Source organism: Mus caroli, unplaced genomic scaffold, assembly GCF_978045245.1.
Source record: "Mus caroli unplaced genomic scaffold, Mus_caroli_1 scaffold_9, whole genome shotgun sequence".
NCBI lineage: Eukaryota > Metazoa > Chordata > Mammalia > Rodentia > Muridae > Mus > Mus caroli.
Genome location: NW_028227264.1, coordinates 83,733,787 through 83,867,500, shown reverse-complemented (window position 1 = coordinate 83,867,500; position 133,714 = coordinate 83,733,787). Strand labels below are relative to the sequence as shown.

At 46.5% G+C, this 133,714-nt stretch overlaps 1 protein-coding gene and 1 long non-coding RNA gene across 3 annotated transcripts in view; one reads left to right on the top strand and one right to left on the bottom strand.

Moving 5' to 3' along the window:
- Window positions 1-4,486, bottom strand: part of LOC147002704 (uncharacterized) — an 11,909-nt gene extending 7,423 nt beyond the window's left edge. For both annotated transcript variants that reach the window (XR_015048539.1, XR_015048538.1), the window contains exon 1: window positions 4,246-4,486. This is a non-coding gene — a long non-coding RNA (uncharacterized LOC147002704). The remainder of the gene's footprint in view (window positions 1-4,245) is intronic.
- Window positions 4,487-21,632: 17,146 nt separating this feature from the next.
- Nuak1 (NUAK family kinase 1) lies at window positions 21,633-88,960 on the top strand. The gene is made up of 7 exons (XM_021174448.3): window positions 21,633-22,243; window positions 52,152-52,272; window positions 69,219-69,370; window positions 70,978-71,043; window positions 82,410-82,529; window positions 85,204-85,336; window positions 87,790-88,960. Exons 1-7 carry the CDS (start codon window positions 22,001-22,003, stop codon window positions 88,941-88,943), a joined length of 1,989 nt encoding a protein of 662 aa, XP_021030107.1. The 5' UTR covers window positions 21,633-22,000; the 3' UTR covers window positions 88,944-88,960.
- The last annotated feature ends 44,754 nt before the right edge of the window (window positions 88,961-133,714 follow it).

The window sequence follows — 133,714 nt, the reverse complement described above, 5'->3', positions numbered from 1 at the left end:
AAAGAATAAATACACAGAAAAACCCTGTCTTGAAACAAAACAAAAAACCAAAAACCAAAAACAACACCCCCCAAAACAAACAAACAAACACCCCCAAATCAAAAACCAAACAAACAAAAGAATAAATGAAAAATGGGATCTAACTGAGACAAGGTCTGTCTCTGCCCCGCTGACTCCAGCGACGTGTTCCTTAGGACTACTGAGGGTGTGTGGACGGACACAGCTGTAAAGACAACAGTGAAGACGCTAACTGAGTGCACTGTGCCCCTTTCAGAAGTCGTCTCTCAGCTTACTAAGATGTCCAGGTAGGGAAACCGGAAGCTTTGGGCAGAGGAGTCAGACTTGATTCGAAAGGACTGCTCTAGAAATACAAAGACCTTATTACTTAGTTTCTTAGGGTCTATGAGTTGTAGCATGATTTTCCTGCACTTTATGGCTAATTTCCAGTTATAAGTGAGTACATATCATGTGTGTCTTTCTGGTCTGTGATGGTATTCTCAAGTTCCATCCACCTGCCTGCAAATTTCAGCATGTCCTTGTTTTTAATAGCCGAATAGCATTCCATCGTGTCGATGTACTACGTTTTCTTTATCCATTCTTCAGTTGAGGGACATCTAGGTTGTTTCCAGTTTCTGGTTATTATTATGAAAAAAAAAAAAAAACAAAGCTTCTATAAACATAGTTGAGGAAGTGTCCCTGTGGTGTAGTTGGGCAACTTTTGGGTACATGCCCAGGAATGGTATAGCTGGATCGTGGGGTAAATTATTCCCAGTTTTCTGAGAAACAGCCTAATTGATTTCCAAAATAGCTATACTAGTTTGCACACTCCCACAAGCAATGGATCCCCCTGATCCACATCCTTGCCAGCATGTATTGTCACATGAGGTTTTTTTTTTTTTTTTTTTTTTTAATCTTAGCCATTCCATAAAGATGGAATTTCAGAGTTGTTTTGAATTGCATTTCAGAAAGGGAAACACAACAGACATCTGAGGTTGATGAAGAGAGAGTGGGGGGGGGGTGAGGAGGGGATGGGGTTCAGGTGTGAGGAGAGTAGGGCAGGAGTAGGCTGGGAGTGAGAATGGAAATCGGTAGGGGCATCTCTGGGGCTAGCTGGAGACCTGGGACAGGGGAGGCTAAGGAGAGTGTAGCTGATACTCCCACCAGTGGGAGACTGAAGTAGCCACCTCCTGTATCCAGGCGAGACTTCCAGAGGAGGAAGGGGGACACCAACCCACCCACAAAACCTTCAACCTAAAATTTGTCCTGCCTACAAAATATGCACGGATAAAGATGGAGCAGAGGCTGGGGAAACAGCTAACCAATGACTGCCCCTACTTGAGACCCAGCCCATGTGAGCGAGCCAATCCACGACACTATTGATGATACTCTGCTGTGCTTGCAGACAGGAATCTACCATCACTGTCTTCTAAAAGGTTTCATCCAGCAGTGGATGGACACAGATCCAGAGACCCACAGCCAAACATCAGGTGGAGCTTAGGGAGTCTTGTAGGTAAGTTGGGGATAAAGTTGAACAAGCTGGAGGGGTCAGGGACACCACATGAAGACCTACAGAATCAACTAACCTGGGCCCATAGGGACTCACAGAGACTGAGCCACCAACCAAAGAGCATGCAGAGGCTAGACCCTTCCACATTTGTAGCAGATGTGCAGCTTGGTCTTCATGGGGGTCCCCTAACAGTTGGAGTGGGGGCCATCTTTGACTCTGTTGCCTGCCTGTGGCTCCCCTTCCCCTTGCTGACTGTCTGGTTGAGCCTCATTGGAAAAAGATGCTCTTAACCCTGCAGAGACTTGATGTGTGTGTGTGGATTTACCCAAGCGGGGCTTCCTTTCTTTAAGGAGAAGGGGAGTGGGTAATGGGGAAAGGATTTGTAAGGGTGGGACTGGGAAGAGAAGAGGAAGGGGCATTGTGATCTGTGAACGGGATGGAAAATGAATAATGAAATATATTAAGAATAATAAAAAATAAATGCAAAGTCCTCTCCCAGGTCCCCGTCACCCCGAGAGGCTGGCTTCATTCCTTTAGGATTACTCAGGTGACTTTCTGGTACTTTGCTTTCTTCACTGAACATTCCATTGCCCTGTTCTAATTCCAGGCTACTCAACAGTCACTTCCTGATAAAGCAAGGCCTATCTCAGGCCTCACTCACGTTGGGTGGGGGGTGGAGTGGGGGGAGCACAGAGATGGTCCTTTCCCATCTTGGCAATCAAGTGACCCCCCCTCCCACTAGAGTAAACAGCAGGGAAGAGGCTCTGTAGCTTCCTTCACAAGTGCAGTAGGTAGGCTGCCTCACTTCTCCATCCCTAGGAGAATCTGTCCACCATCCCCCACCCCCTCCACCATCCCCAACCCTGCCTGGACCCTGTCCCCACCATTGTGTACACATCCCGGCTGCCTGTGGTGTTAGTGAGCCTTGTGACCAAGGACTTTAAAATATGATAGCTAAAATCAACAGCCATCCATTTAGCTTACAAGATTGTGTTGTTTGTTTGTGCTATCTGGGTGAAGAGGGACTTCTGGTCTCATGTATCTGAGGTCAGCTACAAGCTGACCCAAAGGTTGGCTGCAGTGGGGGCTCGTTTGACTCATTTGATTGGCTACCAAGTCAAGGTTATGGAAGATACATTTCAATAGAGGAGCTAATATTTATAGGTGAAATAGGGACTCAAAAGCATGGGTAGCTACCCCCAAATTTACCCAAGGGATATCTTAGACTATATATCCACAGGATTGATCAGGATCACAGGGACAGTGGTTAAAATGAGTTTATTTTTCATGAATCATCATCTTTTTACTCCATACTGGCTGGGCAGGGAGGGGAAGGCTGAAGCCTGGTGCCAGCCCAAGGCAAGCTTTTCTCCCAGGACAGAATGTCACACAGTTCTGATGATCTGTCACACATCTTGTAGGTCAGAGTGGAGCAGAGAAAGTGATATAGGTCAGAACTGGGCAGGGTCACACTTTGAGCAAGACTGCTTAGGGCAATGTACCTCTGTCCTCTACTTAAACCTAAATCTCATGAGAGGACCAGGGAGACAGCCTTGGGCACTCCCCAACCCCCTGTATGTGTTCTTCCAGATGCAACTACACTGAATACCTTTTCATGCTTTTCACTATTTTTGGTCTCCTTACTTGCTGTGTTGACAGGAGCCGGGCCTGGCTTGGTAGGGTTAGCTCTAGTAACACAGGAGGTGGCAATGGGTTTGGGGTAGATCAAAGTCCTGTGGGACTTTAAAAAAAAAGGTCATTCATTTTGAAAATTATTATATTTATTCATTTTATTTTTGTGTATGTAACTTGTGTGTGTGCCTTTGCCTATATGTCTGGGTCAGAGAACAACTTGGTGGACTCGGTTCTCTCCATACACAGTGCAGGCTCTGGGGATCAAACTCAGCTTGGCAGACTAAGTAGCAAGTGCCTTTATTGGCTAAGCCATTGCTGAGCCCTGGTGCTGGCCTTGCAGCCACAGTTCTTAGGACACTCCAATGGCTTGAGGCACAGGAAAGCAGAACACGACTGTCAACCTCTGCCTTGGATCTGAGGCAGAGCCTTCTCTGAATTGTCCCTAGCTACTCCCTTGGATGGGAAAGCATCCTTTGAACTCTCAAAGGGCTTTACCCTGGAGTGAGCGCAACTGAACCTTTGGAGACTTCAGTTTCCTCAAGGATGGGGGTGGAGGGGGATGAGGCTCACCGTGAGGCTGCTCAGTGATGTTGAGATTAGTGATGGTAGTGTGTGCTGTGCCGGGGGATTCACTAGAAAACCTGGAGATAGTTGGTACCCAGCCTGCTCTTATTATCTTGATTCCCTACTAGGCCTCAAACTGAATTTTGGTTTCTAATAAAATCAGAACTCTGAGAAAAGCTGTTACTTCCCCGGCAGCTGTGTCCTAACCTTTTTTCTCCTTTCCCATCTTGTACTGTAAAGCCTGCCAGCGCAGGCCACATTGCCCGCTTACCTGGCCGTGCAGCTGTGTGGCCAGGCGCTAATCAGGGTGGTGGATTGGGAAGTACTTTAGGAGCCTTTGTTTTCCTGGCTGGCCTCCACCCTTCCCTTTAAACTGATAGTATGAGATAGGACTACCAGGAACCCCTGCAGCTGTCTGTGAGCTTGAGGCAATAACCCACTGGCTTGAAAACAAAGCAAAACAAAACAAAACAACAACAACAACAACAACAAGACTCAGAAGACTCCAACATCCTGGATGTAACTGCAAAACAATTTACCTTCAGGCTTCTCCTTCTTCGGTAACTGTCACCCGCCCTGGCTCAAGGCGTTTACCTGCTTCTTAAATTCCGCGAAATTGAAAGCATTCTCCCGTAATCTCTTCCCCTGTGGGAGGAAAGTACGTTTTCCCCAAGGCTGTTCAAACAACTTCAGAACACTAAATAGACTTGCCTCAAAAGCTTTCTCCTACATATCCCCTTTTCCGGCTGGCCAGTTTGAACTGCGCATGCTCATTTTGGATCTCCGTGTTCTGGTGTGTTTGTTCGAAAACAAACCAGCCTTTGGCTCTCTCCTCTTGTTTGTGGCTGGCAACTTAGCTTAGATCGTACCAACCTGGTCAATGGCTACCATAACACTGGAGGTGCAGAGAAAAAGACCCGGAAGTAGAGGCTTAAAGCGCTCAGCGTTTAGGAGAAGGATAGGCAGAGACGCAGATAATCCTACTGAAATCAGGAAAGGGCAGAGGTGTGTGGAAATATGGAGGAGACAGCCAAGCATGATGCAAATCAACGGAGGAAAAAGAATATTTACTGTCTTACTGGGCTGGGTAGATTGTGTGGACACATTACTTTTAACTTGAAGTCCTAGTTCATCAGCATAAGCTGGTTGTCTGGTGCCACACAGATTTTACTGAATCTTCTTAGCCTCTGCATCTTTAAGGTAGCCAGGTTTGACTCTACAAACCTGCTCTCTGAAGACAACCATAGGATGACAAGAAATGGATGGGGAGGCCAAGATAGCCTGGACCCTAGACAAGCTCTGTAGGAACAACATTGTAGGCTTGCTTATTTGCATATGGCCAATCAGAGCAAGGAGTGTGAACCTTAGGGAAGCCAATCACAAAAACAGAAAGTCCTCATTATAGAGCTCAAGCCCCCAAGATCACAGCTCTCGATTTTGCCTTGGTGTACCCCTTGGAGGCCAGAGGCTTTCCGCTTTTGCTCCGATAAGATCCTAGAGTGCGGGGTTCTTGTTCGCACCTTCCTAGATATTAATGGACTGATAGAGCCTTTGATCCCAAAGGAATATAATCAGCCCTCAATCCGCGGGCTGCACATCTGCAGAGTCAACTGACCATGGACTCCAAATGTTTAAAAATGATCTGGCCTGACCAGCCCCCTTGCTATCAGTCTCTAAACACTGTCTTATAATGACTGTTTACATAGTTTGATTAAGCCCCAGTAAGTTATCTAGAGATGACTTCAAGTATACGGAGGCTGGACATAGACTAAATCCAGACTATGCCTTTTTTCATAAGTCACTGGAGCATGGCTCGGGGGACTTTGTTCTCTCTAGGAGGTCTTGGAACCCTGAAGAATACAGAGGGACATGTGTGTGTGTGTGTGTGTGTGTGTGTGCATGTTAACGAGAAGGCTTTGTTTAGACAGCCTAGGTAATTTTTATATTGAATGATTTTTCTAAGGTTAGAAGATCATGTGGTGTGTGTGTGTGTGTGTGTGTGTGTGAGAGAGAGAGAGAGAGAGAGAGAGAAAGAGAAACAGAAAGAGACAGAGACAGAGATCTGGGGAGATTTCTTTCAATAGATACCAGCTTCAGAGCTGACCTACATCGTGCTTGTCACAACACCTCAACTCCCTGTGGCTTTGACTCTGCACTTTGTAAAGGGACCTTGCCAGGTGTTTCTGCTAGAATGAGATGGATCCTGTGGTGTTTATCATGGTCTCTGAAGCTCCATCATCTCATGAGACCAGAACCACCATCCAGGCTGGACTCTCCCAGCCCACCCTCTGAATGGTGGCCTTTCACCCGTGCTACCGTCTGGCACTGACATCCACGGGGTGCAGAGTCTTCTCTCACCCAAACTGACTTTGCAAACTTATCTGGCTAGGTCCCATTTTTGCATCTTCTCGGTTAAGCCAAACAGAGAATCTACCGGAGTCTTATTAAAATGCAGGGCCAGTGAGCTGGCTCTGAAGGTAAAGGCAATTTCTGAGTAATAATGGCAACATTAGTTTGATCCTTGGAATATGCATAAAGATGGATGGAGAGAACTGACTCCACAAAGCTGTCCTCAGACTTGCATATGTGTGACATGATAAGCATGCTCCCACACACGCATGTACAAATGATAAAGAAGACTTTAAAATAAATTTGCACCTGGAGTGTGTACCTTCACATTGAACCAGGAAAAGGATGCTTTCGGACTCCCATCCTGTCATGGATGCCCTGACAATGGCATATGATACATCTGATGATTTTACTTGATTATTGCTGGGCAAACAGAGGCCTCCAAAGAAACTAAAATGTATGCTCTTGGCTTGAATTCCAAATTTCTACAGATGATGTAAGTTCTCAGGCCTCCACTGTGCTCATCTGCAAGTTGGACACAATAATGTATAGTTCTCCTAATGGTGCACTAGAATAGGTCCTAATAGTTCTCCTCTTTGCTGCTAGTTCATCTTTCTATCCATCCATCCATCATCCATCCATCCATCCATCCATCCATCCATCCATCCATTTCTCCATTTATCAATCTCTCCATCCACCCATTCATCCATCCATCCATCCATCCATCCATCCATCCATCCATCTACGCATCCATCCAAGCACACACACACACTTCTTTATTCACATTTAGCTGGTGGTTCTTTGAAGCTTTGCTTTGAACTTACAAGGGACCACCAGGATGCCTAAAGAGAAATCACTGCCTCAAAATAACAAAAAACCATAATAAACCTCTTTACTTGAGCTTTGCCATCTCACCAGCCCATCATTCCCACTTTATAAATGCAGAAACTGAGGCCCAAAGAAGTTAAGCGATTTGTCCAAGGTCACACAAGCAGACATGGAGGGCTTGGAATTTGACTGAGCTTTCCTTCACAGTATTCTGCGGTCTCTTCCACATTGGCATTCCTTCTATCCTTCCAACTTTAGACAGCTGCAGCTGCGGGCTCCAGGGCTGCACAGTCATGCAATGGTCTGAGGTGGCAGCTAGACCAGTCATCCTGGCACTCAAAAGTTTTAAATATTAAAAAATCCACATAAGCACACATTGCATGCTGGACATATGTTATGCCTGCTCTATTCCTCCCTTTCCTCACATTTGTCCCTTTTGTTCTTCTAGACAATTTTGCTTTTACTCTGAATACACACACACATGACTTTATGTGATTATGTAAAGTCTAGGAACCACCAATGACAGAAAGAATGAATTTGTCTTTCTCAGACTGGCACTATATGATCATCTCCATTTGTACCATTTTCAGTCAAAGAACCCAGAGTGAACATAACATTTTCCTTAAACAAAATGTTACTTAGTTTTTATGTGTATGACCGTTTGCCTGAATAAATGTCTGGCCTAGCACACACGGAGGTCTAAAGAGGGCATCAGATCCCTTGAAACTGGAGTCATGGACAGTTGGGAACTGCCATGTTCGTGCTAGGATTGGAACCCAAATCCTTTGCAAGAATAACAAGAGCTATGCCCAATTTTCTGAGGAACTGCCAGACTGATTTCCAGAGTGGTTGTACCAGCTTGCAATTCCACCAACAACGGAGGAGTGTTCCTCTTTCTCCACATCCTCACCAGCATCTGCTGTCACCTGAATTTTTGATCTTAGCCATTCTGGCTGGTGTGAGGTGGAATCTCAGGGTTGTTTTGATTTGCATTTCCCTGATGATTAAGGATGCTGAACATTTTTTCAGGTGCTTCTCAGCCATTAGGTATTCCTCAGGTGAGAATTCTTTGTTTAGCTCTGAGCCCCATTTTTTAATGGGGTTATTTGATTTTCTGGAGTCCACCTTCTTGAGTTCTTTATATATATTAGATATTAGTCCCCTATCTGATTTAGGATAGGTAAAGATCCTTTCCCAATCTGTTGGTGGCCTTTTTGTCTTATTGACAGTGTCTTTTGCCTTACAGAAGCTTTGCAATTTTATGAGGCCCCATTTGTCGATTCTTGATCTTACAGCACAAGCCATTGCTGTTCTATTCAAGAATTTTTCCCCTGTGCCCATATCTTCGAGGCTTTCCCCCACTTTCTCTTCATAAGTTTCACTGTCTCCGGTTTTATGTGGAGTTCCTTGATCCACTTAGATTTGACCTTAGTACAAGGAGATAGGAATGGATCAATTCGCATTCTTCTACATGATAACTGCCAGTTGTGCCAGCACCATTTGTTGAAAATGCTGTCTTTTTTCCACTGGATGGTTTTAGCTCCCTTGTCAAAGATCAAGTGACCATAGTTGTGTGGGTTCATTTCTGGGTCCTCAATTCTATTCCATTGGTCTACTTGTCTGTCGCTATACCAGTACCATGCAGTTTTTATCACTATTGCTCTGTAGTACAGCTTTAGGTCAGGCATGGTGATTCCACCAGAGGTTCTTTTATCCTTGAGGAGAGTTTTTGCTATCCTAGGTTTTTTGTTATTCCAGATGAATTTGCAGATTGCCCTCTCTAATTCGTTGAAGAATTGAGTTGGAATTTTGATGGGGATTGCATTGAATCTGTAGATTGCTTTTGGCAAGATAGCCATTTTTACTATATTGATCCTGCCCATCCATGAGCATGGGAGATCTTTCCATCAGAAAATTGGACATAGTACTACTGGAGGATCCCGCAATACCTCTCCTGGGCATATATCCAGATGTTCCAACCGGTAAGAAGGACACATGCTCAACTATGTTCATAGCAGCCTTATTTGTAATAGCCAGAAGCTGGAAAGAACCCAGATGCCTCTCAACAGAGGAATGGATACAGAAAATGTGGTACATTTACACAAAGGGGTAATACTCAGCTATTAAAAAGAATGAATTTATGAAATTCCTAGGCAAATGGATGGACCTGGAGGGCATCATCCTGAGTGAGGTAACCCAATCACAAAAGAACTCACATGATATGTACTCACTGATAAGTGGATATTAGCCCAGAAACTTAGAATACCCAAGATACAAGATACAATTTGCAAAACACATGAAACTCAAGAAGAAGGAAGACGAAACTGTGGACACTGTGCCCCTTCTTAGAATTGGGAACAACACACCCATGGAAGGAGTTACAGAGACAAAGACTGGAGCTGAGATGAAAGGATGGACCATCTAGACTGCCATACCCAGGGATCCATCCCATAATCAGCCTCCAAACGCTGACACCATTGCACACACTAGCAAGATTTTGCTGAAAGGACCCTGATACAGCTGTCTTTTGTGAGGATATGCCAGGGCCTAGCAAACACAGAAGTGGATGCTCAAAGTCAGCTATTGTATGGATCACAGGGCTCCCAATGGAGGAGCTAGAGAAAGCACCCAAGGAGCTAAAGGGGTCTGCAACCCTATAGGTGGAACAACAATATGAACTAACCAGTACCCCGTGGAGCTCTTGACTCTAGCTGCATATGTATCAGAAGATGACCTAGTCGGCCATCAGTGGAAAGAGAGGCCCATTGGTCTTGCAAACTTTATATGCCCCAATACAGGGGAACGCCAGGGCCAAGAAGTGGGAGTGGGAGGGGGAGGAGAGTGGGGGGGAAGGTTTGGGGGACTTTTGAGGTAGCATTGGAAATGGAAATGTCAATGTCAATGAAGGAAATACCTAATTAAATAATAATAATAATAATAAAAAGAAATTATCAGCAAACACACACACACACACACACACACACACACACACACACACACACACACACACTAAATAACAAGAGCTCTTAACCATGAGGCCAAGGCTCCAGCTTTCTTTACCTATGTCTCTGTTGTCCTAGTTGGTCCATAACTTTTGTGAAGGGTGCAGCAAAAGCACAGATGGCAGGTTTCTATGATATACTGACTACGAGCCCTTTGGGTAAATATGCAGGTGTGGTATAGCTGTGGCCCAGACATTTTGGTGAGTTCTTCTGGGCCATTAAGGTACTGAGGGATCCAAACTCTGGATCGCTGCTGTGCTGGGCTAGTGTGGATGGAGAGGTTGCTCAGCCTCCTGCTTCAGTAAGAGGTTCTTTCCTCTTCTCCTGGACTACCCGAGGTTGTGCCCACAGATGAATAGCCTCTCCTGTTCATCCTGGAGACTTGCTCTTTGGGGTCAGAGTCTACTTGGCCCCCTGCTGTGTGTCTTCTAGGTATGGCTGGTCCTGGCTCAGAAGACTGAGCTGAAGTTAATTAAGGTGGTCAGAGTGAGAGCAGAGCAAGGAAGAAAGGACTTCTGGGTAGAAATACTCCATGGAAACTTTGATTTCCCAGAGTGCACTTCTAGGAAAGCAAAGGCCCCAAGAATCCAATCAACTTCTTTTTAAAAAGAACAGTAGGATAAGACAGCTGCTCTCTTTGCAAAGGCAGGAACCAGGTGGGGCCAGGCTGAGCCTTCTGTCCTGTCCCTTGTTTTTTTCTGGCTCATAGTATTCTAAACTAGAGGTTGAACACTCATTGTATTCTAATTTATTATAAAAAGGATATTGGAAACCCAAACTGGACTGCTCTCACCAGGGTTTACTAAGATCCCTGCTTCTAGAAGGGGCAACTGAAGCCTGAACAGCTTGTGTTAGCATCATGGTGGGAAGTGTTAGCAGACCCTGACTCTAACTTGGCTCTGATCTAACAGCGGACATTCCACATACACTCCTGCACTGTTGGTGGGTGTTTTGAGTATATCTAATTTTTTTTAAACTTACCACTCTACCAATTTGGTAGTTAGTGCTCTGACCTTGAAGATCAGTTAGTGATGGACGTGGCCCCCTTCACTTCATACCAGTCTCACCATTTCAACACATCTTCCTGGTTTCACAAGTTCTTTGAGCCTCTGTCACAGGATGTGAACATTTTCCCCCTCACTGTGATAGACACATACGTGGGCTCTGTGAGTCTATGCACACATGTGTCCCGAGCTTGGAAGCAGGCACAGACGCTCCTGGCTAGATTCCTGTACATCTTTGTTTCTGCCTCTGAAATCCGTATTGAAATCAGAAAAGATTGTTCCTATTTGATCTCTTATCCCCTCTCCTAGCAAAGAGAACACCGGTTTGTTTGTTTGTTTGTTTATTTATTTATTAGCATAGTTAGGTAGTGAGCCCTCTTAACAACTGTAAAACTGGGAGAGGGGGGAGCCGACCTTACCTTCCCCCGCCCTGAGGACATCACATCTCTGGGTTTCCGCTGAATTTCCACTCATCCTAGTTTGCCCTCTCATTCCTGATTATTGTCAGGAAAGTGAATCACCTCTCTTCTCGCTGCAATTGGGAATTCGCGTTGTAAAAAGACGCAGCCACTGGGTGGCGCTGTGGGAAGACATTTGTCCGGGTAAAGGCGGCTGAGTACTTCTCTGAGAGAATTCGGGCTTGAAGAGGTGGAGACTTTGTAATGGGGGCAGGTTGGATAGATTGTGGTGTGCCTGTGGTAGGGGCATGTGTCGCTTATCCGAGTGTGAGCTTTCAGGTTTGTGTGTGCGTGTGTGCGTGTGTGTGTTGTTTTTTGTTTTTGTTGTTATTCACTGCCTGCTAATTTGGGCACTCCGTGCTGTGAGGTCAGAGGTTCCATGAACCTTAAACACTTGTATTGAAGGAAACAGGGAACGCCAGATGAGTGGGACAAGGGTCTCCAGCACATTTCTGGAAGTTTCTCAGCTGTTCCCATCTGTCTGGCAGTTTCTTTGGGAGTCACTATTATACAATCTGACGGCCTGTGAGCTCTTCCTGAGCACTGAGAACGCTTTTCTGTGACTGTGAGAGAGATGTATGTCTAACTGTCATGTGACAGGGAAGTAACTGGGTCCTGGCTGCTCATTTGTAAGCTGTAAGACCTCAGCGTGGCCTCTCAGTCTCCTTGCTTCTCTATGACAAGCAGGGAAGATAAAAATACCCAATCCCCAGTCAGATACCATTACGAGTATTAAGAGATCACTGGTAGTAAGGTGTCCTGTAAACTGTAAAATACAACCTCAGTGGAGGTGTCAGAAACCCCCAGGGGGCAGAGATCCATCCTGTCTCTTCATCCAGGTTGCCACCTTGATAAACATCACCACCGACACTCCTACTATAGGTTAGATGCATGAATGGGCAGGGGTGTCCATGCCCCACACAGCACGGGGCAGATTGGATACGTGCCTGGCAAATGAAGGGCTTCAAAGGGTGAAGTCAGGAGCGGGATCCAGGGACGCAGGCCCTGAAGAGGAATCTGGGGCTTGTGCCTCATCTGCTAGGAAAGCATCTAGCACAGTTCCAGCCAGCTGGCCCCTGGATAGCCTGGCTCTGCTCGGGCTCAGCTGCCAGGCTCAGGCCACCTCAGGCCCCAGTGACTTCTCCCTGAGCAGGTGGGCCTAGAGTTTTGTCATCATCGCTGGCTCTCTGATGACCGGCCTGGAATGTCCTCCCTCTCGTGCCCATTTTGAAGGCCTTAGTCCCTGGTGACTGTAAACATATCGGATGCAGGGCCTGACACAGAGACGCCATGGATCTTGGCCGACTGGGGCTGGGAGGCCTGTCTCCCATAGCTAACAAATACAAACAAAAACAGCCCAGGTAAACAACTTCGGGCAAGTGTGGAGGAAAGCCACGTCTGAGCCTATTTTTCCTGACCTACTTTTTTTGTTTGTTTGGGATAGAATTACCTGGGAAGTTGTCACTGCTTCACATGGTGGTCATGGATCTGTAGAAAAAAAAAATCTAATAGTAACATTATTATAGTGGCAAGTACTATTTTGTCAATGCTTACCTAGTCATTACTATACACTATATACCTTAATTAGCCCCATGAAGTGATTATGAAGCGTATTGGATTATCTCTGCCACCTCTAGGGTATGCTACTGCTATAGCTATTTTCTGGACAAGAAATTTGAAGGTCAGCCACTTCCTGGATCATAGAATTAGGAATTGGAACTCAAACCATGCATTTGCTCCTTTATTCATTCCACAAATTATTAATTATCGAGCTTGGACTATGCACCAGACACCAGGGGCTCATGTAGAGCAGTAAAACTGTCAAGATCCCCTCTCTATGCAGACAGCATGGCAAAGGATGGCGGCGGGGGGGGGGGGGGTCGGGGTCGGGGGAGGGGGATGGTAAGGAGGGGGGGGATGGCAGGGATAGGGGGATGGTATGGAGTGGGGGAATGGTAGGGGAAGGGGGAGATGGTAAGAAGAAGGGGTGGTAGAGAGAGGGATGGTAGAGAGAGGGGGTGGTAGGCACAGGGGGATGGTAGGGAGAGGGGGATGGCAGGGAGAGGGGGAGAGTAGGGGGGAAGGGATGAAATCCTGGGCATGAAGGAACAAAGCCTGACATCTAGGGACGGCTGAGTCACTGAGCTGAGTGGATCAGAGGGCAGAACCTAGTCCCTAACAAACTGTCCAGGCCAAATGCTCAGATTACAACCCAGTGGAGATTTCTGTAGATCCATCTTTCCTGGAATTTGTCTTCACCTCTTTGCCTGGCTTATGCATTTCTGGGATAGGCAATACAGTAATAATTTATGGAGGAAATAAAAATAAATGTATCCACTCCTTTTATCCATTTATTGACTCCTCCCATCTATCAATCTATATATCACTCCCATCTATCCATCTTCCTGTCTATCCATCTGTTCATCTGTCTGTCCATCCATCCGTTCGCCAAACAATGTAAGGAAACCAATTAGTACTAGTCAGATCTATGCTCCTGCTGGAAATAAGAATAAGACATCATACGTCTGTATTTTGACATCTGATAACCACTAGCTACCTGTAGCTACTGAGTTCTTAAGATAAGTTCTTTATATAAGTATAAAATGTATAATTTATACACAATATATAATATAAATGTATATACTATAGAATCATATAAGATAAATATGTATTATTTATTATGTAGAATAAAATGTATTATTTATATATAAAATAATGAGCTAAAATTTTATATAAAAGCTAATATTTAAATGAAATAAACAAACCAGAAGCCACCTAACATTGTCTGGTAAATGTAAGTTCCTTGCTTTCATAGGGTCATATCCCAGTGCAACCACTGAACATTAGCCCTGAAATGACCTTGGTATACACAATCGATTTTAGAAGACAGCATAAAAAAGAATGTAAACTATTTCACCAATGAGCAACCTTAATACATTAAATATTGAAGTAGTATTTTGGGATATCTGCTAATATCAGACACAATATCAAAAGGCGTTCCTTTTCCTTTTAAGGCTGGGTTTCTATATGGAGCCACACTGAATTTCTATTTTACTTCACTAAACCTGCTCATTCCAGAGCGGCAGGCAGCTGGGGGCAGCCAGGCAGGCACACAATAGACCATTGGAATGTCATGAGCTAAGGTCTATAATAGACCCGGGAACTGAATGCTCTGGGGACAGAGAACTAAGCCTTAATTCTGCCTGGTGCAGGGTCAGAGAGGTGACGTCTTCTGCCAGTTTCTGAGATGGGCGGGAGCTTGTCATTGAGAGGACAGGCGGCATTTCCCAGAACTGAGCGGGGCCTGTGCAAAGGCCACAGCATGGGCCATGGAGGAATGCCCTAGAATGTGGGATGCTTTGGTGGGAGGAGGTGGTGGGGCCAAAATCAGGATTGTCAGTGGCTGTCTGCCTAAGAGAATAAAATCCAAAGTGCTAACGTCATTCCACAAAGCCACAGGGATGCTGTCCACTGTCCCCTCTCTGGTCTCAGCTCCCGTTTCATTCCTTTCCTAGATCATGCTGAGTGTATTTCTGCCCTAGGGCCTTTGCTCATACCAATCTGTTGGCCTTATCCTCTAGATACTTGAGATTATCCACTTGCCGATGCCCTTGAGGCTTGTGTTCCAATGTCACCTCATCGGAAAGCCTTCCTCTATCTGTTCCCTCGTACCCCTCCTTCCCAGGCCCCTGTGTCCTCAGTAAAACCCCAGGCCTCTTTCTTTGCAGCAAGCTGCACTTTTGCTCCCACGCGGCCCAGCATATCCTCCAATGCCTATTTCAAGTCTCCGCTTTAAGGCTGCTACTCTTCTAAGGTGTCACCGGTACTGTCTGCTCTGTGTCCATTTCCTTTTTCTTGAGAAGACAACTCTTATTTTTCAATATAAAGTCGAAGAAAAGGAAAGACAGAGGACACTGAGCCCCCCTTAGCCCCACCCCCTTCCCAACCCTTGCCCCAACCCCTTGCCCCACCTCTTCCCAGACCCCCTAGCCCCACCCCCTTCCCACAAGCACAAGGAACTGAGGAAAATGACCATGTAAGGAATGTCAAGTCTGCTGGAATGGAGGCTGTCAGCGTTGGACGGTCACATGGGTCATCTCCTGTGGCACGGATTGTTCCTAAACTAAGATGAATACCTGTTTGCTCATCGCAATGGGCTCCTCTGCCCCGCAACTGCCAAGTACGGAAAAGAGAAGGAAAATGCTAACCTGCGTGATTTTATGAGAACCCTCGCGTTACCCTAATTCTGTTTTACAGACTTTGTAGCCCTCATCAGACATGCTTGGGGCCAAGAACGTTGCAGATTTTTATTGTTTTAGATTTTGGGATATTTGCATATGCATGACCAGATATCTTGAGGATAGGACCCGAGGGTAGACAGGACATCCATTTGTTTCATTTATTGTTTTACACATACGACGTGACTATGTAAACATATAGATAATGTAGTGCACGTACACACGACTATGTAAATGTATAGATAATGTAAGTGCACAGCACAGAGCGGTTTGCTGCCGGCTGGGTCATCGTGCTAGTGTCTGTAAAGTTTCCGAGTTGGGGTTAGGGTAACTCCCACCCGCACCTATCGGTCCCTTGTACAGACCTTGCCGTTCATGTTTGCCTGTACAAAACATAATCCCAGTGGGAAGGCAGCAGAAAATATTGATGTCTGATGTGGATCGTGTGCTCCTGCCTGGGTCTCACGTTTCTCTCTGCTTTTAGTTTTTCTGCATCAAATCATCACTCTTGTTAATCTGCTTTCTGCTATTGTAACAAATCCATGGGATTATTAACATTTATTTATGCTCATGGTTTTAGAGGTTTCATTTCTATGGCTGACAGCAGTCTCTACTGTTTTAGGCCCTTGTCAAGGTGACACTGAGTCTGTAGGGGAACACAGTGGAGCAGGACAGTGATCATTGAGAGAGGCCAGGGAGAGGAAGAAGCCCACAGTTCCCTCTATGAGCACACCCTGACTGGTTGGGAAACCTCCCACTAGGCCCATGTCTTTTTTTTTTTTTTTAACAGAAAAAATATTTAATTTATTATTATTAGTTTTTACTTATTCACTTTACATTCCACTCACTGTCCCCCTCCTGGTCACCTCCCCTACACTCTTTTCCCCCTCCCCTTCTCCTCTGAGCCATTGGAGGTCCATCCTGGGTATGCCCCCACCCAGGCACTTCAAGTCTCTGTGAGGCTAGGCACTTCCTCTCCCACTGAGACCAGACGAGGCAGCCCAGGTAGAAGAACATATCCCCCATAGAGGCAACAGCTTTTGGGATAGCCCTGCCCCAGTTCTTTAGGACCCACATGAAGATAAGTAAAAGAATGTAGAATTTAAAATTACGTAGACAGAAGTGAAATTTTACGGTTGTGTCCATCTGCTACATATGTGCGGGGAGGCCTAGGTCCAGCCCGTTCTTTAGTTGCGGATTCAGTCTCTGAGGGCCCCAAGGGACCAGGTTACTTGGCTCTGTTCCTCGTCCTATCCCCTTAGAGGCAGCACTTCTCCCTCCTGTTCTTCCATGAGAGGCCCCAAACTTGATCCACTGTTTGGCTGTGGGTGTCTGCATCTGTCTGAGTCAGCTGCTGGGTGGAGCCTCTCAGAGGACAGCCATGCTAGGCTCCTGTCTATAAGCACATCTTAGAGGAGACTGGCCAGTAGTCCCACACTGGGGACTCAGCTTTTCTGTACCCATCTTTTGGGGACACTTGCCAAATTATATGACTCTTCAACCAAAACGTTGAAAACACCTCTACTTTAAAGGTGAGAACACAAAAATAAAGAGAAGGCGGCCCAGGACCACACAGCTAGAAGGACCTGAACTCGGATGCTTTTGATTCTGGAGCCTGTGCCCTCAGTTGCCATGGTTATGGGCTCCCCAGCCATTTAGCAGGGGGAAAGATTTAGGGCTTTTGGTATCAATTCATGAGTAACTATTTGCTTTTATCTATCCCTTATTCAAATAGCATGAGTTCTCCCAAGTTTGGTGACTGGAGGTCATGTGGATGCTGTAACTGCGTTTACTACTCTAGCCAGGTAGGTGGAAGAAGAGGAACCAGGCCTGAGTTGTTCTCATTGTTAGACCCAAAGCTGGGCATATAGCAGGGAAACGGTATTACTGAATGAATTTTTGTACCATTTCAACAAAACTGTGGAATGCTTCTCTGATTAGATGGCTCATATCTGCAATGCTAAATAAATAAATAAATAAATAAATAAATAAATAAATAAAATCTCACCACCTCTAGTGAGAAGCAACGTAAGGGGCAGTATGACTTCTTTGGGCTCGCAGTTTGAGGTTCCAGTCCCTGGTGGTGGGGAAAGGCACGGCAGAGTTCACAGCAGCAGGAGTTATGTGGCTGCGGATTACTCATCTCTCTGGGCAGCAGGAATCAGAGACCATCTGGGGCAGGAGGATAATAACTCATCAGGTCCTCCCTGCAGTGACCCACTTCCTCCAGCGGGGGCTCACCTCCGAAAGATCCCACAACCGCCCAGAACGGTACCACCAGCAGGGACTCTGGAGCCTAGAGGTAACAGTTCATTGTGAGGGATATGAACTTTCTGGTGGACAGTCCACAGTCTGGTGGACTTCTTTTTTTTTTTTTTCTTTGAGACAGGGTTTCTCTGTATAGCCCTGGCTGTCCTGGAACTCACTCTGTAACTTCTGCCACAGTGACGAATAAGTGTGTTCTCAAGTGATCATTTGCAAGTGGGGTGTCCACTTGCTCACAGAGCCAAGTTAGAAAGGCCATAATATTAGGTAACTTGAACTTCACCTATCCATACAGACCAATAACAACTCACGTGAGTTGAACTGCAGGCAGCTTGGAGCCTTTGCTAGATGGTTAGATTCAAATCCTGACTTAAATTGTCATTGATTGGTAACATGCAATGAAGCCAACCTTTGCTGATATTTTTCAACAGTGAAACAGGGACCCCAGTAACACATACACACACACACACACACACACACACACACACACACACACACACACACACACACGTTTTCGGAACAAAGCTCTTTCAAGAAAGGAAACATAGAACGCTTTCAAGTTGCTTTGAAAACAGCCATGTAGTAAAGGCCCAGTGAGGAACCTTGTGCCACTATAACTTGTGATATGGTGTGGCTGCTTCTGAGTACAGATGTTACAACATCTGTGCAGGATGCAGCACAGAGCCAGAAGCTATCAGGCAGTAGGATCAAGCTGCTAATAATTCCTCAGAACTCTGGTAGGAGCCTGGAGAGAAGCACGGTAAACCTGACAGTATTAGCCACTGTCTACAGAGTATGCATTCCATACAAGACCCACAGCAGCTTTGTGGGACACACATCTACCGCTGGCAGTGACATGCAGTTGTTCCCATCACTACTGACAGGCCAGAGAAGTGACACAAGGAGAAGAGGAAGTAACAGCTCCAGACAGTCATTGTTAATTTTGGGACAGAACTGGAACCTGGTTTGTGTGACTCTAGAACTTGAGCTCTGAAGCAAGGAGCCTGGGCTCTGCTGGGGCTGCTGACGCCACAGCCACCTTTTCAAAGCTAGAGGAGATAATCTCTCTGTATAAAAATAACCACATATGGGCTGGCAATGGCTCAGCAGATGAAGGCCCAACGGTCAAAGTTTGATTCCCTGGGTACCACATGGTGGAGGGAGAGAGGTGACCTCTCCAAGTTATCCTTTTATCTCCACATATCTGTATGTATGTACACACATACATTCCCAGAACAAATGCACGTAACTAAAAAACCCACACATGTAGTCACATAAATGTTTTGCGATCCTGTTATCAATGCTGCAGGAACTCAGGCTGAGCAGGAGTTCCCAAGGCTTGGACATGACCGTGTGCCTCACACGGTGTTTGGGTCTTGCCTCCTTCCTATTTAAGGAGGGGTAGCCTGGCATCAGCAGAGGGGGACAGGTAGGGATTAAGTCTCCATGCTGCTGTTACTCCGTACAAGCTAAGCAATGTTAGGCCAATGTCTAAGCCTTTCTGATATGCTAGCCCCAACGGAAAGCAGAGATCATAGCAGCTACCTTCCATAGCAGCACTTGCTGTTGTAAAATGGTTACTAGCATATGGTAGGTTCTCTCCATCCAACACACAGGGACGAAGCCCCTGCACTTGAGAGTGACCCTGCCCGAACAGGCCATGCCGCCGCACCCAAACATCTATCATCTTCCTGGCTGAACACATCAAAAGAATATTTGCCCAGGCTGCTTTTCCAGTCCAGTCTTCCTGGGGGACTTTCTTGTTCCCTTTACAGGGAGTCTCAGCCTGAGCCCACTCTGCACTGCTTGTCAAGATGAGGACACGGGACAAGGCACTTTACTCTGTAACTTAAGTTCCCAGGTGGAAGACACAGTGATTGTGGTACTTGCATGGAATCTTTCAACCTAGGCAAGTTATATAGCCAGATATGACCCTGAGGGGGGCAGTGGGGTAATTGTTTCCTACCACATCCTGGGGGAGGTAAAGGACCAGAACACTTGGCATTTTAATTACTAATGTAGACACAATCTGTTTACCAGAAATCCAAACCAAAAACTAAAACCAATTAGACCCACTAATGCATATTTGAAGAACAAATGAAAGTCTTAAAAGGTTAAGTCATCCTACCAATCCAGTGGGGCCCGGGGGGGGGGGGGGGGGCTCTCCCTGCAGGCCACCAACTTGTCTCTCAATCTACATGCAGGGATGTCTACAGACCATTTAAAAGCTGCCTACCGTTTCAGGAGGAATGGGTAGGGGGAGGGGAAGGAGAGGGTGTCCCTGAAAGGGCTGGTGGAACTAATAGATTGGAGCATGGTCTTTGCGTTTTTTTGTCTTATGTGAGTGCTTTTAAGGTAGGCAGGGACCGGCGGAGGGTTTCAGGCATCAGTAAGATAAGTAAATAAAGTTTGGAGATAAGACCATTATCAAGTCCAGAACTGAGCGGAGGAGTGAGGGCCCATAATGGGTGTGTTTCAGGCCATGACTCTGGCAACAGGGGTGGGGGCGAGGGGCGTCTCAAGAAGACAGGCTGTTGCTAGAGTCCATTGTAAGGTGAGAAGTAGACAGGAGTGGAGACAAGGAATTTGGAGGGTGGGAGGAACCTGAGGGCTGCAGAAGGAAGTGCCAGTACTTGCAGACCACACCAGATGCTCTTCCTGGTCCGTCTTCCCACCGTAGTGTGGAACAATGTAATTTATGTGAAATTACTTTAAAAATTTCTCAAGATACCTTTAATTTTTTCATGTCTTATTTTTCCTTCCTTCATCTCAGGAGAACCAGGGCAGCCTTGCTGGGAGGCCTTCCGGCCTGACCTTCACCTGGTGGGGTGAGATCTGGCCTTTTTAGTCAAAGGAAAATTCCCATCGCCTGAGGGGGTCAAGAGGCCTGCAAGTGGCCTCTGGCTTGGACAAGGAACTGCTCAGTAGGCCAAGGCCTTGGCTTATCTCAGAGCCATGGTTTGTCGGAAAGGGGTCTTCCCAATGGTGCTGGGCAGCTCAGGGGACCCAGCTCCATCCAGGCCCCCACTTCCCTCCTCTTAGGTGGTACGGTCCCTGTTGGACTCCCGAACTTTACCGGGAGATCGGAGCCCTGGAGAAAGGCCGGGTTCCTCCTTCGAGCCTCCCTTCGTTCCTGACTCCGCCTTTCTCCCTGAGAGAGCCGGGGTCCTGAAGCATCCCTCTCGGGGACTTTCCAGGCTCCGCGGTTGCTCCAGTAGGGCCCTGCCCTGACCGTGCCGGAGCTGGGGGCCTGCAGGGCCTCGGCGGCTGGAGGGGACTGTGACTCACCGCCGGTAACCCAACACCGCTGGGCCTCCTTTCAACCCAGCCTCCCCCAGCTCCAGCGAGCCTGGCGGCCTCCGCCACACCATAACAAACATGAAGAAGGGTGGCCCGGGAGGCTGCAGCCCCGGGCCACAGAGCGTGAGCCTGGCTTTGTGCGTTGTCGCCTCTGCGGCCTCGGGGCCCCGCGAGCTTTATCCGAGGCCGATCGGCCCAAGCTAGCTGTAGTTCCGGAGGGTGAGTGCGGGACGCTCAGGGAGGGGACAAGAGCACTGACGATCCCCAACCCCTCCACCTAGACCCACCCGGGACCTTGCGTCCCCTCCCGGCGAAGACAAAGCAGCCCGGCCGCCGCCCCGGCCTGCGCCGCGCCGCACAAAGAGTGAACGACGACACGCACCCCGCCCCCTCCCTGCTCGGTGGCCCGGCGCGGAGGTGGGGACACCCGGGCGCCCGCCCCGCGTTCCCCTCTCGCCCCGCCCCGTCTGCGCGTCCTCCCGGCGCGGGGGCGGGGGGCGCGGCGCCCCACATAACACTCCTCTCCAGCGCGCGGAGCCACCCTCTCCCCTCCTTCTCGCCAACACCACCGCCTCCCCTGACACCGCTGCCACCTCGCCGGACGCTCCGCAGATTGCCGCGGCCGGCCAGGGGGCGGTGCGCCGAGCGTGCGCGCCCGGGACGCCAGATGTGCAGTCGCCGCCGCCGCCGCCGCTAGTGCCCCGGCGGCTGCCAGAGCCAGGTCGGGTCGTCTCAGCAATGCTGCTGCGGGGGCGACCTTGAACGCACCCCGGTTTCCCTCGGTGGGGACCACCCAGAGCCCCTGTGCTGGGACCTGCCCTCTCCAGCTCGGCTCGCCCTGCGCTTGGTCATGGAAGGGGCGGCAGTGTCCGCGGCAGGGGATGGCCCTGCTGTAGAGACCGGCTTGCCCGGCTCTCCTCTGGAGGCGGTGGCCGGGGCGACTGCAGCCCCAGTGGAGCCCAGGAAGCCGCACGGGGTGAAGCGACATCACCACAAACACAACTTGAAGCATCGCTATGAGCTGCAAGAGACCTTGGGCAAAGGTACCTACGGCAAAGTCAAGAGAGCCACCGAGAGGTTTTCAGGCCGAGTGGTGAGTAAGGGAAATTCCTGGAGGGGTTCGGGCTGGTTCCGTGGTGGCCCAAGAGGGGGAGACGGTCTGGGGGGGGCACCACGCCACCGGGGCTCCCTTCACTGGAAGGGTTTCAGCAGAAGCCCCCAGTCAGACTCCTCACTTTCCTTTCAGCACCCTGTGACTCAGGTATATATCTCCGAAAACACTTGTTACATCTTGTCTGCACATATTTTGGGGGCTTCTCTCCCTCCACCTTTTTTTTTTTTTAAACCCCAGCTAGCAAAGTAGTGTTTAGGATTCACAAACATTTTGCAGCTTTGAGAACATGGGGTCTTCCCCAAAGACACACCTTCAAACCTTATCCGGGAGTTCCTTATTTGTACAAACTCCAAAAAGACCTACATTCTCAGCCATGAAGCTGGGCTCGCAAGTGTGGTGTCCTCTAGTTGCTCAGGACCCCCGCTTCTTTCCCATCTACCTACAGTCCCACTTCTCCTTTCCAACTGGGATGCTTGCTTATCCTGATGCTGCTCTTGCTGCAAAAGGCGACAGACTCCTCCTGTCTATCAAACCTAAAAGCCTCGACTGAATGTCTGAGGTTTCTTGACAGTTTGCATTCCGGGTCTCTGGCAAGCATGGCATGTCCCTGGCAGGGGTGGCCATTCAGTCCCAGAGCTGATTTGCAGCAGGCTCGCTTGCCTTACCAAGTCCTGGCTTCAGGACTACTAAATTGTTCAAGGGGTCTGGCCAGCCGCCCCCAGTACAGCTGAAGCTCTGCCAGGTGCCTCGGGGGCTCAGTATTGTCCCAGCTTTGGATTGTTGTCGGTTCCCCCCTCTGCAGAACAGGCCCTTGAAATCCACACTGGTTGTGGCTAGAGTTGGGTTCAAAGTGACTGACTCTTGCAGAAAGAGTTTGTGTGGTGTATGGCAGAAATGCACATGGTTCTTTGATTTAAAGCATATCAGATGTACTTTAATCGATTTAGGGCCAAAGTCAGAAACTATGACGCTTCTCGTGTGTGCAGTTTTTCGGGGTACTGGAGGGGTGGCTGGGGGAGGATGCTGTTGCTTATAAACCTAACCAGTAGCTACAGGGAGGGCAAAGCGAACTGTCAGTGTGTTGGTAGTATTTCTTTTATATTTGTGTAGAGACGGTTCCGTGGAAACTGATTGCGGTCAGCAAGGTTTGCTCTCGTAATCTCAACTATGTGGCCAGCTGCAGAGCCCCTCCGCTTCTCAGACTCACTGCCCATGCTGACTTGCGTTATCATCTTTAAAAACGTCTGTTATCAATGAGTTGGAGATAGGGATTTGGGTTCTTAAAATAAACTTCTCTGCCATACACGAATTTTATGACAATCGCGCAGGTGCCCTTTGCTTTCTAGACTGAGAATTCTGTGTGTGTGTGTGTGTTGGAGAGATTCACTGCCGATGAAGAGCCCGAGAAACACGCTCATTCATGCATTTCTTCTGAGGTGACACTCCCCAGGCTGGACGTTGAATAAGCAGAAACTTAGCGTAGCTCCTTTCCCTGGTTGTCTTAATAGCTGATGAAGAATCGTGCTGGTAAGTTGGGAAGCAGGATAATGAAAAACAGGCGCTGTCTGAGGTGCAGGTTGAAGATGTGAAGGGTTGAGGTGGGGAGGGCAGGCCTGGAATCTGTGGTGGGGACCCTCACATTCTCACACCTAAGTGCTCGTGAGTCAGCTCAGCCAGGCTTGGAGTCTTTGTGGCATATGCTTGCCCGCTGAGCTCCATTGTGGCTTCCAGTCAGGCAGGCGTTCTTCTAGCTGTCTGATCCACAGGCTGGGTTAGACTTGCTTGGTAGGCAAGCGCCTGCCTTCCTCTTTGGTGGGTGTCTGGAAACATTTTGCCAGGATTTAGCCTCATGGCCACTAGGGGGCGCCCAGAGAACGACAGAGGCTCATTTCTCCTCGGCAAGACCAGTCAGTCAGTCAGCTGTTATTGTCTGGTTCACCCTCCCTCCCATTGTGCTGTTAATTTCAGCGAAATCTCTCGTTTTATTCAAAAAATTATGTAAAGATTTTTGAAGCTGGCAGTAGAATCCAGGCCCAGGAACTGACAGTTACCAAACGGCTTCACTTCTCCATGGGTTTGTTTTCTACTTGAGAGCTAAGTTGAAAATGTTAGCAAGACCCTCTAGTGAACCCTCCCTTTTAACAGATTGGAACCTGAGGTCTGGGGGCGGGGCAAGAAGTCCTCCTGGGGCCTGGATCCTCCTCGATGAGTGAGCTGTTCACAGATGGCAGACAGGCTCAAGTGAAGAATGAGAATTGTCAGGTGGAAAATTCCCCATGTCTGTCTGAATAGAAGATAATAGAAGCAAACCCCAAAGCAAAACAGAAGAATATTGGTCAGCATTGCGCTTGCCCACTTGGTGCTTGGTGACTCCGTGTCAAGAGCAGCAAAACATTTTCTGCGATTACCTCGGCTTGCCTCCTAGCTTCCGCTGAGGAGGCTCAGGGAAACACCGACTTGATTCTGCCTGCTCTGGCTTTGGGTGGATCTCCTATGGATGCTTTCCTCCAGCCCCGTTTGAGAGCAGCTCTCATATAGGAGCAAGGATGCTCACCTGTCCTGATTGCATTGCTCAGAGGCTGGGTATCGATGTAAATGCTTGGAAACTCAGCATTCCTGCCTGAAGTAGGGGTCCTGCTCACAGAGGACAGTCACTGTAGCTCTCAAGAAGGCATTACCTTCAACGCCTTGAAGAGACCTTGGTCAGGAGCTAGGGGCCAGCTGGTTCAATCCTCTGCATGGTCCCGCTCTCTCCTTTTCCTCATTCCCAAATGTGGTCTTACAGCCACAGCTTGAGCATGGAAGGCAGGAACTCCCAGCTGCTCAAGACAATAAGCCTAACACTGGGACAGTCTTACAGACAGGCTCAGAGCCCTGGATGGCATGCAGAATCTTTACGTAGCCCCTACTGGCACTGGAGCCTCAGGGAAGCTATTTAACTGTGAAGTGCCAGTTTCCCCAGCTGGAAAGTTAGATGGCCACAGTACCAACTTCTTGGCTTTTGGGAGTTGCAGAAGTAACTAATGTCAGGTGTCAAAAGGGAAAATGAGACATTCTGGTGTCTCTTCCTGGTGGATCGATTGTCTTCCGTATTCTCATTGATGATTTCATCTAGATTTTAAGGCTGTTGGAGAGACAGGTTACTTTGGGCAATTAGCCTCGGGTCTTGCAGAGTCGGGGCAAAGGAGCTACTCGCTTTGCCAGGGTAATTACATTAATTAGGGAGGCACAGGCATGCATAGGAGGGCAAGACAAGGTCCAGATAGGATCTGAATGTGTTTCTACAGGGTTGAATTTGGGCCCCCTTTATTTCACAACCTTTGTTTGGGTGAAGTTTTGGACAGGCTGTGGGATGAACTTTGGGGTCATCATAGGGCATGTACTTTTTGGGATCCAGTTTCTTGGACCTTTAGGGCACACAGAGTATTGCTAAAACAAACATAACACAACAAAAAATTGAACCCAAATGGCAAACAGCTTTTGGAGGAGTGTTTTGACCAAAGTGAATATCATGAGTGAATATCTCTTGCCAAAAGCAATTGCCCCCCAACCCAGCAATGGCAAACGGCACGTCTGAGAGCTATACAAACAAGTTGGCCTGCCAACCGGGTTATGCATGGGCACAGTGGCTGAGGTACCCTGTTAGAGCCACGATTCAAGCTTAGTTTCCAGGGTATCAGAGATCTTGGCCAATGTGTCATCCCAACCTGTTCCAGAAATTTTAGTTGACTTTTTCACACCTGAAGTGAGTGAGCTTAGGTGAAGAAACCTGATTCAGGGATGTCTGTTCTTGTTTAAAGACGCGGTCCTCATTCCTTTGGGACGTATCGTAGCAGAAGTGAAGCCAACCTAGAAACAGTGAATGAATTCTGTTAGGCGGGGTGACTGGGGTTTCAGACTGTCTGCCACACACGGTCTCGTGTTCAGGGTGGAACCATGCGTGAGTAAGGAGCTTCCTGTCTTCTAGAAGAGGTGGGGGAAACTGTTCCACGGCCAGGCATCCCACTCCCTGGAGGCTGTCATCATTTCAGGGGAGGCAAGCAGGAGCTCAGGGCAGCTTAGTTCATCAAAGTGAGCTGATCCCAGAAAGAAGCGCTTGTTCCTGCAGTTACATCCAGGAGAGAGAGAGAGAGAGACAGACAGACAGACAGACAGACAGACAGACTGTATGTGATTGTATGTGTGCATGCCTGTGTGTGAGAATATGCAAGGATGTATGTGTGTGTATGTGAGTATGTGTGTGTGAGAGAGAATGTGTGTGTGTGTGTGTGTGTGTGTGTGTGAGGGTATGTGTGAGAGAATAAAAGTAAGTGTGTGTGTGTGAAAGAGAAAAAGAGAATATGTAAAAGTGTGTGTGAGAGTCTGTGTAAGAGAATATGAAAGTATGTGTGCACATGCATGTATAAGAGAAGATGTGTGTGTACCAAAGAGATGGGTGTATATGTCTCTTTGTGTGTGTTTCTGTGTGTCTTTGTGTGAGAGAGTGTGCATGTCTCTCTGTGTGTGTCTCTGTGTGTGAGAGTGTGTATGGGCGGGGGGGAGGGAGAAATTATTTAAAGTGTGGGTTTGTGTTCTTATGTCTGTGTGTATAGTATGCCTGTGGCTGCACACACATTTATCCCGGTGAACCTGTGGAGACCAGAGGAAACCCTTGGGTGTCATTTCCTTGGCACTATTCACATTGTTGTTTGAGGGCGCCTCTCTCTGGCCTGGAGTTGGCAGAGTAGCAGACTGGCTGGCCAGACCCAGGGGCTTACCTGCCTCTACCTCTCCAGTGCCACAATTACAAGAGTGTGTCCCACCTGGAGACTAAACTCAGGTCCTCCTACCTGCACAAGGAACAGACCAACTGAATCACCTCTCAGCTGCCACCAGGAGATGGTTCTGAAACCATGAGGTGTGCCATACTGAGCCTAGAACTTTCCATACATGTTCCCTAGTTTGACCCTCACCTCTAAGTTCGTTCTAGTGGATCGGTTTTGGTGAAGAGTTGAGGGTCACAGCTGGATAGCATCTCTTAAGTGTGTTTGGCAACCTATTGCTGCTGGAGAAATTAAGAGCCTTCTTTATGTCACGCAGCTGGTGACTCTGGACATTCCTCTTTGCCAGTGGTACCGTGGGCTGACTCTTTTATGAAGTTGGTTCTCACTGTAGTTCAGGAAGTGAATGCAGAGGCAGGGCTGAGACAACCAAGTCTTCTAGGATGCCACCAGAGGCAGATTCACGGAGTGAAGGACTATCACAGATGGGTAGAGATTATAGGTTAGTGCCCGTGACCTCAGAAGGCATTGGAAGTTGTTTGGCAACAGAAGGCATGGCTGGTAAGGAATGAATGGAAGCAGAAAGTCTGCAGACAGGCAGACCTGCCCTGCACGCTCTCCATCACCGAAGCACTTAGCTGGCATTCCTTACCAGCTCAGAGGAGGGGAAGCCAAGTTCTGCTGAAGCTGTCCCTGGATGTGGGTCTCAGGAGCCTGGGGACCTGGAGAGCTGGGGTGTTGGGGAGCAGGGCGAGTTTCCCAAGAGTTGCCTGGGAGGAGATAAGAGCTGGAAGCATCTTGGGAGAGAGATGGGCCGAGGATGGTGAGGTGTGGCTTCTTGGATGCTTTAATGACTCAGACCAAGGAGCTCCTCACCTGGACACACGCTGCATTCTTTGTGCCCCAAATAACGTGCTCCTGAAGGTGGGGACGGGGTGCACTCCATGGGTAAACAAGTTCATTTTCTTAGCCTGTAGTGAAAAAGGCATCCACGTTGTGCCAGGATTTCTTATCTCCTTCCTCTTAGGATGTAGCAAGCGTTAAGCAGCTTAGTCAAGGTTTTCTCATCTGTCACACCCTGTCTAACTGTCTTGAACCTATCTCACACTGCCGCCCACCAGAGAGGCCTTGCTGAGCGCCAAGCTCGGAGTAGGCCCCCCAACCAAGGCCTGTAGGATGGAACAAGGAGTATGGGAGAGGTGTGGAACTGAGGCTTATCTTCCCTGACCCTGGGAACGTTTGCATTACTTGGCAAGGAGACACAAGACTGGAGATGCACGGTGAGCAGGGGGAAGTCGGCAGAGACAGGCAGACCCCTCCCTGCACAAATTCCTTTGCTGTTACATTGGCTCACGCATTCGTCAGGGAGAGACGTATATCCAGGGCTTTGTCGGGTTCCTGGCTGCGGCTTCCTGTCCTCAGTGGCTCCAGAGTCAGACAGCTGAACTCTCATTCGTCTTCCCCACATGAAAGTCTCGGAGCATCTGTAAGTTATGATCTGTGAAGTATCTGCTTTAAAGCAGAATGCATTTATCACAGTGAGTGCAGGTCCAGACGACACTGGCAAGTGCAACACTGGGAAGACCCAAGGCCCCAGGAGAGGAGGGGCCGGGCCAGATGACCCACCCGTGAGTGGAGTCTGGCTGACTTGATAAAATTCCCTGGAAACAGCCCAGGAGCAACCAGATGTTGGCTTCATGGCAAGATTCCTCCGTACACTTTTGACTGTATGTAAAAAGTAGGGCTGGGTGATTTCACTCTTAGGTCTCCCCAGGAGAAACATAAACACATGTCCGCATAAAGTGTGTCCACAAAGGGCTGGAACAGCATCATCTCTACGCTCCCCTAAGTGGAAGGCACACAAAGGATCCCCTCCCTGTGAATGGATACATGCAACGTGGTGTGTTCAGTTTACGTACGACAGTCTTGTGATCTCCTGCATCATCTCAGCTATTGAGTATTTGTGGAATGCTATTCAGCAAGGAAAAGAAACAAAGGGCTTCATGCCACAGCGTGGAACAACTGTGAAGACACCGTGCTAAGTGAAAGAAGCCAGTTAAGAAAGTCCCCAAAGTGAGCCAGTCCACAGGGACAGAGAGATTAGTGATTGTCAGGGCCGATGGTGGACTTGGCAGGAGAAGGAGAATAGCTGCTAACTGGTATGTTTAATTGGTGTGTGTGTGTGGGGCAGTTGGAAATGTTTTACAATGGTAATGATAATTGCACAAACCTTGAGAAAGCCCCAAATTGTGTACTGAGAGGGAATGAGGGAATTGAAGGTCATATTTCAAGAAAACTGCTGTTTGAAAAACGTGGGACTTTGGGGCAAGGGGTGGGGATGACTGGGGAAGGCCATGTCTGTCAGGCCTCTGAGATGTCAAACCTGCAATACACTCATTGTATGTATGAAGTAGATGGTGGCATCCTGCTTGCCTCGGGACACACACACACACACACATACACACATATACACATACACACAATACTCACATACACACACATGCACACAAGCACACACATGCACACACATATACACACATGCACATACATACATATACACATGAACATGCATACACATATACACACATATATACACATATACACCATACACACATATACAGACACACACACAGACACAATACACACACACATACACATACATATACACAATACACATATACACACACACATGCACACACATACACAGGCACACATACAGATACAGATACCTATATACATGCATGTGCACACACATACAAATACACACATGCACACACATACACATATGCATTTGCACACACATGCACATACATATATACATGCATGTGCACTCATACAAGACACACATATATACATACACATATGCACATACACACATATGCACACATACACACATGTACTCACACACACACATCTTGGAGATAGACTGTCTGTATCCTTATCCCCTATGTCTTAGCCCAGTCCTTGATAGCAAGGTGACCTTGGGTGGGTTACCCTACTTCAGCTTCTGCTTCCCTCTTTCTCAGCAGGAACTCATGATGGAACTTGTCTGATGGCTTATTGAGAGGATCCTATGAGATGATGCAGCTAAGCCTACTGCCTGGTATGGTGACGGTGCCATCCACACTGCTAGGTAGTGCCAGTCTAAGACACCGTCTATTCCTTTGCCTGGCAGCCTGTGCCTGCAGGGCACGCACATCCCTGCTTGGCGAACCCAGGAAGTAGCTGTAGCTGACCCATTCTTCCCAGTCTGAGGATGACATCCCTGCCCTGGCTGATGTGGAATCATGGGCCTTTCTTCCCTCCCACCCAGCAGTCACCTGGAGTGTTTCAAGTGTACTGAAACTGAGCCTAACCAACACTGTGGGGACATTGTGGTTAATTCATGCCATTGAGATACCTGGAATTTAGAATCTAGCAAGCAGAAAGTAGACTTGTCAGGACTGCAGCCTGGCTCGCCAGTCTGCTTCTGTGTGGTTGGAGAGAGGAGGAGACTGAATTGTCCACAGCCTGCTTCCTTCTTACCTGCTGCTCACTTCTTGGGAGCTCTGCATATACCTTGGCTGGGTTGCCCTGAGCTGTCAGGCTTCCTCTGGAGGTCCCTGGGCTGCTCCTGAGCTGTCAGGCTTCCTCTAGAGGTCCCTGGGCTGTTCCTGAGCTGCCAGGCTTCCTCTGGAGGTCCCAGCCTTCTGTCCCCTGTCTGGGGGGGAGGGGAAGCTCCACTGATCAGCTCTGTGGAGTGGGCAGGCTCTAGGTGCAGAAGTTGTCTTTGAGGTTTCCAAGACACTCTCCCCACCTTGTAAATCAAGTGTTTGAGGAACTCTAAACTTGCTGGACCTTGGAGTTAGTGTACGTCTAGAAAAAAAAGATGCCATCATGACCGGCCTTTCAGCTGGAGAGAGGAATCCCGCTCCGTCTACTTTAGTTAGTGATACTGAGACTTCTATCAGGAAGGTACTGAGAAGAGGCTATGGAAGATTTTGTTAGCTCCTTTCCTGAAGGGGCGGAGTTGGGACTCGGTGGCTCAACTTCCATTCTTTTGGATGGCAATTTAGAAAAGGGCTTAGTTCTTACAATGGTCCTCTTTCCCAGGCTCTAACCAGCAGTGTGGCTCAAGGACTACAGGGGCCTTTAAAAACTATATAAGATTAAAAATTAAAAACATTATGTGAATATATGGGTGTTTTGCATGCATGCCTGTATACCACCTGTGTGCAGGACCAGTAGAAGCCAAAAGAGAGCGCTGAATCCCCCTAGAACTAGAGTTACTGATGGTTGCGAGCCTCCCTGTGGGTGATGGGAACTAAACGCAGATCTTCTGGAAGAGCAGCCCATGCGCTTAACTGCTGAGCCACTGCCCCATCTCCCACACAGTCCTCTGACTTCAGAAGCTAGAGTGTATTCTTGCTGGCTGTCATTGTGCTCTGCCCTGGGAACCAAAGGACACTCATACCGGAGTCTGCTCAGCTGGTGACAGGGAGGCCGATGATCTCATTGTGATGAGAAATAAGAAATACACTTGGTAACCTGAAGAGAGTCCAGATACAGTTTCTTTGCCTGTGAAGTGAGAATGGCCATGCAAGTCAAGGAGAAGAATGTAGAGTTCTGAGGGAAATCTGTACCCCTTATAGTGCGGCTGGTTTTTGCGAGGGGTGGGATGCTCCCAGGGGACTTAAGATAAGGACCCAGTTGTTGCCACACATTTGGCAGCCAGCATTCAATTTAGTGCACATAGTAGGTGCCCTGCTACTCAGGAACTTTGTTTCACCTGTAAAGGGCAGGGACAGAATGACCTCAAAGGTACAACCTCTTGCAGTGTTTCTCAACCTGTGGGTTGTGACCCCATAGGGGTCGCATATTGACATTACGATTTTTAACACTAACAAAATGACAGTTATGAAGTAGCAATGAGATAATTATATGGTTGGGTCACCACAACGTGAGGAGCTCTATTCAAGGGTCCTAGTGTTAGGAGGGTCGAGAACCACTGTGTTCTTGGGAGGCGCATCAGCTCTAGGATTTCCGGAATATGATTAGTGAAGGATGCTCCAGCTGTTTCTCACTGCCCCAGCTCTGCCTCACAGCAACCCCAGCTTTCTTGGTAGGTCTCCACTGAGATCTGGAGAACATGTCTTCCACGTCCCCTCAGGGTAATGAGATGGCAGTAGTGGGATGAATAGCCTCTGGTGACAAGAATTCAGAACATTCAGACAAGAATTCAGAACAAGAATTCTCATTTGCTGAGAATGGTACCCAGCTAGTAAGCAGGGATTGTGATTGTGATTAGTTGGGGTTGGGGACGGGGGTTGTGCCTGGAAAGAATGTTACTCTTGTTTATATTCTTCAAGGGGTCCAGAGGGTCTTTGGTCTGAGCGACTCCCCTGCCCTCGCCTTTGCATTTGAATACGCACAGGCTGTGCTCCCTTAGGCTTTACCAAGTGATTTGGAGTCAGGGTTCTGGGATGGGTTGACTCCTTGGCAAATAGGATGGGGGTGAGATCCCCAGGGCTGAGGGATGGGGAAGGGATGTCTTGAAGACTTCACTAATATGTTTGCTACTGTTTCACCCTGAGAGGTGGACGGATGGTTCTAGTCGCTCCTGCTCAGGGCCTGTGCTCAGTACCTGAGGGGCATCACCACACTCTCAGAGATGTGGCCACAGAGGGAGCCGGGACCCCGGGCCACACTAGTTATCACTCGGATGTGCGGGTGAGAGTGCGACCCACGTCCACCTGAGCTCTAAACGGTGAGGTGAGCTTTCGCTGCTTCCCAAGAAGGAGAAGGAATGAGTCATTTTCTTTCTTGTGACAAGTCTCTCCCAGGCAACGGGTTATTAATGTTTCTTCAAATGTTTGTTGAACCCTTTTTTTTGTGGGCTAAGCCCCTATACGGGGCGCTGGGAAGGAGTAGGTAGGCTTAAAGGAGCTCTCTGAACCTCTTGAATATGTGCCTAACCCTTGCCATTTCTAGATCCGTATCTTTACACTCCATCCCAATCCCTCCTTGCGAGTGCATTTAAGAGGGCTGATTCTCTGCCCCCACCCCTTAATTCAATTTCTCAGAATCTCATCACTGCCTGCGCGATACCCACTGTGCCTCTTTGGCTTCCTCGGAGCTCAATGTTAGTGGATAGAGGTGCTAGCAAACAGGAATGTTGCAGAGGACCTCTAAGCAGTGCAGCTCTCTCCTGTACTTCCCAACTGTCTTCGACTAGCAGAGCGGTGGGCAGAAGAGGCTAACAGACTTTGGTTTGACTGGGGCAGTCTGAGCCCAGCACTTGAATGCCTTTGTCCTAGGTGAAGCATTTGTTCTGGGTGGGCAGGGCCCCACTTTACATCTTAGTAACAGGGAGCACGTTTCAGGACAATCAAGTGGAACGCTCAGAGCTGGGCAGGCAAGCTGGTGGCCAGTATTCTGGAGAGGAGAGGGTCTAAGTGGAAATCTCACTGGGTGCTAGCCACTTTCTTGGGTTTGTAGGCTCGTCCAAGGGCAGAGGGAGGATCCTAGTGGCCAGAAACCTTATTGAGTGACAAGCCTGTTCCACACACACAAACTGCCTTACCCTCCTGTCCTTTCCTGGTTGTAATTTTTTTCATTTCCTCCCTCCCGCTCTCTTTTTTGAGTATGTGTGTGGTAGGGGGAGGTTGCTGGGTTTGGGACCAGAGCCATGTGCAGGCTAGGTTAGTTCTCTACTACTGAGCAGCATCCCCAGCCCGTGACTTATTTTGATCTCGATTTCTTGTCCTTGAACCTGTGCAATTATCATGGTCAAGATATCTTGCAGGGATGTAGAGGCTCGGAGAAAGTGACCAATGAATGACTGTCCCCAAATCAGAGCTGCAATTCCAAGGTGAGGCCATCATGAATTAGGGGGTTCCTGGCTGCATCTGCGAAAGACCTGTGGTGCCAGACACTGCCCCCAGCTACAGTGGTGCAGTGATGTTGAGACAGACAGGTTCCTGTTTCCACGAAGCTTACTGTCTGCATCAGTGCAGCAGGAGCAGAGTACCCCCTGCTCATCCTCCTCCAGGCTAAGACGCACTCCACTGCCCAGGGCCTCTCACCAGCCTTCTCTTCTAACGCATCCCACGTGGCTGAGAAATATGGGCAACCTGAGCTTGTGAGTTATTGCAGCATCTGATTTGCTAATGAAATCTCAAAGCCAGGCCTGATGGGGCTGGCCTGTAATCAAGCTATTTGGGAGATGGAGGCAGGAGGATCATAAATTCAAGGCCTACTTGGGCAATTCAATGCGGCAGTCTCAAAAATAAAAAGTACAAGAAAAGGCTGGGGCTGTGGATCGGTGGTAGATCACAAAACTCAGAGTTCAAACCCCGCCGGCACTGGAAAAGAAAATCCCAGGATATGAATGTGCTGGGACTATGTGAAGCCTCAGAAGAGAAACACTGAGCTGTGCAAGAAAAACAGTTTTCCAGAAAAACACTGTTTTTGAAAGGTTTTAAAAGTTGCTTTTATTTATTTTGAAAACCCCTGTTTTTATAACTGGAGGTGCAGCAGAGAAGCTGGGCTTTGTTGCTGCAGCTAGCAGAAGGAGAGGGTCAGGCTGGACTTTTTATGGCTTGATCTGGTGATGTCGTTTGCAACCCACAAACAAAGCAAACCAAAAACAAAACAAAACAAAACAAAACAAAAAACAAACAAACAAAAAAAAAACCCAAAAACCAAAAAAAAAACCAAAAAAACCAAACACACAGACACACACACACACACACACACACACAAAACCAAAATGAAACAAAACAAACCCTCCTTCCTGCCACCTTGCTTCAACTAGAAGAAGCAATTGCTTCTTAAAACAGCTCACGAAGGAAAAAAAATTATAATAAATATTTAGCATTTCTCTGGTGGCAGCAGCCTGACATTCCTCCCAGCCACACAGTGAGTTCTAATTTGATGAAATGTTTGCATCGGCCACCAATTTTCTGGAGGAATTTAAGAGGCTTGTATTTGTGCTTAGGCTTAACACGAAGAAAACTCATAAAATCTGCCCAGTATCCTGGCCCAGTGGGATGTGCTCCCCAAGGACACAATGGCCATCAGTGGCATGACAGGGGACAAAGATCTCAGTCAGTCAGCCTTGGCTGACAGTGGGGTGTTCTCAGCTTCAGTCCCTGGGGCTTAGCTGGGCTGAGTACCATTCCCAAGTGATCATGGGCTATAAAAACTCCAGCCTGAGCACAATGCCTCGCACCTGGCTCTGCCCGGGAACATCAGGGCATCCCGTAAGTGGGCGAGATAGCACATGGTGCATCATCTTCGTTCATGGTGAGGCCCGTGTTTTTTTTTTTTTTTTTCCCTCCTAGTTTTTCTTTCTCATCTGCCCCAGACCAGCACTGTCAAAGAGGGACACCTGTGGCTATTATGAAGATAATAATAGATTAATTAGTTAATCTATTATTAAGATTAATTGCCATGGTATCAAGGGATAGATTCAGTTTCTTGGTTGCACAAGCCACAGTTTGAGTGGCCAGTAGCCCCTGTATGGCTGGAGTCGTCTACCAGTCCAGGTAGTTCTGTTTGGCAGAGCCTAATGCTTGGTAATGAGGTAGGGACAGGCTGCGCCACCCCACACAGCTTCCAGTACTGCCTCTTAAGTATCTCTTCCACTGTTTTGATGTATCCACGCCCCAATCATGTCTAGATGGGGACCTGGGAAATAGCATATACTCAATGAGCTTTTAGATGGACAGGAAAATGCCTGTATCAGCATTGTTTGGTGTGTGCATCACACCTTCTGAAAAAAAAACTCAATAGATACATCTAGGGTTACCCTTGTCTGGAATTACCTGATATTTTTGACTTTGTCCTGTGTGTCAGGCACTGTGTAAGCCTTTGGGATGCAGTGATGAGGCTCCTCTAGTTAGGGTGCTTATTTCAGATAGAGATTTAAAATCTGGAGGGACGAGCCAGTCGACAGGATGCAGCTGTGAGTGTCCACAGATTCTCTGTGACACCCCTGCCCCACCCCTACCCCTGCCACAAGAGTCTGGTTAGCTGGATTGGGGTAACCTCTGGGACACTTAGTAGCATTTGCATGTTGACTAGTTTACTCAAGTGATTGAAGGGGAAGGGAGCAGAATACAGTTGGCTCTTCTTGACAGTGCAGTACTGTCCGGGGACCCAGCACAAAGTTTATTCTGTCTGTGTTTTCTAACAAGCAGGGTGAGCCGTGATGCTTGGTTCTTGTCTTGGGATAAGAGCTGCCCTCGCTTTCCACGTTATCCTAACACAATGTGACAATGAGAACAACTACATAAGCGCGATTGCATGCCCGTGATGTTCCAAATACGTTAAATAGCCAATCTGATTTCATCCTCTTAGGTGCCTTAAGTGCTGCACAGCATCGTGGCCTGTTTGACAAATGGGTGAGCTGAGGCAGGGAAAAGGGAGGCTGTTGTTCACACTTAGACTGCTTGTGAGTGGATCTGTATCCTGAAGCTCTGGGGTACTGCCACTCACGGCCTCTGTACTTACGCAGACTCTCTGGAATGCCAGATGTGTACTTTCTTCCAGTCGCTTAGAGGCAAGTTCAGGTATATTTAGGAAGGGCTTGTTTAGAGAAATAACACATGTGGACATTGTGATCTACAGTGGCCGCCTCTGGATAGCTGTCCATCCCCACAGGTCTGTCTGTCTCTGTACCTAAGGAACACAACTCATTCGGAGGATATTCCTATAGGCCTACTGTGTGCCAGCCCTGATTAGTTTACAAGGTATATAACTTTTATAAAGACTGAGCAGGTGTGACCTCCAGGTCATTGTGCACAGCCCCTCCATGTCTCCAGAGTGGAAAATACCAGTTGTAGTTTGGGCATCACTGAAGCTCAGGGGCCTGCACTCCTGAAGATGTGCCCATCTAGGTCTGGTCACACTGGTCTTGCTCCTAGAAGGATTAACCTCCCATATGCTACCAGCATGTTTCCCCCATAGGGATCTAGTTGTCCAAGCCATTCCACAGGGCCTAGGCGTTCAAACTTTGCCCTGTTGCATCATGGGCTGCCCGTAACTCGGCAGCTGGCTTGTTTTCTTTCTAAGGCCCCAGAAGTAGTGACCTTTGCCTGTCTGTTTATTTCAGGGAAATAATTCCATCCGGCGAGTATCGATTCCCTGGGGGCTGCAGAAGCATGTCTGGAGGGACTTCTTTGAGTGGGGTGGCCTGAAACGGCCTCTCAAAGGAGGTGGCAGCTGCTTCCTTTCTCTCAGCCCCTTCTCACTTTGCCCTCTGACATCTTCCTCTGAGGTTTAGTGTTTGAAGCCTGGGGGAATGTTCTTAGACATATGTCTGCATAGATCTGTTTGTTAGCAGCATTGATAAGAATAACCATAAGCATGCTTGGAACGTATACAGGGCTGCATGGATGTGGTAGTGTGTGTGTGGGGGGGTTTCTGATGCTCACTGTTTTGCTTGTTCTTAGCAGCAGTCGGGTAGACATAAGTCTAAAATCAGCCTTTTAGCCTTATGAGGGGGAAGTGATCATCCAACCATTTCCTGGCCTTAGAGGAGGCTGCGTTTCGTGGCATGGAGACTGCAGTGTCAGAGGCTGTTGACCTGGCTGGGATGCTAACCAAGCAGAAGTGAATGCAGAGAAGCCTAGAAGCCTTACAGCTCCTGAGCATTCATCCTTCCTCGAGCTGCAGGCAAGGAGATGTAGGAACTAGAAGACTGGATGTTTAATGTGGGGATAGTAAGGAGCTGTAATTTAGAGTTCTGGATGCACGCATGTTCATGCGTGTTTTCCCAGGAGGATGGAGAACTAAGTCTCTTCAAAACTGTAGGCATTCACTGAGGAAGCCTTGGTCAAGGAAACCAGCCAGAGCCCTTTCCTTGGTGCCTTCAGCTCACGTCTGAATGGTCCTTGGTAGCCTTCTGGGATCTTTCTGTCTGTTATTCACAGTTTATCGGGCTCCCCCAGCAACTTGTACTCCTTTTCTTGTATCAAAAGAAATTGTCTGCTCAAATCTTGAACGTTCATGGGACAGAGAAATTAAAGATTAAAAGGGAAGTTAGTTGACATGACTCAGGTTTTAGGCTACACTCAGGTGTAGGCTTTCCTCTGTATGTGCACTCATATGCAGTACATGCATTGCCCGTGTATTTTGTATATGTGTGCATGTGCGCGCACGTGTGTGTGTGTGTGTGTGTGTGTGTGTGTGTGTGTGCAGGCAAAAGTTGGTGTCAGATGCCTTCTTGTGTGCATATAAGCATGTGCAGGTACCCAAGAAGGCCAGAGACATTCAGCCCCTGGAGCTGGAGTTACAGGTGTGTGTGAGCTGCCTGCCATGGGTACCTGGATCAGAATTCCAGTCCTCTGCAAAAACAATATATGCTCTCAACCTCCGAGTTGTCCTTCCAGCTCCCCCCCCTTATTTTTGGAGACAGTGTCTCTTGATGAACCCAGAACTCACAGACTAGGCTAGGCTGCCTGATCAGCAAGCCCCAGGATCCCCCTGTCTCCACCTCTACAGTCCTGGGCTTATAAATTCAAAACCACTGTGCCCAGCTTTTTACGTGGGTTCTAGGGCTCTGAGCCCAGGTCTTCTTCACGCTTGTGTGGCAAATGCTTTACTCACCGGACATCTCCTTATTCCTGTAGTCGCCATGTCTTAATTCTGTCAGAAATGCTGTTTCTGATCCCATTTTTCCAGCTTCTCTACATTGTTGTCTGTGACTAAACTTTTTGGAATGACATTAATGAGAAATCTGTTGTCTGCAGGGTCCCAGTGCATGGACACTGGGGCATTTCTTTGGGGAGCTTTTCTGGGGGGGATATATTCTCTTCTTATTTAGTTGTTGGAGCTGTGTCAGTCCTGAGAGTGAATCTAGTGAAGTTTGGTGTTTTTGAACCACTGGATGAGCCAACTTATGGGGAGCAGGCTCCTGGGGTCATCGGCTTGTTAGCGTGTTGCTGACCAGGGCCCCATGACTCAAGATCACGTGTATTTCCTATTCTCTATCTGTCACTTGTGTCTTATACTGTGGGTTAAGGGGTAAGTAGTTTGGTAATTAAGGAGCCATGGTTGTTTGGAAAATTGAAACCAGAAAAAATAGTCCTTCCCTACTTCCATCATCCTGGTTGCTCAAGTGACAGAATTTTGAACTGCTGTTGTTTAGAGGGAGTAAGAAGCAGACGTTATCCCCTTTAGCTTGCCCAACCAGTCTCTGCTGGAACATAAGTCTTAGATTAATTCTGAAATCGACTCAGAAACACCCTTGAAAGCAACTTTCATGATTATCAGCACATAGCTTACATTTTATGACCTGCTTAGAGCCCAGCTCTTGGGATGAACTGTCTTATTTACTTCTTCATCTTCTCTGCAGATGGGGTGTTCACATCAGAGACAGGCTGGCTTCAGATGTCTGCTCCAGGATGTTTTAGCCCAACTGTATGAGTCCATTAAACAAATGTAAGCGTTTGAGGGGAGAGAAGAGCTATGTCTCAAACCAAATGTTTTACATGGAGAACATCTGGGGAACATTGGTATTTGTGTGTTTGGTACATCAGAGTGCAGCTTGCTGGGCCTTTGCTGGGATGTCTCTGGCCCTTGGTGGCTGGGTTTGACAGTTGTGCAGTGAAGGCCTGGTTCTTACAAAGCACTGTCACAAAGGCAGTGCTTGGGGTGGAGAGTCTCTGTAGCTCCACACTCTGAAGTGTTCTGGTTAGCTCCCTGATCAGATCACCACAACTCAGGAATGGTTTGATAGCTTGACCCCTCCCATTGGTCTCCAGAGAAAAGAGATGTTATATAATGCCAATATCTACTTTACCAGGTAGCTCCGAAGACTGGACAAAATGCTGAGGGACACATGTGACCCAGGGGAAGCAACACTGGCCCCAGAGTCCAAGGATCTGGGTTGCAACCATAGTGTTGACGGATGACCTGTGGAAGCATGAGGGAACCCTTTAGATTGTTTGTCCTCCTGCAGAATAGCCTATCTCATGAAGGGCCTGTAAGGTGCAGTGGGATGATGTATACTTAGTGGGTTGTTTATACAACATGGCCCCCTGTATAGGTTTATGGCCTTCATCACAAGTACAAAGGCAATGGATGCAGGGTGCCCTGGGATCTGGGAAGTCTGACTCCAGTAACTTCTAGTTAGTTATTGGACCAGGTTGGTGACAGAAGGGTTGAGTAAGAAAGGATTCATTCTTGCAGAAATGAAGGCCTAGGATAGCCATCCTGACGGATTCATCCCAACTCATCTATTGATAGAAAGTTCCAGACTCATAGCTTTTGAGGAGGCAGCGTCAAGACAATGATGGTCCAATCTTATAGTTTGCTCGCTATGCTAGAGGAATTGACTATGAACACTCACCCCTTCTCTCTTTGTTTGATTATATTTAAACTGGTGTGGGGTAGCATCAACATTGGCAAAAACTTGTAGGTGTGAAGAAAATTTATTTGTTGGAGAATTTAGAATCTCGCACCTTCATGCAAAACATGTCAAAACGACCCTTTCTGATCTTCCTCCCCCAAGGAAATCCCACAGTAGTGCAATGAAATTATTGTGTTCCTCAGAGGTATGGATGAGAGGAAGTTTGAAGAATCCGGATGAGTTCCAAACGTGGCATTTTGATCAGTACTGGGCAAGTGAAGCTGTCACAACTCATTTTAACTGAGACTGGTCTGGCATGCTACAGAGGGTGAGAGTATATAAGTCACCTGAAGGGAAGGTCTAGGCCACTGTGCAGAAGTAGGTCAATGCTTCATCTAGAGCAGTTTCCCACAGTGGCTCACTGAGGGAATGCACTCCCTGCCATTGCATTGTAGTGCCATGGCTCCCACGCCTCCCTTTCTGCTTGTGACTGTGCCCATCTGCCTTCACCGGCCATATGGACGGTGGAAAGGGATAACCACGGGTGCATATTTTAAGATGGAAGTGGCCTAACTATGAGCTGGGAAAAGGTTTCAGGTGGATCTATCTTTACATCCAAAAATTCTGACTGAGCTCACTCACCAACCACCTAACTTGTCTGCAGGAACTGTGCCAATCACAAGGTCACTGTGGTCAGGGTTTAAGAATATGGCCCCTGGGCTTAGCAAAATACATTTCTGCTCTTTACCAGTTGTCCCTAACTGTACCAGCAATTCCCGACCCTCCCTCAGGCTTCGTTTGTGTTCACGGAGGAAGCATAGTGTTGTTGGGAGACTTTAATGAGCAAGAGGTTGAGAGATTGAACTGAGTGGTACTCGGGGCCAGGAGCATACTAAGGTAATCATTGCGATCACTGTGAGTCACCCAAGCCTTCCCCAAGCGTGGTCTCTCCTCATCTCCATGGAAAGATGGGAAGTTCACAGTCAAGTGATTTGGGAGCAGCTGGGCATCCAGCGCCTCAGAGACTCATCACAGAAGACTCAGCGGCAGGTGGCTGTGGTCAGGTTGGTGGAATAGGGCAACCCACTGCAGCTTTGTGTGTTTTAACCTGACTTTCAAAATCCTTAGTGTACATTTTCATGGCAACTCTTTTATGGACAATACGCTGGGTATTTGCTCCATCCTGGATGTGCTATAATTTGGTTTGAATAGGCTGTAGAGGTGGTGTCTTAGGGTTTTACTGCTGGGAACAGACACCATGACCAAGGCAACTCTTATAAGGACAACATTTAATTGGTGCTGGTTTACAGGTTCACAGGTTCAGTCCATTATCATCAAGGCAGGAGCATGGCAGCATCCAGGCAGGCATGGTGCAGGAGGAGCTAAGAGTTCTACATCTTCATCTGAAGGCTGCTAGCATACACTCCCAGGCAGCTAGGGTGAGGGTCTTAAAGCCCACACCCACAGTGACACACCTACTCCAACAAGGCCACACCTACTCCAATGAGGCCACACCTACTCCAACAAGGCCACACCTCCTAATAGTGCCACTCCCCGGGCCAAGCATAAACAAACCATTGCAGGTGTCTTCAATGTGAATAGAGTTTTTTTTTTTTTTTTTTTTTCTTGTTTTTCGAGACAGGGTTTCTCTGTGTAGCTTATGAGTAGTGGTGAGGGAGGCTATGGGAGGGGACCCAGGTGTCCAACATAGGGCTTTGTCTCAGGACCTATGGGTACTTGAAAAGATGGAAAAGTCAGTTGCAGGTGGTAGGACGCAGAAGGATACATGGAGGTCACATTGTCATTGCTTGGGACTGTCCTTTTACTGCCACCAGCATTTCTGAGCAAGCTTGTAGAGTGCTAACTAGGGGGCTGAGAATATGGCTGGCTCAGGCCTCCAGAGAGACATGGCCACACTCTTCCACCCAAGCCATTCCTTGAGTCCCTAGAATAATCACAGGTCCCTTCCTCGATTTTCTCAGGGGTGGGAAAGCAAGGCTGTAGTACTGGCTAAGTCTCCATGGAGTGGGGCTTCAGGAAATGCCAATCCAAGAGAAGGCCACTCCATGGAGGTCACATTGTCATTGCTTGCGATTGTCTTTTTACTGCCACCAGCATTTCTGGGCAAGCTTGTAGAGTGCTAACTAGGGGTCTGAGGAACCTGAAGACCTTTCTGTAAGGTGCATGAGCTGGGATCAGCCCATTTGTTCTCAATAATAAGCAGCAAGGGCTTCCCTTTGCAAGAAGCAAAGGTGCTGAGGCCAGAGGGTGTGGCTGAGGTGACAGATGAAGCCTGTGACATCTTCAGCACCAGGATACTATGACTTTGCACACAGTAGCTATTATTCATAATGTTTCCTAATAGCAGGGATTTCTGTCAGCATTAAAAATAACTTCTGACAAATCTTTCCTTTACTTATCAGTAAGACCATCCACAATAAAGATAGAAAATAAAGCTTTCCTGGAAGGAGTGGCTTCCTGTCCCTGAAGCCTTCACTTCTCCATCATATTCTCCATCAGGGTCCCTCTACCTTGCAGCATCTGCAACTTAACTTGCTCAGCTGGCTAGCACCTCTGCATCCATACCAAGGCATGGTCCTTGTGTCCTGAAGCTCCATGTGTCGGCCCCCTGCCTCTGCCTGTTGGGTTTTACCATCTTCAGGACCCCACAGCCACGGTCAGCTCAGTAGACTATTTTCCTTTATCTTTGGAAACTGATCTTGGCGTCTTTGGTCTTTTGTGTCCTTTGCCCATTGTTTCCAAGGTCACTGATTCAGCAGCTGTCCCAAGTTCCTATTTAAAATAGCATTTGCAGTTAATTAGGCAAGAATGGTGCCCCTACCCTCATTCCTAGCCCCACTGCAGCCCCACCCAGCCTTGTCCCACCCTCACCCCAGCCCCACCCCCAGCCTCATCCCCGCCCCTGTCCAGCTCCAGCCCCACCCTCACCCTCACTTCACCTCTAGCCCTGCTCCCTAGCCCTACCCCCTAGCCCCACCCCACCTCTAGCCCCACCCCAACCCCACCCTCACCCCCAGTACACTTCAAGTCTAACAGCCAACCAGGCTTCAGAAATTAGAACAAGGTTTGGAGCACTCAACTAAAAATTAAAAACAAAACAAACAAAACAAACAAACAAACAAAAACCAAACAAACCAAACCGCCGCTCCCACAGCTGAGGGCATCTCCCTGGCATCAGAGGGAACAACTCATATTTTGCCAGTGTGCTCAGACAGAGCTGTCATTTCCTTTCCCAGTTTATAAATAATGCAAGAGTTCTGCCACAGGAGCCTGCCTCACCTGTAAATGTTAATAAGTCTTCGTGCGCCAGGTTCTACATCCGAACTCCCTGCTCGGACTGTTAGTCCCTCTCTTGTAGCCTTTTATTGTGAAGCTTGGGAACCTGGGCTTTTACTTTAACTACCCTGGGACTCAGTTTCCTCTCTGTCTACTAGGGAGGTAGGCATGGGGCACTCTACTGTCCATACACCTCCAGCATCTCCTGACACTGCCCTGGTTTCTCTTTGCTTTCTCCCTGCTCCTCCATCCTGTACACAGCCTGATGCCATCCCTGTACTGGCCTCCGAGGTTAGACCTGAGGGCAGCCTCGTCTTCAGACGAGGAAACAGCATGTGACTCGATTACCCTAGAACCTCCCCAGCAAGTTCCTGAAAGTACCAACAGGCCCAAGTACTGATACTGGCTTCGCAGAGGTTCCCTAGAACTTCCACAGGTCCATAAATACAAGTGGTCCAGCTTTGACTTACTACAGTCCTGTTCTAAATAGCAGTAGGGGAATCAGAAATTGGGTGGAGGTCTTCCAGGTTATTGGCTCAACCAGCCTCAGGCTCTTCCCTTCTACCTTCTTCTCAAGGCAGTTGTCGGCTGGGAGGAAACCAGCTACGTTTCGTGGGCTGGGGATGTGGATTAGTGGGCACACAAGTGTTTGCTGTACAAGCATGAGAAACTGAATTGGGATCCCCAGCACACATATAAAAGGCGGTGTGGACATGTTGGGCCACCTGTCATCCCAGCACAGGGCGGGCAGACAAACTAGATGAGCTTACACTGTCAGCTCTGGATTCAAGTGAGAGACCCTGCCCCAATATATATATACACACATATACATATACACATATATATATATATATATATATATACACATATACATATATATATACACACACACACACACACATATATATATATATATATATATATATATATATATATATATATATATTGGAGAGTGACCTAGAAAGACAACAGCAACCTCTGGTCTGCGCTGCGCATGCATGCACAGGTATACCGGCTCTCTCCCTTGTTCCCCCACCCCCATAAACGAACAGACACACCACACGCATTCACTAAAACAAGTCAATTGTGCTGCTTGGCTTTCAGAAATGTGCAGAGCTAAAAATAAACAGGAGTTTGGTGATTCTAGGCACAGCTCCCAGCCTCGCATTTCCAGTGCCTTTGTGTATCTGAGGATGTCTGAGTGAGCCTCTCTGATGTTACCAGCAGGTTATTTAACGCCCCAGGCTGTGTGCAGGCCGTGAAGTCACCCATCCGCTTTGGCTTCTGTGGCCCTTGCGTCACCCACAGGCTCACCTTGAGCCAGGGCAAGTGAAATGCTTCCTGGCAGCAAGGTTTCCATATGCCAGAGGTAAACGATCCAGCCACGGGCTTCCTGCAGGAAGCGGCTCACTTTTAACTGCCCTCTGTATACACAGGCAGCTCATTGCTTATGTCAGTTATTTGGTATGTAATGTGACTGTGCCATATTTAAGTTAAAGAATAATAAGAGCCAATGTGTTGGTGACTTAAGCTGACAATTCTTTTGTTGGTTCAGTTGTTTGTTTGTTTGTTTGTTTTTCCGAGACTGGGTTTCTCTGTGTGGCCTGGGCTGGCCTTGGACTCATAGAGATCTGCCTGCTTCTGCCTCCCCCAGAGTGCTGGGATTAAAATTGTGTGCCACCACTGTCTAGCAAGATTACAATTCTTAAGTCTCAGAGCATAGTAGACTCACCCGAGACATAAAGCCTGTGATACAGTGGGTTCCAGGTCAGCCAAGGAAACAGAGTTAGACCTACTCTTAACTCAAACAAGCCTCTCCTCCATCGCCCACCCTGCCAATCCCTTTACACAGAACAAACCAAACCCCTGTGATAGATACCAGGCCTCCCCTGCCCCGCCCCGCCCCACTCACTGCATTTTAACCCTGCTTTGCTCTCTTCCATTTGGAGCATCCACTGCCCATCTCCTGACAGACCGACCACTGGTTCAGAGAGCCTGCCCGCCCTTCCGAGGGCAACTCCTTACTCACAGTTGGCACGATCGCCCAACGCTACCTTCCCGCATGCTTCCTTTCAACCCTTCTTGGTTTCTGCCAGGTCAGCCATGGCCACTAGCTTGTGTTCATAAACCCTGATCCAACACCGGGGGATCTGCCCTGAGGTCTCTTAGTTCTCAGCTCTTCTTGCAGCATTGGTACTTCATGGACTTTCTTGTCACAGCCCTTGCAGGGTGGTGGTGGGGGGGGAAGGTGGTGGTGGTGGGATGACACAGAACAGGGAAGAGTGACTGAGTAGACAAAGATGTCCCCAGTATTTGCTCTGAGCTGGCCCAAAACTTTCACTGTTTAAAATCTGGAGCTAAACCACATTGTTTTTTCATAGCAGAAGAAAAATTGAAATCATCCAAGGAATTATTTTGTTTCTAATGGTAGTTTTAGGAAAGACGGGGTGGAGACCAGGTCTGTATTTCTCAGAACTTCTTGCAGGGGTGGGCTGCCTTAGGGCACACACATCCAGTTCTTGGCTTTCCTCTATCCCTTGTCTGCAAAAACATCCATGTAGGAACATGAATAAACAGGCTAGCAAGGAAGGCTGAGGAGCCACCTGCCCTGAGGCAGAGCTGGCATGGGCCCTATGTGGCCTGTTGGATCCTGGCAGCTTGTTGCTCCTCCACAGAGTGGAGGGTCACTGAATTGATTAGGGTTTGGGTTGCAACATAGGCTTCTGGGTGGCATTATCATGATCCAGGCAGGGTTTCTGAATCAAGGCCCTCTGGTGATCTGGGGAATCTGGCGGGTGTGTGGCCCGTATGGAGAAGTCTGTCGAGCTCCAGGGTGAAAGTCCCAGACACTGGCCCTACCACATGGCTGCCTGCTTCCCTGCTTTGGAGCCTGGGCTCCCTGGTAAGAAGGGAAGACCACGCTCACTGCCTCTGATTATGTATCCTGTGGCTCCTTTGGTGGTACATGGAATGGGAACATGGCAGGTGTGAGCTCACACCTTGTGAACGGCAGAGCAGATGGGTTGCCAGCTGGCATTGCTGGGATTAGATGCTCTCCTGTTCTAAGTGATGCTTTTGATCTGCCTGTCCCTGGGAGCCTCACTCCCCCAGACCCCCTCCCTTCAGAGCCCTAGCTCCTCATTCCCAAGGAGCCCCATCTTACTGGCCTTTGAAAACTCTGGATTCTTCAACACTTGCCAGTGTCAATGTTCTGACTTTGTTGTTGTTACTTTAGTTTTGTTTGTTTCGATGTTTTGAGAAAAGCGCGTCACTGTATAGCTCTGATTGGCCTGGGAACTCCCTAACTCACTATATAGATGAGGCTGGCCTTGAACTCACAGGGATCCTCCTGCCTCTGCTATGGAGTACTGGGATTAAAGACAGGCACCACCATCCTTGACCCTTGCCATAATCATCCTTCTTGTATCCACAGCCTCGAGGCTCAGCGTCTCACTATATAATGTTGTAGTTAGGACCAAATGAAATAAGTTCTGTGGGCTCTCTGTGAACACGTGCTAAATGTCTGTTATTGCTCTTACTAGGAACACCATCAGGAGTTTGGCCTGATGGCATGGACTGGTATCCAAGCCACCTAGGAGGCTGAGGCTAGCAGAGAACGAGTTTAAGAGCCGTTTGAGCATAGACCTATTTCCAGGCCAGTCTTGGCAAGCCAAAGAGACCCTGTATCTAAAAGAATACGTGAAATAGAGTGGGTCATGTGGCTCAAAGTGCTTACTTAGTATGCCCCAGGCCCCAGTTCAATCTCCAACACAGCAAAAAGGAAAAAAATGTTAGCTATTTATTATGAATGTTACTGTGTTAGGACCACAGACAAGCAGTCAGAGCAGGCTCCCAAAACCCATGGTCCCTTGGGTAGCATCACTGCGTGGCTGAGAAGCTCACTACTAATATAGAATCCCAGGTCTACCCCATACTTCTAGATCCAGAGATTATGTTTTAATGAGATGCCCAAGCGTGCCATATTTAAGAGGTCCTGCTTTAGAATATTATCTGCAGGCCAATATAGGGCAGTACATGACTCATTCCCCTCATTCCTGTGAGGGGACTGGGAAACCGGAGGACCATCACTACCTTAGTTAGAGTAGAGTCTCCTCCATGAGCTAGAGCAGGGCCTACTGTACACTGGCATTCTTTCCATGGTCTCTCTGGAAATGTATTACGTTTCCCACCAGTGTTTGCTGTTGTATAAGGATGGAGGAGGGTGGGGGAGGTGATGAGGGGGAACAGCCCATGCTATGACTTGCTGTGCTAATGACTCCTTGACCATGGGACAGAACCTGCATCACTGTATCCTTCAACCAGGCCTGCTTTGTAAACAATACCATTCAGTGAACAGATGTCCAGGCTCTTCAACCCCATTTACAGGTGAGGAAAGAGAGAGCTGTGGGGTCTGGGATTGCTCAAAGCTACATCCCTCCAGGAACAAGCCTGAGCAGACGGCCTCTGTCTTTCTTTTTCCTGCCCTTGCCCCACTTATCACCAGGATTTCAGCATCCACTGAACAGGATCTTGGAAAAGGATGCCCGCAGGCTGCAGAGCAGGTGGCATGGAGGGGGGGGGGTTAGTCAATGAAAGAAAGCCTGCCAACCTCATAGAGGAGACTGAGTCTGTTATGTTTAACAAGAGATGGGAATTGGCTGGGCCGAGTGTGCCTTTGACAGCAGTCAGCACAGGGCAGAATTCACAACTCCCTGGCCAAGCCTGCTGCTACTGCATAAGGTTTCTACATTAAACTATAGGGTGACCTTATTTAAAAGCAGACTGTTTTACACATCGCATAGTGCTGTCTAGACTCGGCAACCTTTATGAACGTGGCTGCAGTGTGACACACACACACACACACACACACACACACACACACACCTGAGCCTCTTGCCCCAAGCTCACCCTCAGCCTTGTGCTAGAAAGAAGTGGATCTGGGGTAGGGGAAGATGTATAATTTAAGATATGTGATCTTTCCATTCATTCTCTCCTTCTCTCTGTGAGTTCTGAGAGATGTGAAAGGTAAAAAACTGGAGAGAGGGGCTTTCCTCTGTCGTGCCACACGAGGTTGCATAAGTTCTTAGATGGCTTCGACACAGGAGGAGTGACATCATTTCTTGTTGTAATTGTTGCTCTTCACCTGTGTTTCCCTACCACCTCTTGCCTTGAGGGCATGGTGACTGTGTCCTCCTGCATGTGTGGCCTAGTCAGGGACAGGTGTTCAAAAAGAAAAAAAAAAAAAAAAGAAAGAATGAACAGTCGCAGTCATGAAGGCTGAGGTCACGGCCGGCGCATTGCATTTCTTTGTGTAGCTGATGGGGATTTGGAGGAAGAAAGTTGGGGTGGTCCTGGGGTTGCTTTTGGGGTTCAGGTTGTTTACCTTCCTGCCCTGTCTGACTCGAAGGACGCAGGGACCAACTATACTAGCAACAATGGCTTCGGCTATTTTGAGCTTACCAGGAGTTTTAGGTGACTACATTACAAAACCAGTCTCTCTCTAGTCCTGCCTGTACTTTGGGGCAAGCAAATGTGATCTCCATGTGTAAGCACATCTCTTGCTGTGTCTTGAGGAACCAGCAGGAATTTCAAGTTTGCTTTAAGGAAGAGAGGAAGGTTCTACTTACGGGATGCTAACTCTGAGTAAAAGCGGCTAATGTTTACCGAGCAGTTACCTGGCCCAAGCATGGTCTTAAGCATCTGCCATGCATTTGTTTGTGGGGCCCTCGAAGCAGATTCTGTTAGTTCCTTACTAATGGATGAAGAAACTGGGGCATGGAGAGGTTATGCAACCGGCCCAAGGCCACACAGCTAGAGGATGGTTTTAGCCAGGGCACCGAGCCATGTTTCTATCCTTTACCTCGTAGCATCTGTGCACTGGCCCAGCTTATCCTTCAGCTTCTAGAGGCAGATACCCACTTATGGATTGTGGTTATGGGTCTCTGTTCTTAACAACCTTTTAAAAATGTCCCTTTTGGTTGTCTGGGTCCTATATAAATAGTCCTGGTGTGCAGCAAACAAGAGAAGAAGAAAGAGGACTTTGGTTGTCATCTAATGTCCTGAAGTGAGTGGAGGGTCTAGAAGGAGTGAAGTGGCAGTGCCAGTCAGAGGGAAGGCACAGAGCAGAGGCTGGCACGAGCTGGATGCCGTATCACAGCACACAGAGCGCCTCCCAGTATCTGGCTTGCGAGTTAGACGGTTAATGAGTGCTGACTCTCAGGATTCTTGTGATTGTTTCTTGGTTTGCCACTAGTTGGCTGGCTGACCTTGGAAGGGTCATCTCCACAGTGGAGGCCAGCCTCTGCTTTGGCAGTTACAGTCCGTTTGTTCCGTGGTTCCTGGCTTTCGTTTCTCCTGTATTCCCACCCGGCCCATTTGCAATGGGAACAACATTTTCAATGGAAGACGCAGTGCATTCCCAGAGAGGCTTCGGTTAGAAGGACAGTCACCCTGGTTTTTAACGATTGTGGTGCCCTTTGAGTTTCTGCAGTGCTGAGAGGAGCTTGATGAGAATGCGAGCACTTCCCTCTCATGCCCGGCTAGAAGCATTGCCTTGCCAGGGGCACCACAAGGCTCTTGGCCTGCCGCTGGACTCTTGCAGGGCCTGGACAGTGGGCTCATTTTCTCATGTGTTAGAATGTCCTTACATCTCTGACCCTGGATGATGAAGGAATGTGTTACTATCGTGATTTGACAGTTGGGCTTCCTTGAGGTCAAGCTCAGCGTGCTGCGTACTCAGAGGAGGGTGGTGGTTTCTGACCTTGGCCCATCTTTAGTTTTTGAAGGCATGTGGAAGTTGGCCCAGCAGCCACCCACATCCTCCAGGGCCTATGTGTGTTCAGTGTTTGCTTCATCCAGGAATCAGCTCCCAGGATACAGGTCTCACTCAGCCAAGAGAAAGCTTCTTAGTGCTGCTTTTCCATCTGATGTAGCAGTGGAGGATCTTCTGGCTGCATACTGAATGGGGCTGTCACGAGGGCCTGGGTAGCTCTGAGCCTGGCACTGCCGTTACAAGGGGCCCCGGAGCCGTAAGGCTCCTTCTTCTCTGTGCAGTTTCCTTTAACCAGTCCCAGGGTCCACCCAGGAGCTAAAGAGGGGGGTGCCTCCATTGGGTTTCCAGTTGTGCTTGTCTGAGCCACTTTTGATCAGCAAATGGGAACAGGAAGCGAGAGGGATCAGAGATCATGGTCATGTGGTTTTTGGGCAGCATCATTTAGCTTCTGCTCCCCCATTTTAAAATACTTTTATTTATTCATTTATTTGTGTGTGTGTGTATGTGCATGTGTGGTATATGTGTGCATGAATATGTGGATGTGTGCATGGTGTGATGTGTGCATGTATGTGTGTGCATTTGTGTGTGTGTGTGTGTATGTGTGAGCATGTGTGTGTGAGATCTCAGGTAGACATACTTTCCTGAAGATGTGTTTCTATTTATAGTTGACGGGAGCTGGGCAGGGCAGGAGTTGAAGATGCTCAGGGATGTGGGTCCATTCCTGCTGTGGTGGGCTGGGAGCCACCTTGTGATATCACCTGTCAGGATGTAGTCGGTTGTAAACTGCTTCTCGCGTGGCCTTGTTCTTTTGCAGATAACACCGTGCATTGTTACCTAGAGGGATGGGCTAGCTGCCTCTCTCTCACCTAGGATAGGATGCACATGTGAGAGACATAGGCCAGGGGAGGGCACATTGAAGGAACTAAGCAGACTTACAGTGTGGCAGCCGATGGTTGGTAGGCTCCCTGCTTTTTGTCCCTTGCCACATTGTTTGCGAACAGAGAGAGATCCATTCCTCATTAGGCTCCTGTTGCAGGCTGATGTTTCTTTTCACATCTGAGGAGTCCGTGGACTGGCCCTGGTGTTCACAACTTGGGATTCATGGGCACTTGGAGCTTTTGGAATTGATGGGCTGGTCCCAGAGTGAGGCTGTCCCACTGTTTGCTTGGTCCTGGTTTGTCTCTGGAGGATTGTCTGTTACATGCTTTGTAATGGGATGTTCCTGTAATGGGACGTCTGGAGGAGGATGGAGGAAGGATTTACACAGTTTAAGCAAATGTGTAAGCAGAGCTGAGATTGGGTCTTCAGAATGAGGCTCTGAAGGCTGAACTGGCTCTGGGATTGGCCACACAGTGATTTTTTTCCTTCTCTTTAAGTCATTGTCTCAGCCTCACAAGGAACTAAATGCTTCCAATTTCACCTCCCACAGTCACAATCACCCTGCGAAGCCACCTCAACTTTGCCCCCTCTTTCCCTCTAAAGGATGGATCGGATTCCTAGACTAAATGAACTGCTGCCACTGCTTAATGAGGAAGAAGATGAAGACCCAAGCCCTGGGCTGTTTATAAATGGAACACATTGCAGGGGTTGTTCTGGAGCAGTTGTGGTGGTTGTCAGTTTGGCCAACAAGCAACATCTGCACGTATTTTCCACCCCCAGCAACAATGGCTGATTTGCTTCTGTTTAGTCCTCTGAGTAACGTTTCATTTCCTGACTTTATAGGTTGCTATAAAATCCATCCGTAAGGACAAAATTAAGGACGAGCTAGACATGGTTCACATCAGACGAGAGATTGAGATCATGTCATCCCTCAACCATCCTCATATCATCAGTATTTATGAAGGTCAGTGACTCTCTTTCTCCTACTTCTGTATTAGTTACCGCTTCACATACCGCAGGGGCCTTGCCAAGACTTTGAGGTAATTGTCCTTCTGGGCAGGAGCCAAATATTTTGCTTCATGATATAAAAATAGCCAAGTGTTATCTCCTATCTGGTTACGTTGAATGCAGCCAGATACACATAGGGCAGCTCATCTGAGTCATAAAACATCTCTGGCCACCACCATCTTCCCTCTTGGCTTTGGCTGTTGCTAAGTAACCTGTCTTACTGAAAGCCAGTCGTCGAGAAAGACAGGTTTCTTATATAAAAAACAAGGCTGCTTGCTGGGTGGCCAGTAACTGTGGACACATTGCCAGCCTCAGCTCTCAAACCTGACAGCCACGCAGGGGTCAACAGGTCCCCCAGGTGACTCTCTTTGAATTGGAAGTAAACACAGACGAGTGGAGAAGGAGCTGAGAACGAAGGCTACTGAGCCTTCCCAATTGGAGTCCAACTTGAAGCTGATGTGTATAAAGCACGGGGCAGGGCAAGGCTTGTAAAAGTGCTGACATTTCATTTTAGCTTTGGACCTTTACAGGAAGTAGTAGAATGTCTGAGCCTCCCACAGCAGTAATTCTTCATATTCTGTAAAGACATTACATAAGCTGTGACTGTCTATTATGGCAGAGATTGAAATCCAGAAATCGCTCACAGTTTGACAAGTAATTCTTAACATTTTCTTTTTTTTCCTTTCAAACTAATGTCTCTCTCTGTATATGTGGTTTTTATTCAGGGTTAAATTATACTGCTCAGGCTTTTGCTAGCTTTTCTCATTTTATACCATGTATGTCTGTGTCAATAAAGACTTCCTATAAAGACATTTTACAAGGCTTTATAATATTTCATTTACTGGGGCATACCATAATTTATGAAGTCTAACTTTCTTTAAAAAGATTTATTTACTTATTTTATGTATATGAGTACGCTGTAGCTGTTTTCAGACACATCAGAAGAGGGCATCAGATCCCATTACAGATGGTTGTGAGCCACCATGTGGTTGCTGGGAATTGAACTCAGGACCTCCAGAAGAGTAGCCAGTGTTCTTAACCACTCAGCCATCTCTCCAGCACTAAGAGTCTAAGTTTTTTATTTTTTTGCCAAACATTACTGTTACTCCAGATTTCTGATTGTTATAAATAAGACTTTATTGACCTCCACTTATATATCCATTTCTGATTATTTTCTTATGAAAAAGTATTACTTTTAAACTTATTATGTCCAAATATTTCCCTAATATATAAATATATGTGAATAAAGTTATATACATTCAAAAATATGTTGATATATTCATGTAAATATGTTATTATTAGTTTATTGGGGGATTAAGAAAGGGTCTTACTTGTCTGAAACTCACAGACATCCTACTGTCTCTGCCTCCTGAGGGCTGGGATTAAAGGTGTGTGTCATCACCCTGACCTCCCCAGAATATTTTTAAATATATGGCTAAGTCAGGAAAACGAACTTCTTTTAAAAATGAACTTTCTTTTCATTTCCAATCCATAAAAATGTATCAGGTAAAGGAAATAAAATGGTGGCCCTAGATTTTTTTTAGTTTATCTTTATTATTATTATTATTATTTTAAAGCTATTGCATTATTCTTTTCTCTTTGCTACTTTTCATCTGAAAGTCAACATTGTCAATACCTTTTCTGCCTTCTCAATCTTTTTCTTTTTTTGATATCCTTTGAGATGGGGTTTAAAATTTTTTTATCTTAATTACGTGACTCTTATTTGTGTGGTGTACGCCTAGGAATTCAGTGCCCATAGAGGCCACATGAGGGTGTCAGATCCCTTGGGGCTGGAGTTACAGGTGACTGTGAGCCACTGACGTGGGTGCTCGGGGTCAGACTTGGGTCCTCTGCAGGAACAGTATGTCTAACCACTGAGCCATCTCTACTGCCTGAGGATGGACTTTTGTTGTTGTTGTTGTTTTTGTTTTTTGTTTTTCGAGACGGGGTTTCTCTGTACAGCCCTGGCTGTCCTGGAACTCACTTTGTAGACCAGGCTAGCCTTGAACTCAGAAATCCGCCTGCCTCTGCCTCTGCATCTGAGTGCTGGGATTAAAGGCATGCGCCACCACACCCAGCTGGACTTTTTTTAAATGGAAATTTTCACTCCTCCTGCAGTGGCCTTTGAAGCGCTGTGACTGGGTCAGCAACCTCAGCATCACTTAGAGATGAGTAGAGATGAGTGTCAGGTCCTCATCTGGGACCACAGAATAGAATACACTAGAGGTAGGGCCTGGCAGTCTGCAGGCTCAGCAAGCTTGGGGACCATCGACTTCTGCTTGGACCTCCACTGCAAATCTGTGAACTGGGTAAGCCAGGCGTTCCCATTGTGTAGATGTGGACACTGAGACCCTGGAAGGGTAATAACAACTTGCTGGGTGCACTAGTCTGCTGTCATAATGTAACCCCTCAGGCTTGCGGCTTCGAAAAGGAAAAGCCCTGTTTCCTTTAGTTCTCAAGACTGGGAGTTGAAGCTCGAGCTGATGGCAGTGAGGTTCCTTCAGAGGGTTGTCTCAAGCATCTCCCTTGGGCATGTAGAAGGCCATCTTCTCACCTCGTCTTCAAAGAGTCTTCCCTGTATCCTGTGCAAGTGCCAACTTCCTGGCCGAGCTGGATTAGGGTCTATGCTAACGGCCTCTTTGAAACTTACTTATCTCTGGGAGGACATTTAGATGGAACCGTGTCTTGATGTACAGAGCACCTTAGGACTTCAACCTGAGTTTTGAGCAGGGGACACAATCTAGCCATTACGCAGCTGATTGGTGGTCCCAACACTGGCCCCCCGACTGTATTTTTTTTCTTTTGGCATTGTCTCTTTCTGCCCTCGTGCTTTGCCCTGCTGTCTCTGTGGCCACTTCAACTGGCCTTTTCTTTCTTGACCTTGCTACCCCTTCAGGCCTGAAGTTGGGCAGAGGAGAGTGGTGGCAGCTGGGGACAGAGGTGAGGGATTGCACATCTGGGAGATTGTGTGCCAGTCTTCTACCATGCCCAGACAGAGAGGTATCTTCTCTGGAAACTGAAAGATGACAGGCCAACCAGGAGCCTGTGCTGTGTGTGGATGTGTGTTCATTTGCTTAGTGGATCACCTAAGTGGTCATTTGGGCACTAGCCAAGCCAATTGGCACTAGGAAGACACTATTTACAGTTTCTTCTTCAATAAGGACCTTTAGAATTATCCTAAGCACACATTTGCATGTGCCTGTGTCTGTGTGTGTGTATCTATGTCAAGGTGTACATGCACACAGACAAACACACATAGAGACCCACCAATGCCACTGGCTTCAGCATGATAAAACAATATGGTGCCTAGCCCTGTTTAGTGAACTTTGGGTTCTCCTGAGGGAAGGAATATCTTGTTTGGCACTAATGGTTATATTAGAGTGGTATAGTCCCAGAGGAAAATGGCGTGCTAAAATACCCACTGTGCCTCAGGCCTCATCACCCTTAAAATACAAGAGCAAAGGATGCCAGCTCCACTCTTTCTAAGAGGTGGCATGCAAGAAGGGGAGATGGGAAATATGCAAGGTGAATGAGTGAATTTTGACCACCGATTTTTGAGATGAGTCCTGCATGGAGCAGGGTCTAAGCCCTTGGGACAGCTGGGCTTTGCAGGAGAAGGGAACGCAGGTGGGTATGTTCGACATTTCTGCCCATAACCTTGAGAAGAAGCTTGTGGGCCATCCCTGTGGGCTCACTGGCCAAGTGGTTTCTAAGCTGTTTACACGCAGGTCCATGAAAGGCTAACTTCAGTAAATGGTATCTTCAGTGAACCAGCTCGGCTACTAGCCAGATCTTAAACTTAATTCCTTTTAAGCATGTCTTTCTGGAGGCAGCCTCTGGGGTGAACTGTCCTGTTGGTCCTCTGGTGAGGGTGATTTACCCTCAAATTTGTCAACTGCGTGTGGATACAAACCGTCACCGGCTTCTATTGCTAAGTCAATAAGGGAAGAGGTGTGTGTTTTCTAGTGTGTGATGCTGGGGTAACCTAATCTCAGAGAAATCTCAGGCACTATCTCAGGGTGGACCCCTGGTTCCCACTCAGAGGAATTCCATCCCCTCAGCAGGGAGGCAATTGACAATGTGGAAAAACAGCAGAAAAGGGAAGTGCAGGAATTTTCAGCTTGGTCGCCCAGAATGGAAGAGATAAAAACGGATTTTGTCTGCGGTTCTGATTTCAGGGCTGAGTTCAGACATCAAAGGCGGCTTGTCTCACCCCCATTTCCCCTTTGAAAGCCTAGGAAACCCTGTCCGCAAACCCTCTGGAGACTAATATCTTTCCTGCACAGCACAAGGCTTGGGAATCCAGCCTCCCATCTGGTAGTAGTACCACATTTGAAAGCAAAAAGGTGGGGCGTGGGGGCCGTGCAGCTTGGGTCTACATGTTTGTGCCCTTGGCTTGGGGTTCTGTAAATCTCTTCCTGGCCTTGTCTGATGGCATCACTTTACTGACTCTTTGTATGTCAATGTGCTGGAGAGGATGGCCTTCATCCCTTTAATCTTAGGTAAGGGGAATCCTGGCTTCCTGCAACACACAGAGAGACTTATTTTTGTATCCATTACCTACCATAGATCTATCTATCTATCTATCTATCTATCTATCTATCTATCTATCTATCTATCTATCTATCTATTTTTGGTTTTATAAAAGAGGGTCTCTCTGTGTAGCCCTGGCTGTCTTAGATCTCTTTGTAGACCAGGCTGGCCTCGAACTCATAGAGATCTACCTGCCTCTGCCTCCCTAATGCTGGGATTAATGGCGTGTGCCACCACTGCCCACCTGATCATTCTCTTAATTAAGAGTGTTTAAAAATTGATCATTAAACTTAAAAAAAAGAAGGAACGAAGTAGTTACACTTCCCTTTTGATAAACATGCCAATCTTCTGCCTTGCCTGTGAGCCCTGCGCCTGCTGTTCTGGAGAAGACGTAGGAGCCTCCGTTCTCAAATAGTCTCTGTGTTCCTACTGTCAGGCACTTTGGATGAAGTTACTGTCAACGTAGGATTACATGTGCAAATGAACAGAACTGCTAGGCATGTGTTGGTGGGGGGTCTGCTTAGTAAATGTTAGAGAATTGCTTTTTGGTTTATTGTACATGTAGCATGTGTGTGTGTGTGTGTGTGTATGTTTGCATTTGTGTAGGAGTATGTGTGTGTGTGTGTTCACATGTGTGAGCATGTGTGTATATGTGTGTGTCCTAGGTTGATGTTGCCCTTGATTGCTTTCCACCTTATATATTGAAGTGGGGGGCGGTCTGTCATTCGAACTCAGAACCCCCTGATTTGAGCCTATTTCTATCTTTTGTATGCTGGGATTATAGGCAGGACCCATGTTCTTGGCTTTCATATGGGTTTTGGGGATTCAGATTTCAATCTTCATGCTTACATGGCTAGTAGTTTACCCATTGAGCTGTCTTTTCGTCTGGTTATTACGGTTATGCTATCTAGGGAAGGTTGGGTAGAAACTTACTGGGGTAGGCGGCGGGCTGAGGCCGTACTACCCAGGTTCATGATTCTTCATGTTAGGTGCACATGGATATTCCCGTGGCAATCTGTGACTCGAATATCTTCACCTCAACCCCAAGGCTTCTGATTGGTCAGGCTGAGAAACGTGGAGTGACCCCTGAAACCAAGAGGATGATAAGTGTTGCTCTTGAAACCAGTCTTGGTATGATCATCTGTCATCAAAGAGTCAGAGACCATAGTCTGGCCACAGTCACCAAAGAGCAATGAGTGACACCTTCAGTCTTGGGTTGACTTTGTAAGCCACGTGGGTGCCACCCTCCTCAGGGACCTCTGAGCACCATGAAACCGTTTGCTGCGCTTGGCAAAGCAGTGTGTTGTGCTTCTGTTTATTCTTTGGAACCTATGGCGAATTGCAGGGTATTGATTTATTGTGTTCCTCTGTTGCCAGCCCCACAAGTTCCAAGTGAAGTCCTTGCAGGCTGGGCCCAACTGCCAGGCCCATCTCTGTTCACAAACCCCTGGGGTTTGCTCGCCTCATTTTAACTGTAGGAGTGAATGAGCCTCTCAGTAGTATGTCAGTGCAACCACATTTTAAATGTTTCCTGTGAAATTAGCTCCTTGACCTTCAAGTGTATTATTTTCATTTGATTACATCCAAGTGACTTTCTTTCTAGAGGCCGGAGATTAGAAATAAAACAAACAAAAAACAAATGTTTCTCCCTGATTGTCTTGCCTCGCCCTCCTGAATTTCCTGCAATTCAGTATTTCCTAGTGCTTTAAATAATGCCACTTACACTTGAAGACGAGGTTTTTTCTTTTTTTAAAGAATAAATGAAACTATATTGTGTTTAATACAAAGCCTTTTGAGATGGACTGGGGTCATTTAATTGCTTGCTTATGCCATCAAGAACATGCATTTAGGAAGGAAGGCTCATGAACCCCCAAGAGTGGCCTTATATGTGACTGCCCAAAGGGAGATTGGGGACCTATAACTTTTACCGTTCAGAAGCCTGGGCATTTTTGATTAGAGGATTTATGCTTCTCTTCAGTACCTCCATGAATTCTGACAGAGAGCTCATGCTGTCACTGGTGTGTGTGTGTGTGTGTTTTGTGGTATCAATCTCACTGTACTCTAACACTGATGGCCAACCGTCAACCAGGGACTGAAACAGGGTCCCTGGTTAAGAGAGCTGGGCTTAGGGATGGAGAGAAGGCTCAGTGGTTAAGAACATTTCCTGCTCTTGCCAAGGACCTCAGTTTGGTTCCCAGCGTCTCCACCGAGTAGCTCATAACCTTCTATTACTCCAACTCCAGGGGCTCCAACATCCTCCTCTCATTAAGTCCCACACTCACGAGCTCATAGCCACACAGAGACACACGCATACATGTATCCTATGATAAAATCTGAAATAAGAGAGCTGGAGGGAGAGAACTGCACGTAACTTTGCAGGGGCCCCCAGAAGTCTGATGTCTGTACAAGTGAACTCACTCCCTGCGTCACTGCCCTCTTACCTCCTGTCTCTGTATGTCCATCTGTCTGTCTGTCTGTCTGTCTGTCTGTCTGTATCAGTCTGTCTGTGCCTGTCTCTGTATGTATCTGTCTCTGTCTCTCTGCTATCTCTGTCTCTCTCTGTCTGTCTCTGTCTCTCTCTCATATACACACACCCCACATTTGTGGGCAGGTTCTGACTATGCAGACTTGTTAACTCTGGCTCTCACCCACGTTCCTCCTTCTTCTTACACCATGAGGCTTGCTGCCCGTGATGGCAGCTGTGTGCTATCACAGTCAATCAATGAGGCTGCAACTGAGAGTGGCAAGCTCTGTAGAAAGGCTCAGCCCTGCACAGGGGGCCAGTTATTAGCTCTGCCGGAGGGAGGGAGGGAGGGAGAGAGGGAGAGAGGGAGGGAGGAAGGGAGGGAGGGAGAGAGGGAGGGAGGGAGAGAGGGAAGGAGGGAGGGTGGGTAGGTGGGTGGTAGGTAGGTACTGACTTAGCTTCTCTTCCTTGGCCAGGCGGTTGGGGTGAGCCAAGCCCCCCAGCCAAGCCTGCTGCTGAGCATTGTGGAAGAGGAACCAAGGCTGTCTGTGTATCCCTGTCACTGCTGGGTCAGCGTGCTTGTTTAAGGAAACAGATGTAGTCTGGGGCTTTTCCTTCTACTTGGGGTGGTGAACATTCTGATCAGTTAGCAGGGATAATGACTGACTAAAACTCATAGTCTCATAGTGACTGGTATGCACTCTCCACCCCAGCCTAGCCCACCCCACCTTACCCCTCTCTTTCTTTGGGGTGTGTGCGTGGAGTTTGTGGTGGTATCTATGGAGCCCATTTCACCTTAGAGCCCCTCTAAGTTGCTATGGAGATGCTCCCCCCTCCCTAGGTGCCATTTAGGGAGCTGAAGTCCAGTGACTAGTCCAGGCTGGTGCCCTTGAGTCCTCTCTTTTCTCTATCTTAGCCTTCTCATCTGCCCCCTAGAGTTTTGAATGGTCTCTATTCTCAGTTTTTATAACTCTGACATAAGGGAAAAATTTTTTAGTGAGCCTGCTGATCTCCTCAGAGCCCATACCTTGTTTTATTTCCTAGTTGTTTGATTTTTTTTCTGCCTAGGTCTCTGTAACCTCAGTCTCCTGAGGTCAGGATTACAGGCATACACCACGTGACGTCTACCTCTGGACTGGGTGGGTGGCCAGGCTGGGTAGGGTCCTTCTTAAGCATTCCAGCCAGCATCCCTCATGTTGGTGTATTGTAAGACATGTGTGAGCCAAAAAGACTTCCATTGTCCAAACTGGGAAGTGCCTACTCGTGATTCAGCTCTGACCACCCCACTGACAATGGGAACTATTAGTCTAGCTGTATTTTCTCACCCTTACTGTGGGGAGCCTGCAGACATCAGAGGACTATTTTGTAAAGCCATGGGCCCCTGAGGTATTTGCAATTTAGTTCTTGGGACTATACTTTTGAAGAATTAATCCTGGACTGACTCAGTGACTAATTAGGTGGCCACCGACTCTTTCAAGAAAAGATTCTTGTGTTTCTGAAATGAAAAGCAGGCTGGGGGTTCCTGTGAGAATCTTCCTTGTCTTTAATAAAAGTGAGTCCCCCCTGGGAGTAGAAAGGTACTTCTGGCAGTTTGAGGACATCAATAAAAGCACTTGTTGTTTGGTGTGAGTGGAAGGACCCTAGACAGATAGAATGCTGAGAACTCTGGCCAGTCCCCTCCTTAGCCCTTGCTCCTGTTGCTTAAAACCAACAAACTAGTCTTCCTCCCTTGAGAGTCCACGTGAACCAGAAAGCTATCCTCATTCCCATAGGAAGAAATGTTCCATTTTCCAGAACCATCTGCCTCCACCTGGAGCATTCTTTAAACTGATCCCCACTCTCCTGTCCTGCCTGGTGTATTTGTCTCAAAAATGGCCTGTGGATGGTTAAACATCCCAGGATGCCCTCCTCCTGAGTTTCCTCCCAGGCCAGAGTTTTTATGTTATGCACTTTCTCAAGCTATACAAGCTGTGTTATTAGCCTTGGGGGCAGCACAGGGGAATCGTTAGGAGCTTTTTAATGAGTTTCGTTGTGAAAGCCAGACAATCAGAAGTCAGAAGTGAACTGTCAGAATGAGCATCGGATAAAATTCAGGTTTAATGTGGAGATGCAGCTGTTGCTATAGCAACCAGTCCTCCACTCTCTCCCTTGAAATAGAAAATAAACAGAAAGCAAGAAAAGTAATCCAAGTTTTGGTTTCTGGGAAGGAGCAAGACGCTGATAGCAGAAAGGGGATGTGCCTGCATGTTCTGTGCTAAGCCAGAGCAATAGCAGTAGTCTCTAATTAAAGCCCTAGTCATTCGGCCTAGTAGGCCACGCCTGTTTCCCCCAGGAATCTTCTCAGACACATTCAGATTTACATCACTGGTCCTTTGCCCTTGTCCTGAATGCTAAGAGTCTGAGCCATGCAGCTTGACTTGTGGATTATTTGCTAAGCTCCATTCATTTCCAAGTAGGACATGATTTCTTGAAGGCAAAGGCTCTGATTTATATTGTTTATTTAGCTTTAACACACAGCAGAAAGCGCAGTGTTCAGAGACTGATAAAGGGTGCTCAGGAAAGGCTGAGAGTTAGACTCCATCAAGAAGAAACTGTGCTGGGCACAGTGCAGAAGAATGAATGGAGGTGGGGGAAGAATGAAAGAATGGGGCAGGAGGAAGAATGAGTGAATGGAGGTGGGGGAAGAATGAATGAATGGGGTAGGAAGAAGAATGAGTGAATGGAGGTGGGGGAAGAATGAATGAATGGAGATAGGAGACGAATGAATGGAGGTGGGGGAATGAATGGATGGAAGTTGGGGGATGAGTGAATGGAGGTGAGGAAGAATGAATGAATGGAGGCAGGGGGAAGAATGAATGAATGAGGTAGGGGGAAGAATGAATAATGGATGTCGGAGGGGGAAAGAGTCATAGTAAAACCATGCATAGATTTTTTTTTTAGTCACACAAATTTGAATTCAAAGTCTTATTGGGTATCTGTCCAACAATGATGCCTATAGTCATGCAGCAAAAGCAAAAGGCATGTGATATGCCAGGATGTCCCCAGTTAGGCTGAGAGACAGCCCAGTGGATAATTGTACTGAATGACCTGCATGTAGGCAAAATACTCATACACATAAAAATAAAATCAGCAAACATAACAACGACAACAACAATAGTAAATGCTCCCAGAAACTCTGCTCACAGGGATCCTCAGCTGGAGATGGCTCAATGTTGGTCTGAGGTAGGATGAATGAATAAGCCAACACAATGCCCCTGTATGATAGAGTTCATAGCATGAAAAAAAGCTCTTCAATGATACAGAACACTGTGAATTATTCTCATCTATATTATTTGTGGTTATTGAAGTCACACAAAAGAATATACCCTACATGGTCCATTGTTTAAGAACTTCAAGTCCACCTGATTGGCTTATAGTCAACCCAGTATGGCATTGCTTTTTTATGGGTGGGGAGGTGGTTAGTGGCAGAGAGCTCTGATTGGGGTGACTGGAGCTGGCAGTGCTGCTCGCCGATGGGAGTAGTGGCTATCCAATCATGAAATGGGATAATGTTGACACAGGTTGAGCATCCCTGATTCAGAAACCTGAAGTCTGAGATGCTCCAGGATGCTAAATGTCTTGAGCATCAGTTTGATAGACCACACATGGAAAATCTCATACCATGAGACATTGTTTCACGTCTACAGTTATTAAAAATACAGGATTATTGTCTTAACTTTGGATGATGAACAACATGACAAACAAGGCAAACAGATGGGAGAAAAGTGCTTTCTTCAGTTTACTTGTTACAGACTGTCATGGAAGAAGCCAGGATAGAAATTCAAGGCAGGAACCTGGAGATAGAACTGAAGGAGGCCATGAAGGAGGGAGCAGCACTGGCTGGCTTTCAGGCTCTCTCTCAACTACTTCCCTTATACACCCAGGACCACCTTCCCAGGGGTGACAACACCCACATTTCTCTATTAGTTAAGAATATGCTCCCACAGACGCACCACAGACACACCCACAGAGGCAACACACAGACACACCACAGGCACACCCACAATACATCCATACACCCACAGATAACACAGACACACCCACATACCCACAGACACACCACAAACACACCCACAGACACACCCACAGACACAACACACAGACACATCCACAGACACAATACACAGACACACCCACAGACATACCACACAGACACACCCACAGACACACCACAGACACATCCACAGACACAACACACAGACACAACACACAGACACATCCACAGACACAACACACAGACACATCCACAGACACAACACACAGACACATCCACAGACACACCACAGACACCTCCACAGACACACCCACAGACACAACACACAGACACACCACAGGCACACCCACAGACACATCCATACACCCACAGATAACACAGACACTCCCACATACCTACAGACACACCACAAACACACCCACAGACACACCACAGACACAACATACAGACACATCCACAGACACAACACACAGACACATCCACAGACACAACACACAGACACATCCACAGACACACCACAGACACACCCACAGACACAACACACAGACACATCCACAGACACAACACACAGACTCATCCACAGACACACAGACACACCATAAACACATGCACAGACAACACGGACACACCCACAGACCAATATGATAGAAGGTCCCTCTCTGGTGTCCCGAGCTCCTGTCAACTAAGCAGCACCAATGCCTTCAGCCTACTTGTACTAGATGTACATGAAAGATCAGTGAATATCCTACTCAACACACAGACTGACATACTGGGCCCTCCACGGATGTCATTATGGAGATGCAGATAGTCTAGAATTCATGGAAGCCATACCCTTGGTCCCTGTACTGATTTCACAGGATCACTGTGATCTGTCAGTGCTGAGTCTGTGACATGCAGTCACTGGTAAGGAGAGGGAAGGGGAGGTCACTGGGAGAGGGCTGTTTCAGGGGTTGAGCTGTTTCAGAGGTCCAGGATTCCAGATGCTACTCTGGCCTTCCTTCCCATCTTTTCTGTTGTCTCGGCAGTGTTCACTCACCGGCCTGGCTGCCCAGGGCTTTCTCTGGTTATTTATTTGCTACTTTACTTTGTATTTCATCACAGCCCTCTTGCTTCTCCTTCCGTGGCCCCTGGCAGAGGCTGGCGACTGTTGGCCTTTCTCATGGCGTTTCTTCTACCCAGTCTGTCTTCTTTTGAGTCGGTCACATCTTTTTTAATTATCCCCAGTGCCATCCACATAGTGGGTGCTTTCTTCGGTTCTGTTGCTTTACTGAAACCCAGGCTGGGCAGCACAGGGTCCTGGCATGGTGCTGTGGGCTGACTCAAGCTGAGCTAAGTTTCTATTCAGGGCCTGCAGTTTCCTGGTAGGCCTGGCAGGCTTGTCAAGGGCCACAGTTTTCCTTACCATCTTGGAGCCACGAGGCTTCTGGGTAAAAGTGTCTGGCCAAGAGACACAGGCTTTCATTTTTCAGAAAGGAAACCCTTCCCAAGTGATGGAAAAAAAGCTTTTGCTCAGTGACTAATAATATAAACACAGACAAGATTTCTGGGCTTATAAATAACCAGTTGTAAAAAGTGCTCAAGAGAAGCAGCCCATTTTTGTGAGAAGAATGGTCACAAAGATGTGTGCCACTTCTCCGTTAGCGACCTTAATCATGGGTGAGGAGCCTCAGGCCTAGGACCCAGAATCCAGTCATTCCTTAGTCTGATTCCCAAGTCCTTAACCTTAGCTATCATGAATACCAGGCTCTGCTGGAAAACGTAATAGATGATCTGTGGTTCCTTCCTGCTTGAAGACCCTGAGCGTCTAGGGTAACGGTGGCATGGTACAAAGTACCACGTTGGCAAGGAAAGTCTTAGGGCAGTCTTTCCTTGAGAGGTAGGGGAACAAGTTATTTAAGCACTGAGGCACAGTGCTGAGGTCAGCTCACTGATTCTGTCCCCCCAAACTCTGCTGGCTTCATTGCTTGATGAGAGTCAGGCCAGAGGGATTGGTGTACGGAGGGTAACAGGCTGAGCTTTGATCCTGAAGACTGATTGTGTTGTCTAGCCCAGCCCTACCTGGGTTCTCTGTAATCATAATGACTGTTCTGAGCCTTGCTATATACCAAGTGTTCCTCTCTACAAAATAAAAAGGCTTAAAGGACCACATCCACATGCTATCATTCACGCAAAATGCCTCTTAGCACAGGGCTGGCACATAGGCCTACGGTACTCAATGCTGTTGTTAAGTAACAACTGGAGGCTTCAGCAGCCTCCCTGACAGGCCATTATGTTCTTCAAATGCAGAATTCTCTTTGGCAGCTAGTTCATCTCATGTGATATTCAAACACTGGCTGTGAACCTGGCCTGCCTCCTATGGAGGGTGCAAATGTTGTCTTGCAGCCAGGCCTGGGCACAGGGAGAGTTCTGTGGCCCTGCTCATGGCCCATGACAACAAGGGGGTATCTCATGTAGATACCATTGCAGGCATCCAGTGTTTCCTGTACTGGGCTGAGAGCCCTTTCTCTGAGTGTGAGTAGGGATTTAGAGGTGTCCTGGTTCACCTGCAGAACCGGAGAGAAAAGCCTGCTGTCCAAAGGCAGCCAAGCCCAGGTGTGAGAATTTTCCGTATAGTCCATCTGTTTAGTCACCAGGTCCTTTTTTTCCCCCCAGAGTTCCTTGCAGGATCCATGCTCCAGGGAACAGAGTCTTTGCAGCTGTCTGCTTCTCAGGCACTTGGCAATGGAGTGACAGGGAAGGGCTGGAAGCCAGTGAGGCTGTAGTGGGGTGACGCAGGTGGAGGGACCCAGGCAGAGTGTCAGGCTGTGCCAGTAGAAGTTGCTTAGTGAAGTACCTGTCAGCTAAGCCGTGCTGAAGTGTACAATTGAAAAGGGAGGAGCCAGCCTCTGAAGGTCCTGTCTGCGGGAGGTGTGCACCCGATATTCAGATGAGTCTCAATCACCTTTAAGGATGCTCCGGTGTCAGGAATGTGAGGGGCTTATTTGTGCGTGTGCATGTGTGTGCATGCGCACGTGTGTCAACACACTTTTTTCTTCCTTCTTCCTACCTTAAAAAACCAAAACAACAACAACAACAACCTAGGATGTAAGCTGCTTCCCGAGGGCATGCATATCGTTCACGTTTGCAGCCTGTACCGCATGTCCCAAGGCCACCTTCCTACTTCCTAGAGTTTAGAGTTAATGAAAAGTCCAATCCAGGATGAAATCCTGGTAGGAGCCCAGGAGGCTGGGTACAGAGAGAGGCCAGCAGACTTCCAAGAAGTCAGCCAGTTTTATCTGGCTGCCCCCTTTCCCTCCCTCTACTTTCCTACTGCCGCCTTGCCTTCCTCTTCATTTTATCAGAGAGAGTTGGCTGGACTGGCAGGAGCCAAAGAGGAACTGGTGGGGAGGGTGACCCTTTAGAAGCCAGAGACAAGGTGTGGGAGGGGAGGGAGCCCAGGCCGCAGGCAGGCAGATTCCAGTTCACCTCAGTTGCTCATTGAATGTGCGTGTTTGTCTCAGTGCCAGACCTTGGGGGTCCAATAATATTAAGATAAACAATAACAACCAAGGTTCTGGAAGGCTGTGCGTTCAGGCTTCGTTCTGAGCATCTACCATCCTGTTATCCCTCCGGTCTCCCAACAGTCCTAAGAAATACTTTCTAAGTTCATTCCCATTTTGCATTTGATGTAACAGAAACCCAGAGAAGGTAAGCAACTTCCAGGAGTCACACAGCCAGCAAGGTCAGGATGTTAGGTTTTAACTCTCCCAGCTCAAGCTCCGCAACCAGGCGGAGGAAAATGGATATGTAACCAGGAAATAAGGTACGATGAGGCCAGGGTAGGCCAGGGATGTAAGGGGCTGGTGACGGCATGTGATGTGCAGATGAGTCTGAACGAAGGCTCTGTCGATGAACGCCTGGCCAGGATAGGTAGGGGTGAGGCAGTGGGAGAGCAGGGAAGCGGAGGCAGCACCGTGTGTGTAAATGTGAGAAACGTGAATGACTGGCAGCTCTTTCTGTGTTGTTGGACATTGAAGTGGGCAGGAATGGTCAGACCTGATAAGGTAGAGGTCGGCAGAAGGAGAGGTCTGGGGTTCCCTCTGCATCTTCTAGGAAGGATGTACTTCCAGACAGTTAAAGGCATCTTACATGACAGCCTGAATTAAGGCTCTGTGGTGGTGGACTGAGTGGCTGAAGTGGACCGAGTAACTAGAATCTTCTCTCTTCCTTGCCTTTTTTCCTCGGCTTCTGTGTTGCCCTTGGGTGTCTGTGTGGGACTGCAATTTAAACCTAACAGCTGGAGAACAGTTGGAGAGAGGGCCTTGACAAACATTATGGATAAAAGATACCCATGGTAGGTGGAGGTCGGCTGAGAAGGGACTGGGCTGCAGGCGGGGGCACTCAGCTCCAGAGGGCTGCAGGGGTCCTGACTCCATTCCAGGTTTGGCTCTGGGGCTCCCTGGTCATGTCTGAAACCAGACTAAGTTGGTTCTGGCCAGCTGTTTAGGAGACCTCCTCCTTGAGTGGACCTCACATGATCTCAGCAGGAGTAACTGGCCAGACTCCATAGCCTTACAACCACCATAGGCCATCCTCATCGGGTTCTTTCCTGAATGGTAAAGTCTCAGATATTCCATGGGGGTGTGTTGTAAGTTTGAAATGGGTGAAATGGCTCTAAGAAGGGCCATCAGATTGTGTCAGATGAGAGGAAGTACACTAAGGTGTGTATGGAAACTGGCGAGTTCAAATGAGCAAAGAGATAACGGGATGGGTGCCACAGAAGCTTTGTCAGTGATATGGTACCCTGTCTGCATCAGATGTTGATGGGTAGCAGCAGCAGCAGCAGCATGTGTGTGTGTGTGTGTGTGTGTGTGTGTGTGTGTGTGTGTGCATCTTTGAAGTGCATGTTGTACACGTGAGCTATGATGGATGCAGAGGTCAATGAACAACCTCTGCTGTCAGTACTCCAGCTCCTCCTTGTTCCTAACAGTCTCTTATTTGGTGCTTTTGGAGCTTCTGGGGACTCTCCTTGTCTCTGCCTCCCAGTCCCCACATAGGAACACTGGGATCATGCATGGGAGCACTGGGATCATGCATGGGAGCACTGGGATCATGCATGGGAGCACTGGGATCATGCATGGGAGCACTGGGATCATGCTTAGGACCACTGGGATCATGCTAGGACCACTGGGATCATGTTTAGGAGCACTGGGATCATGTTTAGGAGCACTGGGATCATGCATGGGAGCACTGAGATCATGCATGGGAGCACTGGGATCATGCATGAGAGCACTGGGATCATGCTTAGGACCACTGGGATCATGTTTAGGACCACTGGGATCATGTTTAGGAGCACTGGGATCATGTTTAGGAGCACTGGGATCATGTTTAGGAGCACTGGGATCATGTTTAGGAGCACTGGGATCATGCATGGGAGCACTGAGATCACAGACCCGTCATGCTGCTATGTTTGACTTTTGCTTGGTTTTTAGGTTTCTGAACTCAGGTCCTCACATCCAGGCAGCAAAGGGTTCATCTTCTGAGAGGTCTCCACAGCCCTATACTTGTGTTTGTTAATTCCCTTCTCTCCACAGAGAACTAAGCAGGGGTGGGAGGGCACTGGGGAGAGATGATCTTGTTAATGAGAGTGGGGTCTGCAGGAAAGACCCAGGTATGTTTCCCTCAACTGTACAAGATGGGTGTAGGGACAGAGTGAAGCCACCATTGTCCCAAGCCCCCCTGATGTTGAATGCTCAGACTCGCAACCTGTTCCCTGAGCCCCATCCGGCTCAGTGGCATCTCCATGGTCTTCCTGGCTCTTTCTCTGCAGTCTGCCGTCCTCATGCCTGCTGGATAACAGTGTTTGTTTATTTCTCTTCCCGCCCCTCCACAGTGTTTGAGAACAAAGATAAGATTGTGATCATCATGGAATATGCCAGCAAAGGAGAGCTGTATGATTACATCAGTGAGCGCAGGCGCCTCAGCGAGAGGGAGACCAGACACTTCTTCCGGCAGATTGTGTCTGCCGTGCATTACTGTCACAAGGTACGACCTGGCCTGCAACTTCGAGCGTAGACTCGTTATAGCTTTAATATTATAAAAGCCTTGGTTAGTTCATTGTGACATGTGTGGAGATGTTACAGACTAGGATGAGAAAAAAAATTCTCCCTATTCAAATCCCATGTGTGTGTGTGTGTGTACATGAGGCCTAAGGTCATTGTCAGGTATCCCCCGTCACTTCCCACCTTGTCTTAGAGACAGGATCTCTCACTGAATCTGGAGCTTGCCAGTTCCACGGGGCTGGCTTGCCAGTGAGCCCTCAGGTGCTGCCTGTCTCTGTAGATCAGCGTTAGGGTGATGGATGTGCACACCCACAACCTTTGGTTGGCCTCTTTGTGGACATGAGAGACACTCATGATCAGACCACGCAGCCTTCTGTGACTCCACCTTAAGTAATGCTGGAGAGCACCACAGACAACTTCCGTTGTTTGAAGTGTGTGAATTTGTGGGTTGTGTATGAATGGGATGTTCTTAGGCTTGTTCCATCTTCTTATGACAGTCAGGAATGTGACCACGTGAAACAAATGTCTCGCAGTATTTCATTTAAAGCCAAACAGAGTCGGCTTTCCTGTGCTCCACATCTCTCCTCTGGGAGATGTGTTTTGGGGGGCATTTCGGAACCTCCGGACACCTCCTGAGAGCTCGGACTAGCAAAGGCAGTAGTACGAATACTTGTCATCTCTCTCCAAGTTGGTGGTTGTGGAGACATTAGAAGCTGTCAAACGGAAAGGAAAACAAACTGAAAGAACCAGCTACAGGCATGTTCGATATAGCAGCTTTCTCCGCAGAAGCCATTTACACAGCGGGGAATGCTGGGAACCCACTCCCCCACCCCACATCCAACACGGTCCCCAAGCACTCTTTCTGTCCACCCACCCCAGAACCTTCTCCGCAGCCCATTGGTGTCCTTTCCCTTCAGCTGGCTGGCTGCTCTCAAGTCCAGTCCCAAATTGGCCAGAGTGTGCCTGAATGAAAAGGTCACACGACATAACAGTTCCCAGTGGCTCTGGTCTCATTGGCCTGCACCCTTTTCATCAGCCCTGAGTCCTGCGGAGTGGAGAGGGACTTTCAAGTCTTTCCAGCTGGCTGCTTAGGAAGTATCTAAGACAAAGCTTTAGGAGACTGGGTCAGGCCTCTTTCCAGCATGAGGGATGCAGGCAGACAGGCAGGCAGGCAGGCAGGCAGGCTGTCCCTGGGGCCCAGTGCTCCGAGGCACCAGCTGAGATGTCTGCTGTGTCCCTGGGACCCTGTCTCAGACACAGTGGAATTACATTCCCACAAAGAATCCCCCTGCTGGTTTACAGGCTCTGGGGGGAGAATGGATTCCAGTCATTTTTCCGTTAACCACACAGAAAGTGACTAATGCTCTCCTGTCGCTGGTTGCTGTCTGGGGAGCATCCTGACAGCGAGAGCAGGCCTGAAGGATGGAGGTGAAGACCACCGGGGCTGGCTGGTGCATTGCTTTCATCTGTCAGACTTGTTCCCAGTGCCCGGCCTCCCCTGCCCCCTCCCCAGAGCTCTCTTGTCTGTCATCTCACACGCTCCTGCTCTGGCTCCTGCTCCTGCTCAGTTCTTCCGTTTCCTCATTGCAGAATGGTGTGGTCCACCGGGACTTGAAGCTGGAGAACATACTGCTTGATGACAACTGCAACATTAAGGTAAAACTCAGCCGCGGTGTGGGTATGGCGGGTGGGCGTGGCGGGTGGGCGTGGCTCCTCATAGCCCGGATCTGACACAGCCGCTCCCTCTGCTGGTTGGTGGGCTCTGGGAAAGACTCTCATCAATAGGCGTATCCAAACAGTTTAATTTAGCAGGCATTACTGAGTCCCCTACAACCTGCCAGACTCTCTTCTCCCTGCTGGGACAATGACTGGCACACAGTCCCTGTCCTCAGGAAGCTCACAATCTGGAATTCTTACCACAAAAGTAACACACATATTTCATAGGTGTTTTAGTTCCCATGTGCTTAGTACTTTCATAAATGGCTCTTTCAGGCAGCATGTGAAATGGGCACTGTTCATCTTATAACTCACGTGTACATAGGGAAACTGAAGCACAGAAAAATCAGATAACATATCTGTAGCAACAGTAATTGGTATATAAGTTCATACCACTATGCAGAATGTGCTAGAAGGGCCCCAGATTATTTTAAACCTAGAAGTCGCCTCACTTTTTTTTTTTTTTTTTTTGAGGTAGCATCTCATGTAGCCCAGGCTGGTTTCGAACTTGCTATGTAGCTGAGGAGGACCTTGAGCAGATGGTCCGCCTCGCTTTACCTCCTTAGTGCTGAGACTACTGGCAAACAATTCAAAGCCGACTTAGAAGCCTTGCCCTAGCTGCCGTGCTGTGACTTCCCACCCCATATCTCTGCTTCTTCCTCCTCACCCTCTCACACTTCAACCAACTATGGAATTGAGAGCTGGGTAAAAATGGTGGTAGTTCAAAAAGGGCGGGTTGGGAGCTGGAGAGATGGCTCAGCAATTAAGACCGTTTGCTGTTCTTCTAAAGAATCTTGTGTTTAGTTCATAGCGGCCATGTTGGGGTGCCACCCATGACTCCAGGGGATCCTACACCCTCTCCTGGCCTCTGAGGACACCTGGCCTCACAAGTGCACAGGTCCACATACCAGACACACGTACCTACGCATAGTTAGAAATAAAAATCAATCTTAAAGAAAGGGCGAGTGAGTGATGGGGTTCACATTTATTTCTGACGGCTGCTGAAGCTGGAGAGCGCTCTAGAGGGCTCAAGGGCCTCCTTGGGAGCACTCTGAATGCCCCTTAGACCACGCCACAAAGTAAGCAAACACCATTTCAAAATAAATGGAGCTTGCTGTACGGGTTTCGTTATGAAATGGCCTCAGGACTGCCCACAAGAGCCCGCAACTGGACCCTCCCCAGACAAGGGATAGCAACAACTGCATGTCTTCCTCTTCAGTTGCTCCTGTTGTGTCAGTTAGTGGGTGTGTGGTGGACCACATCCTTACTTGGAAGGCTAGAGCTGTTGTAGGGTTTGTAGAACATGGCTGTCATGAGCATCCTTTGAGAGCAGTCCTTGAGAGACACATCCCCATGGCCTGCCACTCACGGAAGAGTTGACCTCAGTTACATATTTCTGTCCAGCCCACCGAGCCTGGTGAAAATGATGGGTTGAAACAGTTCTCCTTCAGAACAGGAAATGAAATCTCAAATCCCTTTTTGGCAAGTGGCTGGATTATTCTAGAAGGAGCACTAACTATCAAGTTCAAAATTTATGGATTGGGGATGTGTTTCAGATTTCAGATTTCACTTGCTAAAATTGGAAATTGTATTGACAGGGGGAAAAAAACCAAAAAGCCAACTTATGGGCTGTGGGGCTTCCCAGCTCCTTGACCTTGGAAAAAACCCACATAACCCAGTTCCTCCGGTTACAAAATACATAATAATAACAGCCACAGACTTGCTCTAGGTATTTTCTATGTTCAGAATTAAACTGTCAGAATCAACCATCTACAAATGAGTCCAGTCTAGGAGTAGAGGCTCTGGAGTTGGATGGCCCCAGGTTTGTGTGGTAGCCCTGTCTCTTGCTGATAGCAGGGTTCAGGGTAAATTCTCACCCACTGAACTTAGCTCTTCCTGTCAGGTAGGAAGAAGAGCTGTGTATTGTTTGTTTATTTTCCCCAGTCAATTTTTTCCTGAGAGTTTCTGTGAGCAATCCCCAGTTCTAGGTACCGACAATAAATGTGAAAGTAGCTAGAAATGCATTCAGAGGAGGTGGTGCTTAGCTGTGTCCATCCCAAGAGCTTGCCTAAGTCTAAGTGTCTGGCCCCTGCAGGAGGAAATGCATGGAAATCCAGAAGCTGGGAAAGTAGTTCTGGGATGGGGTGGTGGTTGGGCCTGCCTTCTAAGGGTTTCATATCATCTAATACTCTGTCCAGATTCTTCCTGCCATCTGTCGCCGGGAGCCCTCGGAACTAAATGTAGACTTTACAAGGTCTGGAATGTGAGCCTCTTGCCTGGGGATTGGGTTCTGTGGTACAGTGGGACCTCTTGGTCCCATGCTGTAGCCCCAGAAGTGATAAGGTGCATAGCTTCCTGTGGAGTCATAGAATTCCCTAATGGAGCAGAAGAATGGCCAGAATTCAGAGAGCAATTGTGTCGGGGACAATGGGGCAGCAGCCTGGAAGAACAGCTCATTTGTAAAACCCAAAGCAACAGAGAAGTGACTGTAGGGCATGGGGCTCCTGGGGACCAGGTTTTCCACCTGAGAGCCTCTGTTTTTGTAGCCAAGTAGCACACATAGTACTTAATTACAAAAGTCAACTTTGGTACTATATTTTTCTTTGTCTGTTTTCTTAGGAATCTCTGCTCCTGACATTGCCCAGTGTGGGAACGAGTGTGAGCATGTGTGTGTGCGCACACACACACATAATCAAATCTGTCCTTTTAACAAGTCTACAATCTCTTGTTGCAGAGATTTCAACTAAGACCTGATAGTCTAGTTGAAAGAACTTGTTGAGGGTCGATTTCCAGCCTAGACTGTCTAAGGGATGTGCCTGAGATCAGGAGTTTGTTGTCTTTCTTATCCCAGAGCATCTCCTGGTGCCTGGCACATGTAAGCATTATAACTGATTGATTTGTGGGCAAAGGAGCTCCTAGCCAGGATTAAAACTCACTCCCATGTTTGACTTCCAGGCAAACTCCATCCTCTCGCACCCACTTCCAAGGGTTTTAAAAATGTGTTTCAGCTGGTGCTGATTTGCCTTCCGGCTGCATGGGATCTGCTCTTCCTGACTCAGCACTTTGCAGATGCATATTTAGAAAGGACAGTTGCTGACAGAAGCAGTCATACACATGGCCACAAGCTGGCCTTCTGTGTGAATGAAAGGCCATCGCTGCCTGGCCTAGGGGGGCTGTGGGTACAAATGGACTACCAACCAACCGGATGTGAGTGGCAAGATCGATTAGGCTAAGGGCAGGAGGAGCGGTTGTCACATTGTGGGTCCACCTCTCCTGTGGCGGCGGGGGAGTCTCTAAAGATGCTTCTGGCTGGAATGTGTTAGATGTTGCTGCAGTTTTGGTGTGAGCCATGTGACTGGTTGCTCTTCCCTTCTCTGCCTTATGCTGATTTGCAGTGAGCACATCTGGTTTTGGAAATTATTTATCTGGCCACGGCAAGAGGGTGCGGCTTCTAAAAATATTCCCGCAGTCCAACGGCAGAAGGAATGAGCGCGATGCGCTTGCTGCCTTGGGTCGCATTCCACCCTCTGTGGAAGCGTGGACTAAAATAGCACCCAGCCTAGCATTAATTTGCAATTAATGAAAACGGGCCAGATTCACATCCCACTCTCTGGGAGAATGGAATGCTGACCATTCCCAGAGAAGGCTCCTGTAAAAGTGCCTCCCGGAAGAGGGCCAGGCGCCCTGGGTCAGCTGACCTCCTCTTGCAGGGCTGGGAATCTGCAGGGCTTTCAGAGCTCAGGAGAGAGGAACAGAGGGGAGATGATCTGCTGCCCCTGTGACAATGGAGGCATGGCTGCTGTGGATAAGAGAGCCGCTCTGAATGGCAGTGACAAGAAGAGATAGAAATCTTGGCAGCTTAGCAAGGCAAAGCTCGGCATCATGGACCTCTGGGCTTTGGAGTGTGAGAACTTTGTAGTCTTGCATTAACTACTTCATTTACCCATCAGGTGCGCCCGAGTGTGTATATGTGGGGCTATTTATATCACAGCATACCCGCGCTGCCTGAGGTCATTCTTCTATCCTTTCAGGAGCTGAATATCTAGTATAGAACATATCGCTTGATCATAAAATACTTAACCAAGTGTCAAATGCTATGTTGTTAGTCCTGTGCTGGGTGTTGGGGGACTCAGTGGGGGAGGGATGGCCAGGTCCCGCTTGTCTTGGCGCTCTGAGTCTGGTGGTCATTTAACTAGTAGTGACAACTAGTCACCAAATATTAAGAAGGCAAAGAAGATAAGGTGTGCCCCCCTCCCTGCAGTGGACTTGGGGTTTCAGTTGGGGCTGATACCAATAAACAAGAGTATGTGATGCACTTGTGCAATGAAGGAGGTGGATCAGGGTGGGGACGGCGCCTGGCAGTGCCGTTCAGTGAAGCTGGTCCAGAAAGACTCCTTTACATTGCCCTTGAACTCCTCAAATCTACAAAGCTTTCTCTGCCTTCCTGACCTTGGAACACACGGTTCCCTCTGTCTGGAATGCCCTTTCCATTCCCCCTTATCTGTCTATCCTCTAGGGGGTCTTCCTCCAGAGAGCTTTTCTTATCCCTTGGCAGACCAGATGCCCCTGTGCCATCTGGACGTGCTAAACAGGAAGGGGTGGGTCTGTCTAGCCAGATGGAGCTGAAAGCCTTTGAGGGGGAAGTGGTGACAGGCAGAGTTCTGAAGGCTGGGGAAGGGTCTGATGGGGAGGGATCTGATGATGAGCTTGCAGAGGGAAGGAAACCGAAGGACGAAAGCACACTTGCTGAACTCCTGCTGGAAGCCAGAGCCCTGGGCCAGACCTTCCATATGTTGTCTCCTTTCGTCTTTAGAATGTCCTCACCAGGGTGGGACCAAGTGCCTCATTTTTTTTTCCAGACAGGGAAATTCCTATAGCTCATCAGGAATGAGGCCGACTACAAACCTCTTCTTTGTTATTGCCAACCCCAAGATTTGCCCTGTCTCAGGGCCGGCCATCCGATAGGCCTTTCATATTCTCTTATCTTGAGTGCAAGTCTCTATCTGACTTGCAGACAGCTGCCCTAGGAGAGAACCTCAAGTGCTGATAGTGGCCAATGACCAGCTGAGAAAGTGCAACCACATAGGACACTGGAGATGTGTATGCAGCTAAGTGGTGCTGGGTGGGTGTTAGCATCCTTTGCTAGGTAGCTCTTGCCACACCCTCTATTAAGAGTTTCCCAGATTGCTCCCGGTTGGTGATTAATGGTCTCAAGAAGTAATTCTTCTGAAGATGAAAGCCAGTCGACTCCCTTTGTACGGCTCATTGTTCGGGTTGCTGCCCTCCTTCCGACTGCATAGGACGGTGGCTGTCAGAGTAAAGCCACAGTAATTAACTCCATGGCCGGAAAGGAGCGATGGAGTGTGTCTTCCTGCATGGAATTACTATCTTCCTGTAGTCACAGAAAGCCCATTTCCTGTGAACAATAACTCCCTTTGACATAGTGTTTAACAGCCAGGATGTCTCTGGGAAGGCTCCTTGGGCAAGACAGGTGCCTCAGTTTCTTCATCTGCCAAGAGGGAATAATAATAATAATAATAATAATAATAATAATAATATAAAGACCTTTCTCCAAGGGCTGTTGTGAGACCTGGCCACCGAGGTTTATGTAAGGCTCCTAGGCACTGACTGGCTCACAGCTGTGTTGCTGTGATCAATACAGCTCTTGCTCACTTGAGTTTGATTCTCACAGCACCCGGCAGTGCTGTCGTGGATCCGTTTCCTAGCAACTGAGACTCATAGATGTAGGAGTGTCACAGTTCTGTTATTGAAGGCCTGCTACACAGTAGACCTGGGGTTCACACTTGCCATGTGCTTGTTAACTTGGTTTCTCGACAGCCCTTCCTAGTGAACCACAGTGTCACAGTCAGCCATGTTTTTCAGGTAAAAGTCTCAGGCTCAAGAGGGCTGGAGTACAAGCGAAACCCCTGGGGTTCTTGTCATAATGCAGCTCTCCGCTCAGCAGGCCTGGGGCAGGGCCTGAGATTCTGCTTTCTAAGATGCTTTGAGATGCTCTGAGATGCTGATGATGCTGGCTCAAGGACCAGGCAGGAGTAAGGCTGGACTGACTGGCATGCCTCAGAACTGCAAAGAGATGGAGCCCCGATTGAGACTAGCGTACAATAGTTCTACCTGCCTTGGTTTTTCCTTCCCCCCCCCCCCGAATGCTGCCACTTACACTGGACATGCCCCTTTCATGCCTAGGTCAAGGTCACTTCTCTTGGCTCTGAGGTTGGACAAGAGTTCTGAGACCATTGTGTAGATAGACAGGTCATTATTATTATTATTATTATTACCGAGTAATGACAAAGTCTAAGTCCAGCCCTGATTCTTAGGGACTCCTAAGCCTCTGATCTTTGAGTGCAGGGCGCTTCCTCTAGACACCAGCATGGGCTGGCAGACATTCCTAATTATCCTTGTCATAAGCTTCCTTTGGTAGCAGTTAAAATCGACAAACTGGTACCTCCTTTTGCATCACCTGAGCTTCTTGTTCATAGTGACCTTGGGGTTAATTCTTTTTTGAGGATGCCAAAATGTGCATAATGTAACGTAAAACCTCCTGTACTTGGGTGTCTAGCACAGAGGCAGGAAGCATCCTCAGTGTTGTAGAACCATCCCAGCCCCCAGCTGCAGACCAGCAGCTCAACTCCGCACCTGGTTCTCCACGCCCATTAGGTTCTGGCTCCTTGCTTTTGCTTCTTTTCCCCCCAGGCCCTGACCATCACTACCATTCTCCTTTTTATGATTTGTCTGCTCTAGGGACCATATATAAATAGAAACGGACAATGAGTGTCTTTTGTGTGTGTGTGTGTGCCTGGCTTATCTCATATTGCACTTGGCTCCAGGGTTCAACTGGGTTGAAGTGGGGTTAATCCCACTGACACGTGAATGATCCCCTTGACCCCCAAATTTATCTTTTTCACTCTGATTTTCACTTAGCAGGGCACACTTCCAAAGGGGATGGAGAGTTACACAGACAGTCCAAATTAAACCCTTGAGATTTACCATCTTTGATGCCTTTCCGAGTGGAGGCTGAGCAGCAAGGTATATAGAATAAGGTCAGAGGGTGGTTCTGATCCAGTATGGGGCAGGGCAACAGTTTGGCAGCAGCAGCAGCAGCAACAACAACAACAACAACCAAACAAGCAAGAAAAATCAACCAATCAAACAAACAACCCCCACCCACCCCAAAACACAGTGAGGCCTCTTTCTCCAAAGCTTAACAGTGTAGCTAGCAAGAGCTACTCTAAAGGGCCTGGGGACGAACGGGCTTAAAGTCTGTCTTCTAAGATGCTATGAGGGGCTGATGATGCAGGCTGGAGGACCAGGTAGGAGAAGGTTTGCACTGACTGGCGTGTCTCCGTTAGAGTTCTGTATGAAATGGACTCAATGGATGGACCTGTCATCTTACAGAGTTGAGCATCTCGGGAGCCCTCATGTATCTTGTTGCTTTTCTTTGTGATCGTCAGCAAATCATCTTAGGACCCTGAGAGAGTCCTGAAGAGCAGTTTCCCTTCCCACCCTCCATTCAGGTCTCTTCCACATGGAGGCCAGTTCTAAGGTGCAATGATTTTGGCGTAGTTATGTTTAAATTTAGCCCTCACATGTTTTGTTGTTTTTTTTTTTTTTCCTCCCCTGCACTCTTGTACATTTTGCCTTTTCTTAGGTTGATGGTGCTTGTATTTAGTTTGGGTCTCTTTGTAGAGTAGAATTTATTTAGGAAGGAAGCCTTAAGTAATGGCATTTGGTGGAAAACAAGTACCATGAACCAAAGAGAAGCTCATGAGTGAAATAATACAAACCAAATAGACGCATTCTTTTTTGTTTGATGTTGGTTGCTGCCCCAGGCTGTGAGCCCAAGGCCAGTTGGTCCTTTCTGGTAAATGTGGAGATGTTTTAATTAGACCCTGTGGCTTACCGCCTTCCTGACTCATGTCAAAGAAGAGAATAACTTCTTCATTTTGTGATTCAAACTAATTCACTTGCAGAACTGGCTCCTTGACCTGCTGTTTTCTGTTGACAGTCCCTGGTGTTATAAGATGCACGTTCTCATGTGCTGTGAAATCAGTCACTTATCTGTGTCTAAAGACAAATGTGCCATTGCTGTTGTATGTATATTTTGTATGTGCTTTATGACATTTAGATGTCATGACACCACAGGGGGAGAGGAGATTTTCACCCCCATTTTACAGACGAGAGAACTGAGGCTTCTGAGTGGATTCATACCCGCCAGTGTCTCCCCACTTAGCAATGGTTGACATAAGCTCCCTGTGGCATTAAAAATCCTAGAATCGAGCAGCTCAGAGTCTGAGAACACTGAATGTGTGTTGATTAATATTGCGTTTCCGTTCAAGTGCCAAGAACATGGCCTAATCTGGATTTCTATTAATCTCGTGTCCACAGAAATGACAGTTTTACAGGGAGGCTGATAAACATCAGTCTGGGAGGATGGGAGTGGGGTGAAATATAAACACACAGCTCTAGACGCCTGCGAGGCAAGCAGAGATGCCCAGCCCGGGTGGAAGCTCCTGGGGTTGTCAACTGTGTGTACGTGCATTGGGTGTGCTCACACATGCGTTTGAAAGCTCCCACATACCCCAGAACGTATTGGCATTGCTGGGTGTATTCTCAGAGCTGCAGCCCTAGCCAGAAGGAGGCTGAAGCCTCAGGACTCCTTGGAATCTCCAGAGCTGAAGCTGGTCCATTCTTTTGATTGACAGGGCGTGCTTTGTAAAAGCTTCTCACCAACTTCCTGTGAGGCAGTCTGGGGCCTTGATAAGCAAGTGGAATTCAGAGCGGTTGAGTGCAATCTGAGCCGGGGGAATGCCTTCTCGGAGGGTGGCTGTGCACAGCTGCCTTGAATGACATTCCATTTATCCAAGGATGGCTCCTTTTTTAAAAACAAAAATAGGCTTATTCTAGGGGCTTCATTCAAAACAGCTTCTGTGGGTCTCAGCACCCGAGGCTCCCCAGCCCTGTGGATAACCCCAGCTCCTTGCTAATGCTCAAGTGGAAATCAGGCTGGAGATGGTAGAGCACACAGGGGGTTCACCTTACAAGGCTGGCTAAGACTGACAGAAATCCACAGACCCTCCCGGGGCTGTGTGTGTCTGGGGCTGGAAGTGTGATCGGTGCACACTTGTATGGCTGCCCACTGGTCACATTTCTTTAGATGAGTAAGTCCAACTCCCTAAATCTGTCTCCTTGTTTGGTAAGTGGAGTTCTTAAAGCACTGTGGTAAAAATTACCATAACATAAAATTGACCATTTTGAGCATTAAAAAAGATTTAAATCTAATTTTAGTTAGGTGTCCTTATGACATTGGGCATAAAGTATATTTATATTTTTTTATAAATGCAGTTTTTTTTAATAGAATTGGATTAGAGAATTCATCAGCACTGTACAATTGGGAGTTTGTGATACATGGCAGTTGGGGTTACTATTATTTTATATAACTATTAATTCCTTATACTTTTCAAAACATAATGCCTGTTTCAGTGACAAGTTTACTTCTTGGCCAGGGGCAGCTGCTAAGGAGAGGGTGGTATTAAACTGTGGAAGCAGACACAGGGACTGAGAGTCTGGTAGAGAAGGCAGACGTGTAGGCATGTGTAGTATGTACAGATGTGTCTATGTTTACATGTATGTGTGTGTATACTGTATATATGCAGGTATGAACACAATGCTCTGAAGGACCTGACACAACACCCTTTACAGAACTTAAGACAGTGAGTGCACTATGCAAGTGAGGTTAGATCAGACACTTACGGGGGATGTGCATGCTAGGGGTGGGTTTGCACACTCCACCTTATCACAATCAGTGGTTCTCCTCTTATTCTCATAATAAGTCTGGAAGACAGGATAGGGAGAGATCCTGGGTTTCTGTTTTCTGGGAGTCTGTTATGGCTGTCCCCATCCATGTCACGCAGATGGCGAGCGGGAGAGTTTAGGCTGAAATGTAATGATTTTTTTTTTTTAAACTTCTATCATTCTTTAGCCCCAGATACTCTTTTTTTTTTTTTTTAGTTTTTTTTTGTTTTTATTATACATAAGTACACTGTAGCTGTCTTCAAACACACCAGAAGAGGATGTCAGATCTCATAATGGGTGGTTGTGAGCCACCATGTGGTTGCTGGGATTTGAACTCAGGACCTTTGGAAGAGCAGTCAGTGCTCTTACCCACTGAGCCATCTCACCAGCCCGAAATGTAATGATTTAATATTTGGTGCTCTGTGCGTTTCATCTTGAGTCAAATGAAGAAAAGGTGGTGGCAGTGGTATGCTTAGTCCCATTGTGCTTAGTCCCTAGTGCTACAGGGAAGGGAAGGCGAGAGTTAGAGAGTGTGGCTCAGTGGCACAGTGCTTGACTGATATCCCTAACAGGCTCAGTTTTCAATACAGTAAACCAAAACAATTCAAAAATTCCACTTCCTCTTCCCTGAGATTTCACCTTCCATGGCCAATTAATCACCACGAACCAAAATATCTTACGAAACATTCCAGAAGCAGTGTATCAGCTTTAGATTGTGTGCCATTCTGAGTGGTGTGACATAGCCTCGCACCATCTGTCCGGATGGGAAGTGAGCCACCCATCTGTCCAGGGTATCCACATTGTATATGCTACCCACTCAACTGTTGCTTACCAGTTGTCCCATTTATCAAATTGACTGTTGTAATACCTGTGTACCTTAGGTGACCTTATTTTGCTAAATCCTGGTACAAAGTTCAGGAACAATGACACTGCTTGCTAATTTTATTGCAATAAAGTATATTGTTATAATTGTTCTGTTTTGTTGTTATTTATTATTGCTAATCTCTTACTGTTTGACTTGTTGTAAACATACATGTTTAGAAAATTAACCCATAGCAGATATAGAGGATAGTACTCTTGAAAGTTTTAGCATCCCTTGGCAACTTTGGGACATAATCCGTAGATAGGGTCTCCTCTGTACTTAGTGCTTGTTGGAAGCATCAAGTGGCAGTTTTCGTGTAAGCTGTTGTAATTGGGATGCTTTGGTTTACATGTGAAATGTCCCCCAAAGCCTCATGTGTTTGAACTCTTAGTCCCCAGTCAGTGGTTTTGTTTGGGGAGGAAATGGGTTATTAAGGACTTTGATGTTTTATACTTTAGCCATACTGGTATTGGATACTCTTGACTGCCATGGGAGATTTTTGTTTGATGCAGACTTTGGACTAGACACAGTGCTGGCCCACGTGTTCTCATCTGCCCTGGGCAGTTTGAATCAGTTTGCAGACACTAGCGACTTCCCTCTAACAGATCTCCGTGGGTCTCTCTTCTCTTTTCAGATTGCTGACTTTGGGCTCTCCAACCTGTACCAGAAGGACAAGTTCTTGCAAACGTTTTGTGGGAGCCCACTCTATGCATCGCCCGAGATTGTCAACGGCAGGCCTTACCGAGGGCCAGAGGTGAGCAGACTGCTGACGTAGGGGATCAGAGAGCTGGAGGGACAGGGAGGAGGAGGGAGGCAAGAACTAGATCTAGGGAAGTTCTTAAAACCCCCAAACGCCAAGCAAAAGAAACTTGCCCTCCTTTGATTTATAGGAACAATAAGAGAGAGAGAGAGAGAGAGAGAGAGACACCAGGGAGAAGATGCTTGAAACCTTAGTAAGCCTTAGAGAACAGGAGATAAAGATGCCTGTTCCTACGACAGGGCAGCTGCTTAGGATTTCCTTCCTTCCTTCCTTCCTTCCTTCCTTCCTTCCTTCCTTCCTTCCTTCCTTCCTTCCTTCCTTCCTTCTTCCCTCCCTCCCTCCCTCCCTGCCTCCCTCCCTCCCTCCCTCCCTCCCTCCCTCCCTCCCTCCCTCCCTCCCTTCCTTCCTTCCTTCCTTCCTTCCTTCCTTCCTTCCTTCCTTCCCTCCTTCCTTCTTTCCCTCCTTTCTTTCTTTCTTTCTTTCTTTCTTTCTTTCTTTCTTTCTTTCTTTCTTTTGTTTTAGGTTTTTCAAAGATAACACTTTAGAAATAATTGAGATCATCTAAAAATAACTGAGATCAAGTTAGTAAAGGGCAGGCTATGCATACTGTCTCTCTTCTCTCTCTCTCTCTCTCTCTCTCTCTCTCTCTCTCTCTCTCTCTCTCACACACACACACACACACACACACACACACTGGCCTTTTGTCAGTTGATAATTATTTTGTGATCCAAATTTGTTGTTAATGTAGGATTTGCAATGGCCACCCAAATCTTGCTTTTATGTATATACTATTATATTTTTAATAACTTCCCTGGCTCTAGACACTTAATTTTTCCCTATTGTATCAAAATAAACAGAATAAATGAAACTCTTATCTCTTTTGCCCATGTTTGTGGTAGTGTTTATATTTAAGAAAATAAATTTTTATGGCATCTTCTCTTTTATGAGATGTGAGTTCCTTTACCTGCCTTAGAGAGCTTTCATGGTCGCTGTAAGATATGCGTCTGTCCTAGTTCATTTTATATGGCAATATATGTAAATATATTATGTTTATAATGAACACCATGGTCAAAAGCAGCCTGGGAAAGCAAAAAGTTTATTTCAGCTTACAGCCTACAGTCTACCTAGAGGGGAATTCAGAGCAGGATCTCAAGGCAGGAACCGGGAGGCAGGCACTGAATCAGAGACCATGGAAGAACACTGTTTACTGAATTGCTCTGGAAGGCTTGGGTTCACTTAGCCTGAGTCCTTATATAACCCTGGGACGCCTTTCAAGGCTTGGCACTGTTGCCAGTGGTCAAACCCTCCATGTTACTTTAACCAGGAAAATGCCCATAGAGTGGTCTATAGGCCAATCTGATGGAAACTTTTTTCTGACTTGAAGTTCCCTCTTTCTGGGTGACCATACCTTGTATCAAATTGACAAAACCAAACCAAACCAAAACAAAACAAAAAACAAACAAGAACAAAACAAAACAAAACATAACAAAACAAAAAACCTAGCCATTGCAGCATCTGTCTAACTATGAGTTAGGAATTGCTCTCTTATAAGAACCCCCTTCCAGGGGCTCATCCACCCTTCTCCTTTGAATAGCAACTGCTTGGTGGGTAGAAAAGTTTTCTCCCAAATTTTTATCCATCTGAGTGTTTTGGTGGCAGGGCTGGGATAAAGGGAAGAGTGCCCAGAATCACTAACAATTACAGTAAAGAGAAGGCCTCCAAACAATAAAATATAAGCATAGAGCATAGAGATCAACTTGGAAAAATGTTAAAATCCGCCCTATAAATTTGTCATCGAATGCCACTTTGGTCTTAGGTGGTTAGTATCTGGGGCTGCATGCTGGCATTCAGATCTGCTCAGCAAACATGTTTTATTTGGCCTCATTTATCTCCATTTTAAAAAACTGAGCAGATGTCTAATAGCTGAGAGATTCCACAGACAAGTCATATTTCAGACTTCTCTGCAAAAGCCAAAGCCTCGGGCAGCACTGGGGCAGCACTTGTACTGTACGATACAAGCCATAAAGAAATTGCTTGCCTAATGTAGGCGAATGCACGCTACAGTTTGTCTCTGTCCCCAACTTTCCTCACTTACACCCCAAGATTTTTTTGTCTTTGTCTTTGTCATTCTTATCTGCCCAGCTCTGGTAGGATTTGACTTTGGAACCCATGAGCCCTCTGAGGAGGTGAAGGGAGGAGCTGATTCTTGTGTTAGCCACGAGAGACCCTGTGTCCCAGCTTTGCCAAACTCCATTTCCTAGAAAGGGCTTTTCTGGGGAAGAGATTTAGTGGTCTTGTGTCTCTGTCTCTGTCTGTCTCTCCTATTCTATTCTATTCTATTCTATTCTATTCTATTCTATTCTATTCTATTCTATTCTATTCTATTCTATTCTATTCTATTCTATTCTCATTTTTCAAATTGAGCTGGAAGTAATCTAAACCCTACCTGCCTCTAGGAATCATTATGAGGAGGACCCTGGGCTGTAAGCACTTGAGAGTGCTCTGAAACAGGGTGGACTAGAGTTGTTCATTGTCAGGCTGTGGTAGGGATCTGCTTTCCAGGTTCAGGCTCCCGGGAGTGCTCTGGGTAGATGCTTACGCACAGGGATGCTGGAGAGCATCTGGGGTCCATATACTATCTCCTATGTGTCCCATCTCTCTGCTCCAGGTGGACAGCTGGGCCCTGGGTGTCTTGCTTTACACTCTCATTTATGGAACGATGCCCTTCGATGGCTTCGATCACAAAAACCTCATCCGGCAGATCAGCAGCGGAGAGTACCGGGAACCCACACAACCCTCAGGTGCGTGCCCGAGGGAGGCTGGTGGTTGATGGGAGAGTGTCCAATGGAGGCTGGTGGTTGATGGGAGAGTGTCCAAGGGAGGCTGGTGGTTGATGGGAGAGTGCTTGGCTTGTCTGGCCCAGCTCACACTTTCTCTAGATTTATAAGGGCATTGCTTACTACTCCTCACTCTTCTCTCATAACAGCTCTTGGAAAAGCTGGCTTTTTAGGTGAGACGTGCTCCAGTTCAGCAAAAGCCCTTCTTGCTTTTTCTATTCTGTATAAAATGTGGCAAGCCAGTTTCCCACTATATATGAAAGCTCTGGAAAGACTTTCTATTCTTCAGAGTCCCTCAAACCTCAAACTCAGAGACCAATGGCACTTTGGCTTATGTATGAATGAAGTTTATATAACACACATTTTCTCCTGAAGGCTTATCACCATCTTCTTACACTCGAGGACAGTATATAGGACTTCTGACTGGTGTGTGGAGCCATTTTAAATGGCAGATTTTTAGCAAGAAGGACACAAGCAAACAGATTAGGGCTGCTTATTTCCAGCCTGACAACCCAGCCAAAGAACCAGATATATGCCTGATTTAGAGCCCGAGGACTTTAGTGCGCCCTGTACACAGGATGCCTGCAAAAGAGCTGTGGGGATTGACTTGGGGCTTGCAAACAAGTTTAGGTAAAATTGTCAACGTAGAAGAATGAGGGCTAACATGGGTGGATAGGTAGTTGGTAGACAGATGATAGATTGATAGGTAGGTAGGTAGATAGATAGATAGATAGATAATAGATAGATGATAGATAGATAACAGATACGTGATAGATGATAGGTAGATAGATTATAGATAGATAGATAGGTAGATAGATAATGAATGGATAGATAGATGATAGATAGATAGATAGATGGATAGATGGATAGATAGATAATAGATTATTGGCCTTTTTCTCAATAACTGATGCCAGTAAAATTCTTGGAACATTGTAAGAGTTCAGGAAATCCTTACAGAGTGACTGATTGTCCTGTCCCTTCTCAGGAGTGATCACTGTCCCCATTGCTCTTATCAGCCTTCCTCAGTGGCTGGGAGAGGAGGCAGCCTCCCAGGGTAGGTACAGGGCACAGCTTGGTACTGAAAGTCAGTTTATCAGCCACAAGCTTGGTTCCTACAGCTTCCTCAGCATCCTTGGAGGCTTTCCCCCAGATCTCTCTCTCTCTCTCTCTCTCTCTCTCTCTCTCTCTCTCTCTCTCTCTCTCTCTCTCTCTCTCTCTCTCAGAGGCTGTGGCCACCTGGAAGGCAGATAAAGATCAGCTCTTAGTTTGGTGGATACCAATAGGGCTTATGTCAGACAGCCTCAGGAGGTGAGCTCACTGGGCGTGGCTCTCGATGGGCATAGCTCTAGGATCCTGGCTAAGACCTTGAGAGTGGGGCCAGCCATGGCTATGGCAATTTTCCCTGCCCAGGTGTGTCGGGTAAGAGCCACACCTGACACAGGTGAGCGTCTCTGTCTCTTGTGCTCTGCCTCCAGCACCTTTTCCAGGGGACTGACTGTGTATTTATGCGTACCTACCATTGGAAGGCTACCAGTGAACACCTGCTTTTTGTTTTGATAAGAATGCTATTGACCAAAGCAGTAGAAGCAGTAGTGAGATTTAGTTTGAATTCTTTCTCTATTGCCTAGCCTTCTGTACTTGATGCAGATCTGGAATGACAGGGAAGTCAGTAGTTCCAGGAGATCTCTTTATTTGTGGGAAAGCAGATTGTGGCTGGGGAGATAGCACAGATGATACAATACTTGCCTTGTAGGTGTGAAAATATGGGTTTGATTCTAAGAACGCACCCAGAAACACCTGATATGGTAACACTCATTTATGACCCCACAGCTGTCTAGTTATAAATGAATGGAGCCCAGGACTTTGCTGGCCAGCCAGCCAGGCCTACTCCGTGAGGTCTTGCCAGTGGAAGACCCTGTCTTAAAAGAAAAAGTTTGAGGGGAGCTTGAGGGAGGATTCCTGAAGGTGTTCTGTGTCACCCACCTACACACAGATGTATATATGCAACAGCAAACACACATGTGTACTTGAAAAGAAGGAAAGCAAACAAGGATGGAGCAGCTTTGTGGCTCATGGTTCTGAGCCTTGGTCAGGTTTTTGCTGTACAGCCTAAAGACTTCGACTTTCTCCTTTGAATATGAAGTTGGAACACTCCAAATGCATTTTGGGTCTTTCTTTCTTTCTTTCTTTCTTTCTTTCTTTCTTTCTTTCTTTCTTTCTTTCTTTCTTTCTTTCTTTCTTTCTTTCTCTCTCTCTCTCTCTCTCTCTCTCTCTCTCTCTCTCTCTCTCTCTTTCTTTCTTTCTTTCTTTCTTTCTTTCTTTTAACCTGAAGTAAGCACACCTCTAGCCATTTGTGGAAAGTCAACCCCACCCGAAGCTCCCACGCAGAGTCTGATTCTCTTTGTCTTTCCCCCTAGATGCTCGGGGACTCATCCGGTGGATGCTGATGGTGAACCCCGATCGCAGAGCCACCATCGAGGACATCGCCAACCATTGGTGGGTGAACTGGGGCTACAAGAGCAGCGTCTGTGACTGTGATGCCCTTCCTGACTCTGAGTCTCCACTCTTGGCACGGATCATCGATTGGCATCACCGTTCCACGGGGCTGCAGGCTGAGGCTGAAGCCAAGATGAAGGGTCTGGCCAAACCCGGGGCCTCTGAGGTTGTGTTGGAGCGGCAGCGGTCACTGAAGAAGTCCAAGAAAGAGAACGACTTTCCCCAGTCTGGCCAGGATTCTGTACCTGAAAGCCCATCCAAGCTGAGTTCCAAGAGGCCCAAGGGCATCCTGAAGAAACGGAGCAACAGCGAACACCGCTCCCACAGCACTGGCTTTATCGAAGGCATTGTGAGCCCTGCCTTACCATCCCCTTTCAAAATGGAGCAAGATTTGTGCCGGACTGCCATCCCCCTCCCCAGCTCCCCTGAGGCAGATATGTCAGGGAAGCTCAGCCTCAAACAGTCTGCCACGATGCCCAAGAAAGGCATCTTGAAAAAGACCCAGCAGAGAGAATCTGGTTACTATTCATCCCCAGAGCGCAGCGAGTCCTCGGAACTGCTGGACAGCAATGATGTGGTCATCAGTGGTGGCCTCTCGTCCCCTCCCCCAGACCCAGCCAGGGGAACTTCCCATAGCCTGTCCTGCCGGAGGAAGGGCATCTTAAAACATAGTAGCAGGTACTCAGATGGTGCCACAGACCCTGCCCTCACCCGCCCTGAAATGCCCACACTGGAATCCTTATCACCTCCCGGTGTCCCCTCCGATGGCATCTCTCGGAGCTACAGTCGCCCGTCCAGTATCATCAGCGATGACAGTGTCCTGTCCAGCGACTCTTTCGACTTGTTAGAGCTTCAGGAGAACCGGCCGGCCCGCCAGCGCATCCGCAGCTGTGTCTCTGCTGAAAACTTCCTCCAGCTTCAGGACTTTGAGACACCACACAACCGGCCCCGGCCGCAGTACCTGAAGCGGTACCGGAACCGACTGGCAGACAGTAGCTTCTCCCTTCTCACTGATATGGATGACGTGACTCAGGTGTATAAGAAAGCGCTGGAGATCTGCAGCAAGCTCAACTAGCCCTTCAGGGCACAGAGGATGGGATGGGTGGGTGGGTGAGTCCAAGGGAGAAGGGGAACGGAACTCAGCCTGAAGGCTGGTTACCTCTTTGCTGGTCAAGGCAACGGATTGGGAAAGGACTAGTAATGTCTGGCCTGGCCAGTTTTCACAGCCTTGAGTCAGCACCTAAAAGGGATAGGAACCATTCTTTACCAGTTCTGCCTGTGCCAGATAGAATGGGGGTCCTAACTGGCATTCCCAGGTGACATCTCACGGGGGAGGTGGTGTTGGCCAGCAAGAAATGGGAAGCGGCATTATGGGGGAGGGTGTGTTTCCTAGAAGTCATCTAGATGTTTCTGGAGGAGGGGAAGAAAGACTGAGACCATCTGCTTTGGATGGATCCATTAGCAAGCCTGGTCTGACTACACAGGGGCTAGCAAGACTCCAGCAACCTGAGTGTGAATTGGTGATCAATTGGTAATGTCTGTACTGTGGGTTGAGTTTAGTAGACTAGGCACACCAGGGAGCATTGAGTGAGTACCAATAACTGCCAGGGAATCAGGACCGGAGGCAACAGCATACCTGCCCTGGCTAAGCCCTGGGAGTTAGGTTAAAGCAGGCTGTTTTAAAGAAAAATGGTTAACTCTTCATGGCACAGCATGACATGTGTTAATTTGCTCCTGGACCTTGAGTAGAAGACAGAGCTTGCTTAGAGAGTGAATGTGCTGAACTCTGCTACGGAAATAAGTCTGGTGGTGGTGACTTTCTGGTTTTCTGGGATCTGCCTCTTCCTTCTCCTCTCTCTTGCCTTGTTCTTCTTTAGTGGGATCTTCTGAATGTGAGCAGGAATAAAGATGGCAGTGTGAGAGCCCAGGGCTTTGTGTGTGATGGGGCAAAGAGCTGCTGTGGCCTTTGCACAGTGAATGGACGGACGGTGAAGCATGCCAGCAAGGGGCGACTTAACACTTTCTTAAATATCTCAGTATTAACTGGAACCCCGCCTCTTGGCTTCTCACCTGCACAAGGACAGGATGCTACTCAGAGTCTCCAAAGCATCCCTGGCTCAGCCATAGGCCCCATCCACCCCGTGTGTGGAATCTTGACTGTAGATGAGTTGTTTCTAGGGGTTAGTATGTAGGCGAAATATGTGGCCGAGGGAAAGCCCAGTTTGACAGAAGATTCTTGTCTCCCCAGGCCTAAGTATTCTGTCTCATGGTTTTGATCCCCCTCATTTTGGGGGAATAAACAAGTTCCATTCATCCATCCTTCCATCCATCCATCCACAGAATAAGATGTTGAGAGAGCAGAGTGTTGAGGGGAGGAGGCTTAGGGACGTTTCCTCAGGAGCCATCCAGATGGCTCTGGAGGAGGCAGAAAGGAGGTGTATGGGGGTGACAGGATGCTTAAAAATGTTCCAGCTAGTTATCTAATCTCTGAACACTAAGATTATAGGTGATGTCATCCCCATGGAGGGGACCCTGGGGACACTGGGGCCGGGGGTGGGGTGGGGGAGGCGGTTGAAATGGTCTTTCTGGGCTGACCACGGAATCCACTGGCTTAGTCAAATTAGAATCCTTCTTCTAAGGTGGCTGCCTTCTGGGAGCCTCTCAGACAGGGTTGGGGGAGGATGCATCCGTCACTGCACTGAGGACAGTTGTCAGGGAGATGTTGCTCTATACAGCAGAAGGCTGCTTTGCATCTCTGTGTTTGGGCCCCGTGCTTTCCTTTGGGCTGAACTGAGCAGGATGTAGTAGGAAGCTGCTTCGATTCTTTTCCTTCAGTTTCACCTCCTACCTGAACTGTGGCAGGGGCTAAAAGGGAGAAAAATCTATAGGTAGAGAAGTGGCTCTGGTGCTTTGGAGGTGTATAGACAGCAGCTTGTAACCTCTGAATCCTCCTTCTCCCTGCCTCCTCGCGTGAACAACCCCTCCTGCTGCTACACTGCTGGCCCCTGAGCAGGCAGCTGGTCTCAGGTGTAGCAGCCATTGCTGGTTGATGGAATTTTTCCCTTTTGCCAGCCGATTGTGTCTGTTTAGTATTTCCCACCATGCAGTTGACTCCTTTAGGAAAACCACGCCCTTCGGCTTTCTCTCCTTCTCGATCACCAGGGTCACCAGTGTGTTCTCTTTTGGCAGAACTCTCAAAGACAAGGGCTTGGGGAGGGGAAACCAAATGTTTCACACCAAGAACAGAGGCTCTCGGGTGTGTCCTCCGTTCCAGGGCTGACACTGAGTTGAGTCCAGGTCTGCCTTGATCTGGAGGTTTCAGGCAGGCACCTGCAGTGGCTATGAGGGCTGCTTCCCACAGGTGGAGGCTGGAGAGATGGCTGAGTGGTTTCCCAAGGCACCCGCCCTTCCCCCCTGCTCAGTTCTGATACCCGCTTCTAGCTGAGATGCTGACTGTCCCTGCAGGAAATGAGTTAGAACAGAGAATAAAGCCCTAAAAAAGCAGTTTCCCAATGGAGCCCTGTTATCCCTGCCAGTCAGTCCCCAGCCAAAGAAGGGATGCCTAACTCATTTCCGTGGAGCCCCCAGTGAGAGACACAGATGACCCCATGGGCAGAGTGGGAAAGTCGCTGCCGTGAGCTCTCCTGGTCCTTCCTTTGCTTCTAGGGCACTTCCATTCTTCGTTTACACATCTGCCAAAGGGGGTGGAGTTTTATTTCGTTTTACAAGTAAATTTCAAGGCACAATCAGTTTTTAAGAAAGTGCTCCAAGACCCTAGGCAATGTGACAGTTCTCAGTTCCCTCTGAATTTTAGTCTCTGCCACCTGGTGCTCTTTACCAAAGGAGCTCGCTGCAGGGTGAAATTCAGGCGTGTTCTGCCCAGGCCTGCTGTCTTGAGTACAAATGTGAATGATGGACTGACTGCTTGTTGCCAAACTGGAAATGTTTTGTAGGGATTTACTGGCATGGTATCATTCCTAGGAAGAAGAAGAAAAAAAGGAAAAAGAAAAAAAGAAAGAAAAAGGGATATGAGAGGGAGAGAAACTTGACTGCACATTTTTTTTTATTAAATCCATGTTGTGACTTTTATTTAATTTCTATATTTTTTGGTAATAAAAAGTTGACTTTTTAATTTGAATTTGTCTTTTTTTATTTATTGGTCTGAAAGGCATTTCAAAGGCATTATAATAATATATTGGTGTAATTTAATTGGTGCAGCATGCCTTCTGGGCTCCAGTCAAAGTTAGTTTTTAACTTATTTGATTGGTTTGAGAACAGCCTACAGGGAGAGGAAGAGAAAAGCTGGCTAATTACCCCAAAGTGTTCATCTTTCATTGGAAACTGAATTTTTGTCATTTTTGTTTCTGTTTTTATTTTAAATTAAATAAATTGCAACAAACTGAACCAGAGCCTTGTTTCGTTGGTTGTTTTTCCTTAGTCAAGTGACTAACAGGTCCAGTACAGGTGCCAGAAGTCCCATCCCTTCTGGTCTAAGCAGCCTGGGGATGTTGGGTTTCACTGCATTGGAACTGAGGCCTACAAATGGGACCTGAGATAACTGGGCTTGTTTTCTTGTGTCTCCTTGCATTTGTGTGTGTGTGTGTGTGTGTGTGTGTGTGTGTACAGTGCAAGTGTGTGTCTGTGAGTGTGTGTGTGTGTATGAGTGTGTATCTATATGTGTGTTTATGAGTATGTGTGTGAATGTGAGTGTGTGTATGTATGTGAGTGTGTATATGAGTGAACATGAGTGTTTATGTGTGTGAGTGTGTGACTGAGTGTGTATGAGTGAAGGTATGTCTCTATGTGAGTGTGTGTGTGTAGGAGTGTGTGTATGAGTGTGTGTGTTTGCATGTGAGTCTATGTGAGTGTGTATATGAGTGAGTGTGTATATGAGTAGTGTTTACGTGTGTGAGTGTGTGACTAAGTGTGTATAAGTGAATGTATATCTATGTGAGTGTGTGTGTGTATAAGTGAATGTGTATATGAGTGTGCATATGAGTGTGTGTGTCTGCATGTAAGTCTATGTGAGTGTATATATGAGTGCACTTGAGTGTTTATGTGTGAATGTGTGAGTGATTGTATGTATAAGTGAGTTTGTGTGTCTCTGTGTGAGCCTATCTGAGTGTGTATATGAGTGTGTGTGAGTGTGTATGTATGAGTGAGTGTGTGTATGTGTTTATGTGTGTGTGTGTGTGTGTTTGTGTGTGTGTATGTATGAAGGCCAGAGGACCCCCGTGGCTGCTGCTCCTCAGGAGCCATACCGTTGCTCTGTTGAAGCCGTGTCTCTCACTGGCCTGGGAACTGTCACGTGGCTGAAGCTGACTGGGCCAGTGAACCTTGGGGCTCTGCACTTCACAGTTGGCATGAGACCCCAGCAAGGAAAGTGACTTTGCAGAGCAGCTGCTGTTGCAGCTTTTCTGATGCTCTGGAGGACTGGGGTGTGGCTGTCACCTTTATATCTCTCTTCCCTGATTCTGCAGCCCACCCTGCGAGGGCCACAGGCTCCAAATCCACATTTCAGTCGTTGTTTTCTAAAGAAGACTGATGGCCAGGTACTTCATCCGGGATGGAGATGTCACGGAGGGCTAACAGTCATGCTACCTCCTCTCTGAGCATCAGCTTTCCAAAGGTAACCTTCCCGTACCTCAGGCTCACACAGACTGCTAATGTGTTCCCTCAGGGCCATGGTGGATGGCTGCAGTTTTCTAATGGGAAGGCCACTGCCCTGCCTGTGGCATCAGTGACTCCTGTCTTGTCATGGTGTCTTCCATGAGCAGACACCACCCCTTTGCCCCACCTGACAGCTCTTGGAAAGCGATGAATAATCAGGAAAACTGAGGAGTTCCTGGGTCCTGGCCGTAATGTTAAATGGCAGTAAGCCCTACCTGAGTCCAGAGCATTCAAGAGCCCAAGAGCAGTGCTGGATCCATAGAAGAAAAGCCCGACTTTGCAGGGAAATAGGAACCCATCCTCATTTCTGACCAGGAAGAGCCTCAGGAGGAGCACCATCACACTTGGCAAACAACAGTTTACACGTTGCATACACACCCACACACTTGTGTTTACAAACATGCAATAAAAACAAACAAACGAACAAATAGGATGCCCAGTTAAATTTGAGCTCTAGATAAATACCAGGGTAATTTTTAGTATGTGCCCCATGATTCCCACAGCTCCATATTTGGGCCATGTTTATATTTTTCAAAACGTATCACCTGAAATTCAAGATTAGCTGCATTGAACTGTATTCGCATCCTGTGTTGTACTGGGTGGGACTTCGCTGGCTAAACTGGCTGGGTGTTGGGTATCATAAAGGTGGATGAATGGATGCTTCTAGCCTATCAGATTTAGAATGTACTGCTGCCTCTTCTCTTCCTTATTCTTCTATTGCTGTGAGGAGGCTCCATGACAGTTTCAGAGGGTGGGTCCGTGATCATCATGGTAGGGGGTGTGGCGGTGGGAAGGCAGGCATGGCAGTGGAGTGGTAGCTGAGAGCTCACACCTGACCTGAAAGTTGCAGGTAGAGCTCGAGACACTGACACACCTCCCTCAACAAGGCCATGCATCCTAATCCTTCCCAAACAGTTACACAAACTGGAGACCAAGGATTCAAACATATGAGCCTATAGGGGGTTGTTCTCAAGTAAACCACCACACCTCTTAAATCATGCTATCATGGAGAAATTCCAATTCCAGTTCAAACTGCTACCACTTCTTGGGCCTCATTTTTTTCAAAGTCTAATGTCTCTCTCTCTCTCTCTCTCTCTCTCTCTCTCTCTCTCTCTCTCTCTCTCTCTCTCTCTTATTTATTTATTTATTCATTTATTTAGTGTGTGCTTGTATACACAAGTGTGTGCTTGTGTATACAAACATGTTTGCATGTTTATATGAAAGCCAGAGGATAATCTTGGATGTCATACTTGAAACATCACCTTCCTTAGTTTTTTGAGATAAAGGTCTCTTGCTGGCCTGAGGCTCTCTGGTTAGACTAAGCTGCTGACCAATGAGTCCCAGGGATCCTTCCGCTTGCACCTCCCCTGTTCTGGGATTATAAACATGTCATCAACACCTGGCCTTTTTTCCAACATGGATTCTGGACCTTGAACTTAGATCCTGTTTGCAAGATAAGCATTATACCAACCGAGCCATCTCCCTGGTCTCCAATGGCTCTATTGATAGCATTCTTGCATAGATCTGGCAGCTGTGAAGAAAGAGTGGGACAAACTCTAATGAAGTTATACTGAGTATGAAACACCATGGGAAATAACAGACCCTTCTTGATGGAGTAATATCCATTGGCTTTTATCCATCTCTTCTTCATTTAACATATTTTAAAGTCATACTGGAGATATTTTAGCAGTACCTAGGGCAGGATAAGTATGAAGAATGGGAATGCAGACTACTGCTTCATAAGCTCTTGGTTAATAATCACTGTACTACATACACTCCAGACCTTCAGGGAGTTTTAAAATAGGACATTCTCAGGGAGCACCTGCCCTGGTGATTCTTGCTTCTTATCTCAGTCCCTGACTCCATTAACAAATGGCAGACATTGCAGAGGAAGGAACTAAGTTGAATTTTACTTAGAAGTGGAATCTTTGGGAAATATGTAAATCTGTACTCACAGAGAAGGAATGCCATGCACATGACTTAGAGGCTGGAGCAGAAGTGACCTAAACAAACCAGTGAGGAAAGGCAGGGTGACCCCAGTGAAATGTCAACTCTTCTGGGTTACATAGATGCTTGCAGAAGAAGACAAAGCTAAAGGAGCTAGCCATCGGAAGTGTGAGCATTCAGATTTATTCTAGACAGGGCAGTAGATGATGCAAAGGCCCTGGCGTTGTCAAAAACAACAAAGCATCAATTTCTGATCCATTGGCATAGGGCAATCATGGGCCAGGGAGTGTAGTGTTTGTTTAAACATGTGTGTCCGTATTCTAACAAGGACTGGCTGTGATCATTTATGACTTTGTATTTCCTTAATTACAAATGACTGCATCCTTCAACAGGTGGTCCCCAGACACGACACATGCTGTGATGTGCAATTTAATATTGTTCTGCTACAGAAATTGACTGCCACTTATTGAAATGTATGGAGGAGATGTTTTTAATTCACAGGATCATGCAACACTCTGGGGATGGGAATGGATTGGCTGTGAGTCTACGTCTGAACACTGTGGACTACACACTCAGGTTTTCCTGTTACCAGACCTACCCGATGCCAGCATAGCTGTCTTTTTCCAACTGAAATTGATGCAAGAAGTTAGCAGTTATTTTTGTTTCATGAGCCCAACAATTACTTTCTTCTTGATGAAAAAGCACACTGTCTTCCACAGTGGTGGCCCAATCTCCAGCAGGACAATTTAAGAGGGGAATTGTGTATTTTAGCTTAGAGTTCCAGTCAGTCATAGCAGAAAGGATGCTGACCCATCGCAAACAGGAAGCAGGGAGAAGAGGAAGGGACCAGGGTCTGGGGGTAATCGTCAAAGCATGCCTCCCATTGACTTAGTTCTTATTGCTAGGCCCAGCTACCCAAATAGTGCCACCAGCTGGGGACTAGTAATTCAATGCAAGCCTAGAGGAGGAGCAACTCATATGGAAAATACATCTGCATCTCTTTCAGACTAGGACCTTTCATTGTATCTTGACCAACTAGTTCCTTGGTCCATTCTCTGCTTGGTTTTGTTTCTGAGTTGGTCTGGATAAGATATGGCATGCCAAAGTAATAAGCAACCCCTGACAGGACAGTGGCTTAATATAATTGGCTCTCCCTCTTTGGCCAGCACAGGTTCGGTAGTTGTTCTTCTATGCATCTCCAAGCTAAGATTCTTGCATCCTATGGCTTTGACATCCTAGATTTCTTTATTCCTGACTATGTAGATGAGAGGGAGAACAGAGGTAAGCGTCTGTAAATACCAGGCCTGGATATGTTATACATGTGCTGAGCCCACCTCCCATTGGCTAGAGCTCAGCCACCTGCCCCATGTGCCATCGTGGGTAGTCTTTGGATAGCTCGTAATTTAAAGGCAGAGAGTAAAATGGGTCAGGTGAATTCATGGCAACACTTCCATTACAACTCATTTCTGCTTCTTATGAGGAGCTCTCAGCAAGGAAAAGATAAAGAATTATAATATTAGCCAAGTCATGAAGTAGTCTATGGTCTCATCCTTCATGTCTGTCATCTTTTAACGCTTCTCATATCCCCTTACCTCCATTATCATAGAGGAAGAAACTGTTTTGGGGAACAAAAGGCAATGACTTGCCTAACTAACCCAACTGTGAAACTATGAAGCTGGACTCACAGGTGGGCCTGGCTGCCTGGCTTCTGAGCTGACACTGTTTGCTCCATTGGTCACTTAGAACAATCCTGAAACTCAGACTCCTTGCCACCTTATTCACACACACAGTTAGATCCTTGCAAGGACCCAGATAGATGTCATCAGGAAGGAAGACACAGGCCAAAGTCAGTGTGTTGTTTAAATATGAAGAAGAGAACAACCCTTCCCAGTCCCCCGTTGGTGTTACGTTCTAGAACATCCAGTCTCAGCAGATGGGAAACATCAGATGACGCAGATGCCCTAACTCTTCTCGTGTGGAATCGGATAGAGGGATTCGCCTTCCTCTTTGCCGAGTTGCTCAGAACTCCAGAGTGGGGACAGGAGTCCTTCAGTGGCCAGGTGCAACCCACAGCTGTCAGCACTTGCAGGTGAACATGCTTTCAGGTGCTGTTTCCTGTGTTGCTGGCCCTCAGGAGATTCCTTAAGTCTTCCTAGAGGCCCCAGAGCTTACAACAAGCTGTTTGGAGTTGTGTAGAAACTCAAGATGCTTGAGTGTGCTTCACAGCCCTGCCTGGAGTTAAGTGCTGCAAAGTAACTTCCGTCATGTGGACATCAAGGCTGAAGAATGTCCTCAAAGCCCTGGGGTGGAAGTGGAGTCAGCACAGACATTCTCTCTAGTCAGGTCTTACTGTCAGATGAAATCGGGCCCGGAGGATGCTGCAATTTAGAGGCAGCAAAAGAAAAGGGGCTTAAAAAAAAAAAAGAAAAAAAGAAAAAAAAAAGCTACTCCAAGAATGTTCTGCACATTGGAATTTGTGAATCACTGAAGCCGAAAAACATCTGATTCAGCAATGCCAAGGGCATTCCAGAAGGTTCGGCCATCCGTCTTTGGAGTCCAGACAAAGCATGTGTGCAAAGCTGGAAGCCAGATGCAGACCTCAGAGCAAGCCAGCTGGTTTGCTCCAAAGAGGTTCTGGTTGTGGGTTCAATCTCTGTGAAGTACAGAGGGCCCTTGGAAGTGGGCCCAGTCTGAACTGTCTTCTCAGACACACATGATGATGAAGTAAAGACGTGGGAATGGGTTCCTTTTCTAGAGAAACAGCCAATAAGCACACGCTCGACTCAGGCGCTTTGGGTACTCAGAATGGTGGATCATGATGCTCACGAGGCTGCATTGGCTCTGCACAGAAAAGAAGATTCAAGAGTGAGCAGACTAAAGAGCCAAACCATCTTCTGAGAGTCCAGCAGTTACACATCACTGGGGTTCTACCTGACATCTGGCCTTTAACTTTCCATTCTGGCTGATTTCCCAGGATCCTGCTCCATACGCCTTGCCAACCACAACGCTCACAGTCAACACCTAGAACCTCCACCCTGTGTCCCTTCCCACTCCCCTTCTGCTAAACCACTTCTGCCTTTTCTCGGCCCTGAGCTTTTACCTTGCTTGGATGTCATCTCTAGGTGACTTCCTTAGCATGAACCTCGAAGGAACAACCTGTGTCCTCTGGTGGCTCTGGGCACATCCTCTGAGCCAGTGCCTCCTCTGAGAATTATCCTTTCAAACTCAAAGAAGTCACGGCATGTGATCCAACATAGATGCCGATGCAGAAGTAAGAGTCAAGTATGGCAAGCCTACTGTTTGTGACCTAAATCTTTGTGTAGCCTTTATGGACTTAATTTCCTCGTGGGCAAAGAGAAATGCTTTCACTGAAACAGGAATGTTTAAATTATGCCCCCCTAACATGAGTCAAGAAGAAACCTTTGCGGAGAACAACGACATTTACCAATTTCTGTGCTTAAAGTCTTCCCACCAGAGCCAATCTTAATATAGCACCAAACAGGTGCAGAAGGTTCTGGAAATCTAAAAATTGGGCCATTCCGTTCGAATCTCCCCTGCTACTGTGTTGGTTCTCAAAAACGCCAGGCCATGGGTTAGGGTTACAGGATTGTTGTAGAATACTTGTCTGGCCATGTGTGGAGCCTTGGTTAAACCCTTAGCACCCCCAAAATATGAAGTTACTTTTATGAGTGATACAAATATACAGAGAGACATAGCCACATCATACTTTTATGGTTTTCACCACTGAGGTGTACCCCATATGTTTCATAGCACTGCTCTCTATTGCCTCTGGCATCAGAAACTCTCTCTATAGGAAAGAGTTTGCCCCACTTTGTTAATAGAGTCATCTCATTCGCTGTTACGGGTGCAGAAGGTACAGCAGCAAACAGAGTGGTAGAACTGGTTCTAAATCCTTTGGTACAATGTTGGGATTGAAACAAAAGTCTCCGACTGTGTCTGTGTTAGACTTTCATTATTAAACCTGTTAGCTCTCTGTGCCTTCGGTTAGACTGAGCATGCTCCCTTCTATCCCTAGACTGCTGGGCAGTGTTTTGTTATTATTATCATTGGTTTACAAATTTGGCAAGTATTTTTCTTGAATTTATTAAGCTAATTGTGATTTTTTTTTCTCCTTGGACTGTCTTCATATGGTGACAGCTTCGTTTGATTCTTAAATGTTAAACTAACCTTGCCTTCCTGGTATAATTTACACCCAAACCATACTAACTTGTTCTTTTTCTGTATTTATGAATTTTGATAGGCTGAAAAATTTGACAGAAAAATTTCCTTCTGGTTCTCACCTCCCTCTTCCTTTCCCCTTCTCTCTCTCAACTCCTCTTTCTGCCTTTCCATCTTTCTCATTCTTTCTTTGTATGTCTTCATCTGTTTTTATTATTCAAGAAACATTGGTCGTAAAATACGTCAGGACATGGTCTCCTTCTTTCTAATATCTGAAAGTTTTGTGTAGGACAGCTATCATTTCTTCATTAAATATCTGACATAGCTCACCAGTTATGATCATCAGTATTGATTGGTAAGAGACACTCAAAGGAGGCAGATCTCCTGGCTTGCCTGTGAGAGATTCCGTAGATCACACTAGCCTTTGTGAATGACTGCATCCTATTTTTCTAGGTTAGGTTTACTGAAGTCCCACCTGCAACTGGACTGAGTAATGAGAAAAGCAAGTGGAGCATCTGTACCCTTTGTTTTCCAACTGTGGCTGCAACATGTAGGGGCACTTCCAACACCAGCCATTGCTGTCCTTTCCATGATTGGCTGTATCCCCTGAGCCAGAAGAAGCCCCTCCTTCCTTAAGTTGCTTCTCCCCGGCTTCTGGTTTGGTTTGGTTTTGTTCTTATCAGTGAGATAAATAACTAGGATGCCACTGAAGCTACTTGAACTTGGAGTTTCCTTTATCTTTTTTTTTTTTAATTTTTAATATTTTTATTACATATTTTCCTCAATTACATTTCCAATGTTATCCCAAAAGTCCCCCATAGCGCCCCCCACTTCCCTACCCACCCATTCCCATTCTTTTGGCCCTGGCATTCCCCTATATTGGGGCATATAAAGTTTGCAAGGAACAAAACACCCAGGGAAGGAGTTACAGAGACAAAGTTCGTAGCTGTGATGAAAGGATGGACCATTTAGAGACTGCCGTATCCAGGGATCCATCCCATAAGCAGCTTCTAAACGCTGACACCATTGCATACACTAGCAAGATTTTGCTGAAAGGACCCAAATATAGCTGTCTCTTGTGAGACGATGCCGGAGCCTAGCAAACACAGGAGTGGATGTTCACAGTCAGCTATTGGATGTATCACAGGGCTCCCAATGGAGAAGCTAGAGAAAGTACCCAAGGAGCTAAAGGGATCTGCAACCCTATTGTTGGAACAACATGATGTACTAACCAGAACCCCGGAGCTCTTGTCTCTAGCTGCATATGTATCGAAAGATGGTCTAGTCGGCCATCAATGGAAAGAGAGGCCCATTGGAGTTTCCTTTATCTTAACGAGTTTCATATTAGCAGTTTACTTTCCTCACCCAACACAAAGTTATCTAGATTTAGGCTCCTTGTGTTACCTTGGGAACGTTATCTTTTTCAAGGAAGTAGTTCTTGGCATCCAGATTAGCCAGTTTTTGGTGTGCTATTTGTTCCTGATAGCTCATTGATCGTTTGTTTAAGTTTTATAGGGTCCATAGCAATGCTTTTTCTTTTAGTCTTAACTTTTATATCTTCTTATTCTCTCTTCCCTGTCTGTTGTCCTAATGGTTCATCAGTTTTGTTTAATCTCCTCAAAGAATAAAGTGTTGGATATATCTGTCTTTAAATTCTGTTACATGTTTTCTTTGGGGGTGGTGGTGATAATAATCTGATTTTTGGTTATTTTTCCCTATGTACTTTAGGTTTCATTTGCCCCTTTTTTTGCCTCAGAGTTTTAGACACTTAAGCCATGACTTTTGATCATTTTATTCTCTTCACACATTAACAATGAAAGCTGTGTATTTTGGTACAATAACTGCTAACACTGCATTTCACAAAATTTGATGTGCTATGCTTTTATTTTCAATCATCCAAACTTGTTAATACACTCGCTTATTGGGTTATTTATAGTTATGCAGCCTAATTTAAAAACATTTAGTGTTTTTTCCCACCAGATAACTTTCTGTTTGTGATTTTTAAACTCAGTTTGACTATAGTCAGAGAACACATATATTTTATTTTTGATCCTTCTAGCTTCATGGAAACTAGTTCAAGGCTTAATATCTGGTCTACCTTGGTGGATGTTCCATGTAGAGTAGAAAATATTCATGTGGTTCTGGATTGGTCCTTCTACTTAATGAAGTCAAGAGAGTTGATAGCACTGTTTGGGTCTACTAATACTTTTTCAAAATATAAAACCTTTTTGAAGTACCTATCCGTGTAAACTTGCCCATTTCTACGTTCATTTAATCAGAATTTCCCTTATGTATTCTGAAGCCCATTTGTTAGGTGCATTACTGACCATGGTCATATTGCCCTGTTGACATAAGAACATCTATATTATAAATTACCCTTCTTACTCTAATAATACTACTTAGAATGGATTAAGTAATAATATAGCCATTAACACTTATTATTAGTGTTGCACTAACTTTTTAATTTTTTATTTATATTTGATCTGGATTTTTATATTTAGAACAGGCTTCTATAGATGGTGTCTACTTGGGTATTGGCATTGCTTTTAATCTATCTGAAAATGTAGTCACATGACTTGAAAATGGAGGTGGGGTACTGGAGATTAAAGGTTCAAATATGGATAAGGGGTAGGAGGAGGACAGGCAGCTAACCAAAGTTAGGAGCATATGAAAAATGCTGATGGAAGCCCTCTACTCTGTAAACTAATTAAAATATATAATAAAATATATAATAAAAGGGGAGTTCGAGCACAGGTCCCCTGAATGGGCAAGCGACGATTCCCCTGGAAGAAATGGATTATTAAATTTAGATTCCACCAAGTTTGCAATTGAGATTAAGAAGATGGTAGTAGGCTGGGCAACCCTCATCCCTGTGAATGTCATTGTGGACTAAGAAAGGAAACCAACTTTGGTTTCTTAGGAGACGGTGAAGAAAGGGCTTCTGGGAGAAGAAGGAGCGTCATGAATCCAAGTCACTTAGCCAGTAAGAATACAGTCCGAACTTGAACTTGGGCTTCCCATCTTCTGAGTTCCTGGTCCTAATTTATTTTGTCATCCAAGCATGGAAACTTGCTTGCTATGACCAAATGGTTTCTGTCTTCATTTCTGCTGCCATCGATTAAGCATTCTGCATGTGCAAGCCCTCCACAGAGTGCTGAAGTTTGTGTCCAAGGCCATTTGGCCTCTCTGCATGTCATCCAGATGTTTGCTGTCAACTCTGGGATGATTTCTTCCCCATTGTGGTCTGTTGAGTGGAATGGGAATCAACAAGGAAGTCAGGCCAGCTACTGCCTGGAAGACTGGGAGATGACTAGCATAAAGACATAGAGATGCATTCTTAAAGCTCTGTACAACATCTGGGAGACCGAAATGCAAAGAGAGGGCTTTTAAGGAGAAGCAAGAATCAAATGTTGATCTGCGGTGAGATTTATTGCTCCTGGAATGAGCAGGCCTGGAATTAGTGCTAGATGGGTTCATGAAATCACCACATTTCCTGCCTTTCCATGACTTTATTTCTAAGGTTGCAGCTAGGTAATAATTCGATAAAACTAATATGGCAGGAATGTCTGGCAGATTTTTTTTTTTTAATTTTTGGAATAGTATTCTTGGCTTGTTAGGATGGTTCAGTTCCAGGCCTGGGGTGGGTGGGTGAGGAGGAAAGGCCAGCAGCAGTACGTATGTATGTTTTTCTCTTGCAGCCTCGGATACTGCACAGCCTACTTCTCTCGCCTTTGTTCACGTCCCGGTAGGAGGTCTTAATGACCACTTCCTGAAGTGTAATTCCTATTTGAGAATGATAAGGTTTTACTGAGGTCTGCATGGAGTAATGAGGAAATTGACACCTCAGTTAATGGTTTCTCGTTTCCTCTGAGTGCAACGAGGAACTTTATCTCTTTCCTTTGAGCGTCGCTGGGATACATGCTCATGGCCATTTCTTTGGTTAAGCTCCCAAGACCTATTTGATACCTCATCCTGATATATCTGAATGTGAGTATAAGAGACAGGCAGGTAGGTGGACTTCATTTTTATATTTATATAGATATATTGCATTTTCATTATGCCCTCATTTAGCTCTGTGGTGATGGAGATGTTCCTTTCTTTTTAAAATATTTTTTCTTGCAGTTATATGTCATATCCATGGCTATATGGTTCTTCCCAATACAATGTGATGCCTGGGGTCAGGGGGTACATCACCTACCACGTGACTTTCTGTATCACAGCCTTCACCGTTCTTCCCACTTGAATTTCTCCTTCTCTTGGATTCACAATTGGCTTAAGAGTTCACTAATGCCAAGACCCAAAACGTGGTTGATTGATGATATTTGACTGAAGTAGGGGTGCTGGAGAGATTTACAGTGGTCATCCCTCTTTCCTCTCTCTCCCTCCTTTCTCCTTGGCCTTGTCCCTTCCTTCTTTCCTTTTTCTTTTCTCTAAATTTCTATGAAAATGAAGTCAACCTAGAAACACTTCTGGTGGCAGATTTTATTCTTGAGAGCCAAAAGAGATGAGTTGAATGAAAGTCAAGAGAGAGTGAGTTGAACTTAAGGCTGGAGGGCAGTGTATAATACAACCTCATTGTATCTCTGAGTCCATCCATCCTTAAAGCAAGCACCAAGATTGAATTCTGTTCGTTGGATTTGGCCATCTGTCTTCTTGCAACAGAAGGATTCCTAACTGACCCGGTTCCTGAACATATGAGATTAAGACAATGAAACTCAGTGTTGACTAAGACAAGCTTGGCTTCTACTCTCATCCTGTTCATGGTGCAAGAGGGACATCACTTCATAGTTGAACTTCTTAGCTCCAAATACTGGGAGAAAAATTTCAGGTTCTTTCAACAGAGATGAACCTTATTAAGGCTTATTATAAACACAGAGTCTTGCAGCAGGACTAGTCATTGAGATTCCATGTATGGAGCCAAAACCCAGCTATAGAATTGATTAGGTAGAGACCTCACAGCTGGCACTATGGTCACAGTCTTTGTTCCATGCACTGCCAACATGTGACTAAGGACTGAACATTGATAATGTACATTTGTCAGGGCTGACTCTGAAAACTGACATTCCTAGAATGGACTTAATATAGGATCTGAACTCCTGTCAAGTTAGGCTAGGGTTTGTCTAATAGGAGTAGGTTTGGGCACATGTCTGTACTCCTAGGACAGGGTTTCCATGGTAACCTCCACCTTGTAGTAGGCATCTTAAGATGAGGACTTTTTTTTTTTGACATAGGAAAGACATTCAAAGGATCTGAATCGGATGAAAGTCACATGTTGAGCATATTAGGGAAGGCCAAGTTTAAGACCAGAACATCGTGAACAAAGACATGACACTTGGGAACACAACTTGGGCAAGGATTATGAAGAAGGCTCAGGCGGCATGCTTTCCCTGGAGACTAGGCAGTCACGCATAAGCTTATTTTCAGGCTCCGTGTGATGAGCCCACGTGCTGATTTGTGTCCCTTCCCCAAAGAGAGCTCACTATGTTTATGAAATACTAAAAAAAATTCTGGAAAAGTCTACAATCCAAAATGTTTCTGGTCTTCAGCATTTTGAATAAGGGATATTCAAGTTGTCGCCTCAGTTTTATAGATGAGGTAACCACGGCTCAAAAAGTCACAAGACTAGCTAGCCTAAAATCACACAATGAAGTGGCAAGACCAGATAGCAGCTCTCTCCTTTTGACTGACACTGTGCCCGCCTCCCCCAACTTTGGACAGATTTGTTAAGATTCTGAAAAGATGTCTGCAGGTCTGTGTGCCCAGACTAATGTCAATGTGGCCTTTACTTCGTGCCAAGTGCTGAATTAGGCTATTACATCTTGCACTCTGCATGTAATGAAGTATTTGGAACATTCAGAAAAGCCAAATAACTAGCCTAGGTCTATGGGGTTCCACAACCCGTGATCTTTGTAAGATATTCTAGGACAGAGGTCTGAGGAGGGAGAGGAAGCATGTGCTGATGAAGAGGGAGAGAAAGGCTGTGTTGGGCTGTGTTGGGAAGAAATAAAGAAGACCCCAGGTGGCGGTACCCTTCTTGGGTTGAGGAAGCATAAGGCATGTGGGCAGGAAGCCCAGAGTGCCATCTGGAGTCTCATAATATCACCAAGATGCTTTCTCCCTGCAAAATGAGGACAGCAGGCCTGTGCAGGGCTGCAGACTCACAAGGATGCATCCAGCCTGTGCCTTGGAAGCTGAAGCTGGGAAGGACAATTATAAGGCAGATGGGAGCATGGGATCATGTGCTTGGTACAGAGGCAGCCAGACTCTGCTCCCATTGCAGGCTGTCAGTAGGGATGCCCCTCCTCATATTTGCTCCCTGTGGGTACTTTCTACTCTGTGGCCTCCTCCTCCTCTCTCCTTCCTTTCCTTTTTAACTAAAGCTTCCATTTTCTCAAATTCCCTCTTCTGCTCTGCTGGGCACAGGGATGAACCTATGTGCCAATGATCTTCGGGTGTCCAAACTCTCTATTCCCACCCAGCATACCTATTTCTCCTCTTCGGTTTCTCATTCTCTTGGTTTGTACCAAGTGCTAGGAATGGACATCTGGGAGGAGCCAACCTTGCTCCTGGCTTCACTTCCATTCCCTCCCTCCATCTCTGGCCATCTTCCCTGTAGCTCCCAGCACCCCTTTTACTACCATAGCACCTGCCACTTGAGATCAAAGACTCTCCAAGTTAAGTTTCCTTTGTGCCGTGTCTCTCCTCTCCTTCCTCTGGCACATTCTGGTAGATTGGACTTTAAGAACATCTACTAGGCAATACCACCAGACTTAGCATCAGGAGAAAAGTCAAATCATTTTTGGAATGTCTTTGGGAAGTAAAGTGGTGACTCATTTACAGCCAGTCAAAGTCTCCAGCCAGTTCAGTTTGTAATGATTATTTTCACTGTCAACCTGACTCTGGTAGGAGTCACCTAGGAGACCCACCTCTTAGAATGTGAGTGAGGATACTCCAGAAAGGGTCAACTACAGAAGAAAGACTGAGTGTGGGTGGCACCATCCTGTAGGCTGAACTTCTTAACTGAACGAAAAGGAGCAAGGGAGCAAGGGAGCTGAGCACCAGCGTTCATCTCTCTCCGCTTCCTGATCATGGTCACAGTGAGACTGGCTTCCTTCTACTTACTGCCATGTCTTCCCCATTATGATGGACTGTACCCTCAAACCGTGACTCAGGATAAGCTCTTCCTTCCTTAAATTGCTTTTTGTCCCTGTTCAGGGCTGGTCTTGTCTACTCCCAGACACTGGCATCTATCAGTCTCCTCTAGGAACACCACGATAATCACACACATGTGGTCCACATGTCCTAGGCATCTTGGAGTGAATGTAGCTGCATGTTGGTTAGTCTGGGGAATGAATGAATTGCATCCATCAGACTGACCTGTGGGAAGTCTGTAGAGGTATTTTCTTGACTGTTGATATGGGAATGTTCAGTCCACTGCCCAAGTGGTTCTGGGTTGTATCTTAAAGGCAGCTGAGCAAGCCATGGGGAGCACACCAGTAAGCAGGGCTCCTCCATGGCCCCGGCTTCTGTTCCTGTTTCCAGGTTCTCAACCTGTGTTCCTTCCCCAATGGGCTGTAAGTTGTAAAAGGAAATAAACTTTCTCTTCCCAAGCTGCTTTAGTTCATGGTGTTTATCATAGCAAATACGAGGCAAATTAGAGTAAGCTGTTCTTACATGTTGACTTTAGCCTTAAGAGATGGCGAACAGAGGATTTTGTCATATTGGGTTAGATTTGTGAACTACAGAACTGTGAGGTATCAAGTGTGCATGCATATGTGTGTGAGGGTATGTGTGTACCTGTATATGTATATGTGTGCCTGCATATGTGTGCGTATGTGTGTGTGTGTATGTGTAGCAAATATATGTGGACAGGTATGTGTGTGTGTATGTGATCATGATAGCACACATGTGAGGGTCAGAGAACAGCTTTTGAGTCTTAGTTATCTCCTTCCACTGTGGGTTATTGGGATAGAATTTAGTCATCAGAACCACAGTTGACTTGCTGGCTCAAATGTGATTGTCAGACTGCTGCACCCAGCATGGCCCTCAATTGCAAGCAACTTAAAACAACTTTTTTTTTCCAAAAAAGATTTATTTATTTGATTTATATGTGTACACTGTAGCTGTCTTCAGACACACCAGAAGAGGGCATCAGCTCCTATTACAGATGGTTATGAGCCATATGTGGTTCCTACAAATTGAACTCAGGACCTCTGGAAGAACAATCAGTGCTCTTAGCCACTGAGCCATCTCTCCAGTCCATGAAGCAACTTTTAATTATCTATGCAGAAAAGAAATGTAAAGCAAATGAGATGTGGTTTTTGCCTGCCTAGGATGCTACTTGGATACACAAGACACCCATCCCAGCTATGGGTGAATCAGGACCTAGCTGGTTCACTTGGTTCTCTGCTCATTTAGCATCCTTGATTCATCTCCCTTCTCATATTATGGCTTTTCCCAGCTCTGAGCTGGGCATGAGAGAAAGAGCAAAATACATCCCAGTTTGGAACTTATCCCTGAATCAAACTTCCAGAGACAATCTAATATGAGCCAGTAAGGAGAGGAGAGGAGAGGGAAGGAGAGGAGAGGAGAGGGGAGGGGAGGGGAGGAGAGGGGAGGGGAGGGGAGGGGAGGGGAGGGGAGGGGAGGGGAGGGGAGGGGAGGGGAGTCACGAGGCAAAGGGAGGGTCAAACTGTATTAAGGAAAACCCAACCACAGAGTATCTGGGCAATGAGCCTCAGTAGAAGCCGTCTGTGAATGTGAGCTAGAAGTGTATATTTTGTATGATAATGTACAGGTTACAGGTTTCACACATTCACTATCCAAACACAGAAAATGTTCAACATGTAAATCTTTTGCTGCTCACACCTAAGGCTATGCAGTAGAGTACAGGATTAAACACACGCAGCCTGTTGCACATCTACTCTCTGGTGGGCACCTGACACATATGATGCTTGTTTGTGTGTATGCATGTGTGATGCATGCTATGACATGCCTATTGAGGAAGGCAGAGGACAACCATAGATGTTGGTTCTTGCCTTCTGCTTCCTTTGAGCCATGGCCTCTTCTTGTTCTCTGCTTTGTACCCCAGGCTGCCTGACCCCTGAACTTCTGGAGATTCTCCTGACTTGGTCCACCCCCACGCCCTGTCCATAGGAGGGCCGGGATTATTGATGCATGCGACCACACCAGTTTTCTGTGGGCTTTGGGAACCCAAAGGTAAGTCTTCCTGTTTGTGTGGCAAGTGATTTACCCACTGAGTGGCCTACCAGGCCTTCTCTAATCTCTGAGGTCGTTATCGTTGTGGATACCGCTGACATTTTAGAGGGGACAGAACACAGAGACAGTGTGAGGGAGATTGTTTCACACATTATAAAGTACAGATGTGAATTGTGACTGGAGTGGAATGGATGGATGGTAACACACCGTTGGGGCCACCCTTTGATCCAAACCCAGTTCCTATATGGGAGAGTTTGAATGCCAAATCTCCACAGTCTCAGATTAGGGCTTGGTTGTAAGCTGATAGGCCTCTGGGGAGCCCTCTAAAATCTGATGTAATCCACAATGACTTCATCATTCTGATGTAATCTTCAATGAATATCCTTTGATGAATCCATTGATATTGCAAGAAGATGGGAATCAAGAGATGAGGGTTAGTTAAATAGATAAGGTTATTGAATGTATGCCATTTTGGTGGTCCTCCTCCCTCCCTCCCTCCCTCCCTCCCTCCCTCCCTCCCTCCCTCCCTCCCTCCCTCCCTCCCTCCCTCCTTCCTCTCTTTTCCCATCATCAGGTGAACACGCTCTGCCATGTGCTTTTACCACCGTGGTATTCTGACTCACCAGGGAGCCAGATGGCTACCGACAGAAATATCTCAGAGACCGGAACAAATAACTCCCCTCTACACATCGCCTTTCTCAGGTTATTTGTTTGTGAGGGTGATAAAGCTGACTAGCAACCTTGCATCTTTTAAGATGTACAACTGGCCCTAAGAGATGGAATTTATTGTTATTCTCCTGTTACCATGGGAGAAACTGATACATAGCCAGAGACCAAGCAAGTTCAAGGTCATGTGGCTGGGAATTTTCATGCATGCTGGCAGTTAGACTCCAGACTTGGCCCACTTTTCTGTATCTTAAAGCTTGGGGGACTTCTCTTAAAGGGAGAGAGACAGAGTCTTCTTTGGGTTCGTTTAGATTTCCACGTTTCACTCTGTAATGTAGCTTGGGCTGGACTAGAACTCAGTCTTCCCACCTTGGTCTCCCAAGTGCTGGAATCACAGGCATGCACCAGCACGCCCCAACACTAGACTCTTTTGTTTGTTGTTTTATTTATATTTTTTTCTTGATGAGAAAAATTAGTTTGGCCCTGTTAGTCATAATCAAATGCAATCCATAGTGAATACACATCTATTTAGTGAATATTCAATGAGCACCTGTTAGAGAAACAGAGATGCTACTGTGTTCTGGGAATAAAAGAAGCTCAGCCTATGCTCTTCTCAGATTTTATTTAAAACTTAAAGAGTTAGGTGAAACCTTAGCAGTTACTCAAATATATTTATTTTATTTAATTATTACCCATCTGATTTCTTTCTCAAACTGGGACAGAAAGCCAATCCTCCCTGCTGCAGATCGTTCCTATCAGAGAAGAGAAGTAGTGGACACACCCTCAGGGCTTGTATCCTTTGCACCCCTCAGGGACGGAGAAGACAGATGTTTATCCATGTCTGCCCATGGAGGGGAGTAGAACTGTCAAGTTTTTAGTAAGCTAACAGGCAAGAATAGGTATCTTGGCATAGGTTGGTTGGCATTCCATCTAGGATCTGCTCCACAGTTAACTGGCAACAGCCAGGTGTGCCTGACTCACTATAAAAAGGGCTGCTTGCCTCCTCCTCATTCTCTTGCTCTTCCTCTCTTATCCTCTTCCCTCTCTGTTCCTTCTCTCCCCATTCACCTTCCTCCTCTCTCTCCATGTGTTCATGGCCGGCCTCTACTCCTTCTCCCTCTCCTCTCCTCTCCTCTCCTCTCCTCTCCTCTCCTCTCCTCTCCTCTCCTCTCCTCTCCTCTCCTCTCCTCTCCTCTCCTCTCCTCTCCTCTCCTCTCCTCTCCTCTCCTCTCCTCTCCTCTCCTCTCCTCTCCTCTCCTCTCCTCTCCTCTCCTCTCCTCTCTCTCCTCTCCTCTCCTCTCCCCCCTCTCTCTCTCTCTCTCTCCTTTCCCTCCCCCTCCTTCCCTTTCCTCCTTCCTTCCTTTCCCCCTTTCTCCCTTCCTTCCCTCCCCCCTCTCTCTGCCTTTCTCTGTTTCTACTACCACCTCAACTCCCCTTCCCATGCCCTAAATAAACTCTATTCTATATTATACTGTCCTGTGGCTGGTACCTCAGGGGGGTGTATCCCTCAGCATGGGCCCATAGAGGCACCTCTTTCCTCCACACCATACTGCACCTCCACCAAACATATCCCTGGCTTCTTTTTTCTTTTTTATAAAATACAACAGGTTTAACTGGTGATCTTATAAGGGATGCTTATTTGTTTCTAGTGTGAGTGCGTATCTTTACATTCTATCATCACTTTTCTCTGACCTCCACTTGCTCGTGCAAACACTTCCATGTGCATCTGCAAGCACACACATACTCACACGAACGAACACACACACACACACACACACACACACACACACAGAGAGAGAGAGAGAGAGAGAGAGAGAGAGAGAGAGAGAGAGAGAGAGAATGCATAAAATGCAAATATGTATATCATCCCAAAGACAGCCCATGTCTGCATAGCATTACTTACAGGTATGTTTTCAGGTATTGAGTAGCCATGTGATGTGCTCTGCCCTGGGGAAGACTTGCTTGCTGCTGCTCTCAGCTGCTATGGTGCTTTGTTTTCTGTCCCCATGGTAACCACACAAGATGACTGCCATCTTGTATTGAGGCCTTCCCTGCCTATTTAGCATGTTTGTTGCTGTCCTTGTTCAGCCACATTAGTGAGACTGTCTATTATAATCTCAAAAAATAAAAGATGTAATAAATTCATTTTTAAGACATGGACTAGCCATTAAAAAATGAAATAGTATAGTATTTGCATTTAACCTATGACTCCATCTTGCATGAATTTTAAACCATCATTAGATTATTTATAATACCCAATTCTATGTACAAACCATACAGATAGTTATTCAAAATTTAATGTTATATTGGTAAGAAGGATTTCCTCAGTTTGAACAGGAACTTTTTTTTTCTTTTTTTGAATATTTTTTCCCCACACACCAACTTTTTCCCAGAACTCTTTTTACTATATCATATGAGTATTATCCAATAAAGCTTCCATTGATGGGAACACAAAGTCTTAGAACATGACCCTTTTCCATGTACAAAATGTCAGCCATCTTGTGTGGTTACCATGGGGACAACTCTCCCTGCCCCACAGCATTGACTGGCCTGTCATTCACCCATCTGCTTCCCTACCCAGCTCCCCACCCACACACAGCCTTTGTGTGTGCTGCTCTCTATTTGTGGGGAAGGATCTTTCAGGGCTCCTTCCTGTCCTGCGACTCTCTGAGGACATCTCCCTCAGTACTTACACAGCATCCAGCCTCATTTTATCTCTTTTGTATCAGACACACATATCTGATTTAAAAAAGAAAAACAAGATCTGACTGTGTAGCCCTGGCAACAAACTCATAGTCTTCCTACCTTCACCCATGGAATGCAGGGATCACAGCGTTATAACTTGAAAATGGTTAACAGTCTTCTCCAGGGATGGAGGTGTTCAAAGGGCAGAAATCTCTTCTGTGTGGCTCTTGCTGAGTTCCCAGTGCCTGGCATTATGCAGATGTTTGACATTTTCCAACAGAGTGTGGTGATGGAGGTGCCCAGAACTCAATGACAGTCTCCTTCTCAGGCTTCACAATTGTTCAAATTCTACTTTGCCTTCATGCCAGAGTTCTCCCCTCCCCAGGTCACGCAGGAAGTAGTTCGAGAAATAACAACTGGGCAGGTTGCAAAGGGCCCAGCTGTCGGTCAAGTCTCCTGAAGTCAGGGCCTGTGGGAGATGCTGATGTGCAGCGGTGGAGTGGCTTTGGCCCAAGCCCCGAGATGCTCGGCAGGGTTATGGATCTTTTACAATCTCTTTTATCAAGTTTGCCAAGAGCTTGGTAAGTTCTTGTCCATGAGCCACTCATCAGTAACCTGGCAGGGGAACACCTGCGCCAGAAAAGGGAAACGTTTGCATTTTTTTGTTGGGCTAAAATGCTTTGCAATCTCACATGGCCGGCTCCATGTGCTTCGCTGGGTGTGCAAACAGAGTGGAATGTCTGTGCAGTCTTGGCCCTTCTTGTGGATTGGGAGAGGACCCGGTGAGATGAGAGGTCTCCAGATCAACCCAGCATGCTGGGAGTTTCTGATGAGAGGTGCCAGCAATAGCTTTCCCGGGGAGGTTCTTGCTTAAACAGCTAGTACTATCACTGGGCATGGCATAGACATATCAAGTCATTTAGCGTTGTACGAGAAGCTCTCTGTGGCATTTATCCTGTTACAAGTCATCTAGAGGTGACAGAAGTGCTGGAAGTTATGTGGAAACTTTGGACCATTATGGGATGTCTATACTCCTTATAGACAGACCACTTCAGGTATCAAGATTGAGCTGACATTTTGCTCTTTGATATTTATGACGTCCTGCAAAGGCGAGGAAACAAGACGTCTGAGAACAGATAGTATTCAGTCCCACAAAATGAAGACATAAATTACTTCATATTTATTCTTTGAAAAAGATTGTACATGTATATAATGTATCTTTTAGAATATTTATCTTTATTTTTTTAATGTATGTTTATGTATGTGCCCATGTGAGTGAATGCCACACATGTACAAATGCTCACAGAGGCCAGAAGCAGATTTCTTATACCTTGTAGCTGGAGTTATGGGCAGCTGGGAACTGCCCAGTGTGTGTCCTGGGAACTGAATTTAGGTCCTCTGGAAGAGCAGCAAATGTTCTCAATGGCTGAGTCATTCTCCGGTCCTATGATAAAAATTGAACATATCCAGCCCTCATTTTTTGATGAAAGTATATCCTTGCCAGGATACCAGTATAATTAACCCATCCCCCACAAATACTGATGCAGAAATGTATTTAGTACATTTCTTTATAAAGGTTATAAGCAAATGAATCATTAAGACCTGGCTCACACACACATCACCTAACCAGCGATAGCCACTGCTCCTCTCAGCCACTGGACAGGGAAGGCTCTTTCTCTACCTACATCCTGTAAATGCAAGCTTGCAGCTGTTGTTAGCCTGTGAGTCTGAACCCAAGCCCTGGGATGAGAATGCTCTTTTGTTAGCTGGCTGCCAATCAATTCTTTGTAGACCACTGTGTTGCAAGACAGTTGTAAGGATGTCAAAAAATCGTAGCATTTCTAACCCAACAGCATTTAAAAACCTGTTAAGCAAGCAACACAGGGCCTTCGTGTAGTAGCTTGTAAATATAAACAAAAGGAAAAAGATAGGAAAGTTTTTGTGATCCTACTACCCAGAATGAATCACTGCTTAATTCCAGGAGTTTTGTGTTTATACCCCCCGACACACACACACACTATGCATAGACACACATATACATACACATGGGTATATATTGACAACCATGGTGTCAAGCTTGTGCTGTTAACTGAAGTATTTACAAGGCCTTCCTCCCTCGTGTGTTACTCTAATGTTTTTACATGTTGCAGTTCACTTAAGTTTCACCATAACCCTAAGAGACTTAGGAACAAGAGTTAGTTATGAGGAGGGAATTACTATTATTATCCCTCAATTTAGAGGTGAAGACACTAAGTCTAGGGGAGGCTAATTTAGGTGATATAGCAGGAACAGAATGAGTGCTTCAACGCAGTCAGTTTGACTCCAAACTTTTTCTTTGTAAACAAGAGACAAGAAAATCTTGTTTTATTTTTCTGTCGTGGTAGGCACCAGGTTCCCATTGTACCACAGTGCATTTAAACTGAGGTGGTTTTCAGAGTTCAGATCAAGAATAGTTAATCATCAACAAAAGTAAATGGCCACACCAAAACTGCCTTTACCCTTGACTGTCTCTGTGAAGACTGTCTTCAAATTCTAAGGTCTTGGATGCTCGTCTTTCAATGGAAGTTCTTAGGGCAGAAAAGACACAGTTCAACTCATGACATTCACAATCAAAATTGTGAAGACATTTGCTTATGTTATTTATTTATTTTTTATGTCTTGAGAGAGGTCCTGGTGTTTTTATTTCTGTGATTGTAGCCCTACTGTGCAAACAAAGCAGAAGACATGCACTAAGGAATCTAGAACTGGTTACAATTTGTAGTACATCCAGGGAACGAGAGATATTCTTTTTATTATTAAAATATACTTTAACATTTCCCTCCATTCTCTTCTTCCAACTCCTCCCGTGTCCCCCACTTAAATTCCTGACGTCCTCTTTCTTGTTACACACACACACACACACACACACACACACACACACACACACACACACCCTGCCGAGTCTGGTCAGTGGTACTTAGATCTCTATCATTTCAGGACTGACTACTTGGTATTGTTCAACCAAATAAGGGGCTCTTTCCTGGAAAAAGGCTGTTTCCCTACTCTCAGAATCCCTTAGCTCTCTACAGTTTTGTTGTTGCTGTTGCTGTTGCTTTGGTTTTTGTCTATAGGTGGAGCCCATGATTTTTCCTCCTTCCATGCTAACATGTTTATTGGTGTTGTTCATGTGCAGGGCTCGTTTAGACAGTCATATCCTTGAGGTAGTGTTGGGGAAGCTTCCCTATTATTTGTGGGAGATACCCTCATAGCAGACTTACCGGTGCTCTGGGTTTTACAGTCTTTCTGTCTCCTCTTCCCTGGCAATATTCCCCAGCCATCTGTGAAAGAGTTGTGTTTAGATATATCTGCTGGGGTTGGGTACCCACACCAACATCCTATCCGATGTATTTTGGCTCTGATGATTGTGGTTTTCTGTGATTGTCTCTTCCTGCTGCAAAGAGAAGCTTCTTTAATGGGGGGGCGAGAGCTGCTTCTGTCTGTGCTAGAATGATAAGTATTTAGAATGTAGTTAGACATTACGCTGGCTTAGTCAAGTGGCAGTTGTAGGCTCTCTAAGATTCATGATCTCCCTAGCCCCCGGTGGTTGACTATCTTCCCAGTACCCCTTGTATTTTCCCTCCTGTTGAATGGACCCTAGGTCTAAAAGGGAGAGCTGTTGGTTCCTGCCAAGATGTGAGTGCCACTATTGCTTCTTCAGGAACACACTGGCATGCTTGTGGCTGTGGTCCATAACCAGGTAGGAGTATCGGTTGCTCCCCTCTCTTGTCAGCTTACACAGCACCTCTCAGGACTATGGAAACTAGTCTTCAGGCAAGAGGCTTCCAGGTCAGATCCAGCTTGTATTCTCTGAGTTCTTTGTCCACCGTGCTGATATTTTCAGCAATAGGATAGTTTCAATGTCTGAGAGACAGCCAAAGGCAACAGTGATGCGATAGCCTGTGCTGGTTTTTAGTCTGTTAGACTTGCCTGACCAACAATTCAAAAGGGAGTTTCTCACAGTTGACACTGAGGTTTTTGTTAGGTAGTCTAGGGGAAGCACTGTCAACTCAAGGGGATTAACTTCATTTAAATTTTGTATGTATATTTATGCAAATATACTTACATGTAATTTGGAGTAAAAAAAAGCCCAATATTCCTTATTTTCAAGTATTATTGAAAACACACTTAGCGTTGTTTCCCTCCTTTCTCCCTCTCCTGAACTGATCTCACTGAAGTCTCCCCGGTTTTCTATCCCTCTTTTATATAATTTATATCCTGCTATTCCCTTCTACATTATCCTATCCCCACAGTCCCCCATAGTTTCTCTTTACTGTCCTTGTTTCTATGGTTACTCTGAGTTATATATTCACATTTGAAGATTTTGTGCTAGGGACGACAGATGAGAAAGAACACATGGCGTTTGTCTTTCCAGGTCTGGATTATCTCACCCCATAGAACATCTTCTCTTCCTATCTATTTGCCTGCAAATTGATGATTAAATTAGAGCTAAGTAGTATTCCACAGTGGATATATGCCACAATTTTCATTATCTATACACCAATAGAAGGGGATCTGTGTTTTCCTAGCTATTGTGAACAGAGGGGTTTGTGTTTGAGCAAGGCTCAGTGGAGTACGATGCCAAGGCAGTTGCTAATGCCCATCACCAGATTTCCTTCAGGAAGGCTGAACTGAGTTCTCAGTCAGGGAGACAGTATTTTTCAAAGCTGCAATTAAGGTTTATAAGTGTTGCTCATTAGGATGTCGCTGGCTTCTATTAGGGGTACAGTACATATTTCAGTGTAAAACACATTTTCTTATATTTTACACCATTAAAAAAAAGCCCAAGTTAATATGTAAAACAGTGCAAGAGCTATACTTAAACTGAAAGAAAATTCTTTTTGTTGTTGTTGTTTGTATGTTTGAAATTCAAATTTAGGTCGGTTGGCATCCCATGATATAATTTTACTTCCACAGCATCCATGCTTTTGTACCACAAGAATGGAAGTAATTTCTCTTGTGACTCCAGTGCAATCACTACAGTCACTCAAGCTGTCACTAGCTGGAGACTTGGTACAGAGCAAGTCTTTCCCCAAGGAAACCTAAACAGTCCTTTAAGTCTGCCTATACCTACAGTTCTAGGTAGCTATCATTTGTTGTTTGAACACTTAAAACGTGCAGGGCAGCCCACTGACATCACTCTTGACCTCCACAGCAAAGGAGGCTGAGTAAAAGAAAAATATCCACTTATAGCTATGATTATTGAGATTTAAGAAGCCACTTGCCACTTTAGGTCACATGGAACTGAGCTTGGACACTGGGCTGGTTGCTCTGAAGCTCCCTCCTGACTCTTGCTCTAGGCTGCCCTAGGAGGCCTGGGAGAATGATGGGTGGGTGAGACCCTGGGGTTAGTCTTTTTCAATGCTGTTCATTACTTGTTTATGAAATCCCTACTGTGTGCTCTGGTGTAGGACAATATCAAATTTTCATGCTTTTGATGTTTGCACTTAATGGACAGGACAAACAATAACCGAATAAATAATATAATTGTGTATAATTCCAACTGCTTTAAAGGAGAACAAGGTCAGATAAGGGGAAAGGGAAGGATAGAAAGTCGAGGTCTGGTGTTTGTGGGGCACTTCTTCTATGGGTTGCTTCGTTCTGTCTTTGTGTGATGGTAGGCTTTTGGTCTTTTTTTTTTTTATTATTATTTTTATTACATATTTTCCTCAATTACATTTCCAATACTATCCCAAAAGTCCCCCATAGCGCCCCCCACTTCCCTACCCACCCATTCCCATTCTTTTGGCCCTGGCATTCCCCTATATTGGGGCATATAAAGTTTGCAAGTCCAATGGGCCTCTCTTTCCATTGATGGCCGACTAGGCCATCTTTCGATACATATGCAGCTAGAGACAAGAGCTCCAGGGTTCTGGTTAGTACATCATGTTGTTCCAACAATAGGGTTGCAGATCCCTTTAGCTCCTTGGGTACTTTCTCTAGCTTCTCCATTGGGAGCCCTGTGATACATCCAATAGCTGACTGTGAACATCCACTCCTGTGTTTGCTAGGCCCCGGCATCGTCTCACAAGAGACAGCTATATTTGGGTCCTTTCAGCAAGATCTTACTAGTGTATGCAATGGTGTCAGCGTTTAGAAGCTGATTATGGGACGGATCCCTGGATACAGCAGTCTCTAAATGGTCCATCCTTTCATCCCAGCTACGAACTTTGTCTCTGTAACTCCTTCCCTGGGTGTTTTGTTCCCAATTCTAAGAAGGTGCACAATGTCCACACTTTGGTCTTCATTCTTCTTGAGTTTCATGCATTTAGCAAATTGTATCTTATATCTTGGGTATCCTAAGTTTTGGGCTAATATCCACTTATCAATGAATACATATTGTGTGAGATCTTTTGTGATTGTGTTACTTCACTCAAGATGATGCCCTCCAGGTCCATCCATTTGGCTAGGAATTTCATAAATTCATTCTTTTTAATAGCTGAGTAGTACTCCATTGTGTAAATGTACCATAATTTCTGTATCCATTCCTCTGTTGAGGGACATCTGGGTTCTTTCCAGCTTCTGGCTATTATAAATAGGGCTGCTATGAACATAGTGGAGCATGTGTCCTTTTTACCGGTTGGGACATCTTCTGGATATATGCCCAGGAGAGGTATTGCTGGATCCTCCGGTAGTACTATGTCCAATTTTCTGAGGAACCGCCAGACTGATTTCCAGAGTGGTTGTACAAGCTTGCAATCCCACCAACAATGGAGGAGTGTTCCACTTTCTCCACATCCTCGCCAGCATCTGCTGTCACCTGAATTTTTGATCTTAGCCATTCTGACTGGTGTGAGGTGGAATCTCAGGGTTGTTTTGATTTGCATTTCCCTGATGATTAAGGATGTTGAACATTTTTTCAGGTGCTTCTCTGCCATTCGGTATTCCTCAGGTGAGAATTCTTTGTTCAGTTCTGAGCCCCATTTTTTAATGGGGTTATTTGACTTTCTGGAGTCCACCTTCTTGAGTTCTTTATATATATTGGATATTAGTCCCTTATCTGATTTAGGATAGGTGAAGATCCTTTCCCAATCTGTTGGTGGTTTTTTTGTCTTATTGATGGTGTCTTTAGCCTTGCAGAAGCTTTGTAGTTTCATGAGGTCCCACTTGTCAATTCTCGATCTTACAGCACAAGCCATTACTGTTCGATTCAGGAATTTTTCCCCTCTGCCCATATCTTCAAGGCTTTCCCCCACTTTCTCCTCTATAAGTTTCAGTGTCTCTGGTTTTATGTGAAGTTCCTTGATCCACTTAGACTTGACCTTAGTACTAGGAGATAGGAATGGATCGATTCGCATTCTTCTACATGTTAACAACCAGTTGTGCCAGCACCATTTGTTGAAAATGCTGTCTTTCTTCCACTGGATGTTTTTAGCTCCCTTGTCGAAGATCAAGTGACCATAGGTGTGTGGATTCATTTCTGGGTCTTCAATTCTATTCCATTGGTCTATTTGTCTGTCACTATACCAGTACCATGCAGTTTTTATCACAATTGCTCTGTAGTAGAGCTTTAGGTCCGGCATGGTGATTCCACCAGAGGTTCTTTTATCCTTGAGGAGAGTTTTTGCTATCCTAGGTTTTTTTGTTATTCCAGATGAATTTGCAGATTGCACTTTCTAATTCGTTGAAGAATTGATTTGGAATTTTGATGGGGATTGCATTGAATCTGTAGATTGCTTTTGGCAGGATAGCCATTTTTACAATGTTGATCCTGCCAATCCATGAGCATGGGAGATCTTTCCATCTTCTGAGATCTTCTATAATTTCTTTCTTCAGAGACTTGAAGTTTTTATTATACAGATCTTTCACTTCCTTAGTTAGAGTCACGCCAAGATATTTTATATTATTTGTGACTATTGAGAAGGGTGTTGTTTCCCTAATTTCTTTCTCAGCCTGTTTATTCTTTGTGTAGAGAAAGGCCATTGATTTGTTTGAGTTAATTTTATATCCAGCTACTTCACCGAAGCTGTTTATCAGGCTTAGGAGTTCTCTGGTGGAATTTTTAGGGTCACTTATATATACTATCATATCATCTGCAAAAAGTGATATTTTGACTTCATCTTTTCCAATTTGTATCCCTTTGATCTCCTTTTGTTGTCGAATTGCTCTGGCTAGGACTTCAAGTACAATGTTGAATAGGTATGGAGAAAGTGGACAGCCTTGTCTAGTCCCTGATTTTAGAGGGATTGCTTCAAGCTTCTGACCATTTACTTTGATGTTGGCTACTGGTTTGCTGTAGATTGCTTTTATCATGTTTAGGTATGGGCCTTGAATTCCTGATCTTTCCTAGACTTTTATCATGAATGGGTGTTGAATCTTGTCAAATGCTTTTTCCGCATCTAAGGAGATGACCATGTGGTTTTTGTCTTTGAGTTTGTTTATATACTGGATTACGTTGATGGATTTCCGTATATTGAACCATCCCTGCATCCCTGGGATGAAACCTACTTGGTCAGGATGGATGATTGTTTTGATGTGTTCTTGGATTCGGCTAGCAAGAACTTTATTGAGGATTTTTGCATCAATATTCATAAGGGATATTGGTCTGAAGTTCTCTATCTTTGTTGGGTCTTTTTGTGGTTTAGGTATCAGAGTAATTGTGGCTTCATAGAATGAGTTGGGTAGAGTACCTTCTGTTTCTATTTTGTGGAATAGTTTGTGAAGAACTGGGATTAGATCTTCTTTGAAGGTCTGATAGAACTCTGCACTAAACCCATCTGGTCCTGGGCTTTTTTTAGTTGGGAGACTATTAATGACTGCTTCTATTTCTTTGGGGGATATAGGGCTGTTTAGATCATTAACCTGATCTTGATTCAGCTTTGGTACCTGGTATCTGTCTAGGAACTTCTCCATTTCATCCAGGTTCTCCAGTTTTGTTGAGTATAGCCTTTGGTAGAAGGATCTGATGGTGTTTTGGATGTCTTCAGGATCTGTTGTTATGTCTCCTTTTTCATTTCTGATTTTGTTAATTAGGATGCTTTCCCTGTGCCCTCTAGTGAGTCTGGCTAAGGGTTTATCTATCTTGTTGATTTTCTCAAAGAACCAGCTCCTTGATTGGTTGATTCTTTGAATAGTTTTTCTTGTTTCCACTTGGTTGATTTCACCCCTGAGTTTGATTATTTCCTGCCGTCTACTCCTCTTGGGTGAATTTGCTTCCTTTTGTTCTAGTGCTTTTAGGTGTGTTGTCAAGCTGCTAATGTGTGCTCTCTCTAGTTTCCTTTTGGAGGCACTCAGAGCTATGAGTTTTCCTCTTAAAAATGCTTTCATTGCGTCCCATAAGTTTGGGTACGTTGTGGCTTCATTTTCATTGAACTCTAAAAAGTCCTTAATTTCTTTCTTTATTCCTTCCTTGACCAAGGTATCATTGAGAAGAGTGTTGTTCAGTTTCCACGTGAAGGTTGGCTTTCTATTATTTATTTTGTTATTGAAGATCAGCCTTAGTCCATGGTGATCTGATAGGATGCATGGGACAATTTCAATATTTTTATATCTGTTGAGGCCTGTTTTGTGACCAATTATGTGGTCAATTTTGGAGAAGGTACCATGAGGTGCTGAGAAGAAGGTATATCCTTTTGTTTTAGGATAGAATGTTCTGTAGATATCTGCCAGATCCATTTGATTCATAATTTCTGTTAGTTTCACTGTGTCCCTGTTTAGTTTCTGTTTCCATGATCTGTCCATTGGTGAAAGTGGTGTGTTGAAGTCTCCCACTATTATTGTATGAGGTGCAATGTGTGCTTTGAGCTTTACTAAAGTTTCTTTAATGAATGTGGCTGCCTTTGTATTTGGAGCATAGATATTCAGGATTGATAGTTCCTCTTGGAGGATTTTACCTTTGATGAGTATGAAGTGTCCCTCCCTGTCTTTTTTAATGACTTTGGGTTGGAAGTCAATCTTATCAGATATTAGAATGGCTACTCCAGCTTGTTTCTTCATGCCATTTGCTTGGAAAATTGTTTTCCAGCCTTTCATTCTGAGGTAGTGTCTATCCTTTTCTCTGAGATGAGTTTCCTGTAAGCAGCAAAATGTTGGGTCTTGTTTGTGTAGCCAGTTTGTTAGTCTATGTCTTTTTATCGGGGAGTTGAGTCCATTGATATTAAGAGATATTAAGGAAAAGTAATTGTTGTTTCCTGTTATTTTTGATGTTAAAGTTGGCATTTTGTTCTTGTGGCTGTCTTCTTTTAGGTTTGTTGAGGGATTACCTTCTTGTTGTTTCTAGGGCGTGGTTCCTGTCCTTGTATTGGTTTTTTTCTGTTATTATCCTTTGAAGGGCTGGATTCGTGGAGAGATAATGTGTGAATTTGGTTTTGTCGTGGAATACTTTGGTTTCTCCATCTATGTTAATTGAGAGTTTGGCTGGGTATAGTAGCCTGGGCTGGAATTTGTGTTCTTTTAGTGTCTGTATAACATCCGTCCAGGATCTTCTGGCTTTCATAGTCTCTGGTGAAAAGTCTGGTGTAATTCTGATAGGCTTGCCTTTATATGTTACTTGGCCTTTTTCTCTTACTGCTTTTAGTATTCTATCTTTATTTAGAGCATTTGTTGCTCTGATTATTATGTGTCGGGAGGTATTTCTTTTCTGGTCCAGTCTATTTGGAGTTCTGTAGGCTTCTTGTATGTTCATGGGCATCTCTTTCTTTAGATTTGGGAAGTTTTCTTCTATAATTTTGTTGAAGATGTTTGCTGGTCCTTTGAGTTGAAAATCTTCATTCTCATCCACTCCTATTATCCGTAGGTTTGGTCTTCTCATTATGTCCTGTATTTCTTGGATGTTTTGAGTTAGGATCTTTTTGCATTTTACATTTTCCTTGATTGTTGTGCCGATGTTCTCTATGGAATCTTCTGCACCTGAGATTCTCTCTTCCATCTCTTGTATTCTGTTGCTGATGCTCGTATCTATGGTTCCAGATTTCTTTCCTAGGGTTTCTATCTCCAGTGTTGCCTCATTTTGGGTTTTCTTTATTGTGTCTACTTCCCTTTTTAGGTCTAGTATGGTTTTGTTCATTTCCATCATCTGTTTGGATGTGTTTTCCTGTTTTTCTGTAAGGACTTCTACCTGTTTGATTATGTTATCATGTTTTTCTTTAAGGATTTGTAACTCTTTAGCAGTGTTCTCCTGCAATTCTTTAAGGGATTTTTGTGCTTCCTCTTTATTGTCTTCTGCCTTTTTATCAGTGTTCTCCTGCATTTCTTTAAGTGTGTTATTAAAGACCTTCTTGACGTCCTCTATCATCATCAGGAGATATGCTTTTAAATCCGTGTCTAGCTTTTCCGGTGTGTTGGGGTGCCCTGGACTGGGCGAAGTGGGGGTGCTGGGTTCTGATGATGGTGAGTGGTCTTGGTTCCTGTTAGTAAGATTATTACGTTTACCTTTCGCCATCTGGTAATCTCTGGGGTTAGTTGTTATCGTTGTCACTATTTAAAGATTGGAGCAGAAGCTGTGTTCCACTCACCAGCAGTCTCTAAATCCTGCGGCGGGGGTCGTGGGTAGCTGACGGTACCCCGGTGCTGGTCCAGCCGGAAGAGGCCTGTGGTCCTACTCAGGCCGTTTTTCTGCTTCCCTAACTAATGCAGTCTCTGGTCCCGCGTGCAATTGGATTGGAGCAGAAGCTGTGTTCCACTCTCCAGAAGTCTTAAGATCCTGTGGTGGGTGTTGTGGGTAGCTGGTGAGTGTCAGCTGACCCTGCGCCCCAGCTGCCCAGGTGCTTTTCTGACCGGAAGAGGGTTGTGGCCCTATGTAGGCCGGATTTCTCTCTCCCCAACCAGAGCAGTCTCAGGTCCCGCGTGATTGGACTGGAGCAGAAGCTGTGTTCCACTCACCAGCAGTCCCAAAATCCTGCGGCGGGGGTCTTGGGTAGCTGGCGGGTGTCAGGCAACCCTGCGCTCCCGCTACCCTGGCGCTGATCCGGCCGTGTGAGGCCTGTAGCCCTACTCAGGCCGGTTACAGGCTTTTGGTCTTAATGTAGGATCTTATGCCATGTTTGGTTGATGTCCCTGGAAGGTCTGCTCATTTCTGAGAGGAGGCAGAGGAGGGTGGATCTGGGGGAGAGGGGAGTCAGGGGAGAGTCAGGGGAGACTGGGGAGGGGGGAATGGAAAGATACAGTTGGGATGTAATATGTGAGAGGAAAAAAATACAGCTCCCACCCCCAAAAAGAAATAGAAAAAGAAAAGGAAGCTGAGGTCCATGAGACATGCCTATAAGAAACCATCTCTTGTTGGGTTTGGGGAAGAGCCTCTGTTGCTAAAATTCCTTCCCAGGGAGGACATAAACAATGCCTGCCCCTTCTCCTAAGGTCACATTGACAGACCAAGGCAAAATTCCACCACAGTCTTCACTTTTGGGAATCAGTGACCTTATTTGGCTTCCTTACAGAGCACACAGTTGATGTCTTATTTACAAGAGTATGGAATTATCCAGCCATACGGATAGAGTTCCCATTCCTGTGTTGTGGTCCCTCTGCTACCTATACACTGTAGCCTCACTCCCAAGGCCACAAGGATGGTCTGGGTGGGCAATGGAGACAGAGCTGCATACAATAGTGATAACAGCCAGATAATCAGATGAGACCCTCCCCAGGCCTCCCTGAGGGAACAGGAAGAATGAATGAGCCCAGCCGGAACAATCCTTTTGCAAAGAAGGTTATCCAAGATGGTGGTTGCTTGGGTGGGAGAACAGTCATAATAGCCTCCTAGGATAAGGACCAACAAGTACACAGGTTCTATGCAGGTGAACATGCAGAAGGCCAAGTTCGGGTACTTAAGTAGCAAAAACCAGACTGAGGCTGAGTGAAGTCGGGGTTACGGGTGGGACTGGGGTTAGGGGTGGGGGTGGGAGTGTGGGTAGACAAGGTTGAAGACATAAACAAGAACCACATTGTAAGAGACACCATAATTGCAGAGGGCAGAACCTGTTAGCTCTCCTCATCCTCCCGGACACAAAGCTATATTTCCCATCATTCATTGTGTCCACACATGGCTATGTGTTTGACTTCTAGCCAGTGGTAACCCCCATCCATCTCAGCCCTTCATGTTCTTTCTTCAACATGGTTCCACTAGAATCTGTATGTTTGAGGTGATGGAGCTGCAGATGGCAGGAACCTAAATCTCTGTGTCCTTACTTGGAGGGGAGTTGTCCTTGGACCAGAGAAACCTGTTTGGACCTCAACTATGCAAGAAGAAAACTTCAGAATAGCAGGTGTGCTTGATACGGCTGCAGGTGTCCCCTTACCAAGATAAGGGAACGTTTTAAGCGCAATGGGAAGCCATTAATAGACTTTTCAGCAATGCATACAGGCATCTGAATTAAGTGATGGCTAGTTCAATACTCCTAGTATATAGTTTGTTAGCTGGCCTGGAGAAAGGATGGGATGAATAAAGTCAGTGAGAATCCCATTCATCTGCGCATCTGTGAGCTTCCATTGCTTCCTGAGCAAATGACCCAGAGTACAAACCTGCTGACAACCAGGCTGCATCGTCTCCTTGGAATGAACTTTTGACTTCCTCTCATGACCTTTCTCCACACGAACGTTCATCTTCATCCTTTTCTGCTTTCCGAATGTGCATGCAACATGACCAACATGCGCCAAGCTGCTACCGCCACACCACATCCTTCCCTCCTTGATAAACTGCACCTCAAATTGTGAGCCAAGATAAACCTGCACTTAAGTTGTTCTTCAGAGGATATTTTGTTTCATCAATAAGAAAGGTAACTTGTGTATCTTCCTTGGAGCAGGAGAGGAAGAAGAAAAAGAAGGAAGAGGAGAGGTGGAAGAGAAGGAGGAGGAGGAGGAGAAGGAAGAGGAGGAGGAGGAGGAGGAGCAGGAGGAGGAAGTGTGTGTGTGTGTGGAGTTTGGCTGCTGTCAGGACACACTGTTGGGGTACTACAGTTCTCACGGGCTCCTAGATCTCATTGAGAGGTTTCTGGAAGCAGCTGAGTTTCTTGATCATGTGTTTGTCTTATTGTGGAGTAGCCAGAGATTCTTTTTGTTACTGAGACTGTGTAGTGGGGAAAATTGTAGCTAAAATTACAAACCCTCCTTTTGAAAGGAGGTGAGGGATAGTTAACTGGACTAAGCCAGAGAGCTATGTAAAGAATGCTGGCTGCACACAGTGCCAGCCCCACAGGACATTTTTGTGGGCCAGTTCTGAGAGGAGATCTCAGCCAGTAAGGGTCATTTGTTCTCATCAGCATGCGGTCAGGTAAGTAGGAATCTTTATTCAGCCATGAGCAGTTGGACGCTTTGACCCGACAGGACTTTAGGAGACACTCCGCTCGTGGTTTTCCTGTTTTCATGAAGAAAATGGGAGAAGTTTTGTCCCACTTTTCAGGAGGCTGAAGTACTGGAGGGTAATATACTTGATGTATTTTGTCCATTGAGTTATTCCCCCATGAGATAGGAAAACCCTGATTCGATTGGCTGCATTAAGAGAAGGGTCCAAATGTGTATGTCCATCTTTCCTTCTCTCTCCTTCCATGACGGGCTGTCTGTAGGATGCAGGCTTTCACAGAACCTCCATAACAGAATTGCTCATGTTGTGTATTGCTGCACTCGGACCCCCAACTATTCTCTGTACCATGACCCGAAGCCTCTAAAACCATAAGCCCAAATATGTCTTTCCTTTTTTAAGTTATGTCACGTATTCTGTAACAGTAACAAAATACTAACAGCTCTTTCACAACACATTCAATTAGACATCTGTGGTGTGGGATGAGGGGGAAGTCTGAGGAATCCACTCGGTCAGAACAGTTACCCTCTTGTCCAGTTAGGCAATAGCAGCCTTAGAGCTGACAGCTGACCCCCAATCCAACTTCTGTATTTTTAGTTCTCCCTGTGTTGCTCCCCTTGGGGCTAGCAAAGCAGAAGTGAGAACATTCCCTTGAGTCCTACTGCCAAGAACAGACAAGAACATAGCCAAATCAGATCTTACAACCCCAGCACATATTAGGACGGAACCCTCTAGACCAATGGCTCTCAACCTTCCTAACACTGCGACCCTTTAATGTAACTCCTCATATTGTGGTGACCCCAACCATACAATTATTTTTGTTGCTCTTTTATAACTGTGATTGTTATGGATTGTAACATAACTAATTTTGGAGATAGAGGGTTGCCAAAGGGGTCTTGACCCACAGGTTGAGAACCGCTGCTCTAATAGCTCTGACTAGGGAAGCAGTGCAAACAATCAGAACCTCAGCCAGAACATTAGCTCCCACACCTTGAGATCTAGGTAAGACTGGCTCAAAACCCATTCCAGCTCCCAAGCAGCCCAAGTCAAAACACTTATTATTATTATTATTATTATTATTATTATTATTATTTTATGGTGCTGGGAAATCCAGGACCTAGAATATGGTCAGCACACATTCTACTAATGAACTAATTGCAGCACCACAGGCTCATGTCTTCCTGAGTGTTCTTGATATTACCGAGATCATTTTCTAACAGCTGTTTAGAGACTGCTTTTGCTGGAAAAATCCAACCAACCCTCCTCCCCTCAGCTGCTGATTTACCACTTGTTGGGTCCATAAGGTAAATACACGCAGACTGAAAACCTGGCATCTCTGCCTTCCCATTTGTGCCTGTTTACCTCTCCTCCATAGATATACGTTAATTACCTAAGGAAGAGCCCACCCCTTAAACCACCTCATCCCCCTGCAAGGCTAAAGTACAAAGGAAAGCCATTGTTCTACACCTGTGGTCTTCTAAGACTCCAGAGCAGCCAAGCCTCACGGGACAGAACCTGTTGGGAACAAAAAAGGGGGGGGGCGGGGTTGGCCCCGGAGAAGTGGGGGAAGGGAAAAGAGGCCCATGCCCCAGCAGAGCTTCCCTGTTCTCTGGTCAGTCAGGCGTGGGAGGGCTGCTACCAACCCTATCCACTTATTCCTGGGTGGGCATTCCTCTATCCCACTCTTCAGGGGGTGGCCAAGGGGCTCCCTTCCTCCCGGAGCTACCTTGCTAAAGCCCCAGGGTTGCGGGGGAGAGAGAATAGGGGAAGAAGTTCACAACACTGACCAGAGTGTGCAGCGGGCCTTGAAGGAGCAGAAACACTCTATGGTTTAAGAGCTTTATTATAGAAATGCAGGGGGAAAGAGAGAGAGAGAGAGAGAGAGAGAGAGAGAGAGAGAGAGAGAGAGAGAGAGAGAAGAGAAGAGAAGAGAAGAGAAGAGAAGAGAAGAGAAGAGAAGAGAAGAGAAGAGAAGAGAAGAGAAGAGAAGAGAAGAGAAGAGAAGAGAAGAGAAGAAGACAAAGAGAAAGGGAGAGAGGAGAAAAGAAAAAGAGAGGGGAGAGAGAGGGTGAGAGTGAGGGGTAAGAGGTAAGAGCAGGAGATCTTGGTGGGAGTTGAGCATGCCTTTTTATGGTCTTCACTGTTGCTAGGTAACTGGGGAGGAGTTTAGCCTGAAGGTCAGAAGCTTGGGCCATTGTTTACATGACTACTGACCATGCTTCTCTTGTGGGGGCTGTGGGAGGTGGTAACTTAGGAAGGGGCTGGAATTCCAGGAGCATGAGGGAACACCTACCGTGTCATGTAGGATCAGGGTTCAGACCTCAGCTCGACTGGATACCAGCCTGGAATTTCACACAAGAACCCATCCCTATCCTTCCCTGCCCCCACCTTCACCCCCAACCTCACCTCCATCCCCACTCCCAACCCTGATTCCTGACCTTGCCCCTACAATACTGAATCTGTAATGAGAGAGGCTGTGTCCTATAGCAGAGATTGTTGTTGTTGTTGTTATTGGTATTGTTAGAAACTAGAGTAATGCCTTCAGCTATGGCAGAGACAATGCCTTCCTCCTCAGGCCACCTCTCAAAACCATAACAACGATAAGCAAACTGTGTCTTAACCAGGACTGTTCAACTGCACCGACCCATCTGTTTCTCTTCCCATTCTTCCTTGGCTTAAACCTGACGCTTGAGTCAGCGCCTCAGAGGTGAACTGCATTCCTTTGTTCAATTCTCCTCCCCACTTAAGTAGTTTGTGTATGCTTGGCCCTGGGAGTAACACTATTAGAGGGTGTGACCTGTTGGAGTAGGTGTGTCACTGTGAGTGTGGGTTCTAATACCCTCATCCTAGCTGCCTGGAAGCCAATATTCTGTTAGTAGCCTTCAGATGAAGATGTAGAGCTCTCAAGCTCCTCCTGCACCATGCCTGCCTGGATGCTGCCATGCTCCCACCTTGATGATAATGGACTGAATCTGTGAACCTGTAAATCAGCTCCAATTAAATGTTGTCCTTTATAAGAGTTGCCTTGGTCATGGTATCTGTTCACAGCAGTAAAGTCCTAACTAAGACACTCACCATTGTGTGTCTCTGGGATGGAGGTTGGAGCCCTGCTTGTGGAGGCTGCTGGACTGCTGGTTTACTCTAGAACACCAGTTAGAATGGTTGACTTGAGGTTAGCCTCCTAAATCTGGCTCCCAGTTCCTTCTCTGTTCTGAATGTGTCTTCTTTCACCTTGGCCCTGTGCGGGAAGCAATGCAGAGTAGAGACTGTGACTAGAATCTCTGAGGTCAGATTTGCCTGTGTCTGCTACTAACTAGCTCTGAGACCCGGCCTCTTAACTAACCTTTCTATGCCTCAGATTCCTCAGCTAGAAATTAGGACCACAATTAATTCACGGTAAGGATTAAATGGGCTTGTTTGTGGAAATTCCTAGAATTTCTCCTGGCACATAGTAGGTCTAGGTGAGCTGACATTTGTATGTGTTTGAGCTTTTGTTGAAATTTTGAGTTGTCGGAGAGAACTCAGACTACACACACAACTGCAAACAAGTCAAAACACTCAGTTTGCCATTCCTGACCTTAAATGTCTGTTCAGTTTCTAGCACCGAGTTTCAGTGAGCCCTACTGTGTGTGGTACTTGTCTCTCTTCCCCCTCCCCTCATTCTTTGGCTAGAGCTTCCAACATGGAGGCTCCAGCTGGCTACAGGGGACTGCAGGGCTTTCTAGTGCAAGTCCTACAGCTTAGTTTTGTTTGTTTGTTTTTGTTTTTAAGTCATTCTAGATTTACTGCACATATGAAAATGGCTGCTGTTATCTATTTCACAGATAGTGGAAGATGGAAGCATCTAGACACTGTGTTTGAGCAGTCGGCTATGGGTCTGACTCAGTAAGTCCTGAAACTGTATTGGAGATGAAATCAGGTTTATTCCGGGCTGTTATGTAACCCTGAGGTAAGCTTCTCTACTCTTACAAAACAAAGGAAGCCTGCCTGCTGACCTGGCATTATTCTGAGGGCAGAAGAAATCCAGGTTGCATGCCACCTCTGTTTGTAAGAGCTCTGTGACTTCCTGCGAGCTGCTTCATTTCTCTGGGTCCCAGCTTCTTCATACATGAAACATGACCTTAAGCAAGACAGTTGCCTTCACTGGGCTGTTAAAAATGTCAGTGTGATGATGTATTTAGAGGTGTTCATGTATTGTCAAGGCCTGATTGTACTGTGGGCCTTTAACAGTAGTTACAACTTACTTGACTCAGTCCCGTTATTACGATTATGGCAGGTATTATTGTCCCCCCCCCATGTGTGTGTGTGTGTGTGGGGGGTGTGGGGTGTGGTGTATGTGTGTGTGTGTGTATGTGTGGTGTGGTATGTGTGTGTGTGTGTATGTGTGTGGTATGTGGTGTGTGTATGTGTGTGTGGTGTGTGTGTGTGTATGTGTGGTATAGTGTGTGTATGTTTATGTGTATGTGTAGTGTGGTGGTGTGTGTGTGTGTTGTGTATGTATGTGTAAGTGTGGTGTGGTGTGTGTATATGTGTGTGAGAGTGTGTGTGTGGGGGTATGTGTAGTATGGTATGGTGGTGTGTGTGTGTGTGTGTGTGTGTGTATGTGTGGTGTGTGGTGTGTGTATGTCTGCGTATGTGTGGTGTGGTGTGTGTGTGAGAGAGAGAGTGTGTGTGTGTGTGTTTGTGTGTGTGTGGTGTGTGTTTGTGTGTGTGTGGTGTGTGTTTGTGTGTGTGTGCGTGTGTGTGTGCGCGTGTGTGCGCACGTGCGTGTGTGGTGTTTTCCCGTGCATGTGTACATGTTCATGCGTGAGGGACCCCGTATACCTCAGAGAGCATTTGGAGATCAGAGGATAAACTGTTGAGTCTGCCCTCACCTTCCATCTTGTTCATGGCAGGCTTTTTCTTGTTTGCCACAGTGTTATATGCTCTAGGTTAGTTAACCCATAAGCTTTTGGAGGATTTTCCTATGGGGCCGAGTTAAGGGGGAGCCACCAGCCACTCACTGGCCATGCTGCTGCTGAGTGTGCTTGTGTGGAGTTTTGGGTTTTTATCTTGAACTTTAATGCACAGGTTTAGTGTTTTGAACAGCAGGAAGTAGCAATTATTTACTTTCACCATTACATATGAACAGTTTTATCAATACCATGTATTGGCAGATCTTTTCTCTCCTCTTCTTGCTGCAAGCCTTAGCTTTTAATGGCTAACACATCTCTTTAGTCCTTCCCTTCCCTCTTCTAATGGGAACAGACTCCTTTGTCACAAAGCCTACCCCCATTATAGGCCTGTATCTGAAGTCCATGATGTATTTGCTGGCTTCATTGAATCATACACCTCTGGGTTCTATTGCTCTGTATTTGAGCCAGTTCCATACTGGCAAAGAGTGAGTGCTCAAATAACACAATAAATACTTTAAAATGAGTTAATGCAACAAATTACAGCAATGTGCACCTTACTTCAGGATTCTGGTACTTCTTAAATGTACCGCTACATCTGATCTCTTCCTATTTTCTTGAGGTTTTGCATTTAGCATAATGAAGGTGGAGGAGAGCTTTATGTGTGTGCTTGTTCCTTATTCTCCTACGGGATCACTGAGCAAGTTCCAATGCCTTTCCATGGGTCATGTCATGTCATTTCTACAGAATTTATATAGATGTTAGTGACAGATTTTATTCCAACTGTTAATCTCAGGACACCAACAAGAGGATATAAACTGAAAAGAAACAAAGATTTAGATCTCTCTGGATCATGGAGGAAATTTCTGGAATCTGAGGGTTATAGGAAGCAGGAGTTGGCGATTGGATGGCACAACTCAGTGGAGGCCCATAGGCATTCTTCCCAGGGTCGGAGTTGTGCAGTTAGACAGTGTCTGGATGTGAAGTCCACAGTACATGAAGGTGAGCATTTGTCTTTACATGGGGCATCTGCATGTGTGTACCTGAGAGTGTAGTTTGTATGTGCATGCATATAACATGTAAGTTTATGTATGTGTATGAATCTGTGTGTGTTGGGTGAGAATACTGAATACATTTCTGTAGCTCATTACAGGGCTGACCAGGACGCTGAAGGGATCACCTCAGCCTTCCTGAGTGTGGTGGTTTGGATGAGAATGGCCCCCAGAAGTTCATTTACTTAAATACTTGGTCCCAAGCAGATGGAATTGTTTGGGAAGGATCAGGAGGTGTGGCCTTGCTGGAGGAGGTGTGTCACTGGGCCAGGCTTTGAAGTTTCAAGACTCATGTAACTCTTAATTCTCTCCTGTTCTCCAATTGGTTCTTGATCTATCAATAAAGATGCTAGCAGCCAACGAGCTGTGAGGAGTAGGCAGGACTTCCTAGTTCCCACAGACAAGCTAGCAGACTCAGTAGAACTGAGAGGAAAGGTGTGTTTGCCATGGGAGAAAAAGCCAACCAGCCATGTGAGATCTTGGGCAGAGTGTTCATGAACCACTTCTCCAGGAGGAAGGTTGGGGTGTTGAGCTGGGACTGAAGGTGACTGAGCAACTGAAGTTGAGGTCAGATTTAGGATGCTGAGCTGGGAGTACTGTGTAGGGCACACTAGCCATGGTAGATTGGAGACAAACAGTAATTGAGCCATAAGGCAAGTTGAAACTGAGCAATGTGTGTGTTTATGTTTTTCATCCATGGACCCAGTATTCTCCAGGTGGGGACTGGTAGTGTGGTCTACCTGGGGCTTAAGTTGGGTAGCAAAAGCTACACCCAATACCATCCAACCTCAGCTTCTTGCTTCCAAACTGTGCAGGTGACAAAGAGTTGAAGTGACTCTATTGCATATGCTCTGGGATTTTTAACAACATGTGGATATGTGTTTTCTCCTAGGAACTGTGGTCCTCAGTCACAAGTCACAAGGCTTAGATAGCCTTCAGATCCAAATAGAAGTCATTCCATTTGGTCTGCATATAGGTGCTGACTCCTCCCACCTTATCCATCCCTGAGCAGATGAAGTGCATCTTTCTCTGGAGCAAACATTGGAGAGGCAGTACTAGTCTGACACTGCCCATCAGATGACAGGAAGGTTTTAACTATTCTCTCTTGCTGGAACTGTTCTCCAGAGTCTACCAATGTTCCCACTGAGAATTATTTTCAGTGGAAAAGGTACTTTGAGCACACTCACAACAAAGCTGCCTTGATTCTCTTCTTCATTAAATATGCAGGTATGGGTAGCATACCATGCAGGTCTAGAGAAGAGATGCACATATG

Bases quoted from the DNA above. Each gene is read 5' to 3' on its own strand.
- Nuak1 (XM_021174448.3), top strand. From the start codon at position 22,001: ATGGAAGGGGCGGCAGTGTCCGCGGCAGGGGATGGCCCTGCTGTAGAG. The intron at 22,244-52,151 runs GTGAGTAAGGGA...CTGACTTTATAG, and splicing joins AGAGGTTTTCAGGCCGAGTG to GTTGCTATAAAATCCATCCG. The intron at 82,530-85,203 runs GTGAGCAGACTG...TCTCTGCTCCAG, and splicing joins GGCCTTACCGAGGGCCAGAG to GTGGACAGCTGGGCCCTGGG.